Source organism: Salminus brasiliensis, chromosome 1 (genome assembly GCF_030463535.1).
Source record: "Salminus brasiliensis chromosome 1, fSalBra1.hap2, whole genome shotgun sequence".
NCBI lineage: Eukaryota > Metazoa > Chordata > Actinopteri > Characiformes > Bryconidae > Salminus > Salminus brasiliensis.
This window is the reverse complement of record NC_132878.1, coordinates 88304987-88449165: the sequence shown is the minus strand read 5'-3', so window position 1 is coordinate 88449165 and position 144179 is coordinate 88304987. Positions and strand designations below refer to the sequence as shown.

General features: G+C 39.5%; 9 protein-coding genes and 3 non-coding genes across 14 annotated transcripts in view; 3 read left to right on the top strand and 9 right to left on the bottom strand.

Annotated features, from left to right (window-relative positions):
- The window catches only part of dbf4 (DBF4-CDC7 kinase regulatory subunit), a 6797-nt gene extending 1226 nt beyond the window's left edge, over window positions 1–5571 (bottom strand). The window contains exons 1-12 of the mRNA XM_072659095.1: window positions 4983–5571; window positions 3503–3672; window positions 2811–2999; window positions 2588–2638; window positions 2375–2444; window positions 2132–2208; window positions 1981–2026; window positions 1797–1842; window positions 1521–1649; window positions 503–623; window positions 275–387; window positions 1–63 (exon numbers count right to left, since the gene is read on the bottom strand). The exon at window positions 1–63 is cut by the window's left edge and continues 1226 nt beyond it. Of these exons, the coding sequence (XP_072515196.1) occupies window positions 1–63; window positions 275–387; window positions 503–623; window positions 1521–1649; window positions 1797–1842; window positions 1981–2026; window positions 2132–2208; window positions 2375–2444; window positions 2588–2638; window positions 2811–2999; window positions 3503–3672; window positions 4983–5028 (1121 nt within the window). The 5' untranslated portion in view covers window positions 5029–5571. The remainder of the gene's footprint in view (window positions 64–274; window positions 388–502; window positions 624–1520; window positions 1650–1796; window positions 1843–1980; window positions 2027–2131; window positions 2209–2374; window positions 2445–2587; window positions 2639–2810; window positions 3000–3502; window positions 3673–4982) is intronic.
- A 424-nt stretch (window positions 5572–5995) lies between these two features.
- slc25a40 (solute carrier family 25 member 40) lies at window positions 5996–16231 on the top strand. Its single transcript, XM_072692274.1, has 11 exons — window positions 5996–6268; window positions 7708–7814; window positions 8311–8370; window positions 8841–8947; window positions 9892–9959; window positions 11012–11136; window positions 12177–12350; window positions 12923–13029; window positions 13439–13520; window positions 14865–14945; window positions 15400–16231. The coding sequence occupies exons 2-11, from the start codon at window positions 7718–7720 to the stop codon at window positions 15534–15536; spliced, it is 1038 nt and encodes a 345-aa protein (XP_072548375.1). The 5' UTR covers window positions 5996–6268; window positions 7708–7717; the 3' UTR covers window positions 15537–16231.
- Window positions 16232–16755: 524 nt separating this feature from the next.
- On the bottom strand, window positions 16756–63637 carry rundc3b (RUN domain containing 3b). Of its 2 annotated transcripts, none has more exons than XM_072692272.1 (11): window positions 63305–63637; window positions 47251–47366; window positions 44050–44183; window positions 43281–43366; window positions 40982–41071; window positions 40566–40646; window positions 38720–38891; window positions 36253–36410; window positions 28818–28967; window positions 27363–27490; window positions 16756–25819 (listed from the first exon to the last, which is right to left on the bottom strand). In XM_072692272.1, exons 1-11 carry the CDS (start codon window positions 63385–63387, stop codon window positions 25674–25676), a joined length of 1344 nt encoding a protein of 447 aa, XP_072548373.1. In that variant the 5' UTR covers window positions 63388–63637; the 3' UTR covers window positions 16756–25673. The 2 variants fall into 2 exon arrangements, with proteins under 2 accessions (XP_072548373.1, XP_072548374.1); XM_072692273.1 differs by having other exon boundaries at window positions 28818–28964.
- A 6872-nt stretch (window positions 63638–70509) lies between these two features.
- Window positions 70510–70580, bottom strand: trnag-ccc (transfer RNA glycine (anticodon CCC)). Its single transcript has one exon. It is a non-coding gene; the product is annotated as a tRNA-Gly (tRNA).
- Window positions 70581–70668: 88 nt separating this feature from the next.
- Window positions 70669–70741, bottom strand: trnar-ucg (transfer RNA arginine (anticodon UCG)). Its single transcript has one exon. It is a non-coding gene; the product is annotated as a tRNA-Arg (tRNA).
- Window positions 70742–71506: 765 nt separating this feature from the next.
- On the bottom strand, window positions 71507–71579 carry trnaq-uug (transfer RNA glutamine (anticodon UUG)). The gene has a single exon. It is a non-coding gene; the product is annotated as a tRNA-Gln (tRNA).
- A 6426-nt stretch (window positions 71580–78005) lies between these two features.
- abcb4 (ATP-binding cassette, sub-family B (MDR/TAP), member 4) lies at window positions 78006–95576 on the top strand. The gene is made up of 28 exons (XM_072692269.1): window positions 78006–78111; window positions 78662–78829; window positions 78993–79053; window positions 79977–80148; window positions 80325–80373; window positions 80997–81188; window positions 81766–81937; window positions 82054–82178; window positions 82443–82614; window positions 82948–83061; window positions 83849–83959; window positions 84058–84183; window positions 84345–84548; window positions 84729–84899; window positions 85427–85588; window positions 86119–86289; window positions 86410–86556; window positions 86641–86745; window positions 87703–87780; window positions 88628–88711; window positions 89234–89437; window positions 89577–89677; window positions 89814–89954; window positions 90828–90984; window positions 91817–92014; window positions 92891–93097; window positions 93639–93785; window positions 94613–95576. Exons 2-28 carry the CDS (start codon window positions 78768–78770, stop codon window positions 94814–94816), a joined length of 3837 nt encoding a protein of 1278 aa, XP_072548370.1. The 5' UTR covers window positions 78006–78111; window positions 78662–78767; the 3' UTR covers window positions 94817–95576.
- A 62-nt stretch (window positions 95577–95638) lies between these two features.
- Window positions 95639–107589, bottom strand: crot (carnitine O-octanoyltransferase). 2 transcript variants are annotated; one of them, XM_072692270.1, is made up of 17 exons: window positions 107376–107589; window positions 107077–107202; window positions 105250–105374; window positions 104851–105032; window positions 103953–104077; window positions 102871–102979; window positions 102224–102317; window positions 101939–102064; window positions 101755–101856; window positions 101546–101629; window positions 101282–101389; window positions 100424–100554; window positions 100165–100288; window positions 99536–99614; window positions 99316–99409; window positions 98290–98409; window positions 95639–97987 (listed from the first exon to the last, which is right to left on the bottom strand). In XM_072692270.1, the coding sequence occupies exons 2-17, from the start codon at window positions 107189–107191 to the stop codon at window positions 97867–97869; spliced, it is 1839 nt and encodes a 612-aa protein (XP_072548371.1). In that variant the 5' UTR covers window positions 107192–107202; window positions 107376–107589; the 3' UTR covers window positions 95639–97866. The 2 variants fall into 2 exon arrangements, with proteins under 2 accessions (XP_072548371.1, XP_072548372.1); XM_072692271.1 differs by having other exon boundaries at window positions 107077–107199.
- A 3477-nt stretch (window positions 107590–111066) lies between these two features.
- acbd7 (acyl-CoA binding domain containing 7) lies at window positions 111067–114776 on the bottom strand. The gene is made up of 4 exons (XM_072659084.1): window positions 114643–114776; window positions 113101–113218; window positions 112934–112996; window positions 111067–111421 (listed from the first exon to the last, which is right to left on the bottom strand). The coding sequence occupies exons 1-4, from the start codon at window positions 114652–114654 to the stop codon at window positions 111348–111350; spliced, it is 267 nt and encodes an 88-aa protein (XP_072515185.1). The 5' UTR covers window positions 114655–114776; the 3' UTR covers window positions 111067–111347.
- Window positions 114777–116673: 1897 nt separating this feature from the next.
- On the top strand, window positions 116674–119090 carry rpp38 (ribonuclease P/MRP 38 subunit). Its single transcript, XM_072692268.1, has one exon. The coding sequence runs from the start codon at window positions 116846–116848 to the stop codon at window positions 117665–117667; it is 822 nt and encodes a 273-aa protein (XP_072548369.1). The 5' UTR covers window positions 116674–116845; the 3' UTR covers window positions 117668–119090.
- nmt2 (N-myristoyltransferase 2) lies at window positions 118846–131624 on the bottom strand. The gene is made up of 12 exons (XM_072692267.1): window positions 131473–131624; window positions 128482–128599; window positions 127040–127184; window positions 125675–125793; window positions 125371–125462; window positions 124304–124420; window positions 123549–123719; window positions 123327–123435; window positions 122561–122731; window positions 122168–122335; window positions 121728–121865; window positions 118846–120958 (listed from the first exon to the last, which is right to left on the bottom strand). The coding sequence occupies exons 1-12, from the start codon at window positions 131580–131582 to the stop codon at window positions 120938–120940; spliced, it is 1479 nt and encodes a 492-aa protein (XP_072548368.1). The 5' UTR covers window positions 131583–131624; the 3' UTR covers window positions 118846–120937.
- A 6593-nt stretch (window positions 131625–138217) lies between these two features.
- Window positions 138218–140341, bottom strand: LOC140556498 (testis-specific serine/threonine-protein kinase 6-like). Its single transcript, XM_072680518.1, has 3 exons — window positions 139527–140341; window positions 138411–138592; window positions 138218–138225 (listed from the first exon to the last, which is right to left on the bottom strand). Exons 1-3 carry the CDS (start codon window positions 140339–140341, stop codon window positions 138218–138220), a joined length of 1005 nt encoding a protein of 334 aa, XP_072536619.1.
- Between the last annotated feature and the right edge of the window lie 3838 nt (window positions 140342–144179).

Genomic DNA, 144179 nt, shown 5'->3' with positions numbered 1-144179 from the left:
TCACCTTCCTTTTTCACGACTGCACCAGGGGCAAGGACAGGGGAAGACACGCTGCACTTCACCCTAAACAGAAGTCACAACAATATAATTATATCACACTGAAAGACACACATGTATCTGCCTAAATAGAATTTTAAATAATAATCCAGGCTCTAAATCTCATTAACAAATCTGACTAATGAAACCGAGAACACAGCAACATTGTTTGATGCACTGGCTCAGAGCTACACTGCCATCTACTGGACAAATGCTGATAACTTATGAATAGCATTACCTTTTAGGGGTGCTGATGTGGATGAGCTCACAGGTAAGTCCTGAGATAACTTTATCCACCACCAAGTACTCCGCACTCTTAGAGAAAGACTGATGCCGCTCGCTTTGCAGGTGCTGTAGATTAAATGTCATCAGCATCAGGAGTTTGGTCAAAGTCTGTTTACAGTTACCAATGCCATTACTAAATGTTATTATGGAGGAAAAACATGTAGGAGTTTGTGGTACTCACGGCTTTAAGGCTGTCGTATTTGACCAAGCAGCATTCACAGTAGCCTCCCTTCCTCCGAACTTTTCCCTCATGGCCTCTTCGCCTGTCTTTCCTGACCTTTGCTCCTCGATCTCCCCCAGACCTGAATAAAGAACACCCATGAGTTTGCACAAAAGGAAAAACTTAGACCCTGTTGACACCTGGTCACTTCATGCATCTTGAGTATCAGAATTACACCAAGCTACATAAAAACATAAGTGTGAATTCAACCGATACCCATTTAAACCAGATACAAATCTAATTACTCAAACCACTTCAGGAAGTGATCTGAGACGCATTTGAGCCTAATATTTTAACACATCCGCCCCTGCAACACACATTTGACAACCAATAACCCCTCCCAGTTCAACCGAAACGCCAGTAAAAAGTGAGGCAAAATAATCTAATCTGCATATTATGTCCCACACAGCAATCAGATTGCGGTCTAACTAACTGTATACTCATTTGACTAACCAGTGTAAATGCATGTGGCTAAAATGTTATCAGGATACAATCCATATACTAGTCACATGAAGTAAACCAATGTAAACAGGGTCTTTCTAATAGTCTAATTGGTGGTATACAGCACATAGTAGTTGCAAAAATTTGCAGAAGCTACACATCACATTAAGCATCAACATTAAGCATTTGTGATGGACACAGATGGAATTTGGGTTCTGCATTTATCCGTGCAGTGAACACACGCACACCTCCAACTGCTGAACCAATTTTTATTTTTATTTATTTTTTCCCCCCCTGCAAATAAATGTTTAGTTTGGGGAGAAATAACAAAAAAATGTGTTCTCTAGAATAATGGAAATCCACCAAGGTGGAGCAGACTTTACTGGATATTCACAAATTAGATTAAAGAAGAGGTTGTGTCTTTTTTTCCGTTTTTTTTTATTTTTTTATTGATCTTCCTGACAAATCAATGGTCATCTCTATTCATGATGAACTACACATAAAATGTTCACAGAATTATCATGCAAGAAAAACATACCCGTGCACATTTTGTTTTTTAGTTTTGGCATCATCATTTTCTTCCACCAAGAATGGACTGCAGGGCACAGCTGATTTGAAGTTAAACACAGGCATATTGGCCATTGGTAGATAAATGGGGCGGTAGTGCCTGGAATGAGTGAATGAATTCATGAAAAAAACAATTAGTGATCAAGTTCATGAGACATTTAACAAAGACTAGAAGATTAAATTACAATTCACATACAATGGGGAAATACAAGACATTGTTTCCATAAACAAACAAAATGTGTTGTACCTGCTGGAGTCCTCTACTTTAACAAAGGGGCGACTGATTCTTCCAGCTAAAAATAAAACAGTTGCAGTAAGTTGCAGAGAAAGATTTTTTACAGCAGGATAGTCACATAATTAGTTAAAACATGACTTGGAATGTAAAAGTTACTTTAATGCTACTTTCTTTAGAAACATCATACTGTACTCACCACTGGATTTCTGAAAGGCAGTCCTCTTTGTAGGATCTGGTTGGGCCTAAAGGCATACATAAAAATGACAGTCAATACCCAAGCATTAACTATTTTATTTAATTTTTCAGAAGCTAATCAGAAAGCAAAGGGAAAAAAAACAACAACTTACCGCTGCCTTCACTGTGTGAGCCACTGTACTGACTTTGGGGAGCTGTGTTTTTTTCTTATCAATGTATGAAATTATGTCTGTTTTCAAACAGAAGAAACACAAGTCAACCATGAAAATGATCAATACAATTTAACTTAATAATATACATGGACCACAAGATTTGGTTTAATTAATCTATTCTCTAATGTTCTGCAATTTTAAAACAATAGCAATAAAACAAAGACAAGGATAAAGCATGAATACCATCAATGTAGATGATTTTCACACCCCATTCAAGTGCATTGGCCAGGATTCTGTTCATCTGAAAACGTTCCTAAGACAAAAAAAAAAAAGAATCCATTAAATTTACTCCAGTAGCTAGTACACTAATTAACACATCCAAACAGTAAACGATAATACCAATACAGTCTCCAACACGGCAATCTGCATTAGCTACAAAAACGCAAAATCACTCACTTGTTCTTTAACGACCTTCTCCACTAATGACTTTCCTCTGCTCACAACCACCTGTGAAATACCAAACAGCAGTGGTGAAGTTAAGGCAAGTTCTTTTAAACATGAGATTAATGCAAAACTAAATTCCTTTAAAAAGTACACATGATAAAAACATGAATATTACATAGTACATATATTTTATTCTATTCAGACTTGAATTATTAAATTACAGAGGAGCTCTCACAGTGTCAGCAGGTCCTTGTGAGCTGCCTCTGTGTCCATGACTGTCCCTTCTGCTGGCCGGATGGGGGGAGCTGAGCCCAGAGTCTGGGCTGGGCACCGGGGAGTCCTGTATTAGCCGCTGCACATGGCGAGCTTCAGGCTTACTGGACACCAAATACCGGATTTCTTTACTGAAGAACTTTTCTACTGTCTAAAAAGGAACAATTGAAATACATTATAAAAAGCATGGATTAAATAAAAGAATATACATATATTCCAAGGACAAAAGAAAGCACTGCCGTTTTAAACAGACTCTATTAACCTGCAAAAATGCCTGTTGCCATTCTCAACTATCATAGAGGTTTAAAAGATCTGAATGGAGCTAAACAATGTCCTTGCACATTAAGCACTATTCAATCAGCTATACTTAGAAAGGCCAATCAGTCTCCTTTAAAATAACAGAATAGGGGCAAGTATTGATGAAATAAGGATTCCTGAATGAACAGAGTCATTTCACACATACCAATACCAGCCCTAATGCATTGTTTTAAATGTGCTGCGCTGCTTTAATATCTGGCCTGTACAGCATTTCAAAATGTACAGAGAGACAGAAGCTAACCGTTTGGGGAAAAAAGTAAACAAATTAAACAAATGTAACAAGAAAATACAAATCACACACATTGTGTGTGGATCAAACTGCAAAATGTGACTTACTCCTCCAAGGCTCTTGATATCGCTTTCCAAAGACTGGCTCCGTTTATTACACGGCAGATCCAAATAAAATATTCGCCCAGTCAAGGGCTTCCTATGAAAAGCTTCACATGATGGCGGTTGTTTACTTTTAGATGATAGTCTCTTACGCCCGTCGTTGTCCAGTTTTGGGTCTGTTAAAGGAAAAGAAAAACAAATCCCTTAGATATTTCTTAAAAAACAAAACAAAACCACTCACTTCATGCAGCATCTATCTGCTTAGGAACTTAAGCATGTCTGTATTAATCTTCACTTTTTTAATACACTAAAATAATAAACTGTACCAGGTACCACTTCACACTATCTTTAAAACACTATCTTTAGTCAACAGAATGAATTTATTCTACCCACTCAACACTGTAAAGTAATAGGGTAAATTTGCTCTAATGTGGGACACCTAAGCTTTATTTGGTGTAAGTCTTCAAATAAATGAAAGTCAATAAAACAATGGGTGAGCACAAGCTGTGATTGGAAGTGATCAAAACCACATGACTTCACAAATGTCAATCTTTGATTAGGTTGGAGCATTCTTCAAACAGGAAGAACCCCATGGAGAGTCCACCCAAAGGTCAGCAACAGTGTTTAGACAACATTACTGTTACAAGCAAACATTTCTTTTAAATAAAACAATCCTGCTAGTTATTAAATCAGGATGCGTTTACGTTTATTTGCATGTACAATTAAAGTTTTAAATCAGGGTGCAGATAAACTCTATAACTCTTTTATAAGTCTTTGATTGTTCCACTTTGCGAAATTTGTGGGACAGTTTTACAAGTCAATCAGAAATGTGTGAGAGAATATGGATTGTGCTATAACATCAATTACAGAGTTCAAGTCTCCCAGTGGATTAGCAACATGTAAATAATACAAATCAGTGCTGTCCTGCAAAAACCTAATATCTCCAAAACAGCAACTTTACAAGAGAAAAAAAAATACATTTCCAAAGACAAAACAATGTAAACTTTTGGGGCATTTCTATTAGTCCACTAATCGTGACATTTTAATACAATGTGAAGCAGAGCCAGATTTACACTACATCAAAAAGCTAAGACTAGATATTTAAGAAATAATAATAATAAAACTACTACAGTCTGTTGTAGCATCCACAAAATAACCCTAGGATTAATTTTTAAGGCAATAATGAATGAATGTAAACTAGACCTTTTAACACCTGGCCCTAAGAGGACTGACATGTCCACTGCTGTTATGAGTGATATCCATTTTCTTTACAGGCTGGATTAAGACACATCTTGATGATTTAAACTGGTACTGCCTTTGTGTAAATATAGCTATAGCTAATGTAATTGATTAACTGCACAATATTCCAGATGTAGGCAATGAAAAACATGAGGCTAATTCACAGTAGTGGCTGTTCACCACTCAAAACATCTAGAATAAAAATACAAGAGACAAACCAGCAACGTTTGAAGATAGATAGTCTTACCTTGGATTTTTGATTTGGTAGACCTTGAAAAACTCTGTTGTTTCATTACAGTTTAGTCAGCTCCTTCTTCCAGAGCCAGAGAGGAGAGGAGAGGAGAGGAGAGGAGAGGAGAGGAGAGTCCCACAACGGGAAGAGTTAAATAGCTAGCTACCATCCGCTAACGTTAGCATAGCTAGCTAACTAACTTACTGACATCGACAAACACAGCTCACTTTACTCCTGTATACTCTCCCCCTCGTACATATAAGTGTCTCGGTTACAAGGAAAGTCTTTAAAAGTGATCTTCAGGTGAGTGTTACGCTGTCAGCCGGAGAGGTTCCTCGCCAGGCCGATTTCCGCCCCGGGTTTAAAACGCACCGGACAGACGTTAGGCTGCAAATTCAAACAGGCGCAACAAAGCTAGCCGGGCTAAGCTAACAAACGACGGCTCTGTGCACATTTCTCGCGAATTTCTCAGACCTATTCCACCCTCGCCTACACGTCTACACTCTGCCCATATTTTCCAGCCGCTCCGGACAGCGGTGTGTTTATTTTCTAGCTGTTTAAAAGCGACACAAACACGCAGGTTTCTATTTTCCCGCTCGCCAGGATCACACCAGCGTGACGTCAGACGCCCCACATTCAAATGTCACCCTTCGCTTTCACGAGTCGACTTTCGACAGCACAATTCTGTTTATTAAACAATGAATTAATAAAGCGCGCACGATAATATGCATATTTGTTATATAGAGAGATAATATAGATACCCCATGGTTAAATTTTAAAGTTGATTCTAAAATATTAGATTTGTGTAAGGTGCTGTGTCCAGCACTTGTTGTTGTTGTGGTTGTCTTTTGTATTTGAAGGTTTTTAGCAGCTTAAGACAATTAACCCCCCCCGTAGATTAATGAAGTGAACAATCTATTTATCTGTCTAAAACCTCCGATATATTACGCACACATTGCGTCATTTAACTCCCCCACATCAACACATGCAACGAATCTGTTGACGGGGAAATAAGGGAATTGCGCACAAGTGTCATGTGCGGTTTATACCTCAACAACGTGAACTTGCAGGACGACAAAAATGAAGGATATTTTTTATTAGAACGACTGCAGTGGTATGACGGTCTGCTTTTCCCAGTCCAACCGAGTCTGTCTTGGTGGTGTTTTCTGCTGACATCATTTTGAAGTGGATTTAAAGCGACTCAGAGCTGCATTAGTGCTGTAAGTGTGACTGCAGCTTCGCTAATGTTACGAAATAAAGTCATTTACGCGGCTTTTACCAGAGAAATAGACTCTACCAAGGTAAGAGACTTACTGTTTATTCCAGACCCCTTTATTGTTTGTGCCAAGCAACTTTTAGAGATGACTTTTCCTAGAGCCCATGGCTTTTAATTGATTTCCATTGACTTGTCATTGACTGTACTCCTGCCCCCCCCCCCCCCCCTTTACTGTAGTGAAAGTTAGACAGAGCCCTAGTTCACTGGATCAACCTAAGCAGAAGAGAAATCTGCCTAAAACCAAAATGTGTTGGAGTGAAAAATCAGGTCAGGTTCAGGTCAACAGGATTCCTACAAGCACTTTCTAGTAAAAGCAGAATACTACAAGTAATAGATTAAAAGGTAAAAAAAAAAAAAAGGTAAAGGTGCTCGTATTTGTCACTGTACACTGTACAGCAAAATGTGTCCTCTACATTTAACCCATCTGGTAGTGAACACACACTCACACACACATGTGTTAGGGGCAGTGAGTACACACACACACCCCCAGAGCGGCGGGCAGCCAACTCCAGCGCCCGGGGAGCAGAGAGGGTAAAGGGCCTTGCTCAAGGGCCCAACAGTGGCAGTTTGCCGAGCCCGGGAATCGAACCCACAACCCTGTTATCAATATCCCGGCGCTCTAACCGCTGAGCCACCACTGCCTATTGTATAAGGCATATACATAAAAAACAAGATAAGATAAGATAAGATAAGATAAGATAAGATAAGATAAGATAAGATAAGATAAGATAGTATAGTCCTTTATTAGTCCCGCAGTGGGGAAATTCACAAAATGATTTTTTTAGACAGTAATCTGTTAATATATACATAATGGACAGTAGTGGATTTGTAAAATAAATGACACCTGCATAAATAGGATAAAATAAAAGCTGTGGATAGACCTCATCATAGAAATGCAGCAAGACAGCCCTAAGATCTCATAGAACTAGATGCAGTTTGCAAGGAGGACTGGGAAAATCCACCAAACAAGAATAGAAAGACTATTAGCTGACTTCAGAAGCTTATAAGACATGATTGGAGCACCACAGCACGAATTTCTATTCAATCCAATCCAATTAAGTTTTATTTATGTAGGCTTTTTACAACAAATGTTGACACAAAGCAGCTTTACACAGACCCGGGTCCGAGCCTCTTTTGAGCAAGCTAGTGTCAAGGAAGTAGATCACAGGATTCCAAAATAGATCTTCTGAATTTAGACATTTACTGTTATTAGTTTACTAAAGAATAATACAGTACAAGTAGTAGATATTGTACAAAGCTAACATATACATATAAATATACTGTAGTCTATGAATAGATACATAATAGACCGTAGGAAGGACTAGATAAGTGTACAGTACTTGAGTAGAAGCAAACGCATCACTATTTAATATAGCCTATGCACAAATCCATCACACATGTATACAAATAACTACCCAAAACCAAATATAAATAGCTGTTGATTTTTTTCTCTTTTTTTAAAAGGTTTGTTAAAATGACGTCTCAAAGTTCTCAGGCGGCTGCGGACAGTATAACGCCGCTTCAGCAGATGATCTCCTCTTGTTCTGGGGCTATACTTACATCATTATTTGGTAAGTATCAAAGGGTGATTTGTAATAAATCAGACAGTGAATAAATCTACACATTTCTGCTGTGTTCCAGCTCCCAGCACAGAACTCCCAGGGATTTAGTTGTTGAGTGCTTGAGTCAGGTGTACTGGGATCCGGTATAGTGGAACATTTAAACTGCTAGGGGGTTCCTGAGGATTTGACTGCAGAACAGTGATTTTTTTTTCTGTACATATGTGGTAAATGGAGTCTATAACAAGACATTGTAGGTCTTGGGAGTGGGTGTTTTTCACTGATATCCAGAGATCAAATCCATTGTCCAGTGCTCCTATAAATGTTCCCTGTTGTGTCATTACAGTCTAAAGTAAAATAAAACAGGACCATGTGACTGCATAAATCGTAGACATTGTGGAGAGAAGGCCGCTTGCCGCTGGCCACTGTTTATTCAAATTCACAATCCTTGTTTAAATGTGTACTACATGCACTGAGAGCATGATGTCTCTTTTCTCTCTCTTTACAGTAACTCCTCTAGATGTCATTAAAATCAGACTCCAGGCGCAGATAAGTCCTTTCCCTAAAGGTAAAAATATGTTTGTATTTTTAGCTTAAATGTCTTTTTTGGTCTGAAGGGTTTCATCATTTAAAGGAGAATTCATCAGAAAAGGCAACTAGTACCTAAAGAAAATGAAAACATGCTTCTCTGGCTTTATTTTGATTCAACCACTGTCAGAGGACACATGTAGGTTCACTAGTGGATTTGGGTAGTAAATTAAAAGATATCTGTGTTTGCATTGTGGACATTGTGACCCCTCGTTCCTATCACCATTACTGTGAAGAAATTAGATCTGTACATTTTTCTCCATGATAAACCATTTCACCAATCACATACACATATACATGTGTATATATACACACATGTGTATATGTATGTATATATATATATATATATATATATATAGATATATAGATAGATAGATAGATATAGATATATAGATATAGATAGATGTGTGTGTGTGTGTAATTTCCTCACGTTGTACATCTGCCACACAGGGAAATGTTTTGTGTATTGCAATGGCCTGATGGATCACATATGCGTGTGTGAAAATGGGAACAGCAAGGCATGGTACAAACCTCGGGGCCATTTCAACGGCACAATGGTGAGTGAAAAGAAGTCTTTCCTTATCATAGAGTGAACTGCTAGCAATGTGAGAATATTTTTGCAGTCACAACTAGAGATGCACCGATCCATTGGCCAGTGACCAGAATCGGCCGGTTTTCAGCACGAACGGCTATAATCGGCCAGCTGATCAGTCTCATATAACTGATTCTGTACTGATCACTTTACACTCATGTACCGCACAAGGGTGCCAGTGGCACAACACACAGCCACACACACCAAAAAACACTGGTCAGACTGTATCACGCATCTCTTTGGAAATAATGCATTTATAAAGCTGATCTATATTCTGACGGTGGAGCACATCAGTCTGATGTGCTGAAGAATCCACCTGTGACAAGTTTTGCAATGCAGAACATTTATGTTCAACATCACATCACATCTCTGCATGGACAGACAGGCCAGCACAGGGGAAAACATCAGGCAGGTTCATTTTCTCCTACACAGTTCATGTGAACGTTAGCACCACTGGCTGGTTTAGCATTTTTAATCACAAATATGAGGTCAGTCCTGTGATCGCTTCGCTCTGTTTTTATTGGTTGACTCATTAAAAATGACACATGATGGGCAGAGTTTTTCAGCTGGACATTTTTTAACTGGACGGAGTGGTTGGACATGCTTCAAATAAAATAAAAGGGATAGTCTTTTTCAAGCTTTAAGTATATGTGCTTAATGTAGAATAGCTAAATGTTCAAATGCATATATGTAGTTAAACAAAAATGTTGCTGTATGCTGTCATTTCTAATTCTTAGAACGAACAAAAATCAAAATGTGCAAAAACTGGAATCGATCAGTCAAATGTTTTTCAAAAACAAATTGAATTTTGTAATTGGTGCATCTCTAATTACAGCTGCTATAAAACTCTGATTTCATGGTCTTAATTAACAAGCTGTTGAAGTACTTTGTCTTACTTTTGTGATACAGGATGCCTTCATTAAGATTGTGCGCGTGGAAGGGATCAAGTCACTGTGGAGTGGCCTACCCCCAACACTGTTAGTCCTCTACATCCCTTACATACACAGACAGGAGAAGCATGACCAATAGTGAAGCTGGCAACGTTTAATCTGGATGATGTTGTGCTTTATAGATTCTAAGGTTCTTTCAGGTTCTTTCACCTTGCATGTCACAAACCACTATTTAATTTAGTTATTTTAATTTAAATATACTGATTTAGAAAATGTAAACAATTAGATCAGAAAAGTATGTTTGCAAAAGAAGGGCTACTTTTGGGTCAATTCAGGGTCATTTTTCCTTGTTTTCAGTCTTTCTCCAGCTCATTTTTGAACTAATGTCCACATCTCACTAGTCTGTACAACACTTCTTCTGACCTCTTATTAGCCACACATGTGGCATAACTTTATGCCAACAGAACTTAGGTTTAGGACATGGGTAAAGGAGACTTTATTGTCATTCACATCACATGTGGTACATGGGGTGGAACGAAATTGTGATCTCAAGGTCCCAGTTACACCCAAAAGACAATTACTGGATAAATAAATAATAGAATATAAAATGGGTAGACATAAATAGGAAAGTGGGGAAAAGTAGAGAAATTAAAAAAAGAAATTAAAGCTTTATCAATACTGTTAATTGCATGCTACAACACAGGTACTATCCAGTTTCATTAAATGATACCTAGCAAGCTAGCGTGCTATCTGGCACGTTCTGAGCGGCTATCTTAGGTTAGAATCAATGTCTAGTTCAAAAACCTGTTCTAACTAGAAACACAATATTTCAATATAAAGCAACACAATTAAATTGAGATTACAAGATTAAAAAGATTGTTTACATTGGTCATGAATTCTCAGTGTACTCAAGGCATGTCAGTGTTGTGTAACCAGAAGTAAGTTTGTCATTGTTGTGATGGCAAGTGAATTAGTTGTATACACAAATGTATACTATACTAAATGTGAATACTAACTATTAGTCAGTTGTAATCAATTCTAGTATTCCCCAACTCTGTGCATTTGAATGGTCCCGTCCAGACTGATGCATCACAGTGTATAAGTGCATTTGTGTCACTCTCAGTGTCTTCTCTTGGCAGAGTCATGGCAGTGCCAGCCACAGTGATGTACTTCACCTGTTATGACCAGCTTCGTGCCGCTCTCATGCTCAGGATGGGTGACCAGGCTGACAAGGCGCCTCTACTGGCTGGAGCGATCGCTAGAGGTGACCATTACTCCACCCATTTAGCCTTGGATCTGCATTTAAACAAGCTAAAGCGATACTCCTTTGTCAGTTAATGCTTTGGAGTGGGTACTCTCTCATAGAATACATATATAAAGTATTTTGCTGTTTCATGAATAAATAGTATGTGAGTGTGGTAGGGGTGAAAAATGCTGTTTTGCAAGCCTACCTATCTACCACCCTGTTATTTTGCCTTAGAATAAAACGTACGCATAGCTACTATCCACTTAATTCCACATAATTCATTGTGGTTGCTTCACTTGGCCATTCTCCACCCAGTCATTTTAGTATTAGCTTTTAGCTTTTTTGGCCTTCGTTTCTTTGCTGGGAGAATTTGACTGCATTCAGCAACAAGAGCATTAGTGAGGTCAGGATGTTGGATAATCACGATCCCATCTCATCCCCAATCTCAAAAGTATATACCAGAAAACACAGTTCCACTGCTCCACAAAATATACACACAAGCTCTTACTACTGTTGCTGAGACGGCAGCTTGTATCTTCAGTACTTCATAAATGTATTATTAGGAAAAAATACCAAATACTAACAAGACTGGGAAAGCCTACATTTGCTGAAGAATCACTGACTGCATGGCATTTGCGGCATGCCAATGTCTGTGGTACAGAAGGGGACAAATGGGCAGGCTTTTGAGTGGCTACACATGGACCCATTTGATTTTAAACTCGCTCATTGTTTCTAGATTCACTCAGGAGCGCCCTCTAGTGTCTAAAAAAAAACTGGAACACATTATCTAAGTGTACTTCTCCTCACTACAAGTTCTCTGTGTTAGAAACTGCCATCACTGCTGATGCATTTTAATTGTTTGGAAAGCAAATCAGCTCATTGGCTGTTTTGACCTTTTTTTTTCTTTTGTCAAAATTAATGAGTTACTGTGATTTTGACCCCATCAAGAAAAAATGCTACCCCTTTTTATTAAAAATCAGGCGCTCTAGTAATAGGTATGTATATATTATACTGATATTTTATAGTTGTGTTTTTCTGTATGTTTGTGTGTGTTGTAGTTGGCTCTGCTACTTTGATCAGTCCTTTAGAGCTGATTCGCACTAAGCTGCAGTCAGAACGGCAGTCTTACCAAGAGCTGAGTGCTGTAATTCGCTCAGCTGTGCAAACTGAAGGCTGGCTTGCTCTCTGGAGGGGCCTGGGGCCCACACTGCTCCGGGACGTTCCATTCTCAGGTAAAGAACACACGCTGGCTGTGTTTAACTGTGGTCTGAACTGTCACTGACAGTGTAAGAAGCATGTGGACTGAGGTGGCACAGGAATATTACCGGTTTGTACTCAAATAAGACTTAGATTTATTATGTAGAGTCACGCAGCTCTCAAATGTTATCCTACCTGCTTAACTGAACTTACATTGTGCAGTTAACAGTGTGCCGAGCTCGGATTATCAACAGCAGCAATGTTCTTCTTTCTGTTACAGTCAGTGGATCATCACAATGATTTACACACCACATATCCTGCAGTTTTCTTATATTTTTTAATTTGATGGCATTTATGTGGTTTTATGTACTAAAAACAGTCATAATTCATTTTTACAAAACACATCAACTGTACAATATTGTAAAAGCAATGGTTTTAAAGCACGCTCAGTTTCTGTATTGGACTGGTGAGTGAATGGGATGTTTAGTAAAATGAAAGCTTCAGTTTGGCACAGTATGTCAGTACCTGTGTTATATCTTGCCTTATCATTGTATTTTTGGAGCATGTTTCCTCCTCCTCATCCTGTCTAGTCTGGCTTTGTCTTCAGCACTGTACTGGTATAACTATGAGAAAGGCAAAGCCTGGCTGTGTCAGTACAAGTCCAGCGACCCGACCATCACCATCACCTTCATCGCAGGAGCAGTGTCTGGATCTGTGAGTCCGCTTTGCTTTTTCTCACATCACCACATTTTCCCAAAAAAGTTGAGAACTCTTGTCCTGGTTTTACCTTCAAGTGACTTATACTTTTCTAATATCAGTCACTGGAGGATGACTGTGTGCCATTTGTTTGGTAGATGGAAAGCTTTCATTAAATGGACCCAAAAGGCAGAATGATAAAATAGATCAATGCTAAAAAATATGTATTATTTTATTTATTATTACAATAAATGATTCCCTTAATCTGTGTAATTAGGATATGGTTGCCAAGCAACCTAAAGTTCTAAGGTTTTTCACATCACAGTGTTTAAATATCTTTGAATAACATGCACATTAACAAAGAATTAAACTGGTGTGTGTGTGTGTGTGTGTGTGTGTTACAATGTTGTGTCAATCTTCTACTCAGATTGCTTCAGTCGTCACACTGCCATTCGATGTGGTTAAGACCAGGAGACAAGTGGAACTCGGAGAACTGCAGGCTAAGAATCGTAGGTTTTAAAAAAACTCCTAAAATAAAACCCCTGCCACACGTAAAACTCATGAGATCATTGGGTTACTCTTCCCTAATATTCAGGTTTTGCATTGTTGACACATGCAGCACTTTTACTTTTACCAGAATGCACTTGTTCATACTTGCCATGAAATTCCCATTAAACAAGGCGTGACATCCTCAGCATTAATGAACAGCAGCTCTTTCATCTCATGTTCAAAATCCACTCCCACAACCTTTTGATCTAGATGTCACTGTGTTAATGTCCCTGTAATTTTCCAGTTAATCACATATAATTGCCCGGATAAGTGCGTGTGTGAAAGGACTGACTTTTCTGATAGGTTTAGGAATACATGGCAGCTACTTTTCCTAGATAAGCCTGAGCTTGAGTAGGAGTATAAAAAGGCACCAGAGCTTCTTGAAGGTGCCAGTTCAACTCAGTTCAGCACATCGTTTTGGAATGTTAGTCAGATATATAGTGGCATGCAAAATTTTGTGCACCCGGTCAAAATTAAATTAAATTAAGTGTAAATAGTTAAGTAAGTAGAAGATGATCTGAACTCCAAAAGGCATGTTCAAGTTAAAATTATTATTTTTTTATTTCTTTTTAACATTTAAGCAATATTTATTAATAGCTTATTTTGTACAACTTTGTAGTATGAAAAAGAAGAATATTTGACCATCCTAACAGATTTTATCTCTCAGATAACTTTATCTCTCAGATGATGCAAATTTTACACCCTTATAAATACTCTCTGCAGCTGCTTAAAGGATGATTGTTGGGACAGTCACTCTTAAATTAAAGTTATTGATGCTCACAAAGCATATGTAGCTATAAGCTATGAGGAGAAAGCAATGTGTTCCATGGTAATATTTCCTCAGTTTGTAATGTAATGAAGTAATGACAGTTACAGGAATGGTGGAGGTCAGGTTGAGGTCTGAAGGACTACGAAAGATTTTATGAGACATTGGAGCGACATGAATTCATCAACGTGCATCAGAAGCCTGATGTATGTTTGGAAATCACAGTCAGCAAAAACATGTTTGGAGAAAAAGGGTGTAGAAAGCCATGGAAAGAACACCTCTCCAACTGTTAAGCACAGGGGTGGATTGATCATGTTTTGGGCTTGTGTTGCAGCCAGAGGCACAGGCATGACCCTAGAATCCCCCAGAGCTAGATGATTTTTCAGTGAAGAATCCTCTGAACAAGAACTGAAAGACTCAGTTTACAAGCTTTGATTTATACTAGCAAGGGTGCTACCAAGTGCAGGGTGCCCATATTTGAGATTTCATGATGCACTAAATATGACTGCTTAGTGATTTAGCCCTTTTGTTTCTATAGTGTCACCACAAGCCTCTTCATTAACCTACGATGTGATGAAGCGAATAGTGGGAGAGAATGGCTTCAGAGGCCTCTTTGCAGGTAAATGTTTGAACACACAGCAGCAACACAAAGCCATGTCTTAAACACTGCCTCACATTGGACACACCATGCCACTGTTCAGCTAAGCCACACATGATGTGAGAAACGAGATACCCTGCGAAAATCTGAATAAAATAAATAAATAAAAATAATACGTTTAATGTTAAGATGTAGACTCCAAGTACTTTTTCCAATTGGTCCATAATTACTCATGAAATAAACAATGTGAAAGGCAATATTCAAATAATCCGTCAAATCTGTCATTTTCTGGACTGACCACAAGATGTCACTACTGCACCCAAACAGAACAGAACTACATTCAGTATAATGAGTATTATGAGACAATACAGCGCTGATGCTTTGCCATCATAAGATTAAACAACCCTATTCCAGCATGACTCATAGCCATAACCTCTACGTCATACTCATCCCTTTCTATCTCTTTCTCGTTTAGGCTTTATGCCCAGGCTTATAAAGGTGGCTCCAGCCTGTGCTATAATGATCAGCACCTACGAGTTCGGAAAGACCTTCTTCCGCAAACGCAACCAGGAGAATATGCGGGTGCTGACACTTCAAACCAGCAACACTTGATAGTCCTTTTGATCACTTTAATCACTCTCTCTCTCTCTGTCTCATTTAGAAACACACACACACCTATGTGCCCATACCACTGAGCCGGTCCTTCAGCTGGGCTCCCAGACCACCCTCCCAAATACTCAGTTTAGTTATGCTGAAAAATCATGAATGATGGATCTCTTGTATTTGCTCCTGTTTTGAACCATGGTATCTGTTTTTCTCCTGGTTTGTGTTTGTGAGTTCTCCACAGTCTGTGATGGATTAAGCTGAGTCACAGCTCTGTGGAGCCCTATTTATATCCCACAAAGCATAAAAATAATGCAGATGCACTACTGTGAAGAAAAGGCTTATTTGCAGTTTTTCATGCGCACTCTTAAAAATATATATGACAAAACCACATGAAGCACACCTCTGAGAATTACAATTACTGTGTGGTGCCAAATGCGTTTTAACTGAAAGTGTATATAAACAGAACGGAAGCAGGTGTGTAGTCATTCAGAATCTCAATCATGTAAAAGAAGACTTACAATAGTGCTATTTTTATTGTAATTATTTTATTCCTGCTTTTAAAACATTTTTTTTTATTACGTCTGTCTATGTTCACCTCAGCCCACCAAGTGAGGCAATGTTTTGTTTGAATGAGATGCAAAAGCATTTCATTTGGTCAGTCCAAGGGTTTTAAAATGCCAATAAAGACAGTTTGGCTTGCGGCTTGTGTAAATCTTGTCTTGTCCTAAAGCAAAAATATCAAATAACTTTAATTACGACACAAGCAAATACATTCAAAGCAACTCCTACCCTGTATTTCATCTGACTGGCCACTTTATTAGGAACACCTACCTTGTATTGCTTCTCAGTGGCCACTTTATTAGAAACAATTTCTATTATTATTCTATTATTGTATTTCTATGTATTGGCCACTTTAGTAGAAACACATACTTTGTCCACTTTAGAGTTCTGTGCAAGAACCATACCTTGAATTCCCTATCAGTTTTCCTCTATATGGTGTGTTGTGAGTGGGGTTGGAGCAAAAATCTGGACCACCTGGGTGTCCCTGTGCTAGACGATGAGCAGATGCTACCATTAGTAACTGTAAACTCCAGAGAGTGGGACTATAAGATAAGGTTTACAAGAAAGTGGTCAGTGAGTGTATGATGCTGGTTGAAACAGAATACGTAGCCTATCAAACATCCAGCCAATAAACAGACACCAAAAACAGACTGATGCAAAAACCTAGTTTGCAAGACAGTTCATTTATTTAAGAAATCATGGCCAATGGATGTATAGAAATAAAGTGCAAAAATACCATCTCAATGCCAGCAGCAATAACACCCTGCTGTGCTGAAAACAGATGAACAGTCCTTGCAGAATGAGTTGACTTTGACAGTGAAAACCCAGAACATTGATAAAAGCCGTTCTGCTGCAACATCTAGAGACGAGATGAATTCTAATGAGGAAACAACTTTACTCTCTCAGTCTGCTCTCTGATACATTCAGTAAGTGCCACGTTTGTGTTTGGTGGCTCTTGGAAACAAAAGTTATCTGAATCCAGCAAATCTGGAAAAAAATGATAGTGAAAAGTGAAGCTTCACATAAAAATCACATTTTCATATTTAAATAGATCAATTCATTAAATATGCCAAAAGACAGGCCTTTTAAACCACGTTATACTTTAAGTATGATATAAATAATAAGGGAGAACGGGGCATCCTGGGGTTAGTTGTAACACTGGCTAAAAAGTATTGATTCAAACACAATTCAACACAATCCTATGTCATTGAAGCCAAATGAGATTTCCAAGGTGATAACTTCAGAAACCAAACACCTGAAGTGGAGTCTGGTAGCATTGTTCCTATGAGAAAACTTGCGATTCTATCCTGAAAATGTAGGTGAACTCTGGAGCATGTTAAGACTAAAATACAGGGCACATTACTGTTGAATTACTTAGTTTAACAACTATGCAAATGCAGGTCATAAAGGTAAACAATCGATCGTTTGTGCTCTGCTGGCTCCATAATAGGCCATGGTGCTTGGACCCCAATGATTGCCATTTGCAATGTAGTTCGATGGCAGAGGCCCAGTTCTGAGAGTCCATCAGCCTTACATCCACCATTGGAAAGCTAATGAAGAAGGAACTCTGAATATGAGAAAAGAAAACTTCAACACTTTTTTGCTTTAAATGTTATCTTAATTCTGATTGGTCCTTGAAAAATACAGTAGAAGGACAATACAAGAGCATCTTATAAAGGCCCCCAACTCTGGAACAAGCTTCAAGTCTCAATTTTAAATTCTACACTGAAAACTCGTTTTAGTTTAGCTTTTTTAATGAATTGTTCCCTGCAGATCTGGGGGTTCATGGGAATATGGAATTGTGGTAAACTGAGAAGCTTTCCTGCTGTTTGCACGCAATCAATCACTCAGATTCTTGATTGGTGGAGCGGATGGATGCCAGTGTTTCAGGGTGCTCCTGTGTCTGTGTTACCTTCTGGCTCTCTCCTTTTATTTAGGCTGTGACAGTCAGATCTGCTGAAGTCGTCAGCCCCACTCTTGTAATGTTCACATTATCTATTTATCTATGACTCCATAAATCCAGTCAGAACTTAATCCATCTCTTTACACTTGTCTGAGAATATGACAACCTGACACCAGACCACAGGAGGATGGGTTTCTCCCAGGGTTCCTTCCTCCAGCTTTGAGGGAGTTTTGCCTGTCTTTTGTTTCATTACTGAATATTTTTGTAAAGCTACTTTGCAACAACAAATCTCTCTACAAATAAATTTGATTATGATTTGATATCTGTTGATTGGCCAAGACATGAACTGCTGCTGTATTTGGTGAAGAGGTGGGATTGTTCCCCAGACACCTCACCCCTCCTCTTGTTTTCACTGGAAGGCTTAGTTGAAACACTGTGTACAACTAACTCCACTGTGAGTAGGCTGTACTAGCCTGGGGTGTTCTAACATTACTATTATTATTATTCAAATGATTCAGAACTGTGCTCTATTACAGCCAACAAGTCAAAGCTTAGAAAAATTCACAACACGCAACTCAAAAGCCACTTATGATGACATTAGTTATTACAGGGGTCTCTAATTTGACCCTTTTTGAGTATATAAAGAGTACTTTTTTTAATACAACATACCCATTAACCAGGCAAAGAACAGCAAATGGATCTTTGAATTGTCATGGTCCTATACAAAAACTACAGCCTTTACTAAAGAACCCTCGAAGTTGTTTTACCCTGTGCCCCACTCTCCCCTATTTGAAATCAAGTGACCAACAGGACCGCTCGGCAAGAACGGCAATCATAATCATCAGGCATCACTTGAGTTACATTTCCTAATTCTGAATGCCTTTCTTTTAGCATATCAATGACATATGATCAAGGCAAATATGTAAAATATGAATTTTATGTGAAAGTGTCCTTTAATGCCTCTTGTGGGCAAGGCAACCAGTATACATTCAATGTAAGACAGCAAAGTACATCAAGTTCTGACCTTCCCAGCCTTTTCGTGCCTTGAAATGCAGAACTAATTCAGACAGAAGCAGCATGAGGTACACGAGAGATGACCAAACCATTTAACAACATGCTCGGCTGCGTTGCTTAATCACATTTCTGTAAGCTCGGCCTGCCACAAATTAATGACACTTTCCGTTGCTTAATAACACAAAGAGCCCCACCCTTTTTAGAGCCCTCGGCCCTGTGCTATGGTACATCAGAAGCTCAGTGTTGGCGCAGGTAGCTCAGCTGTTCCTCATCATGCTTGAGAGAAGGTCATACATAGTTCAAACACAAAGGAAGTCAGGGGCAGACAGAAACACTGAGAACACGAACGCATCAGCAGGGCGCTGGAGGCAATGCTGAGTTTGGATGAACTCGAAAAGTCATTTTAAAAAACGAGGGAGTGAACAAGACATTGTCCTGACATACAGAAACGTACAAGAAAGACAAGAAGACAATAAAAAAGACATTGGAACACATCCAACATGCTGCTATCACATGCCGTGCTTCTCATACAACATTGAGAGGAGGGTGTAAAGAGCTAGGCCAGTGTCCTGATTGTAAACAAAGTATTGGCACAGACATGGGGAAAAAAAGACATGGAGTAACACAGATTTATACTTCCCTGATTGTGGCTTTAACCTACCAGGGCTGGGTTGCCCAAAAGCAGCATAGCATGAACAAAATTCTTAAAAATGGACTGAACACTCTCTCTCTACCATTCAACATGATCTAACCACTGACATGCTTTTGGGCAGCTGGTCCTGGTATGGTAATGAAATACAGCAGGCCTATTTAGTTTGTGGTGCAAAAAAAAATACAAATATTAATTAAGAATAATTAAATAACAATTTTTAAAAAATCATTTAAATAATACAAGGCTGTTGTGGCTCTAAGCAGGAGAAGGAAGGCATCTCATACCTTTCCTGATAGTGTAGTTTAGTGTGGAAACCCGTTTCTTTGACATTTGGATCTACTTTGAAATTTGATCGAGTATCTCAAAATGATAAGTAAATTATTATGTGTGCTGTTATTTTGTGTAATTTTAGATAGCAAGTCAAATTGTGTCAAATTGAGTCATTATTTTAAGATACTAAGTCAAAGTCTAAGAAAAAAAGAAGTCCAGATTTTGATACATTATGTCAATATACATTTTTATAAATATATACAAAAACATATAACAAACAAAAGAACAAAAAACATCAGGAAAACAAGTAATTATTTTAACATATTATGTAATTATTTTGAGATATTGAGTAAGATTAGTCAACATTTAAGAGATATGTTGTATATCTTGTGTGCAAACAAAAAAAACAATAAATAAATAGAAATTCTCCTCTACCTGGTGGGAATTTGCTCTCATATTTTGGACTTTAGGCCAGTGATGTGCCACTAAGTGAAAAATCCTGCTTCCTAAAATACCTTTCAGGTTATTAATCACAAACCCAGGCAACATAAAGGGAGCTTTCTGTTAGTGGATGTTAGGGATGGATAAAGCTTCAGAGCTAATCAGAACTCATCAACCCAGCAAACACCAACAACCCCGAACACCTGCATGATGAGCCATACCTGCGTGACTGCTGAGAGACCAGGACTAGAATATTTCACCCATTCACACTGTTCTAGAAATGCTCCCCCATTTGCATTGTTCTACAATGTTCTCCCACGTACTGTTCTAGAATGCCCTTCTACTAACACTGTTCTAGAATGCTCTCACAGTAACACTGTTCTGGAATGATCTCCCACTTACACTGTTCTAGAATGATCTCCCACTTACACTGTTCTAGAATGATCTCAAAGTAACACTGTTCTAGAATGTTCTCCAACTTACACTGTTCTAGAATGCTCTCCCACTTACACTGTTCTAGAATGATCTCAAAGTAACACTGTTCTAGAATGTTCTCCAACTTACACTGTTCTAGAATGCTCTCCCAGTAACACTGTTCTAGAATGCTCTCCCAGTAACACTGGTCTAGAATGCTCTCCCAGTAACACTGTTCTAGAATGCTCTCCCAGTAACACTGGTCTAGAATGCTCTCCCAGTAACACTGGTCTAGAATGTTCTCCCAGTAACACTGTTCTAGAATGATCTCCCAGTTACACTGTTCTAGAATGCTCTCCCACTTACACTGTTCTAGAATGCTCTCCCAGTAACACTGTTCTAGAATGTTCTCCCACTTACACTGTTTTAGAAGTATCTCCCAGTAACACTGTTCTAGAATGTTCTCCCAGTAACACTGTTCTAGAATGTTCTCCCACTTACACTGTTTTAGAAGTATCTACCAGTAACACTGTTCTAGAATGATCTCCCACTTACACTGTTTTAGAAGTATCTCCCAGTAACACTGTTCTAGAAGTATCTCCCACTTACACTGTTTTAGAATGATCTCCCAGTAACACTGTTCTGGAACGCTCTCTTAGTAACACTGTTCTGGAATGATCTCCCAGTAACACTGTTCTAGAATGATCTCCCACTTACACTGTTCTAGAATGATCTCAAAGTAACACTGTTCTAGAATGATCTCCTAGTAACAATGTTCTAGAATGCTCTCCCACTTACACTGTTCTAGAATGCTCTCCCAGTAACAATGTTCTAGAATGTTCTCCAACTTACACTGTTCTAGAATGCTCTCCCAGTAACAATGTTCTAGAATGCTCTCCCACTTACACTGTTCTAGAATGCTCTCCCAGTAACAATGTTCTAGAATGTTCTCCAACTTACACTGTTCTAGAATGCTCTCCCAGTAACACTGTTCTAGAATTATCTCCCAGTAACACTGTTCTAGAATGATCTCCCAGTAACACTGTTTTAGAATGATCCAGTACCCAGTACACAGAATGTACTCACATTTCTACTGCACTAGAAAGAGCCCACTGTTGTGCAATGCTGTCTACAAACATACTGTTCTAGAAATGTTCCCCCATTTGCAATGTTCTACAATGTTCTCACATTTCTACTGTGCTAGATAGATCGAGAACTGTTGCAGGATGTTCTTATATTGCAGAATATTCTCCATATTGTAGAGTGTTCTATTAATTCCACATTGTCGTAGTATGTTCTCCCAGTAAAATGTTCTCCCAGTAGAATTTTCTCCAGTCAGTTCTAGAATGTTCCACAATTCTATTTCTAGGACGCTCTTATTGTGGAACAGTAGGATGTTGAGGTTTGCTGGGGAATACTGTGCTGTTGTGCCGTGGCCTTTAAAAAGCTAGTTTAACCAAACAGTGCGAACCATGAACACATGTTCTAAAAGATGGAACCCTTTACATGGGGAGAGTGAACCATAGTCTTTCTGATAGGCCGTTCAGACAAAGGAAGATTAATGAAGCAAAAATGGTTCCTATACAATACACAATGTGAGCCTTCTAGACTTCAAGTTTAAACAGAGTGAAGCACAAAAGCACAGACAGAAGCAACACTGCGGCCGGGCTAGCTGGACCTTCACAGTGTACACAGTCGGAGTCTCACTATGAACAGATCCATGTTTAAGCTGCTCAGGTTATGTTTTTATACCATATAACTGTTCATACTACTCCTTACATGTGCCTAGACCAGCTTATCAAAGCTTTTCTGAAGAAGCATGCTGAAGTTTTAACTACTCACTGTCTATATCTGTAAACCACTTTAGTATAATTAGCCTGGTTGAACTATACTATACCTTTAACCTAACCCACCTCTAAGCTCATCCTTGCAACTCGCAAAAAGGCTTTCCTGACAGACTCAAATGTGTTAGTGCTGTTTTTAAGGCAGTGCAGAAAACTGAAATGTCCATTTTTTCATAGTGGTGGATTTTGTATGGCTGATATGTAAATTATATGGTCAATGAATGTGATTAGAAAAGCACTTTAAATCAGAATGCCCAAGCGGTGAGTGGATTTCCACCTCACTCTAAAATATGGCTCCTCAAAATGAAAGGGAAAATTCAAGCAACTGCATGAAGTAATCCTCCTAAATGAACCCAGCATGGCTATGAATTAAAAGGCAACTGATGAGGCAGCAAACAGAGCAGAAACTGGCTCTTCTTAGTGGTATCTGTGGCTGAAATGATCCTGGTTTAAATGTCTGCAATAGTTTCTATTATAAAGACATCATAAAAAATAATAAATTACACACAAAACAAAGATGGTCAAAACAACTGAAAAGACAAATTCACAAACAGGACCTGAGCTAATCCATATGTTTACGATCGCTGCAGTTTATCCAGTTTAGTACGGACCTGAATGAAGGCTGAAGAGCGTTCAGTTTTAACATTCACATATTTCAGTTTGAAAACACACAAAAAATGACAGCAAAGGACAGATCGTAAATCAGAAATGTGATACAAAAGGTGTACACTACCTTTCAAAAGTCTGGAATCACTCATTCTAGTATTTAGCTTTGTGTTTTTGTACATATGAATAACTTCTATAGTGTAGATTTTAAAAATGATAAACAGAGAAGGTATTTTTAAGAATATTTTACTTAATATTTACAGTATGTTAGAAATAACTGGGAATTCTAAAATGATAAATGATATAAAGCTCAAAAGCAGTCTTAGGACACAATTTATGTCTTGTTTATTTATCACTTTCCAAGCTAAAATGTTTCATTGGTATGCATCATAAATGTGCTAAAAACAGGCAATAATGTACTAAAAGTACTCAATAAAAGTACTTAAACTTTAGTGGAACCTATAGGTGAGTATTTAATATCATCACTCGTTATATTTATCTTAATACAGTAGCGATGTTTGCTGTGATGCACAGAGATAAAAAAAAGTTAGGCTGAGTGTGTGAATTTATCAATCATCATCAAGATTTGCTTTTATTTATTTATTTATATATTTTTTTGCATGACTGTGTGGTCTAGCCCCAGATTTTACTTCTTCATCTTGAAAAAGGCAACATTTCCAAAAGAGAATACCTTAACCTTTAATGGAAGTCAATGCAAAAGTCATATTAGGGCATTTCTATTTTTTAAGAACAACTGCCAGATTCAAAGCATGTCAAAAAAAAGTATCTGTAGGCACACAATCTTTCAACAAGTTTCTCTAATGTAATATCTTCCAGAATGATCTCAGGTTTAAACATAATGTGAGTGTATGTATGTGACGAGGGCTTACTTAAAAGTTTATAGTTTGCTACCGTTCAGCTGGAACCAAAGTATTAACTGATGGTCAAAATGTAGTGAGAATAATGTGCTTTTGAATAAGAAAAAGCATTTCCAGAATACATTCAAAAGATAAATAACTGTAAAGCAAAGTAATGATGACTACCATGTCCTAAGACTACTATTGAGCACCACGTGATGCACTTATCATATTAGAATTACTATATGTCAAGTTATCTGCCTCCAAATGCAATCATCACTTTGAAGCAAACAGACATTGTTTTAGATGTTCTACAGATTTCATAGTGAATTTAGAATCATCTACAGTCTCTCATTATTATGGATGCATTTTGTTTATTGATTCATTTTTTAACATTGTAATTTGCTTTAAATCTGTGGAACTGCACAGAAAGAGCATATTACAGCTTATTTTATAGGTTTACCTGCAACCAAATGTTTTTTTTATTGAAAACGTTGATTACAATCATTTGAACAGTGATTCCAAGCTTTTGAATGGTACTATAGGAAGAGGCATCTTATGCAGAAAAAAGTCTTATTACGAGCTATGAGGTTAACACTGTAAAGTTTTAGGTAGTTTTCTTTGATCTGAGCACAGTGCAGTCATACTTTAGATCTATTTCGGTCTGATTTCAGGATGGAGGTTCAAAAAAAGGTTAAAAGAAAAATTCCAGCATTTTTCAACCTAATGTCTATATGCCACATTTGGCATATCAAAGCTGTTTACACAGTGATTTTACACATTTTCTCTGTAAGGAACTAAACACTGGTGACTCTAAATACACACTGGAGGCTCATGGGAATTTGCTGAAATGTAAATATTCATGTATTGTTAGAATGTAACAGGTATAGTATTTTAATATGAGTTACACACCAATCAGCCATAACCTAATATTGAGTAGGCCCCCCTCGTGCCACCAAAACAACTCTGACACATTGTGGCATGGACTCCACAATACTCCTGAAGGTGTCCTTGTGGTATCTGCCACCAAGACGTTAGCAGCAGCAGATCCTTTAAGTCCTGTAAGTTGTGAGGTGGGCATCTAGGTGCCCATGACCCTGTGGCCAGTTCAGTAGTATTCCCTCCCTGGACCACCTTTGGTAGGTATTGACACTGCTGCCTGCCTGATGTTTTGGAGATGTTCTGACCTCATCTAGTTTGGCTCTTGTCAAAGTGTCTCTGATTCTTATTGTTAAGCTTGCCCATTTTTCTGCTTCCACCACATCACCTTCAAGAATCCTGACAGGTGCCACTGTAACCAGATAATCAAATGTTGTTTGCATCATCTGTCAGTGGTTTTAATGTAACGGCTGATTGGTGCATTATAATGTTACTACTAGAGGATTTTCTGTTCTTTTCCAAGTACAGGAGAAAGGGTTGAAATGCTTGTCCATGGTAATCAACCACATGATCCAGGCTGAGAAACACTGGAGTATTCCTTTCAATACCATGTTTTTGGTGTAAATAACCACAATAACTGCATGTGTGGACGTATACACTGTACAATAAAGCGTATGAGTACATGTGTGTATGTGAGTCTGCTTAAGACGGAGTAAGCCCCGGGCTGGTCATATCTGTGGTCGGACTTGCCAGATACTCGCTGGACTTCAAGCTGGCCAGAGACTTGTAGCTAGCCACTGACGTTAGAGACCCACACAATCCTCTGAGAGACGGCGTGTCCTCTTTGCCTGTAAATGCAAGAACACACACACACAAACACGTTCACTACATCATCTCTTAAGAGAGTGCACAGAGATAGACATCACACCTCTCTGAAATGGAATTAATTTGGTTACCCCGACCTTATTTCAGAGTTTTAATGGGATAATAAGTCACAGACAGCTGGCAGTGCAGCAGTGAACGCTTCTGATAAGGTGTGTAATAAAGAGTCTAATATTGACAGAGGATGAAGTCTAGACACTGATGTTCTTTCTGTGCCTCAAAAAGCATTCAAACTTCTATCAGATTCATTGGGATTACTTACCGTGACAAATAAACATATTACACCCCCGCAGTGTCCCTAAAAGGAGATTTTACAAGACTTTTGGGTCAAAGGATGGTAGTAAATTAATCATTTTTAATAAACTGTTACGATGTTGAGGTGAGAGATAATTTCTTGGAATGACAGATAAGTGCCCAATGAAAAAATACAGGGCCTATAAAAGTATTCACCCCCTTAGATGTTTTCCCCTTTCAGCTTTCATAAAAAACAATTACATCAATTAAATCACATTTAATGTAAAAGAAGTGATCTATATAAAATATTAAATATAAATATTGATCCTCTTAAAGTAACTGACCAAGCAGAGTGCTGTGAACATGTCTCAGGTGATAAAGTTCAGTCTAGTACAAAGACACCTGTCTGGAAGGTCCAGTCACTGGTTAATCAGTATTTCTGGCTACAAATACTCCAGACAAAAGAACACTTTACACAATACAGAGAACAATGCTATTGATGAGCACAAGTCAGGGGATGGAGACGCTGAACATCCACTGCAGGTCAGTTAAATCCATCATTAAGAAATAGAAGGAATATGGCACATGTGTAAATCTGCTTAGAGCAGGACATGTTCACAAACTGGGACAGTGACAGTGCAAACATGAGACCAGTGAGGAAGGCCACAAAGACGCCTAGGACTACTCTGAAGGAGTTAAATTGATGCTGCCACCACCATGCTTCACATTTGTGGTCATGTGCAATGTTTTGTGTCCACTAAACATAGCATCTAGTCTGATGGTCAAAAGGCAGAATTTTCCAGTCTTCTTCCAGTAGACTTTGGAGTCCTTGAAGAACCTGGGTAACCGCTGCCGTATCCAGAGTCTTCCCAATATCAGCCGCTGAAGCTTTTAACTCCACATACAGTACGAATCTGTTTTTACATTGAGTTTAATAAGTTTTGTTCTCATGAATTCTTAAAAGCCAAATTATATTGAGCATGATTCCATTTATCAGCAAGAAAAGGGAAAAACAAAAAAAAGCCAACCTGTCTCATCCTGATCAATTCTAAACACCATCTCACGTCATTACCTCAGCCATGTGTTTATATATAGCAGTGCCATTTATGCAGCTGGCTGCCAACCCACTCAGGGAATTATGATCAGCTCCTCTTAATCTCATCATCCTCTGTAACGGATACTGCAGTTCCTTTGTGGAGAATGATGCCCCTCTGTCTTGTCAGATGAATGCACTAACACACACACACACACACACTCACACACACACAACCGTACCTTCCCTGTGCCAGTGTGTGAGCCCTGCTTTGCTATCCAGACTACGTGTTTGTGTGTGTCCTGGGTCCAGAGATAACTGAGAGAGGCTCATGTCAGTGGAAAGCTGGTCCAGACTCGGAAAGCTTTTCCTGTGAAGGCATACAAACGCACACAGAAATTATGCCGCAGTTCCTTTTCCGAGAATAGTGAGACACACAGACAAAAACAACTGCATACACCATAACATCCTTACCCAGAGAAATGGCTTGGTTATGAAGCTCAGGAGAAATGGATGTGTTGGGTTGGCTAACTTCTTACTTGACAGCCTCACAAGCACCCAACATGTCCACTTGACAAAAAAATGAATTCATAACTGAGTCTTTTCTCTGGGTAAAGATGGTCTGGTGTTGGTTTCTGTTTAATTTACCCCTCCTGATCTAAAACATACAAGTGTAACTATCAAGCATGGTGGAAGCAGTGTCATGGGCTTGCATGGCTGTTTCTGTAATTGGGCTAATAATTGTTGGTCATTAATTTAGTCATTTCCCATTCTCACCCACTAGTTAGATTGTGTAACTCATGGTAGCGAATAATTAGTTCAGAAGTCTACAGAATTTTTTCTGTCAATTTATAGACAAACTTCCAAAACTCAGGGCAAACTTCATTGTGCAGCGAGTCAATAACCCAAAAACACACTGCCAACACAACAAAGGACTATATCCAGGGAAGAAATGGAAGGTTTTAGATGAAGAACAAGCCAAATCACCAGACCTTAACTCAACTGAGCAGGCATTTTACCTCCTGGGGAGGAAATTGAAGGGAGAAACCCTCCAAATGAAACAACAATGGAAGGAAGCAGTGAAAAACCCGGGAAGCCGGGAAAAACATCAAAACAGAAGAATAGCTTAGTGATGTTAGTGGGCTGCCAGCTTGATGCTATTATTGCAAGATAGGAATATAGAACCAAATATTAAGTGTCATTTTTATAGCAGAGCCTCTCTATAAGAACTGGTGTTCTACTTTGAGGTAGCTTTTATTTCTTTTGCTGTTCATAGATTTATCCAGAGGTCTTCAGCATGCACGGCAGGATTCACAACAAGGCCAATGCTGCAATAATAATTAACCAGTGGTAAACCGTGCAGCCCTCACACATGCAAACACACTTGTCATTACTATTCCCATCCATTTCCCTCCTCAACCCAAATTCATTTTAGTGAGACACTTCAGCCTGTGCAGAATTCCAGCACTGGATTATTACAGTGAACTCGACAGCTGCACATCACCACCCCCAATCAATTTCTGATTCAAGGAATGCCTCAGACTGTAGAAACTTAACTGGGGCAATGTCTGTTTCAGCCATAATAACTGCAAAAATCTCTCTCCTCTTCAGATGACAGAGCAGAGGCATTTTAAATACAACACACAAAAAACACATTAAAACACAGAAGGGGAACAGAAAATTAAATAGATCCATACTCTTCCCATGGCCCAGTGCGCTTCTGGTAGAGGAGTGTGTCCAAGGCAACAGCGTTGGTGTCCAAGGTGCCAGGAGAGGGCCACTGATTGGTCAGGTGAGATGTGAGCTCCTGTCTGGAGCGTAGGTCGTGGTTCTTTAGTACAGTTCTGCTGACATTCAGAAAACACAAACACACACACACACAAACAAAAAAGAAGCGCTCTCAGTCATGATTATGTGTCTTTTTCTTGACCTAAAAGATATAAAAAGCAAAAACAAGCATCAGTATTCCTCCAGATTCCTCCAGAACAGTCCAGATTTTGCTTTCTTAGTTTTAAACTGGACCAAAAACTAAAAAGGGGGGAGGGAGACCAAGACAAGGGTGAGTCTAATTGGGCCAAGTCCAGGTAAAGACTTTTAAAGAGCGTTAAGACAGAGTCATGGATTAGTCTAAAGCAGGCCTAGACCAAGTCAAGGCTGAGTCTAAAGGGGATGGAGACCAAGTCAAGACACAGTCCAACAGGGGCTGGGACCAAGTAAAGCCACAGTCTAAAGGGAACGAAGACCAAGACAAGGCTGAGTCTAAAGGGGCCAACACCAGGTCAAGGTGGAGTCTAAAGAGGATGAAGACTAAGTCAAGACACATTCGAACAGGTGCCAAGATCAAGTCAAGGCTGAGTTTAAAGGGGGCCAAGACCCCTGGCTGAGACTCCACAGGACAGGACTTTAATGTCCTGACTGCTCAAATTATAATTTGCATGATGCTAATTGACCATGTATAGGCTTAGGAACGAAATGAGCCTTATAGCTCTAGTGCCAAACTATAGGACGGTACAGTAAATTAAATTTTCCACTAAACTATTGATTTAAAATGATAAAGTGACAGTAATACAAGGCGTTTCAGACATGTATATGTTTCAGAAATGTAACTACAGAGTACGGCGTAACCCGCCCACCATCCTTTCATAAAGCACTTATCACCCAGCAGAAAGCTGGTCTGGAGTGCACTTATGCAAGTAGTGCTGAACACTTCAAGGACAGTAAATAGCGCCGAATAAGCGTGATGTTTACGGGATTGCAATCAGCAGGCTGAGAAAAGCACTTAGTGGTCTTGTTTTAGAGGACCATCTTTGACCTCAGTCTTTTTAAAGAGGTGGTGGCGTCTTGCAGTGAAGAAGTGAAGAAGATTTAGTTTCTTAGAGGAAAATACTGGAGGAATGCAAAGCTGCAAGCAAAGAGACCTCCAAAAGCACAAAACCATGAATCAGCAGTGAAATGCTGGCCTGTCTGCGCAAGACAAACTGCAGGCTGCCCAGGCTTCATTAATAATACAGGCCACCACTGGAGCTGTGAAGTGCCTGCTTTCCTCTGTGCTAGCACATTTGGACATGCACACTGGGAACTGAAGCACATTAACATTATAATCTCTAACCATTATGACTCTTCTGTTTAGCCCTATGGGCTGCTTACAAATAGGGCAGACAAGTGCTTTGCTGTCACCTGATTACAAATGAATATGACCCCAGAACGGTGTGTTGTGTAATCTGCTGGGGACTGCTTGTGCAAATAAAGTAACTTTGAGAGTTATGCAATGCGCAGACTATGTATCAGCAGTATTCGGCAAGTCAGAGACCACTGTTCATTTCATTTCCACTCAGAACAGCCATTAAGTACAAGTTATTCATTTTCCAGCATCAAAGTAGAAAATATACAGTACTGTAGAGAGGGTTTAGGCACCAAAGCACATTATTTAAAAGCATTTCTCTCAGTAATTAGAGAGTTTCTGCTAGTAAAAACACCAGATCCCGTTGGAAAAGATGGAAATAAACAGACACAGTAAAAAGAAACAAGAATTTCTCATTTTGAAGAAAGTAGGTGAGCTCTTGTGAGCTAGTCTGAAGCTTGCTGCCAGATTTCTCCTGAATGTCCCCGGCCAGCGCCACATGAATGTGTTCAATTCAATCACCAGCTCACCTAATTGTTGGATGATAACTCGAAATACTACTAAATACAGTAAGTAAAACTACTGTAAAACTTTAATATAATAAAATATAATAATAAAATAAGTACTAAATAAATAAACTCTTACTGCCCAGATTTAGATGCACGTAGGTGCACCTTTGCACAGCAAATTTACAGTGTGTATGTATGTTTTCACTGCACGGATGGGTTAAAAGCAGTGGCCAAAATCATTACAATGCCAGGCATGAGCTAGAGGGGTAAAACGCTTTCCAGCATTGAGCTGTGGAGCAGTGGAACTGTGTTCTCTGGAATGATGGTGCTCCATCAAATACTTTTAGGATGAGTTGGGGATGAGTTGGGTTTGTGATCATCCAACATCCTGACCTCACTTACAGTCTGTTTGTAAATCCTCACAGCAATTTTCCAAAATCTTGAAGATAGCATTTTCTAGACAGTAGAGACAGTTCTGCCAATTGGTTTCCCAATATTTTTGTCCATATAGTGTATACAAATATAACGTAAGAGTTACTTAAAACTGGTACCGATTACTGATTACAGTAAGAACTGTAATCTAGAACATAATCCAAAGGATTGCTATAGTTGTCAGTGAGGAAGCAAATCCTTTTGACACTTCTTTAATTGCTGGAACCCAATTATCCAGTTAGCTTGGTTGCTGCAATGCCAACCATAGAAACCACAAACAGAGGAAAATACATTTTGCCTTTTTTCCATCCCATAAATGTCTTTTTGTGTGCAGGTAAGGCTTGAATGTAATCCTGCTAGTGATCACCTTATTTTTCTAATGTATTTTTAATCAAATGAATAACCAAATAAACTGAATACAGTTCCCTATTTGTATCCTGATTACATACTTGCTATATGTATTTTGTAACTACCTAGCCCTGCTTATAATCAATCATAATAATGGGACTAATAAAGGATTATCTTATCTTATCTTATTCAATGAAACAGGATATCATTTCCGGACCAGAATAAAAGCTACTCTGAGCTTTTTCAAATCTTTAAAAAGTCTGTTTTGAATGCCTATATTACACCACTATGCAAACCGTTCCTCAGGTTGTTTTTTTGTGTATTCAATGTATTTTTTAATCATTAACAAGAGTACTTAATTATTTTACCTCCTACCATCTGGGAGAGAGAACAAGAACATTCATGCCAGAACCGGTAGGCTCAGGGCCAGCTTCTTCCCGGCAACCATCAATTTGCTGAACTCCACATTACGACGTTAGGGCACTCTACTCTTTATTCTCTGTTATATCCCTCCCTAATGGAGCGAATACTCTACTTAATACTCATCAATATACATATATGAGTATATCATACATACATACATACATACATACATACATATACACACACACACACACACACACACACATTCTTTTTATCTTGTAACAAATTGACAGAAATCAACCATTCTTTATGGGTCATTGTCTTGTTGCATCACCCAACATCTCTTAAGCTTGAGGACAGACTGCTGTATTTACATTCCCTTATAAAATATACTGAAACACTTCTGAATTCATTGTTCCCTCACTGCGTCCAGACTCTGAGGCAGCAAAGCAGCGCTTCATAGCAGGGGTGAGGTTTTGAACCCCGTTGTTGTTCAGCGTTATTTAATAGTGGACACATGAACAAAAAATGTTGGCAAATTGTTGAATCTTCTGTGGGTCTGTTGCTGTAAGTCTATGGTTCCCTTTACCCTTATTAGGCACTGATTCACCAAACCAGTTGTTGGATGATAATTCAAAATACTACTAGACACAGTGAAGTAAAACTACTGTAAAACATTAATATTAAAATACTAAGTAAATAAACTCTTACTGCCCAGATAGAACAGTAAAGACAGATTTAATTTTCATAGATGCCTAAAACCTTTGGCACAGCAATTTTACAGTGTGCATGTAGGTTTTCACTGCACGGATGGGTTAAAAGCTGTGGCCAAATTTACCTTAATGCCAGGCATGAGCTAGAGGGGTAAAAAGCCCTCCAGCATTGAGCTGTGGAGCAGTAGAACCGTGTTCTCTGGAGTGCTCCATCCAGTACTTTTAGAAAGGGTTGGGGATGAGTTGGGTTTGTGATCATCCAGCAATGCCCCAAAACCTTGTAGAAATTCAGAAATTTAGAAAATCTGACCTTTAAACCATTATTGCATTCCTCTAACTGCAATAAAGTAGGTTTCTGACTGATCAATTAGCAGACCAAAATAATTCTACGTTTAAATAATAAAACAGATTAATGTATTCATCAAATTATCCATCCATAAAAATCCATCACTCTAGCCCTTCTCTCTTCCTTTACTCTTTCTCTCCTTTGCGTCTCCTCAACCCTGCTGTTACCTCCCGCAATACTCTCCCTACGTCAACACGTTGATGAATTTGTGTTGCCATAGCAGCTTTATCTTAAGGCGAGATAAGAGCGTCTCTGTGGTCAGGACGCGTTTCCGCTGCAGGATTGAACAGCGTGCATTAACATTCTCAAAGGAGTAAACATGCTAAAACAAGGAGCTCTTATAGTCATTTTCTGCCTTATTCACCAACACCACACAAACAGCAGCCCCCTTTACACAGGCAGATTTTTCCCATCAAAGCCTAAAAGTCATCTTCTTATAAATTGGAAGGCTAAAGGAATGTTTCTGGTAGCCGTGGAAGTCACCATTCTTACACTACACTTCTTAAATGGCTCTTTGAGCAATGCCATAGAAGAACAACATTTTTGGGTTCATAAAGAACCATGTTCGTGATAGAGGGGTGTGTGTGTGTGTGTGAAGAACCTTTGCTTGATGTAAAGGTTCTTTACCAATTTAAAGATTCTGCACATCTCGATTACAAACAAGGTTCTTTGTTGAACCAATAGGGGTTTTTCCATGGCACTGCTCAAAGAACCATTTGAAGCAGCTGTATTTTTTTGTGTGTATCCCAATTTGATAAAAAACAGAGGGCAAAATGATTACAAAGAAATGGGAAGCTGCTCTCTAGAAAGCTGCTGTGCAGTTTATACTTATTATAGTAGATACTATATTGTAGGACTTTACCCATCACTGTATAAAAACAGCCTGTTTGCTTGAGATCTTATGTACAGATGCTCATTAAAGTTTCATCAGAAAGACACAGTGGTCCATGTGATATTTTTACGATGGGCATAACCTCACCCTTATTGCCTGGTGGGCAAGGGGTTTTTAATGATTAACCAATAGCGTGTTTAATAGCCTATTATTTATTATGTGAGTAGTGGTCACAGCCAAGCATTTTTAGACACATTTTAGACACTCATTAAACAAAGCACTTTTTACAGACACTTTAACTTCCACCCATTCAAAGCATGGATTTACGAAACCACCACCCAACACTCTATACACTTTCATGTACAGTTCATGGCATAACATTAACAACAGCTGCCCAATATTAAGCAGGTCCTCCATGTGCCACCAAAACAGATCATCCGAGGCATGGAGTCCCCAAAATCTTTGAAGGCGTCCTGTGGAATCTGGCACCAAGACATAGCAGCAGATCCTTTAAGTCCTGTACATTGGGAGGAGGGGCCACCATGGATCATATTAATGAGCCTTAGGTGCCCATGAACCTGTCCCTGGTTCACTGGTTGTCCTTTCCCACTAAACACAATCTGCCTGATGATTCTGAACCAGAACATCACAGATTTTTATACTTTTTTTCCCACATTTAACACACTGACTTCAAGAACTGAGTGCTCACTTGCTGCCTAATTTATCCATCCTTTGACAGATTTCACTGCAGATGAAGATAATCAATGTTCTTTACTTCAGCGGTCTTAATGTTATGGTCGATCAGTCATTACTTCCAAGTCATTAACACAAAGTTTCACTTACTTTTTCTAGCCTGCACTGTGGATGTTTACTCAATGTGTTCAATAAAGAAACGTGACTGTTGAGTGCTATTGCTTTAGTGTACTTTTAGTGACTGTGTTTGCCTATATTTGTGACTTAATGATAAGGATCAGACCACTTTAAATAGTAATTACTGCAGAAATCAAGCAGTGTTTTCATAAATTTGATTTTAAAAAATCAGAACATATTCCCTTGCTTACATTATCTCAATAGATCCCAATGTATCGCACCTGTAAAACCCATACTTCAGCCATTACCTTACTTTCACTTACTTTTCTAGCCTGCACCATGGATGTTAACTCAATGTGCTCAATAAAACACATGATACAAGCAACCGTTTAAGTGTTATTGCACATTTAATTATTAATTAATGCAGAAATCATGTGTTTTCTTAAATGTGATTTTAAAAAATCTGAACGTACCCCCTTGCTTACAGTTTTGCAATGTATTGTAATATATAGAATCTTGACCCCTGTATTATGATACTTATTGTATCAGAAGGTTATTGCCAATACACAGCCCTACTGAATAACATTTTCATTCCAAACACAACAGAAACCTAAAATTAGCTTCCTTTAACCTGACATTTCAGCAGGCCAATGGAAGCAGGATGCAGTCAAATTCAAGACAAGACAACCATATTTACCATTTTTGTTGGACACAGGTGGAATTTGGCCTTCGCTATTAAAGGATAAAAAGGATAAAGGATAAAGGTGCACGTATTCGTCACTGTACAGTGTGGACTGTACAGCGAAATGTGTCCTCCGCATTTAACCCATCTGGTAGTGAACACACTCACACACACACACGTGTTAGGGGCAGTGAGTACACACACACACCCAGAGCGGTGGACAGCCAACTCCAGCGCCCGGGGAGCAGAGAGGGTAAAGGGCCTTGCTCAAGGGCCCAACAGTGGCAGCTTGCCGAGCCCGGGAATCGAACCCACAACCCTGTTATCGATATCCCGGCGCTCTAACCGCTGAGCCACCACTGCCCCCCATCCATGCAGTGAACACACACATACACACTAGTGACAAAACACAGACACTGTGACAGTGAGCACACATGCCCGGAGCGGTGGACAGCAACCATTGCAGAGAGAGTGAAGGGCCTTGCTCATGGGTCCAACAGTGGCAGCTTGTCAAGCTTGGGTATCGAACCCTCAACCCTGTCCTCAATAGCCCTGTGCTCTAACCACTGAGCCACCACTGGTTTTTAACTGCTGCAGACTACAACTTGAGCAATTACCCTCTGTCTCTGCAAGCGTGTCCCTATGATCGTGTCCCCTTTGTTTTTCTTGGGTGTTTGAATGGGACTGCGTGCATGTAGCTGTGCTCTGTTATCTCATTTGAAATGTCACACTGTCTTCATCAAATGTGGCCAGGACAGGCAATACACCAAAAGACGCACTTACTGTGTCTGAATCATCACAGTCTGTTGCATCAGACTAAACAAACCATCACACTCTGACCACAAAGCCACGTGCTGAAGCCACGTGCTGAAGCCACGTGCTGAAGTCATGTGTACTGTTAGACAATCAGCATTATTAAACTCAGGAGACTGAATCTACGGCACTGGATACAGGCAACAGAAGTGTATGCACTCACAGTTGGTCTTGTAGCTCCAGTATGATGTACTCCAGCTGTTCCTTCTCCAGTTTGTGGCTGATGTCGGCCTCTGTGAAGCGCTGCAGTAGTGCTTTATTCTGGGAGACGGACTCAGAGAGCTGAGTTTCTCTCAAACGCACCAGCTCCTCCAGATAACCCTGTGAACACACACAAAACCACAGGGTTGTTTTATACAACAACAGAATGTGGGATTATACAGGTATTTATATGCAGGTTAGGAGAATGCAGCTAGAAGAACACGGTTCAGTTGCTGACTTTGTTCTGAACTCTGAACACTGTATGGATTTGTTCAGTTCATCCAGCTGCTCACCTGATTTACTTCCATTAGAGACCGATTAGATTAACCAAGTTTTGGGTGAAAACCGGAAATACTGGGCTTCCACAAGGAGAGCCTCATGGGAGATGTGATGTGGTGCTCATGATACACTATATGTCCAAAAGTTTGTGGACACCCCTTTTTTATGAATGCATTCAGCTACTATAAGTTGCTGGTCTACACAGCATCTGCACAACTTGTCTAGTCCCTGTACAGAAGTATTGCCAATAGAACAGTACTTGCAGTGGAATTGTGTTCCAAGACTTTTGGGATGAGTTGGGGAGTTGGGGATGAGGTGGGGTGGTGATCATACCTCCTTGACACCATAACACCCTGACCTCACTAATGCTCTTGTTGCTAAGTGCAATTAAATCATCACAGCAATGTTCCAAAATCTAGTAGAGAGCCTTCCCTGGACAGTAGAGAGGGTTACTCCAACAAAATAATGAAAAACTTTTTAAAACGTTTTAATAGCCTTGATTTTAAAAGAAACAATGAATAAGCAGGTGTCCCAATCCTTTGTCCAGACAGTAAATCAATGGGTAACTTGATGTCTCCTGAAAACGTACTATTCATGGTTCATTTAGAGCTTCTATAGTATACTCAATTCACAACACTGACATAACTGTGCCATAAACATGACATGAAATATGACAGATAGTGTTCAGTGATATAACAGTGTTGTGTTTCCCTTTCTGGTCATTGCTGTAACTGATACTATAATGTTTGGTGCCATGACTTTAAATTAGCATGTCACATAAACTACAAGAACAAGAATAAACTACAAGAAAGTAACAATGGCATGACACTGTCACATTACCAGACATATTCAGTCATAACAACTAATGGCCACTATATGACACTCCTAATGTCACAGTTGTAAAGTCATGTACAACAGTACAGTGAGAATACTACAGAATGGCCGCAGTTTAGCATACTTTATTTACTCTTTTTCTGTGATAACTGTCAATTACTATTCTTGGGCTCTGAGTGACCCAGTAGTCTTGAGTTCAAATCCCAATGCACAGCTTTGCCATCAAGTTGGTGTCTGAGCGCACAATTGGCCATGCACTATCCGTGTGGGTAGATGGCGGTCTCTCCCCTAATCACTCTCAAAGCAATGTTTTCTGGCACATGCATCTGTTAGCTGGGGACCCAGCGATTAGTTTGGAGCGTGTTGGCTGCCTGGCAATGCTGCATCGGCGGTAGTTGGAAAAGAGGTGATGGCTGGTATTGCATGGGTCAGGGGAGACATGTGCCAAGTCCCTACCCTCCAAGTGTTGGAAGCATTGCTAGTGCCTAGTGCCATATTTATATAATTATAAATTATATATACACACACACACACACACACATACATACATATATATATATATATATATATATATATATATATATATATATATATATATATATACATAAATTAAAAGTTATCTATAATATTATAAATAACAAATGTTCTTTTCCTGAGATAACGAATTCATTTTCTAAAAATCTAATAAATTATTACTTTAATAAAACAAAGTTTTGAGTTTTGAGTTTGGAGCTCTTAAGCTAGTCACACATGCTGATACTCTACACTTTGCACACTGTCCTCACAGTTTTGGTTCAATAAAACAACAAGCGCCACATTTGGGGAAAACTTGTGTCTCCTTGGGCTTCTTAGCTGCTCAGGGAGCTCCTGAATCTATAGCTCATTTATATTGTATGTCTGAGGGGCTGTGTTTGTCAGTTGTGCTGGCAGCACACTAATCAGAGTCCCGTGTTTACTATGAAGACATACCACAGAGTGCAGCTCTCGCAACAAACTCTGAGTGTGTATGTTTTGAAGGTGAAAGGGTATAAGGGTCTTATGCAGGTAAACGGCCTAAGTACCCAAATGTTAGTGTGATGGCCTCACGTCTCAGAAAAACACACATATTTCTCATATTAATTCTGTTCTTATCATAAAAGAACAATGTTTTATTCACATTTTAAGAAAATTTGATTCATTATTTTAGGAAAATATTTAGTGCTAAAAAAACAAACCTGAAAAAGGCTTCTTTAGTACACAAGGTCAAGAGAACATGAAATAAGACTGTATATATACTGAACAAGAAAAAAGAGTGTATTAGAATGTTCCACATTTACCTTCTGTTCCAGCACCACCCTGTATTTCTGCTCTACTCTCTTGCACTTGCTGTACCAGCTGCTCAGATCAGCGCGAAGGCTGGCAGCCATGTTGGACTCAGGTGTGCTGGCCTCACTGCCACTGCTGCCCAGAGTCCGCATCTCCTCCTCATCACTGCTGATGCTGTCTGAGCTGAGACAGAGGAAAAACAACATCAACAATGGCAGCTACTACTCATTATTGATTATCCAACATACACTATATGTTCAAATGGGGGACAACCCCCATGTCAATAGAATAGGACTGTCTGGTGCAGATTAATCTATTGGCACCTACTGGTGCCTGTTCATTCTGCTTTTACCAACTTAATAAATAAAGGCTGTCATCACCAACACACTGCCTGGCCAATAAAACCTGATAAAAAAGTTAGACAATGTTTTTATCATAAATACCATAACTAATGTTTACGACTGTTTTTCACTCCATTCTTTTGGCAGCCGTTCTGAACATTGTGTCAAAATGTCATGATTAATGGACCAATAGAAATTACATGGGTTTTCACCCATCCAATCATACAGTAAATGATAACCTTGGAAGCTGGGCAGTTTATCGTCCAATCTCAGCAACGCTGAAACAATGTTTCACTTGTTTGCTTAATTTTGTACTCTATTGTCCAAATATCTGGGCATACTTCACCATTTTGTGTCCGTTGCAATTTGGAGAAGCTAGGCTGAGTTTCAATGTTTCCCCTCTGAAGAAATATAAATTGCAGACACTTCCCTTTGGATTAAAAGTAAAAGTATCTAAATCCTTTGTTTAAACTGATTTTTTTTATTTTAAAAGTAAATTTTGGTCATATAAAGCTGTATCAGCCAACTTTAATATTACTAGTTTTTCAGCTTCTTAATTTCAATACTGATGACAAAGTTTCATACTGGTCAGACATAGGGCTGGGTGGTATGACTAAAACTGCGCATCACTTTGGTTTTTAGATTCTGATGTTTCATATAATAAAAAACTAATATAAAACAAAATACTGGGTGTCACTACAATATTCACGTCCCCTACCCGATTTATGCAGAGCAAACTGATCCACGCATCAGGTGGGGTCATTACAAGACTGCGCTCCTGGTGTTGCTGCCTTTGGCTGCTAACTCAACCTCCCGATCGTTGGGTTAGCATGTTCAGACAGCACATATTCAACAGCAGGGGCGTGGCTTTGGGTGGCCAGACATGACTTTTATCTGCCTCAAATCAGGAGACAGCGTCACCAACCAGTCTTAAGACATACTGAGCTCCTCGGGCTAACTTATAACATTTATTAATTATATACTGTATATAATTATATACAGGAACAGTTAGTGGAGCAGGTGTCTGGCTGGCTAGCTCATGTAAGCTAATCTTCACTGAACCACCCTCCTAACAGGACACTATCCTGTTAGGATCTTGTTACTATCACAAAAGTTAGCACTATCATTTTGTGATCATCTGTGGACAGCACAGATTCCTACTGAATACCCTGTGCCCTCTCCCCACTCTGTATGCACTGTGCATGTGTGTGCATGCTCGGCACAAATCAGAAAGGAGACGCAAATCGGGTAGTGACAGTGTGTTAGCCTACTGTCGCTAGCCACACATTAGTGTTGAGCATTTGTGCTTAATTATACAGTGTTACATTTTATTCTGCACATTTTCTTTGCATAACAGTATTATGGTATGTAAGTAACGCAGATAGTAGGATGAATTTTAACCGATATACTGAATGAACAGTTACACTGCCCAGCACTAGTCAGACCCCAGAGAGTGTGTGTTTAGAGGGTTGAGAGGGGGGGATGAATATATAGATTAGTTATTTAACCATCTTACCTTTGTGTGAACTTGAGGTAAGGTGTGTAGTCGATGACAGCAGGATAGCTTCCATCCAGACCCTCGCCTTTCAGACAGAAACTGGAAAATATAGAGCAGCATAATTCATGTTTATTTACATTTCGTTTGATTATTTTAACACTGTCACTTAATATTCACAGATTCAATTTGTACAGCTTGCATCAATATACACAGCAATTTCCACTGGGTGGACATGATCTGTGTCTGTGTGTGTGTGTGTGAGAGAGAGAGAGAGAGAAAGACTGTACAGTAAGGGACTTAAATCAGCAGGCGCATATGGAACAGCAGCTGTTTAATGAATCATTAACATTTTATCAGACTGATACATGGCTGAATGTCAATACCACCCCACAGAGCGAGAGCGAGAGGGAGAGAGAGAGATGCCAGACATGTACCTGAAATCAATAGCATTTAGACCAATCAGAGTATCCGCCAGCAGCCCAGCCTCCTCGCCCAGCATTATGGCCCCATCCTCATAAAACCTCCTGGTAAACACCAACACGTACACAAATCAACAAAAACACACAAACAAACAAATCAATGCCATTACACAGTTCTTCCTCTTTTCGATTCTAAAGTAAATTGGAATTGATATTTTAGAGAAGGGATAGATTTCCCTCATAGTCCGCTTGATTATTAAATTTTCCATGCAATACAATAAGTGTTAAAAAGAGTTTATTTCCTCCAGTCTGTTGAATGTACTGTTTGACACGCATGCACACTGAACAAGAGCCTCATATTAAAAAAGTAACAATACGAGTGAACAGTGTTTTCAAATATTTCCGGCCCTGGAGAGCACTTTCATAAAGATTTTTGGTCACATTATTAATTTTTTTTTTATTTTTTATAAATAATCTTTCATTTGAACTCATTTTCTACTCACCCCCCCCCTCCCCCATCACTGAACTCCACCATCACTAGCAATGCCCCCAAGACTAGGAGAGTGAACACTATCATAAGTCTCCTCTGACACTTGAAGCTAGTCAGCGCAATTTCTCAAACATCTCTTGGTAGCCATCATGCTCTGAGCAAAGCACGGCTCTCCAGTTCCGATTCAACAGCTAATATACGCCTGTGCTGACCCCACATCACAGTAGGAGTGATGTGGGGAGGAACTGCCATCAAACAACCCCTTAGAGAGGAAGGCCAATCGTGCTCTCTCTGACTCTGGCTGCTGATGGCAATCAGCATGACCTGAGATTCATACCAGCGATCCTCAGATCACAGTGATTCTAAAAAAAGAGGGTGTTTACTAAGTAGCACTAGATACACAAATTAATTCAGGCACTTCCTCATCATTAACATGAGTCGCATACACACTCTATACACACACTACTTGAATTCTAAATTAAAAAGTTACTAAAGCATTGTACACTATATGTCCAAATGTTTGAGGACATTCCGTTGCACCAATTGCTGACACAGATGTGCAAATGCACAAAGACAGCTAGAACAATCTAGTCCATGTAGTATTGCCAATTTCCAGTATTGCTAGAGGGGTACAAAGCCTGTTAGCCTTGAGCTGTGGAGCAGTGAAACTGTGCTCTCTGGAATTATGGTGCTCCATCCAATTCTTTTGAGATGTAGTGAAATGGTGATCATCCAACATCCTGATCTCACTAATGTTCTTGTTGCTGAATTCAATTAAATCCTCAGAGCAAAGAAAGATACTGTCAGTTCCCTCCCCAGACATGACACACTGGTGGAGAATGCGGGCGCAGCAACTCGACCTATCTGTCTGGTAGCTGAATGGAACTTTTGGGGCACAAGTCACACAAGTTTGATTTCTTTTTTTCTGCTAAACAGACAATTGGTCAGTAACATGTGATCTCATTGACCTTCGGTCAGAAGGGAGGATCTTGGCTAGAGAGCCAGAGACCGTTAATGGTTTCAAGTATGCATTAGCCAAAGTGAGCTTTAGTTCAATTGTTTTCAATTGTTTTCCTTATGTCTGGGTGATTTTGGTAAACATTTGAGCAGTATGTTTGAGCAGAGACATGTACACTATATGGACAAAAGTATCAGGACACCTGCTCATTAATTGTTTCTTCTGAAACCAAGTACTTACATCAATCAAATACTTTTGTTGAAGTAACTGTCTGTACTGTTCAGGGAAGGCTTTCTAGTAGATTTTGGAGCACTGCTGTGAAGATTTGATTACAATGACAAGAGTATTAGTGAGGCCAGGATGTTGGATGATCACCACCCTACCTCATCCCCAACTCCTTAACCGATTTCAAAAGGTCTGAATGGAGCACCATCATTCCAGAGAGCACAGTTCCAGTTCTGCGCCGATCAATTCTGGGGGGCATTATACATCTCTAAACCATGCCTGACATTAGGCATGGTGCCAACAGGTTTATGTTTATCTGCTCCAGAGAGTCCTATTCTATCGGCAGTACTTCTCTAAAGGCACTGGAAAGCTGTGCTTGTGCACATCTGTGTCAGCAATGGGTACAACTTAAGTAGCTGAAAGGGTGTCCACACAACATTTGGGCAAGTGTATATGTGTCTCTTGATGCATAATTGAGCGTCTCCAGGCATGACTGTTGCTGTTTCACCCTGAGAAGCAGCATCTTCAACTTGAGGATTCTTCTTACGAGCCGCAGAAGCTTACGTTGCTATCAGTCACAGCAGTTTCCGTGATGTCTGTATACTTTTGTGTATGTGTTTGTGTTGTAAGGAGAGAAAGACCTTGTGGTTTTAAAGTCTCTCAATGCAGCAGAGATATATTCAGACAGACGCTTCTCCATCAAAGCAACTCTGATCCACGCACGACCCTGAAAGAGAGAGAGAAAGAGTGAGAGAAAGAATGGACAGAAATAGAGAGAGAAAAATTACTTGTGAAGTTGTTCTAAATTTTCATGCCTTCAATTTGCTATTTTTACTCACTGAATCGTTGACCGTTTCAAAGTAACTCTCAGACGTGAGACTCTAAATGTTAGTGGTTGTTATTTCAGTCATGCTTTGGAAATACTAAATATAGGCATGCCAGTAAAGCCTATTGAATAGAGCTGAATGAAACAGAGAAGGAGAGAAAGACAGAAAGAGAAAGAGAGAGAGAGAGAGAGAGAGAGAGAGAAAGAGAGAGAGAGAGAGAGAGAGAGAGAGAGACAGAGAGAGAGAGAGAAAGAGAGAGAGAGAGAGAGAAAGAGAGAGAGAGAGAGAGAGAGAGAGAGAGAGAGAGAGAGAGAGAGAGAGAGAGAGAGGTATTTAAGAAGTTGTGCTGAAAGCAAAAACTATTGATTCTGCTGGGAGAGAACGCCTAAAATTTCAATTTCAATTCTGAGCCCTAAACAGGATAAAACCAATAAACAAGGTCATTTTGTGAGAAGAAATATTCATAATTATTAATATTCATATTGTCTCCGGCCTGGTTGGGCATCGCCATGTCTGCATCGTCTGGTTTCGGTCTCTTCATGTGCATTGCATGATTTTATATGAGGATGATTATAATGGTTACCTTAGCTCTGGAGCTGCGAACGTTCTCCATGCTCTCAATGCTATGGATGCAGCTGTGAGAAACTTTGCTACAGGCCACTCGCACATAATCCCAAAAGCTACGTGGACTCTCATAGCCAAACCAACTGACCTGACCTGCATGGGAGTCAAAAACACAAAGTCCATGACCAACAGTGAAAATAGTTATTTTAATTCAACAGCTTTAAACTGTATGAGGAGAGGGAGCTCTGTAAAGAGGGAAGGAGATGGTACATTGTCCCCTTCTCTTAGACCAAGCATGTCTCAGACCGACTTCACTGAGCTTACAGCGCAGAAGAAACCTAGACCTGAGGTTACTTCACTTTGGAGAGATGCTACACTGTCTATGTTCCCTACAGTCATTGATTTGACCTGTGAGATTTGATGTGATCTGTTGATACAGCCTATTTATTATTATATCTTCAAAAAAGAATAGAAGTACCGTAATAATACTGTTTTATAGATGTTTATCCATTTATATTGCATTTGTTACCCTGTAAATGTTAGTTTTCTATCATTTGGTTTAAATCTTTACTTTTCTTATAAACGTGAACAATGCATTCGCATTCTGACTAAGTTTGATATTTCATATACCAATAACTACAGACAAGGACGCAAATACGTATATATGAATAAATTTATGTAGGCAGCTAGACCGGTGTTAGGAGGCAAAATAAACCCAAACCAAACCCGTGTAGAAATGATTGTTATAGCTGTTTAGTTAACAAAACAGCAACTCCAGAGCCAGCCATGCTACTTCTGCCTTCTTAGTCATGTCAGCAAAGTGTCCTTGGTAAGACACTTATGTTCTTTACATACTTCTAGACAAACACAACCAAACCTGGAACATTTTAAAGTCCCGTTAAACACATAAACTCAGTGTTTCACTGAATTGTTAGCCTGTTTGGGGCTTATGGGGTTGAGTGGGGTTGGGTGGGGCTTATGGGGTTGGGTGGGGTAGGGTGGGGCTTATGTGGTTGGGTGGGGCTTATGTGGTTGGGTGGGGTAGGGTGGGGCTTATGGGGTTGGGTGGGGCTTATGGGGTTGGGTGGGGTAGGGTGGGGCTTATGGGGTTGGGTGGGGTGGAGCATGCGCCCATAGATCAATGAATTACTGTGGTCATTCCGTATTCAGCATCATATTAAAAAATATAATAATAATAAAAATATATATATCAAACCCTTCAAACCCAAAGTTGTAAACAAGTCAAAATTCCAATAAGACTGGCAACCTCACCAAAATACCAAAAACAAACCAGAAAGCTTAATTAAATGAGCTTAGCTGCTGGTGTAGCTGGTGTTGGTAGCTATATCATAGCATTTAGGTTTAGCAGTTGACCTTCATTAGTCTAAGCATTAGTCTAATTGTAGTATGGACGTAGCATTATTCACATTTTGACCCGTTAGCAACCTCGTAATTCAGAGGATTCAGTGACAAAAAATGCACTCAGAAGAAAAGTCCGGTTTGGAACATGCTGATAACAGGGGTAACATACAGCATTGGTATCAGCAACACAGTACTCTCTACCTGCAGATCATTTAGGGTCAGGAATCATTAACACGAGAAGAGACAGTGGTATTGGGGTATCTCTAGGCGTGATTGCAACAATCTTTCAAAATCTTGGAGTCACCGGAGCCATACACATAGTGTGCATAAGTCGAGACTGCATTTCTGCATTTCTGCAAGTCATTCACTCTACAGTGTGTGCTACCTGCGACTGGGGGGAGATAAATGAATGTGAGAATGAGCAAAGAGGGGAAAAGGAATTGAGACGGAGGAAAAGTGAGACTGTGCGTCTGGCTTTGCATGCATAATATCCTCACCATGCTAATGGCTTCTGCTCACACAGACCCTCAGGTGGCTAATGACTTCTAATGGAAACTTCCATTTGTTTACACTTTACAGGGGGAAATGTTTTCCGATGTGAAAGTGGTGTTCTGCTAACGTTCTGCAAACAACACTAAGGTGATGACAAATAACTTGCTCTTAGTAAGTGTGGGCACCAGAAGAAACGTCAGGATTACTCTGAAATGGATTTGACGACGCATAATTACATAGCTGCACAACACTCAGCTTCCACTTCATTAGAAACATCCACCACGCACTTCCAATCACTGGTCACTTTTTCTGCCTAGTCCACTATAGGAGTACAGTCACAGACTGCAGCCTACCATTAACTGCACAGCCCACCTGTACACCACTCATTATTAGTCTGTTTCTGACACAGGTTCACTGATCGATTATTGCCAGCACAGCAGTGACACAGACATGGTAATGCTTAAGGTAGTCTGTATGGTACTGGTACTACAGTATCAGGAACAGTGGCATTGATAGGGCTTTAACACATCACTGACGTCAGTGTCTCTGCTAGGTTGGTCCACCGTCCAAAAATAACCAGCCAAGAACAGATCTGTGGTCAGACACTGGCCACTGATAGAAATCTAGGGGATGACTAATACAAAGTCTGCATCAGCAGGACGGAAATATGTGGCTAGAGTGTCTAACTGCCCACAAGGGATGTTTCACATAAAGTGAATGTACAGGCTAGAGACTGTGAACATGGGTGTCAGCAGAAGAACACAAAAACAGACTATACTTTACAACCAACAAAGGTCTATGGATCAGTAGCTCAGAATAGATACACTATATGTCTAAATGGAGGTGGACACCCATTCCAATTAATGCATTCGGGTACTTTAAGTTGCACCCATTGCTGAAACAGATGTGCAAATGGGCTAGAGGGATACACCCCCCCCCCTGCATTGAGTGTATATTCTAGTGGTGGGTGTAGCGATTTAAATATGTATTGAAAAGCGAATGTAAAACTGTGTCTGTTGTGAGGCTCTCTCGTGTACCATCTTTTATGGACACCACTGTCAGGGTCATCTGTATGTACAAACTAGCTGGGGCTATTCTTTGCTAATCGACGTTTGTAAAAACACTTCTGGCCTGCCATATGCTTTTTAAGAAATGGTTACTTAAATATTACAAAGCGGTGTGAGGCAGTTATCAAAAAGAGGCAGTGTTTTTTGTATTTTACTTCAGTTCATGTTTTGATTACAATAATATAAAGTTGAAAGGCAAAAAAAAAAATTGTAATACAGTAGGGTCCACCAAAGTGAATTGATGGTCCCCATTAGTTGCTAAGTTTGCTTTGTAAAACACAACCATATAACAGTCCTACCTTTTAGCCGATGGCTGAGTATCTGCTCCAGAATTGAGACAAAATTGATGAACTCCGGAGACGTGTCGTCTATAGTCTCAAAACAGGAGCGATCGATCAGCGTTTTCACCGAGAACCTGTAGAGACATGCCGGTCACGTAAAAAATTTGCTTCACATATTAAGAAGGCTAAACACAGGGTGCTATAGCTACATTCGGTCTAACTGATATAAAAAGCTTGTGAATGTCAGATGTGTTATAAAGCTGTCATGATATAAATTTGGAAGTTTACAATCACTTTTAAATGTTAATAATGAACATTTATAGGGATTTATAGGATTTTTGGCTAATGCCAAAATCTGATATTTGTATATACATACTTTACTGTGTAAAAGTGCAGAAACCACCCTTTGTTCAATTCATTTCCAGTCAAAACAGCCATTAAAGCATCATTATGCGAGAATTGGTATTTCTTGCTCCTGGGTTCCCCCTACTGTCAGGAAGTGGAATTTGCAGCATGCCGAGCCCAGTGGAGCAACGACAGCAAAGCAATTCTCCTTATTACAGGTCAGTGGAACACCAATGTGATATTGAAGATGGTTTTTTATTCATGTTTAAAATGCTTCACAGTGTTGCTTCAAGTTTTTCCTTTTTTTTTTTTTGACGGGTACATTTATCAGAAGATAACATTTCAAGAACCAATTCAATCCCATTCAATGATGTTGAGGCCTGGACTGGTCGGCCCATTATTCTATAGATTAATTTGATAAAATGTACTTTTTTGTTGGTTATTTATTGCTTATTACAGCTCCATATCCTTGTAGACTCACAGTAAATTTCTGTTTTGAATATTTATTCCTTAGTTTCGTTTGAATGACATTCTTACTTTGCAGTTCCTCCATTTACCATAATAATTCTTAAATAAATATCAATATATAAAGAGAGAAACAGAATAAGTATAATATATACTTTCAGAAATATTATACTTAATACTTAATGCCTGTTTCAATACATTAAGGGTGGGCTTTTGCACAGTACTGTATGTGTCAGTTCTGAGACATTAACATTTAGAAATACCAAAGAAATTAGGACCATTAGCTTTAGATGTTTGATTCAATATGTCATGTTTCTTTGAGAACAAGATAAATGACAAAAAAAATACACCATAATTTTCTTTTTAGACTACTTTCTTGTCAATTTAGATACATGTTTTATTAACATAAGTTCATTATTGAGGTTATGCAGCTTTCTCTGTCATTTTACCATCATCTACAGCTCACCATCCAGGACTTATCTATCATTTTGTGCAAGTATCTCCAGTCAATGTCTTTTAAATGACTAAAACACTGAGTCCAAACATTTAAACTGTAGATTTAAATGTGTGTATGGTGTAAACAATACTGTGATTAATAGCATTACACAATATCAGCTGCTTCACACAATATGAAGGTACACAGAGAGCTATAGACACTGTGCCTGACTGAACTCCAGTTGCAGTTTAAACTTGCGGGAGGTAAACAACACCTTGGACCAGACACTCTTTAAAAATAGATAAGGAAAAACAGTGGTCTCGTCACACTCCCATTCTAGTGACCATACACACACACACACACACGCAACAGGGAGCAGCCGGAGGTCATGGATCAGCTTCAAAAACAGCTCGGCCAAGCCTTGTACCTTTCACAGCTTTAGCCTGGCAACAGATCACTCACTAAAAGCCACTGAAGCTCCGTTCAGACAGGCACATCCAATTCTTCACCACATTCTCAGCTTTGTTAGACCACATTTTTACATGTCAAATACACTGACAAAGGCACTGAGAGACAACGGTATTAAAGCCAAAGAGCAGATTAAACAGTACAGTCAGACCAGCAAAATGGGGTTTACATAACATCTTACGCAAGGGCTACACAAGGGGCGACATATGGTAGCCTGTGCCCTGTCAATTTAAAATACAGCAAACTAAAATGTTACACCTGCTTTTCCTACTCTGGAACAGCACAGCAGAGTTAAAATCAGCCCATGCTGCTGAACATGTTAAAGACTCTGGAGAAACAAGCTCTGGAGAAAGAGAAAGTGCAGCTGCTAACAGGATAGCCTGGAACAGAATGCTAAATAACGCATATTCCAGTCATTTTATGAACTTTTCCAGAACCTACAATAAAACCATCAAGATCTGTCAGTCATTTATTTCATTTCACAGTAGTGTTTTTAATGCGTTTTAAGTAGCGATCATTGACCAATTCACTGCTAGCGTAATACTAACATCCTTTTTTGCGCCCCTCAGAAAAATGGCAGTGTTAGTGCTAAGCCAGAGGTTTCTGCATATCATGCATTGCTTAAACACAGAATTCTGAAATTCTATGAGGCATCCAGTAACATTTTCTTTATTCTTCATGCAGTTTTACTGTCTTTCTGTAAGGATGTCTGTTTTGGAATATCACCTAAGCAGCCTTTCAGCTTGTTACCCATGTGCTCTTATCACCCTTCTCTTAAAGGAAATAGTAGTTCATGTAAAGTGTAACCTGGTTAAACAGAGCCTGCCAACAGCAGCAGTAATGCTTAACTGGCTATTCTTCATCTGTTTGGCCCTTATAAACATTGAAAGCAGTGAAACGGGTGATACTGTTTCACCAGGCTGCCCCACCACCAGTGTCAGACTAGCTGCACACCCTCCTGCCACCACTATCTGTCTATTGACCATGTTAAAATCTACATGGGCTCTTAACTATCCGCCATTACTCTTATTACTCTTACCATCACTACTGGGATTATATTAAGTTATACTACACCATGATTATTGTGATTAGCATTTTATGATATTATGAATATGTGGCACACCTGAGCAGTAGAACAATCTTGGTGGCTTTTATCAATAATGTATACATAGTTCTGACCAGAGGAGGATGGGTCTCCCTTGTGAGTCTTGGTTGCTTCCAAGGTTTCTTCCTCCAGCTCTGAGGGAGTTTTTCCTTTGCCTCTGTAGCCTTTGCCTCTGCTCACTGGGGGTCTTAGGCTTTCTTGTCTTCTTATGTTTCTTGTATTTTTACTGATTCCTGTAACGCTACTTTTTGACAACAGCTATATATACATGATATATACCATATAATGATATATACCATATCTAACTCACTCATATATTTACAGAATGTGTACAACTAAAATGTGTCTTGTAGGGGAAAGTAGAGTGAAGACTTTTAACACCATTAACTGGTTACACACCGAGAGTACATCACTCAGCCCAGTACAGTGAGTATCAGAACACAGCAGAACTAGCAAACACCACTAACACCACTTTGAGCTCCACAGTGCAGTTCTGCATGACAATTCACAGACTCTTGCAGGTGGTGCTCGGAGTGGTTGATTCCAAAAAGTAAAGTGCATTTATATCTTAAGAGACGATGCACACAACATTACAGAAGCCCTGCATGATGATGCATTACCAAGTTAGCCTGGAAAGGTTAATATTGCATCCAGCCCAGTATCCTCAATTGACCATTCGAGCTGGAATACAAACTGCAATGAGTATCAGTAACTGGTCTATCTCTACACTAAACCCTACACAGAATAAAAGGGATCATCATGCAGCGTGACATGGGCTTGTAGGAAAATGTTTTACTGTAGAAACTTATTGTGGATTTAACAATAACAGCAAGCATTTTAGTATTTGGACTTTTTTTAATCAGTGCTTCAACTAACAGAGTTTATTAGATGAAAATTCATACCGGAGTTCATCCTTATCGATTATTCAAATGAACAGACAAACCGACCATCTAGCAAGAATAGTGTTTTATTCCATTCTGGTTTCTCTCTCTCTCTCTCTCTCTCTCTCTCTCTCTCTCTCTCTCTCTCTCACACAGAAACAAACACACACACACACACACACACACCTCCATTTGGACAGAGAATGATCAAAACGCTGCAGGTTGCCAGGCATCACATACCCTATGTTGCCAAGGTAGACTGAGGGGCAACAACCAAATGGATTAAACGTTGATGTGAGAAAAACAGAATTTTTCCATGATAACATGATAGAACGGAATAACTGACGTCAGATTAATGCGACAGCTTCCAGGCAGCCATGCAGAGACATCGCCAATACAGAAAACGTCCGAGCTGTGATGAAGAGAAATCACTAGTGCTGGAAACTACAGCCATGCTATAGACTATACACTGTCCTGGGAAAACATCTAGGCCAAAATGTGTGGTCACTCCGATAGACGGCAGTTGAAACATCCAAGCCATGATGTTGAAAACACCAGCAGCAGACTTTGGAAAACATCCAAGCTGTGTTGTAATGTTACTTGTGAGCTGCTGGCCCTGGAAGCCTCAAAGCTGCAATGTAGAAACACAGCCAATGTAAAGTGGCCTGCACTAGCATTCTTATACCAGAAACACACACCATTAAAAAACACTAGGATTTAGTCCCAGTTTTCTGTAGAAACATTTATGTAACTGCATCGGTAGATACGTAGATGACAATTTGGTCATGTGTCTCAGGTAATCTGATCACAAATGATTGCAAAAACGCATAGGCGTTCACACCTAGTATTTCAAATGCATCTCCTGTGACTGCTCCCTGTGATAAGATTTCTTACATCATTTCCGCTGGAGGAGGTATGAGACTCATTCATGCCGTCATTCCTCTGCTGCTTTTGTTTTGACAACAAAATGTCTAGCGATTGTTAGTTTGTTACTGAAGCCTGCCTGGACAGTGGATGGCGTGGTCTCGCGAATACTACATATTTTCTGGCTGGGGCAGTGATGCGGATGAGGGCGGTGCTTTGTTTTCGGGGATGCTATGAGACGCTTTGAGACACTACAAGAATAATGTGGTCAATGGCCCCGTTCACACTTGGCATTAACATGTGGCTCAGGTGATACAATACTTATGCTAGCCATCTTAAGGCCTTAGTTCTTTGGATACTTTTGTCCTATTAAAATACTATGTCATACAACGCAAGAAGGAGGACAAACAAGTCTAATATAGGTTCCTTAACAACCTGACACATTTTGAGGCAAGTGTGTGATGATTTAGGCTTGCAGTTTGCTCAATGCTAATCAATGACACCTATGCTTTCATTACTTGTTAGCTACATTAGCCTTGTAGCCTTAGTGCAAAACTAATGGTGCAAATTTCAGACAGCAAACATGACTTGACTGATTGACTTGGGGTGAGGGGGAGATGTATGTATGTAATTGAGATTTTTAGACAGAATTACCACTTAACTCACCTAGTAAAACACAGGGCTGGATGAAGCAGCATCTCGTGCCATTAAGACAAACTGTATGTGCACCTTTATAGAGAGATGCATTTAAAACACTAAAAGCAGCAAGTGGGTTTGAAGAGGAGATCAATGCTCCAGCATCCATAAACAGCATTATCTCTTATAGCCACACACACTCTGGCATTTACTGACTAACTGATTCACTACCAGCAATGTAAACACACACAAAACGCACATATCAGAAGGACATACTCGTAGGTGTACTCATTTTTTTGTCCCCCTTGAGGGGAAATTAATGCACTATTCAGGCCCTTTGTACCGCCGGTCTCCATCACATGTGATTACAGTGTGAAAGGAGCGTCCTTTTTACCCAAATAATCGTCTCTCTATGCTTTTTAGAGGACTGCAGCGCACATCAGCATTCAGGAGCCAGGATACAGAGTGACATTTCACAGCTAATTTCCCTTCTGACATTTTCCTTTTTTCCAATCAACAAATATAAAAAAAATGAAAAAAACGGCCTCTCTCTTCCAGCCTGCAAAGCTGCAAAAATACACATCTATGCATATACTGTAGATTCACTGCAAAAATGAATGAAGTGAATGAGTCCATATATTTATGTCTTATTTATGTTACATTTAACTAAACACCATGGGGCAGACTCAATATGGCCTGCATTTTTGCTACTAAGATAAACTACATGGACAAAAGTATTGGATCACCTGCTCATTCATTGCTTCATTTGAATTAAACACTGTTTACCCTGCTTTTGTTAGAGTCTCTGCTGTCCAGGGAAGTATTTCTTCTAGATTTCTTCTAGGAGCATTGCTGTGAAGATTTGACTGCATTCAGTGACAACAGCGTTAGCAAGGCCAGGAAGATGTTGGATGATAACCACCCCACAACGTTGGTTTTCGAGTGTAAAGCAATGTAAAAGGAAAGCAAAAAAAAAATCTATCATATGCAGTAGTCCTTGTATCCAAACAGTCAGTCAGGCATGATTCATTTTAAAAGCTTGCATATTTAGATTCAGTCATGTAGCTAACAAGCAGTGGAAGCTTATTCCACAGAAGTAAGCAGCATGTCGAAATCATCACATGCTGAGATGTTTATTAATCTCAAACATACTTGCTGATGTGGTTTCTGACACTGTGATCTACAAAACATGGATAGAAGTAACTCATAGCTAGAAACAGTAGTAGAAACCACTTTGAAGCCCACTTTTGTCCCGTTATAGATGACAGCATACCACACAATCTCAGAAACCACAGAAGCCTACACAAGTTCTATTTATTAGGAGTAAGCTTCATTTGAGAACCGAGGCATCCAGATTGCATCAATTATAATGTGATCATGAGCATTCATTACTTGGTAGTGGCATTATTCTTGTAGCTCCAGTGTGAAATTAAACGCGCATTAGATATCAAAAATGTCTTTGCTGATTTGACTACATTTGGATAAGGGTAAAATCTGATTTGTGCCACCTGCCCAGGCCCCAACTGCCGAGCAACGGCAAGAAGCCAACAACATCCCTCTATGTGGCAGGCAGGTCAGAGGAGCTGGCGTCACACCCCTGATGGCTAGCATGACTGAGAAGCTGCTACTGTGATCCCAAGTTGCGAACACAGCCGAGAAGCCTTCCTCCCTTCATCCCACCCCTGAGCACTGAGCGGGGACAAGAAGCCGGTGCAATGCTCCCAAGTGCTGAAGTGGGCCAATAAGCCGCTGTCACGCCCCTGAGAGCTCTTAAGTGTAGAGCAGGCCCAAGAAGTCAGGAGTAGCCCCCACAAAGTGCTCAGCAGGGTGGAGAAGCCAGCACCACACCCCTGTGAGCCAAAACCCCCCCCAAAGTCGGCACCACACCCCTAAGTGTGAAGCAGTAGGCCTCTGAATACTGAGTAAGGCGGAGAAACTAGCATACAAGAGCAGTACCTCCTGAGCTTTTGCCCCTCCACAGCGGAGATGCAGCATCATGCCTGACATTTGATACTGGTAGCCACACAGCGGAACAGGTTAGGCAATCAAGAGGCGAAGCTATCCATCTCACTCTCTCCCCCTCGCTCTCTCCTCAGGGCTACTTTTAATGTGGCAGGAGAGAAAGGAGAGAAGAGGTGGCAGACAGCAGAGCAAAAGAGAACTGAAAAGTCTGTGATGAAAGAAACTAGAATCTAGAAAGTAGCTCGCTGACTTATCTGTAAGTATCTGTAAGTATCTTCCCAGGGTGGCTTAGCGCTTTTAGGGTTGCTTAATCAAGGTTGCTTTTCATGCTGTAGATGTAGCACAACAGCCCTACCTACAGTAATTCAGACATCAATGCAAATACCCTACAAAGACAGACTGTGTGAGTGTGTGTGTGAGCGAACAAGAGAGATTGACAGCAAAAGTAACAGGCTCTGAGCCGCGTCACTGAGGGGCCGTATCTCTGCCACAGAGGGATGGCGGAGAGATGGATGCTGTGTCTCTGTGGAGACTGCACTTTTCCCCCTGTGGCCGCCTGATACATCACTTTCTGACAACAACAGTAAAGAGCGCCGATGATGAGGCTGAAGGGGACATCACAGAAGCAAACACACACAAACACAACCCTGCTGACACACACGCACACTAGTTTTTCATGACTCTTGCGTTCAGCTGGTTCCCTGGCTGAACACCAGAGTGAGACAGCTTATCAGCCAGGTACACATAAGCCCCAAATTTAAAGTGACAGTTTGGCCAAAAGTCTCATTTACGCCACCCCCCACCCCATCCACATGTAGTTCTTGGCTTCACTGTATTTCTAACAGTGATTTTCCATTGAAAGGAAAATATTTTTTTAAAATGGTTTCATATAGAACTGGAAAAGGAAAATCCTTTGACCCGGATCTTGTGGCACCAAGGTGACGCAAATGTAAAGCTAATCAGCAGATCATACCCTACATCATTAAGCCTTCCCACCAAACGGTTGAGTACCCCCAAGTATGGTAAGCTAACTATGCTGAAGAACAGGGCACAGCCCAGTTTGTAAGTGTTCCATGCTGTACCACGTCCATGTGGAAAAGCAACTGGAAGGGTTCCCCTCAGTGCCTCAGTGCCTCTTTTCCACTGCCCAGCATTTCCACTGCCCAAGGCTTCCACATATGACTCTCCCAATAGAACCAATTACAAGAGGTATTTGAGTAATAGTTTGACCAGGTAGAGAGCCATTAAGGCATTCAACCTCCGTTTTTGAGGGGATAGTCAAAAATCAGTGCCTGTTAGCTGATGTAACAGGATCAGAACTTAGTGCTCTCCTCCAAGCACTAGGCTTAATCTACGGCTGGGAAACCGACCCTAAACTAGACCCAAATTCCCAAAGGGTTCCCAAAGGGATCTTAGTTAAAAGGTGATTCCTCATGCAAAGGTAACGCTAAACACTCACACTAAACATTCTTGCTAGCTGTTAAAGCAGCATTATGCGAGAACTGATTTTTTTTTGCTCCTGGGCTCCCCCTACAGTGGGGGAGTGTCATTTATTTTTACACTACTCTGGTACATACAAATCACACTTTGAGTTTCCCCTCATGGACAGCTGTACACTGTAACGACTGGAAGTATGGTGTTAGGTGGGCGCACTCGTGGAGAGGGGAATACTTAGCTCCATTAAGAGACACGCAGGGAGCACGTCGTGCAGGGGTTTCAGAGACGGTTTAATGAGCAATGAGAGCACCTCGACTTCGCTCGTCACAACTTCCCAGACAACACCAGCTGGAGAACCCAGGCTACAACCCAGCACAGTTCACCATACGCACTCACTCTCCCACACTTTCCTCCAAACTCTCCATGCACATGTGCACTGTACCCCACCTTAAAGTGACCGTTACAACACGTGGACATGTTGACAAGCTGAGAGACACAGAACCATCACTAAACAAGAATGAAGCATGAGGACTAAGGCAGTAGAGTAATATTACTGAATTTTACACAATTATAAAAAATGTATCAATTAAATATTTGTTATTTGTAGCAGCATGTACAAAAAACGTGACCTCTTTAATTCCAATTTGGACCATATTCTTTTTTGGTATTTTAATCATATGTATCAGTTATACGGTAGTGCAGCATCACTCTTAACAGCCCGATCGGAATTCATGCAACGTTTAGGGGGATCTGAGTGGTCTATTCACTGTACCATCAGGACATTGCTGGTTCCATCCCCAATGGGACCACAGTCATCCATGGCCGGAAGTCTCAGAGAGCACAACTGCATTTGCTCTCTCTGAGTTGGTAGCATTACCAGAAGTATGGTGCTAGTCTCTTAGTGTCTGTTAGCTGATCTAACAGGATCGGCAGTTAGTGGGTAGGATGAGGGCTTTAGAAACAGTGAATGCAAATTTGAAATGACTCATTTGTTAAGAAAATTGGGAAGAATCCTCCAGAAAAATAAAAGGGGGGGGGGGGGTTCAAGAGTTTAAGAGAGTGCGGGCAGCATAAACCAATAGTTCCTAAAGCTGTCTTTTGGAATGTCTTTTCGACTGTTGTTGGAATGTTTGCTTGAAAAAAGGGATAAAACTGTGGACCATATGGCGATCCATGTGGCATGAGGTTGGAAAATAAAACACTGGCATGTAAAATGTGAATTTTCTAGTCAAGATAAACATATAATGTGGGTTTTTAAAAGTCTTATAAAGACAGGTATTTTCAATTGGAAAGTGCAGAGGTGTATCCCTTCCTAAAAGACTAAATGTCCTCAAACTGCTTTAGAAAGTGTGTGTTGCTCACGGACTGAAACACGGCAGAAGGCAATCTACTGAAAGAATGGAAAACAGTTCTTTTCATTACTGGATGACAGCATATTGGAAAAACACAGCAACAGCAACAACGAAAAAACATGTAACTCATTTCTGTTTACCTGGAACTCCTATTGCTCTCGCTCACCTTCAGACACACACATCTTTGCTCGGCCTCTGTGCTCAATCCTATTGAGGAAAGCTGCCTGTGAATAGTCTTTGTAGCATCGTGTTGACTAGTGGTCTATACAACGAGAGGCTCCTGCTGGGTCCCCCATGGGTGTCTGACATTAGCGGGCATTTAGGCTGGCACCATGCCACGATGGCTTTTCCTACTTCAAAGATACTCAACGTGGCACCGCCTGGCATGGTTGGACCATTAAATATAATCGACCAGTCTAAGTCATGCAGTTTATGCTAATTCTATAAGCAATTTGTTAGTTTTGTAGCTATTTTCTTAAAGATGCGACTAAAAAAAGTCCACCTAGTCCACCTAGACTAGCAATACTGAGAGATCTAACATCTGTCTGCAAAGGGTTACAAATGCGTAACTATTTCATTAGTGAATGAAATACAGCTATTTTAGCACAGTAACCAATCACCACCCAAATATTCCGCTCTTTCCCAGTACAATAAATACTATTAAATATCCATTTGAAAATAAACATCTGTCCAATGCCAATGACAATAATCTCAAGCAATTCCGGTCTTGCAGCCAAAACCTTTACAATTCTGCCTTTACCCCAAACAAAGGCGATGCTTAAAGACATATTCGGTGTCCATGGGTTACGTCTTTATTTTTGCGCTGTAGCAACATGGCTAATGTAGCTAATACATACCTATTGGCTGTGTCTGAAACCTAATAAATGCTGCCTTCTCAGGCAGTCTTTAAAGGCAGAAAGGTACTGAGTCATATCCAAATTGAATGTTTGCATAAAATGATTATATATTTTTATAAAAGATTTGTGAAGGGGGTGTAGATGTATCATTTGCTGCCTTATGTATCTCATGATCCTCTGGGCTAGTGTCAGCTCGCATCAAGAGAAAAATCAACACGGTGGAGGCAAGCAGCAATCTGAACAAATTTATGGTATTTTTGATAAATGATCAGTGTATCAGTGTAATAGTGTAGCGATTTTTTTTATGACCAACATGTAATCAGTTAACAACCGCAATAAAAGCAGTAGTAGTATATAGTTCATTAGCATTTTTATCTGTTTGTGTTTCAGTAAATCATAAACACAGTACTGTCCAACTTTCATCTGAGTCTCTATGGTGTTTAAATGTGCAAACTATTGCATTATTATAATGCAATTATTATAATAAACTGATCTTGCTAACAGTGCTAACCTGAGACAATGCTAACGATGATAACCTGAAACATAAAATGTGAGACCCAATTTGGTTAGATCTGAGATGTTTGAATATGTGTTCAGTTATTGGATGTTTAACTTAAACGCACTCAACTTGGGTGTGCTGTCATTCCCAGCGCCGGCATCCAACTTTACGTTTGGAGATAACCTTCCAAACATAACTGTTAGCTACATTAGCCTGTTTGCACATTAGTGCAAAACTGAAGAAGCAAACAAACCTTCCGACGTAACTACACTCAAAGTAAAGGCGGTGTGGTGACGACGGTGGACCCCCTGATCCCATTATGAATTGCATTACTACATTATTTCCTTTAATCTTTTTAAATACCCTTTAAAATATCACACATCCCTGTTATTGTTTTATTTGCCTTGATTAGGTACATGTATTCACAGAGACAGGTCAGGCTTATATGCGACCTTTCATAGCAAATGTATTGTCCAGTCATGAACCACACATGCAGTTTTTGCTCCAGCACCCAAAATAAACCAGCCTCAGATGAAGGACAAGAGCAAAGGTCTTCAGATTACAAAATCCTGGACTAAAAATTCAATTCCAGATCCGCACTGTGCTCTGAGCTACAGGAGGGCTAATACTTATTGTGTCTCTATCTGTACACCAGCACCAAGTTCCTAATAAAGTGGCCAACATATGCATTGGTTCGACAGTTGTTGATAAGCCTTATATAAAGTCTTTTTTACCCCAATATGCTAACAGAACATAGGCATACAGAACTTGATGGATGGTGGATGAATATCAGCAACTCCAACCACAAACCTGGCTTTGCAGACACATTACAATAACCCATGAAGGAAAACAGGCTGTTCAGTGAAACGTCTTGGATGCCTGATCAGCTGTCTACAAGTGCAGACCCAAAGCACTGACAGAAGATAGCTGTGTGATCTCTCAGCGAACAGGATCTGAAGCACATGTTTAAAATGCAGGGCTGTTCTGACAGACCTACAGACCTGCTTAACCAGAGTGGATGAGTCAAACCAAGGCACTTCAACAAAGCACAATTACCACTTAATGAAATGTGCAGCATACAAAAGCGGCCAACACATTGCCACACACACACACACACACCTACACACCAATAGATCTAGTCATGGTCACATTATCTTTCACACATATGACAATCACGATCCTTGGAATTTCTCCTGTCCTCCTCTACTCATTAATCCAGGGGTGGAGAACTCAGGGCCAAAGTCTAGAATTGTTAAACTCCCTGCTCTAAAACATCCACTAAATTTGGCTGTCTAATTTAATGTGTACAACTATGTGTTAACCGATGTGCCAAGACATGTTTGGTGTCCAATGTTTTAGGTTCAAACTGCAGCAATAAGTAATATTAGCTACACTATATGTCCATAGGGTGTTTGTGGACACCCTTTCTAATAAATGTATTTAGCTACTTTAAGCTGCACCCATTGCTGACACAGATGTGCAAATGCACTGCTTCTCTAGTCCCTGCAAAGAATGACTGCAAATAAAACAGGATAAGGTCGAACCTGCAGGCACAAAGCCTAATGCCAGGTGTGGGCTAGAGGGGTATAAAGCCCACCCCCTCATCACTGAGCTGGGGAGCAGTGGTGCAGTGTCCTCTGTAATGATGGTGCTCCATCCAATACATATAAACACACACACACACACACACACACACACACACACACACACACACACACACACAAACTGTTTTCATCTGGCACTACATGACACTTAGCTATAAAACAAGTACAAAAGTATGCCCTATATTGTTTTGACCATGGTCACACCCCTGCCAAGCTCATTTCCCTGATGCCATTTGTTACTGTATAACAACATATAACAACAACAAGGTTAGCTAGCCAGCTAACTACTGCTATCTGTACTCTGCCAGCCCAAATGCTCTGTTAGTAGCTAATGTTTTTAATAGCTGCTAACACAAGCCACCCAGCATTTTATAAGTGGCGAAAACACTTCTTAAATAATAACCAATCATTTCATATTATTTGTACCACTCATGTAAACCATGTGAGTAATCGTGGGTGCTGTTAGGCAACAGAAGCATGTCTATGATGCCAGGTGGCTAGCTTGGTAGGGGGGCACTGGCATGGTCATCACCCCACCAGTTCATAAATTTGGTTTGGACATTAAAACAATTAAACAGGATTTTAAAAGGGGGAATTTAAAATGCACATTTATTTATATCAATTTATATAAATATAAATGTATTCATATTATTTACAATATTTATGTAGGAACAGGTTAAACTATGTGCACAAAAGTACTGGGACACCTGTTCATTCATTGTTGCTTCTAAAATCAAGGTTTATCCAGCTATTGTTGGAGTAACGGTCTCTGCTGTCCTGGCAAGGATTTCTACAAGATTTTGGAGCATAGCGGTGAGGATTTGATTGCAGTCAGCAGCAAGGGCATTAGTGAGGTCAGAACTTTGCTTGATCCACTTCCAGAGGTTTTGGATGGAGCACCATCCTTCCAGAGAACACCATTCCACCATTGCTCTACAGCTCAACCCCTGTGCAACTTAAAGAAGCTGAATACATTCATTAGACGGGATGTCCACAAACATTTGGACATATGGTGTATGATTGATTTTTTTATTTAATTTAATATCTTTTTTGGCTCAAACATGTCTTTTAAATGTTGCTTTGATACAGTGAATAACTGTGACTCAGGATTGAGTCCCAGCTACACTGTGTGCCACCTGGGCTGAAGAGAAATGTGAAAGGATACGTAAGAAAGGCAGGTCTGCAGGTCTGCAGGACTGTAATTGGGAAACATTGGTTTATAGATTATCCAGTGAGTTATCTGTAGTTTAGCTGTAGATATAGCAGTTGAGCTGGCAACACAGCAGTGGTGCTTAAACTGCTATATCTACACAGCTCCTCACACTGTACACCATGGCCTTTCAGCAGGGCATGTGAGATTAATTGAAATCCTCATTAAGCGGCCCCCCATATACGGGGCTGTTACAATGATTGAATCAGCCTTTGTGAGTCATCATTGATTACAGTCCGCATTCAGGGTTTGATTAGTGCACTGTAAATAGAGTTGTCCTACTGAGCTCCTGGAGATATAGCCTTTCGCTCACAGTGTGCGCCAATCCTTTTCCTTCAAGCCTCCACACTCTCCTATGCTTGCCCAACCATGGTCCAGCACCATGACCACACACCTTACTAACCTAACACACCCCCAGATTCACTTCATTCCCAACACTAACCCAACACACCCCCAGATTCACTTCATTCCCAGCACTAACCCAACACACCCCCAGATTTACTTCATTCCCAACACTAACCTAACACACCCCCAGGTTCACTTCGTTCCCAACACTAACCCAACACACCCCCAGATTCACTTCATTCCCAGCACTAACCTAACACACCCCAGATTTACTTCATTCCCAACACTAACCTAACACACCCCAGATTTACTTCATTCCCAACACTAACCCAACACACCCCCAGATTCACTTCATTCCCAACACTAACCTAACACACCCCCAGATTCACTTTATTCCCAGCACTAACCCAACACACCCCCAGATTCACTTCATTCCCAGCACTAACCTAACATACCCTTAGATTCACTTCATTCCCAACACTAACCCAACACACCCCCAGATTCACTTCGTTCCCAACACTAACCCAACACACCTATATGGGCTCTTCATTCCCAACACTAACCTAACACACCCCCAGATTCACTTCATTCCCAACACTAACCCAACACACCCCCAGATTCACTTCATTTCCAACACTAACCCAACACACCCCCAGATTCACTTCATTCCCAACACTAACCTAACACACCCACCGATTCACTTCATTCCCAGCACTAACCCAACACACCCCCAGATTCACTTCATTCCCAACACTAACCTAACACACCCCCAGATTCACTTCATTCCCAACACTAACCTAACACACCCCCAGATTCACTTCATTCCCAACACTAACCTAACACACCCCAGATTCACTTCATTCCCAACACTAACCTAACACACCCCCAGATTCACTTCATTCCCAACACTAACCTAACACACCCCCAGATTCACTTCATTCCCAACACTAACCTAACACACCTATATGGGCTCTTTATTCCCAACACTTACTCAACACAGCTCCAGTGCCCTTTTTATCTTCAGCACTAACACACATCGAGAGCTATTTTATTCCCAACACAAACCTAACACACAGACACAAGCTCTTTAATCCCAAGATTGTATTTTGGTCTACTGAATCAACCAGCTTGCTCTTACAACTGCCCTGCCACTCGTTTCCTAGATCAGCACTCCCACTACTCCTCCATGGTGTATTAGATTAGGGGTGGACTAAAACTTCTGCAAGGTGTCTACATCTCCAGCATCCTGGACAGAACCCCATCTCTGCTTTCCTGAGTCAGCCAGGCAGCATCAACATCATTATCAGCAGCAGCAGCATCAGCAGCATCAGCATCATTATCAGCAGCATCAGCAGCAGAAGCTTCACCTGTCCAATTTGCATGAAGCACGAATGACGTCATGCTCTTACAACAGCTCTGCCACTCGTTTTCAGCCCTCAGCCCGTTTAGCAGACTGTCGCGCAAAAGAGACACCGGAGCCAGAAACGAGGGAATAAACTAACGACCATATCCAACACAACCAAACGAGCTGCAGTGATACAGCCCAGACCCGATTCATCGAACCCGGAGCGTCGAGACCGAGCCGCTCTCCGGATCTTTGACTCACCTGCAAACGGTGATTAAATTCCGCCTCTCCACCGCTCGGTTCCTCGCTGCGGCTTTCTTACGGGCTCCGTTGATGGATGCCATGCCTCAGCTCCTCTCTAGCCCTTCGCAGCCTTTGTCCGACTCCTTCCTTCCCTGTTTTGTTGTTCCTCCAGCGACCGCAGGTTAGCTCATCGTCGCTCGTCTCCAGTGAGTGACTGATAGATCAGCAGAGCTGAGGCAGGCGGTCACAAGACCACACAACAGAGGAGGGGGGGTTAACGTAGCTTCAGAAATCACATGCCGAGACTGGTACTACTACAACACACACACACACACACACACACACACACACACACACTCACTCACTCACTCACTCACACGGGCTAAGGGAGTTTCCCCATTGAGTGAATCTCTGGCTGCGTCTCAATCGGCTCCGTGCTCCCTACATAGTGTGCTACATAGGTCATGTCAGGACGCCGCGAGATCCTAAATAGTGCTCTAAATAGACTATATAAGTCATTATTTTTAATCATTTTTATGCTTTTTTGGCCATAATAGATTACTATAAACAAAATATAGCACCTCTTTAACATTTTATTTATTTTTGTGCAAAATAATACTGATCAGTTAGCTCCTTCCCTTAATTTATGACAGAAAGCTTTAGCCTTAATTATTAATTATGTAATTAATGCTAAAGCTTTAATGGTGTCACGTGAAATCTTTGCCAAATGGCTGTGGTATACCATGTGGTTGCTATGAGCATGCTAGGTGGTTGCTAGATTGGTGGTATGTCTTGCTAAATGCTTGCTATAGGGTTGCTTAGAGGTTGTTTAACTGTTTTGCTAGGTGGTTGCTAGACAGCTGCTATAATGCCACCTGTAATACCACCTGATAGCTATAGTGTTTCCAGTGGTTGCTGTGGTACCTCATGTGGTTACCAGTGTGTTTGTTCCATCAGCACGTAAAAAGGTGCACAAACGTGCGTCTGTATACAAAAAGCTGCACACCAGCCTGAATCGCGCAGTCAGACAGATCACCCAAAGCTGAAACTGTGTCAATATATAAAAACACTGAAATGTTGAAAACTGTGGCATGAGTTAGCTGGTAAATATCCAGCAGAATAAAAAATAGAAAAAAAATAAGAAAATGGAAGAAATAATCTAAAGTACAATAATATAGTAATACAACAATACACCGTAATTATAAGAATGAAGCTTTATCTAAATTTCTCAACAGTATTTCTTGCTCCTCGGCTCCCCCTACAGAATTTACACATGCATTTCTGGACAAGCTGAGAGATACAGAACCAGTATCTGAAGTGAAAGATACGGGGTAAAGTAATATTACATACAAATATGACTCTCGAGAACGATGTCCTGCGCGTTCCACCAAAATTATCGAGAGCAGTAACTGACGTGCTGAGCCCAGAGTAGCAACGATAGACATGCTGTTCTCTCTGTTTCAGTCAGTGGAGAATCACAGTGGTTTCCAAACAGTTATTTTAAGATAAAATGCAACATAATGTTGCTTCAATTAAGGATTTTTACAGGTTAAAACGACTTTTAAATTGGTGTTATATGCAGTGGATAAAGCTCTGGGTTATTAATCTGGGTTCAACCTCTGCCTCTGCTTGAGCAAAGTTCTTAACCTTCTCTGCTCTTCTCTGTGGCATTTCTGACCCTAGGCTCTGCCCCTGGGTTTTTCAAAGCTGGGATATTTGATGAAAAAAATTCTGTTCACATGATGCTACCAGTGTAGGGAGGAAACACCCAACCACTGCTGCTAAAAATGATGATCGGAACCTAAATTTGTGGGGTGTTTTATTCATTCTGCTTTCTGGGCTGCACTTCCGTGGTGTGTCTGGAGTGTGGTTTAGTGTGCTCTGGTGCTCACTTGCTGTTGAAGGGTTTTACAGCCCCCCACGTTCACACTAATTACTTGGGTACAACATTTAGTGTGGCTAGCCCTCCACATGAATGCACAAATGGAAGCAGAGTGGATAGGCAGAGTGAGTGGAAAGCAGGCCGAGATTGAACATGCCCTCTCCCAATGATAAGGCCAACACTCAGACGGCTTCACAGTTAGCTTCTGAACTTCATTCCTCTGAATGCTTATCAATGGGCTGACCAGTAAGTGACCCATGAGGATGTTACCCTCATTTAATATTTAGCCAGCCTCTCTCTCTCCATTACATTTTTTTATTTTCTCCCCTGGAAAGTTCAACCATACACTACTTTCATTGTGTACTCTCTGTCCGAGCAGATCCAGACGCCCTTTCTAATCAGTGAACTCAGCGACTTGAAGATGCACCCATTGCTGGCATAGCACTGCACATACACACACAGCTTGTACACTCCCCATAGAAAAGCATTGCCAATAGGATGGGATGCTCTGGAGGTCATCATGTCCAATGCCAAGCATTTGGAGTGTGGTGCTATGCCACTGCGTTCTCTGGAGTGATGCATCCAGTATGTTTGGGACGAGTTGGGTTGGTGTTAACCCAGAACTAATCATTCCCAACACTCACTAATGCTCCTGTGGACGACTGCAATCGACTTCTCACAGCAGTGTTCCAAAATATAGTGCAAGGACTTGCAGAATGCAGAAACCATTACTTCAGCAAATGAGGGGCAAAATTCCTACCAATACCCTTGATTTCAGAAGAAACACTGAAATATACAGTGCCTACGAACAATTTTGACATCCAGTGTATTTTATGTCTAATAAGTCAGATGCTACAGCAGAACATGGTCAGCACTGGCTGGGCTGGAGCCATTTGGCCCACACATTGAGGCCTGAAATTGTGTGTGCTTAGGCTCATGTTCATATTGACCAGTCTACTCAGCCAGACAAGCAACATTTTCAATCACCTTGGATTTGTGCTTTAGGCATTATTTGGAAAAAGCCCAGAGTGATTCAACCACACAAACAGTCTCTAAGCCTAAATAGGTTTTCACCCCTAGGAAACCTAACCAACACAATACCAGATTCAATAGCAGATCTTCAATTAATGGACAGAAGACAAAAGAAGGGCTAAAATGTTTAACCCAGGAGAGTCCAGTCTATCTGCACAGGGCCAGTGTGCCCACTAGTCTTCATTCCAAACCAGCTGGAGTATGTTTGTAGACTTATTTGATACCAGTCTTTAAACAATGGATTGGGCGTGGTCCTGCTTTAAGGCCAACTCATGACATTATGAGTTTTCCATGCCACAATTAGTCATAATTCATTTTACATGATTTGTGTAATTCATCCTTAAAATACACCAAGCTGATTCTGTCACTGTGTATTTTATGCCGATACATGTAAATTAGCTCTGTTCTCATTGGCTGCCTTGTATCCTGCCAGAAAAGCTGGAAAGCTGGAACAGAAAGCTGGAACACTCTCTATGCCTTCAGTGGGAATGGGTGTGGCTAAAATGCTGTAGACAAAATAAGCTTAGTTGATTCAGAAATTGTGGGCGTGGGGTTGTAGGACCATAGTGATGTGTATGTGTGTAAAATACTTTTCATAACACATGCAACTACACAAGTACAGGAACCTATTCTTATTTACCAAGATCAATAAATAGCCTTAATTAGTCCATATCGCCAAATGATAAAATTTTTTATTAATACAAAATACACAAATAAAATAAAGTCAGCTGTGTATGACACTGATTTGATTATTGATTTGGACATTTCAGAATATTAATTCCATGTATGACTGATTTGTGTATTTCATCTGACCTACTTCTGTCTGTACTTCTTCTGTTTTTTATTTATTAACATGTTAACATCATTTAAATCTGTCAATTCTTTGTACTGTGGTAGACGTTTATGATGAATGGACCGATAGAAATGCTCTGCTCCACTAATCTTCTTTCAGCAACTTCCACTGATAGGTTTTTCCTTCTCCTTGGATGATTTACACTGGTGTTTAGGCATATTTAAATGGCAGTCAATCATATTCTTCCTGTACATGCCTGTACATATAGAGCAGTTATTGTGGAGAGAAGGTGTAATTTAAAGAAAAGTTACAGTATTTAATGCTGTAAAAATCTGCACACCAAATATGGAGTATATGTAAGGCAAGGGTCGCAGCAAACACATTTTCCGGACTTTGGAATTCCCAGCCAGATCCTTTTTTTAGATTTCAAAAAGAGAACATGTCTGGGAAAAGAGGACATCTGGTCATCCTACAATAAATGGTTATATGTAATTGTGTGTTTGTGACACCACAGAAACAGTAAATTCAAATCAGATTGTTTTACAGTTTAATTTACACTTATTAACATATAGACTGTATGCTCTGGAGAGGGAATCGTGCATATTGAAGTGTTAACATTGCTTGCTTACTACGTTCAGCAAGCATAAACCATACAGTGGCCTAAAGGAGGCTTGGAACTGAATGATCACTGGGTCAATCCTCTTGCCTTGGCAGAAACTTGGAGATAATGAAGGAACAGCATTTTCTTCTTATCAGTCTTCATTGACAAAGTGCAGTTGAGCAACCCAAAGCTAAAGAAGTACGCTATGGTCACCAAACACGTCTTAGCTGATCAACAGTGTTTGGAGTAATCCTGAATTTCCAGGAGACAATCCCTTTAAGTGTAATCCGTCCTACTCAAGCCTAAATTGCAATTTCTTTTGAAATGCCCAACAGAGTCTGGGAAACCAGCCCAAAACACACACAGGGAAAGCAGGAAGGCCCAGCCTAATGAAACCTCATTATAGCAAAGTTTTTCCGCAGCTGTTTTGGCTGTTCTCCCATTTGAAGGACACTTTCTTGGCTTTCTGTCCAGCCTTTTTTTTTTTTAGCTTTTTCTTCTCTTGGGGTCACCTGGTGGACACTGCACAATTCATAAGAGAGACTGAGAGTGTTTTAAGCTTGAGCAGCTAAAAAAAAAAAAAACAGTTGCCAGTATGTTTGCAAATATTTAATGTAGGGTCTATGCAATAAACATAGGCCTACATATAAGGAGGAGCAGATAGATGAGGAGTTTTAACCATGGAAGATGCTCTAGCTAAAAAATGACATACTTGGATGGCTTTCTAAGGGCCTCTACTACAATAATCAGAACAAGAGGCATTCTTAAATTATCTTTACAACAGTGACCCCTGGTGGCTAATAAAGCAAGTTGCAGAGGCAGTACAAGTCTACCACCCAGCCAACATGCTCATGAGAGGCTCTCGTGGGTGGAATATAGGCTAGGTGGGTTGTAGGTGGGCTCTGAGTGGGTTTCTACATGTGCTTGTCCCAGTTGGGCTTGTCAAATGGGCCACATCGGTACAGCCCACCTCAATCTCACATGGGCCCTTTATGCAGTGTACAACCCAGATGGGGCCCTTGTTTAAAACCTCCTGGTCCTATCACCAACATGGGGCCAACACGGAATCCGAGAAAATGTTGGGTTTCCAGTTGGGCTACTCATACAGGCCCTACATAAATATGTTACATGTTGGTAGTGTCATGGAGGGAGAAAATGCTAAAGAAGCTCTAATAGTCAACTAATAGAAAACACCTTAGTATACCAGGACAGTATGTACAGTGGGGAAAAAAAGTATTTAGTCAGTCACCAATTGTGCAAGTTCTCCCACTTAAAAAGATGAGAGAGGCCTGTAATTGACATCATAGGTAGACCTCAACTATGAGAAAATTCTGAAAATCACATTGTCTGATTTTTAAAGAATTTATTTGCAAATAATGGTGGAAAGTAAGTATTTGGTCAATAACAAAAGTTCATCTCAATACTTTGTTATATATCCTTTGTTGGCAATGACAGAGGTCAAACGTTTTCAGTCTTCACAAGGTTGGCACATACCGTTGCTGGTATGTTGGCCCATTCCTCCATGCAGATCTCCTCTAGAGCAGTGATGTTTTGGGGCTGTCGGCGAGCAACACAGACTTTTAACTCCCTTCAAAGGTTTTCTATGGGGTTGAGATCTGGAGACTCCAGGACCTTGAAATGCTTCTTACGAAGCCACTCCTTTGTTGCCCTGGCAGTGTGCTTGGGATCATTGTCATGCTGAAAGACCCAGCCACGTTTCATCTTCAATGCCCTTGCTGATGGAAGGAGGTTTGCACTCAAAATCTCACAATACATGACCCCATTCATTCTTTCATGTACACAGACCAGTCGTCCTAGTCCCTTTGCAGAGAAACAGCCCCAAAGCATGATGTTGCCACCCCCATGCTTCACAGTTGGTATGGTGTTCTTTGGGTGCAACTCAGCACTCACTCTCCTCTAAACACAACGAGTTGTGTTTGTACCAAACAGTTCTACTTTGGTTTCATCTGACCATAAGACATTCTCCCAGTACTCTTCCGGAACATCCAAATGCTCTCTAGCAAACTTCAGACGCACCCGGATATGTACTGGCTTAAGCAGGGGAACACGTCTGGCACCCCTGGCAGCGTAGTGTGTTACTGATGGTAGCCTTTGTAACGTTGGTCTCAGCTTTCTGCAGGTCATTCACTAGGTTCCCCCGTGTGGTTTTGGGATTTTTTGCTCACCGTTCTTATGATCATTTTGACCCCACGGGCTGAGATCTTGGGTGGAGCCCCTGATCGAGGGAGATTAGCAGTGGTCTTGTAGGTCTTTCATTTTCTGATTATTGCTCCCACAGTAGATTTCTTCACACCAAGCTGCTTGCATATTGCAGATTCAGTCTTCTCAACTTGGTGCAGGTCTACAATTTTGTTTCTGGTGTTCTTCGACAGCTCTTTGGTCTTCACCATAGTGGAGTTTGGAGTGTTACTGTTTGAGGTTGTGGGCAAGTGTCTTTTATACTGTTAACGAGTTCAAACAGGTGCCATTAATACAGGTAATGAGTGGAGGACAGAGAAGCCTCTTAAAGAAGAAGTTACAGGTCTGTGACAGCCAGAAATCTTGCTTGTTTGTAGGTGACCAAATACTTATTTTCCACCATTATTTGTAAATAAATTCTTTAAAAACCAGACAATGTGATTTTTTTTCTCATTTTGTCTCTCATAGTTGAGGTCTACCTATGATGTCAATTACAGGCCTCAAACCCACAATCCTCAGCTCTGAAGGCTGATGTCTTATCCATTAGGCCACTGGGCCAAACTCAAGCGGAGCTTTTTAAAAATATAAAAGGAAAAATTAACAAACTTGCGCAGAAGTGTTGCTGGCTATGTACATTTCAATTCACAAGCAAAGCAGTATTTAAAATCATTTGATCTGGTACACGATGCCCACAAATTGCAAATTAGTAAGAAAATTGCGCCAACCGGGAATCGAACCCGGGTCACAAGAATGGGAATCTTGCATGATACCACTACACCATTAGCGCAACTGCTAGCAGGTCAGGATTTCTTGGTAAGTCAAAAGTATTCGTTATATATAAGCAAAAAAGAGCTCTTGTACCTCCCACCATGATTTGACCCAGATGGGACTCGAACCCACAATCCTCAGCTCCGAAGGCTGATGCCTTATCCATTAGGCCACTGGGCCCACAGCAAGACTTCATTTTTTTAAAAATAAAAGGAAATCATTTTTTAAAATTGCAAAGTCCATTTCAATTCACAAGCAAAGCAATATTTGAAATCATTTGAAACTGTACCAAACCGGACTGAACAGCTATTTTGCACTCTGCCTATTTGCACTATAACTATTTGCACACCTGTACAGATGTTCTCTTCTGTAAATATCAGCTCTTTACTTTCTGTAAATATCAGCTCTTTATTACCTTTTTACTTTTTTTAATTTATCCCCTACCCTATTTATTGTTTAGTGTCATTTTCCTTTAGTTTAAGACTGTGTTCTGTGTTTTTTGTTACTTGTCATACGTGTTGCTCTCACCAAGACAAATTCCTTGTATGTGTAACATACTTGGTGAAATAAAGAGATTCTGATTCTGATTCTGAAATCATTTGATACAGTACACCATGCCCACAATACGCAAATGAGTAAGATATGTGCGCCAACCGGGAATCAACCCTGAATCAAACTTGCGCAGAAGTGTTGCTGGCTATGTACATTTCAATTCACAAGCAAAGCAGTATTTGAAATCATTTGATCTGGTACACGATGCCCACAAATTGCAAATTAGTAAGAAAATTGCGCCAACCAGGAATTGAACCTAGGTCGCAAGAAGGGGAACCTTGCATGATACCACTACACCATTAGCACAGTCACCAGCAAATCAGGATTTCTTGGTAAGTCAAAAGTATTCGTAAAATAAGCAAAAAACAAGCTCCTGTACCTGACAGCATGATTTGACCCAGATGGGACTCAAACCCACAATCTTCAGCTCCAAAGGCTGATGCCTTAACCATTAGGCAACTAAGCCTAAAGCAAGATTTCATTTTTTTTTTAAATAAAAGAAGTTTTAATTGGGAGAACTTGCACAATTGGCGACTGACTAAATACTTTTTTCCCCACTGTATGAGAACATGGTGGGTAAGATATTCAAGATATGCTAAGTTAAGAGTTATTACAGGGAACTCTTATATGCTATACCAGAAGCTCAAGAGGAATGTGATTCACTGTTAGACCTTTAACCATTGACTTTCATACTGTATTCATCATTCTGTGGTTGACGTTGTGTCCTTATTAAGAAATACAGGAGTTTTCTCTATGAGAAAAAAATCCTTGCAATCGTGCCCTATGGTAAACAAATACATAAATTTGTACTTTTCTCCTCAAATGTCACTGAAACTTCTTAGGTATAAAGATTAATGTAGAGAGACTATTATTATCCAACAGCAGCTACTCCAACTGTACTCTGTTACTGCCTTAGAAACTTAACTAACCTCATTAGACAGAGCTTCTGGTTTGTTTGGGGGTATTTTGGTACGGTTGCCAGTTTTATGATGTCAGTTCAATGTGCAACTATAAACTTACATGCAGCAACCTGGGGTTTGGATTTTTTTTTTACCACACACTCTTAAAAATACAGGTGTTACAAAGGGTTAGTTGAGTGATGTCATAGAAGAACCATCTTCAGTTAAGATAAGAGCCAATTTTGTAGAAGAATGTATGTATGAACAACCAATTAAAGGTTTAATGAAGTCAATGTATTGTTATCAATGTAGGTTATATGCTAATACACTCAAAGTTCCTTTACATGAATTCTATGGCAATGCTAAAAAACCCATTGTTTTTAATATTATTTTAAGTGCAGCAGACAATTGCAGCCATTTTCATTTTCTGATCTCTGGGCCTTTTTTGTGGATATTGTAATGAACACCTCATTTCATAGGCATAGTGTGGCCTCCAGTGTTTAGAAAAGGCTTTATTGTTCTTCTTAAATATGAATTTTGGTGATAATTTTAAACTCAAGGACATAATTTGTTAAACAACTGTAAATTTTCTATCTTCATTTATAGTAGCTTATGTAAACTAAAAACAGTGTGCCTATTTATTTCTCTCAATTCTTTTTAAATTATATTTCATTGCTTTTGGTTTTTTATATTTATTGCACTTTATGTATGATTTGTAATGTTACCTATAATATCTCTGCTGAAAAATCCAGCTCAGGACCAGCTTTTGCCGATATCTGGACTAAACTGGTCCACGAAGGCCAAGGTGGTTGAGGAGCTGGCCCTCCAGGAAATACCTCCCCTGAGCTGGTGAGCCAACTGGTTAAGCTGGTTGACAAGCTCTTGACTAGCTTGGTCAGGTTGTCCATGCTGGTAGACTAATCTAAACCAAAACGATAACACACCCTGTGCTGGTAAAGAGCTAAGCTGGTCAACTAGCTTAACCAGCTTGACCAGCTTAGCTCTTGACCAGGATACCATATGGTTTCATTTGAGTTTGATGGACTATTGATCAGCTTGATCATGCTGGTCAGACAGGTCAACCTTTTTTATGCTGGTCAACCTGCTTGGTCATACTGGTCATGCTGATCAAATAACTTGGTGATGCTGTTTGACTATCCTGGTCAGGCTGTTCATGCTGGTAGACCAGCTAAACCAAATCACACCCTATGCTGGTCAGAAGCTACGCTGGTCAACCAGCTTAACCAGTTTGACCAGCTTGAATTGACCAGGCTGTTTTTATTCAGCAGGGATGTGGTGCTGTTTAGTAATATGCTGTACTACTGAAATGATTTCATTTAAAAACTCTGGATTAAGTGGAATGTGTGAATGCCACAGTTAGTACTTTTGTTCCTGTGGTAAGTAAAGTATTTAACTGTGTGGTTTGGGATGCACCAGTGTGACTCTCCAGTAAGTATGACTTTGCTTTGAAGAATGAAGAATGAGCTTAATCTCATTTAACTCAAATCATTTGACAAAATCTCAAGTCAGACTTTTGCAAAAATAAGTTACAGTAGATAAATGCTCACATTTGTGCTGCTCTGCTGGTAGAAAATCTGTTGAGAGAAAGTGATGAAATTACATGAAAAACAAAATTTGGTTTAACCTGTGTACACACCAAGTCATTTACACTGTGTCAATTTGACTGGGGCATTAAGGGGTCCTGATGTTGCTTCTGACTATGTATCTTACACACGATTACATCAGTATAAGTGTAGCGTGAGATGAGTGAGAATGAAGAAGACGTCACGCCTTTCAGAGTGTGTGAGCAGCACAAAGAAGTTAATGATTACATTTAACAGCCTGATAACAACACAGTGTTACTCAGTGTTCATAATGTCATTGAATTCAGAGCGAATGTTGTAAATTCTTTGTTTTTGGTCCACTACTCAGCATACCCTGTGATTCATCAGCATTTTTGTATTTTCTTTTATATTACAGCATTCCTTTTATATAAATGTTGATGTTGAATGTTTTGCTATCTCAAGAAATCATAATAAAAAGTATTGGTATTTTATTTGTTTATAAATTACCTTTAAAAAGGGCTCTTTAGTAAAAATATTTAGTTCACTAACTGGTTAAATGGTTCTTCATACACAACAAAAACCTCTTGTAAAAGATTTGTAAAGGAACCTATTTACCATTGAATTACCATGTTCAGTACTATATAGAACCCCTTTTGATTATCCTGTACAGTGTGTGGAAGTTGTTTAAACTTTAAAATAGTTCACCCTCTCATATCTTTTACAAAACAGGGTTCTTTTAAGAGCTATTCCTTAAAAGGCTTTTAAAGAACCTAAACTGACCCTACAAGAAACCCACTTCAGCACATTGATTTAAGATTTACTGTTTAGACACCTAGGCCTCAATATGGTGTGCATGTTTAATACGTTTAAACTATGTATATTGTGTAAAGCATCTCTCTACTACGATCTTAAAAAGGTTCCTAAAGGTTCCTTTAGTAATATACTAAAGGCAATGGTTCTATACAGTATACAACCTTAACAATGTAGCTTACATGGTTCTTCTATATGGAACCATGACAACTCAAAGAACCTTCTGCATGCTTAACGGATCCTGAAAAGTCCTGTTCAGAACTATTGCTGGGTTATAAGGCAGCCCGATAAAACTGGATATTGGCTGTGTGCGGTCCGTTCCGGATTGTCTAGACAGAGAGCCGTCGGCCAGATCATCCTGCAAACCTTGCTTGCAATCTGCAGAAGACCGTCTACGGTACTGCGCTGACAGGGTGAGGAAACAATCTTCTTGGGGTGTTGTCTTCTTGGGACACCCACTTCGCAGCCTGTCCCAAGTATATACAGTATGTAATATAATTTAAAATTCTATACAATCTTATAAAATATTATACAATTATAGAAATCCTTATTTAACAGATTACATTTATGTAATATGTTTACAGAAAAAAAAATTATGCCATATTTTTCTGCTTTCTTAAATTGCTATCAAATGTATGTAAACAATGCCAAACCATAAATGGAAAAATAAAGTCAATCACTCTTGTTGAAATTGAATTTACAAAAATTCATAAATGTTTTTGCAGAGAAACTCACTCACAGCCAATGTGATGTAATTTACCAAGGGCTTCCTTCTCTTAGGTGTCCTTGCTTGCTTTAGGTAATGGTTAGCTGCCCGGCCTGTGTTGCTGAATGGCACACAGTCAGCACAGTGTTCACGCTCATGATACAGCAGAACTATTCTGTCAGTGTTTGACAGACAGGAAAATTTGCTGCAGAACTTTTAACACTTCTGTCATGGCGAGCTAGGCCTAATGACTTGATAGGCAGAGTGACCTGCTCCTGAACGTGAACTCTGAGTAGAAGCTGGCCTCAACACACTTCTACAGTACGGGGAACCTCTCTTGAAACCTCGAGGTCCCAAAGGATACAATTCTCGGCATTGAATGGCGGTATTGAGGCTTCTTAAATAACCCCAGTCTTAGGTGAAACACATGAACCCAATCAACATGAATCATGAACGGATATCCATGAAAATAACCAAACACATGAACTAAACGAGGCGGAAGTCCTTATTTGGGCCTGTGGGCGGCGGCTCTGAGGATCTGGGCGGATACTGAGGGGCTGACAACTGCTCCTTTATAGAGGGTGATCAGTTGTGATAATCCAATATGGGCTTTTTACACTTAGACACATTTTAAAAATTCATATTTTAAACTTTTTATTATCAATGTTAATTCAGAAAATATTTAATTATATGCTTTAGTTCTTAAGTACTGCATTTTTTGTACTGCGTTTTATTCATTTGATTACTTCAGATGTTTTCATAATGTTCGTTTTAGCCATTCATTATATTAATGTTTTCAGAACGTTATTGGGACATTATTTCTGTAACGTTACAGGCTAACCTGGACATTTTAAAAATGGCGCTGAACACATTGTTCTCAATAAGGCAAATGTTCTTATTTTTTAGTTACACAAATAGGCCTTAAGAATAATTCTGTACTTTTAAGGAAGAAAATAAAACTGTTCATCCCTCAGTGAATAAAAATCTACCTGTAATTTTGTTTTCTAAAACTATAGAAAAGATAAAGAAGATGGCACATACTGATAAAGAAGATGGCACATATCCCTGAGCAAATGAGCAGCAACGCCCAGTTAATGATTACACACCATAGTATGATAAGAAAATCATGTTGATCAGAATGCCCCTGATTCATCAGCGTTGAGGTAAAGATCAGAGACAACAAAGAATGAAGATCACATGGAAAGTGGTGGTCAGAGAGTACATCATTTTCATTTTTGGGAAAAAATCAGTCTTTGATCACCTAAAATATTTCTCGACAGTCATACATCACACACATTTTTGTCTCCAAACTATACAGTACATTAGGTATACCATCACACCACACTGCTTCAGACAGCACCAAAAGGGATTATATAAATGTATCTTAGCTGACCAATCATGGCCTAAGGCTAAGCAATGTTTAACAGAATGCTAGTCCTCACCTTAGCTTCACATGCAGTTCCAGGGAGTTATTGCATTTTATATAACCTGAGTAATAAGATGAACTTTGTGCAACATGCTTTCCTTGGCTCGACTAGACTAGTGCAGGTCTTACCATGTATGTTCAAGGCTGACTGACTGACACATTAACACTGTGTGAGGCTCAACACAAACATGAAGATACACCATGTACCAAATACCAAGGTTTACCAAACATTTAGTATGAGGTGGTAAATGTATTTTAACAGAGTATTTATGTAAGGGGTGGTTCAGTGGTTAGAGTGCTGGGTTACTGATCACAGGGTCAGGGTTTGAAACCTGGGTCTATGAAGTAAGGCCCTAAACCCTCTCTGCTTAGGGATGCTGTACCATCGCTGACCCAGCGCTCGTACCCTGGGTTGTACATACTTTCTGAGTAACAGCAACTAGGTATGTTCTGTGGATCAACAGGTTAGGTTGGGTACATATTCATACTGAGGTGCTGGTCACATTATTATAAACAGGGAGATCTATTATTATTATTATTATTATTATTATTAATAATAATAATAATAATAATAATAATAATAACTTTCCCAATAGATTATGCAATAGATTTTATATTTGCCTTATCATTCAAAGGTATCTCAATAATAAAAAAAAGAAATAAGGTTTAATAATAACCAAAAGAAAGGTCATCGAGTTTGAGTTGTTTGGCATCCGTCCCAAAAACAAGCACACTAAAAAATAAATAAATACGCTTTAAATAATACTGTAAAATACAGCACGAATTATTACTAACTCCAAATTCTCTCTTAAATTAAAAAAATAAATAAATAAATAAATACGCTTTAAATAATACTGTAAAATACAGCACGAATTATTACTAACTCCAAATTCTCTCTTAAATTAAAAAAATAAATAAATAAATAAATACGCTTTAAATAATACTGTAAAATACAGCACGAATTATTACTAACTCCAAATTCTCTCTTAAATTAAAAAAATAAAAAATAAATAAATACGCTTTAAATAATACTGTAAAATACAGCACGAAATATTACTAACTCCAAATTCTCTCTTAAATTAAAAAAATAAATAAATAAATAAATACGCTTTAAATAATACTGTAAAATACAGCACGAATTATTACTAACTCCAAATTCTCTCTTAAATTAAAAAAATAAAAAATAAATAAATACGCTTTAAATAATACTGTAAAATACAGCACGAAATATTACTAACTCCAAATTCTCTCTTAAATTAAAAAAATAAAAAATAAATAAATACGCTTTAAATAATACTGTAAAATACAGCACGAAATATTACTAACTCCAAATTCTCTCTTAAGTTAAAAAAAAAAATTAAATAAAAAAAGGGGAGGGTGGTTTGAGTCTCAGGTCTTTGAGTGCGGACAGAGGAGGCTGTAAATGATGTAACCGCGGTAATAATAAACCCTCCTGTTATAAACAGCGCTGCTAACGGCTGGCAGTCACAGTCCACTGCACGCGCCGCGCAGAGCAGAGCAGAGCAGCGCAGAGCAGCGCGCGCCGGACAACCGGCGCCAAGGGACGAACAGGGGCGCGAGCTCCCTTCAAGGTAACGGTCATCGCCCTCGGCTGAAGCGAGCAGAAACGGAATTAGCATATCTAGATAGCTAAATATATTAATTTCGGTCGGTTACTAAATAAAACATGGACCGGTAGCTAACTATTTATTGGGTGAACTAACAAAATATACGTGTTTTAACTGAATTAAGTAGCTAAATAAAATGATATCCGACACTTAGACGTTGGCAGTTCGCCTCGTGACTGAATGAAACCGTTAAAACGACAGATTATACGTTTGTTTGTGACCTAAAATAAATACAAAAAATAATAGCATAATTGTTGTAAACTTGGCGCCTTGCTGTAGCTAGCTAGAGTTAACTAATTCCCCAGTCCACCTTAAATGGTGCATCAGGTAGCCTGATGTGCCAGAACGCAACTGCTGCACTGTTTAAGGTGGACTGGGGAATTACAGCAAATTCAGCTGTGTGAGAGCATGCTCACTTTCATTGTAGCTTACAAGTTATGAAATTACTTGTATGAATGAAATGAATTACCAGCTGTTTTATAACCGTTTAAAGTTGTCTCTCATATCCCTCCAGCTGCAGGTCCAGCAGGGGAACCTCCACAGCTGCTCTGAAAGCAGAAATCAAGCCAAAAAAGAGCCTGACAACAGCAACACTCCAGAAACTCAGCAAGGAAGTAAACATGGGTAGGAAATACGACTTTCCCGTGGAGAACCCCAAAAAGGATCAGAATGGAGATGTTAGGTAGGTGAAGCCTTTTGACTAACGTTAAAGCTGAGACCCATGCTACCCATGTTTTTGCCTGTAAACCTAAAAATCGCTTTAGCACAGTTGTTAAATGAGATATATGCTAGTGCTAGTATTGGATGGGTCCACAGCAGTGTTTAACTCTGAGATTGTCTTCCAGTAATAAGAAAACTGATAAAAAAGAAGAGGAAAAAATTCCAGTGGTGGGACCATTAGAAATAGTAAGTGGAAGCAGTTTTTATTATATCATTTATATGTATATGGTTATCTGTATGATATGAGTATTATTTGATGTATTAAATGGCAAGATCATGCTCAGCTTCATTTGCTAGTACTGTCTGTTCCAGCTAAAAACCCAATAACATCTAACCCAGTCAGCCATCGTCCAGATGTCCATGACATGAATACTGTTTGAATTATTAAAGAACAAAATCATGCTTAGTATGTCTTGTTTTTTGAAGCCTGGAGCAGCATTTGTTAACATTGGCTAAATACTAACTAATATCTAACCCAGTCAGCTGTAACATTCACACCACTGACATGTAAAGTGAAAAGCATATAGTGGCATTTGGATTTGATGTGTTAAAATCAGTACAAATGGTCAAGTGTAAGGATGTGAGGGACTTTAACAAGTCAGATTATGATGACAAGAAACTGGTTCAGAGCATCTCCAAAACGGCAAGTCTTGTGGGCTGGTCCCGGGATGCAGTGGATAGTATTCGCCAAAAGTGGTTGAAAAAAGGAGCCACCTGTAAAACGACAATGGGATCATGGGCAACTAAAGATCAGTGGTGCGATCCATGGAGGCCCAGTCTCACAATTTACATGAATTAAAGGGTCTGCTGTTAATGTCTTGGTGCCAGATACCACAGGACGCTTTCTCGTGGAGTCAGATCTGTTGTGATCTACTCAGTATTAGGCAGGTGTTATGGATGAGGGGTGTACAGGCTAAAATCAGGCTTGAGTTACTTCAATTTAATTCTATTTGAATGAAGTACACCATTTGTGTGTTGTTTTGCTCATTGTCAATCCAGTTCTTTTAGGATTTGAGCGAAACTGATACTTCAAGGAGCCATTTCAAACTTGTCTAGGATAGTAAAAATATGTTTAGACTTTGTTTATATTTACATTTTCTCTCTATTAGTTCCGTTATGCAGACAGTGTGGACATTCTCCTTATGTTGGTTGGGACAATCATGTCTATGGCCAATGGGGCAGTGCTTCCTGCCATGGTGATTGTATTTGGAGAAATGACCGACAGCTTTATGGATAATGCAATAGCAGAAAACGTGATGGGAAACATCACTTTTCCCCAGAGTGAGTAAAATTAAATGTCTGTTTTACATTAAGCATTTAATGTTCGATTGCTTTGCCTTGTCTGTTGATTTCTTGTGAGGATGCATTCAGATAAGTGAGACTATAATGTAGAAAGTTAGAAACTGAACACGTTTTTTTACAACAATCCACAAATATTACTGCTTTCTGTTTATTAGATGTCACATGGGTATTTTCCAATGAAACGCTTGGAGAACAAATGACCAGGTAAAAGGTTTTTGTTTGTTTATTTTTAATTGTCTTTTTATAGTGACATTGTTCTCTCCTACATACATTATATGGACAAAAGTATTGGGACACCTGCTCATTCATTGTTTCTTTTAAAATCAAGAGTATTAAAAAAGAGGTGCTTTTGTTGGAGCAACTATCTCTACTGTCTAGGGAAGGTTTTCTATTAGATTGTAGAGCACTGCAGTGAAGATTTGATTTGAATTCAGTTGCAAGGTGTATAAGTAAGGTCACAATGTTGGATAATAACCAACCCACCTGATCCCCAACTCCTCAACTTATCCCAAAAGTATTGGATGGTGCACCATTCATCATTCCAAATAAAAAATTGCTTTAGGTATGGTGCCAATAGGTTCATGTTTATATGCTCCAGGGAGTCCTATTCTATTGGCAATACCTAATAGGGACTAGACAAGCTATGTATGTGCATTTGCACATCTGTGTCAGCAATGGGTTGCATTCATTAGAAGATGTGTCCACAAACGTTTTTTTTGAGATGCAAATAAATTAACTACTGAGTTATTTTTTTCATAACTCACAACAATGTGGATTTGCTGTGTTCTGATAAAGCTTACTCACCAGCCATCTTTTTTGTCATTCAGATATGCTTTTTACTACAGCGCCATGGGAGGCATAGTGCTTTTTGCAGCTTACATGCAAGTAGCCTTCTGGACCTTGGCTGCAGGACGTCAGGTAAAGAGGCTCAGAAAGCTGTTCTTCCATTCCATCATCAAGCAGGACATTGGCTGGTTTGATGTGAACGAGACAGGACAGCTAAACACACGTCTCACAGAGTAAGAAGCCTTTTGGTAGTGTAAAAATTGTGGAATGTTCAAAATAAACCAAGTGTCTAATGTTCAAGCATTTCTTTAATTAAAAAAAAATAATCTGTTAATATGTACCATCAGCTAGAAATAATTTGCATTATGACAATGCATGTGTACATTTTTTTCTCTTACGAATGAAACAAAGCTTAATGGACACCCATTTATATACCAGTTTTCTGGATGGGGATTAAATCTAGTGCTGGACCATACTTTCCTTTCAATGAAAAATTTGCATTTAAAGTGCTGTGTGGTCCAGGGCAATGCCTAAACTATCTCTGGTAAACAGGCCCATAGTGATTCAGTTTTTAAATCAGGTTATTTTAAATACATCCTATTTCATCTTTTTCCAGTTCATTATTTTACATTTGTTATTTAATTGTTTAATTGTTTAGCCTTAAAAATATATATTTCCTGTCACAATAATTCTTAAATTTCTGATGTGACAACTGTTCTTTGCATATGCTAAGTACATAAATTTGCATATGCTAAGTACATGAATTGCTCAGGCTGACCCCACCTGTTTTGCACCGTGTTCTGTCTTCAGTGACATCTATAAGATCAACGAAGGCATCGGAGACAAGATGGGCATGTGCATTCAGTCTATTACCACCTTCTTCACTGGCTTCATCATAGGCTTCATTAAAGGCTGGAAACTCACTCTTGTCATTCTGTCCATAAGCCCCCTGCTAGGCATTTCAGCAGCAATCATTGCCAAGGTGAGAAATCTGTGAAAAAAAGAATAAAGAAAGACAGTCAGCATATCTCTTATAGTTGTCCCACCACCACTACATTCCCAATAATGTTTGTACGTAAACACTTGCTTCATTTTTAGGTCATGACATCGTTCACCTCCAAAGAGCAGACTGCATATGCAAAGGCTGGAGCTGTGGCTGAAGAGGTGCTGTCTGCCATTAGGACTGTCTTTGCCTTTGGAGGACAGAAAAAGGAGATAAAGAGGTGTGTGCACATATGTTAAGAAGACTGTTGATAACTGTGTGTCTTGAATGAATATATTAACTATAAATTACTTAAGTGCAAATTAAGTGAAAATTATACTATTAACCCATTTCTTTCCCTCTCATAAAACATGTACACAGTTCAAAATGGATGTTTCTTAGGGAGACACTACAACAGCAAGAAGGAGTGTTGTACACCTACATCCTATTTCTGCATAAGGATTCATAGTAATTTAGCTTATGCAGCTCATGTTCTTCCTGACAGGTATGAAAAAAACCTTGAGGATGCTAAGAATGTTGGTATAAGGAAAGCTGTCACGGTGAACATTGCTGTGGGTTTCACATACTTCATGATCTACATATCCTATGCTTTGGCCTTCTGGTATGGCAGCACACTGATTCTGGAGGGAGAGTACAAAGTTGGGAATCTACTAACAGTAAGTACATTAGGTTACAATTGTAACCTAATGATAGTCACACATTAGTGTTGAGTTACACTGATGCTACATCCTGAGTGTCAAATGGTATATAACATACTAAAGATACTTGCTTAGTGCTCATTATTTTAGATAGATTAGCTAACTGAAAGTATCTTCTGTAAAAGATTGCAAAGCATGGATATGATACAGAAGCACAGATAAATCTGAATTCGCTAAACCAGTGGTATCAGAAATGTACTAAAATTTAGACAGTATTAAATTTCTCAGAGTCCGTGCATGATTACATATTGCTGCACAGGTCACATCAGTTTCTTTTCCTTTTTCTTCAAGGTTTTCTTCGCTGTCATAATCGGAGCATTCGGCATTGGCCAGACCTCTCCAAATATCCAAGCGTTCTCTAGTGCACGAGGAGCAGCTCACAAGGTTTTTAGCATCATCGATCATGTGAGTGACCCTACTTCTGCTTTCTAAAGGTAAACTGTAAGCCAGTGCACTGTTCCTCATACAGACGAGATGACCTAAGTGAAAGTCAGACTTCAATATGTGACCCACAAAAAAACATGAATGACACATTCAGTTTTCAGAAGATACTACTATTAGCTGTGTATCAGACATTGAAATCAGTTTGTTCGACTTATTATTTTAACTAGTAACTTTTCCGTTACTCCGTAACTATTCCTACACGTGTCACTAGTGTGTTTGACAAATTCTTGCACCAGAACATTGTAGCACTAAGATTTCCTCCCTGTAACTTCCTCCCAGTCTTCTGCTTCTTCCCAAGGGATGAAGCTTAAAAGAAGAGGTTAGGGTGTGGAGTTAGTGTGCACACAAACACTGACACACACACAGGTTCACAAACCTGCCTTTTTTAGGCCCCTGTTTCCCATTTATAACAAACATTCTCAACACAGGGAGTGGACAGAGACAGAGAGGGAGTGGACAGAGCACAAATAAAAGGGCAGAAACACATCCAGTCCAATCAAAATAAATCAAAGTATGGCTACAGAGCTTCCTGACATTGTTTTAGCCGCACCATGAACGTAGCCAGAACTTTAGATCACAACCGCTCTCCCACTGAGATTTGAACAACCATCGGTCCAAACAGGCTTCGACAAAATGTGTTTTTATACGCAAACCTTGAACCTTTAAACGAATTAAATATTTGTTGTGGAGAAAAATGACAGGTGTTTTTGTTTTCTGAATACCAAACACTTTTGTATTTTGTCCACAGCAACCAAGCATCGACAGTTTCTCAGATAAGGGCTATAAACCTGACATGGTTAAAGGAAACATTGAATTCAAAAACATTCACTTCAACTATCCCTCACGTATGGATGTGAAGGTATGTTTGCAACATGCCAACAATAAATTGAACTAATGTAACATTGAAAGGAAAAATAAGAAATAATCTAAAGACCTTAGTCTTTTTTTTGTGTGTAGGTCCTTAATAGTATGAATCTTAAGGTCAGCAGTGGACAGACCATTGCCCTTGTAGGAAGCAGTGGGTGTGGCAAAAGTACAACAGTTCAGCTACTCCAGCGCTTCTATGACCCCCAAGAAGGAACAGTAAGTGGTGGGGGAAAAGTGAGGAGAGAGAAAGTGGAGAAAGTGTGGCAGAAAACAGCACACAAATACAAAGACAGACTTTTAGCGTTGTTTTTTCTGTACTAATCTTCTTGTCAACTCAAGATGACTCAACTCAGCTTTTTGTCTCTTTCTTGCCGTAGGTGACCATAGATGGTCATGACATTCGCACTATGAACATACGCTGTCTGAGGGAACTGATCGGTGTGGTGAGTCAGGAGCCAGTTCTTTTCGCTACCACCATCTCTGAGAACATCCGCTACGGCCGTGAGGATGTCACACAGGAGGAGATTGAGCAGGCCACACGTGAGGCCAACGCCTATGATTTCATCATGAAACTCCCTGATGTAAGACATTCTCATGATACTTTGGCAACATTAGCAGCTTTTTGGGAAAACAATTGTGTCACATTCCAGATTACACCCCAAAAGGTAGTTGCTGTAGAGCTTAATTGTGTTGTGCAGGATTCTCCTGGCATTAGCATCCTTTGTGTACCCAGTTGAGCAATAATCAATAATCATTTTCAGAAATTTGAGACCCTTGTGGGAGACCGGGGCACTCAGATGAGTGGTGGGCAGAAACAGCGAATTGCCATTGCGCGAGCACTTGTACGCAATCCCAAGATCCTCCTGTTGGATGAGGCTACGTCTGCTTTGGATACAGAGAGTGAGGCAATAGTACAAGCAGCCCTTGATAAGGTAGTATGATTGAGATTACTACAGTTCTGGAAGTGTGGAAAGCTCCCAGAGTCTTTTTATAATATTTATTTAGTTATGCACTAGATACCATTGTAATTATTTTGTTTGTATTATACAAAATTAATCAGCCTGTTTTGTTACCATGCTTTTAAGAGGCAGTCCATGCTGAAACCCTCCTTAGAACTTTAAAGCAACCTGGTGGACTAGCCTGTTGTAGGCTAACAGGGCAGATATATTGATATTGATGTTTGTGACTTCAGAACAGACTGATTTTGCAGCTTAATTTCCATTTATAGACCAAATGTGAGAGTGAACGGTACATTTTGAAAGTTGTTTGACAATGTTTACATGCCTCACCAAATTTTAAATAAGAGGATCATTTTGTTTCCTTTTAACCACTGCATTGAAGTTTTGTTGAATTTATGATACCAATTACAATTACCATTACTGCTTCATAAAACTATATCCAAAGTTTAGAAATTACTACAACAGTGGCAGGATAGATTTTCTGTGCTGTTTTGGTGTAGGTGAGACTTGGAAGGACGACCATTATAGTGGCCCACCGTTTGTCCACTATTCGCAATGCTGATGTTATTGCTGGATTCCAGAATGGCAAAATTGTAGAGCTGGGAACACATGATGATCTAATGGGGATGAAAGGAGTTTATCATTCTCTTGTTACTATGCAGGTGAGCAAACCCTTACACAGCCGAGAGAATTGAAGGAAGCAGTGTGTGGGTGTGTTGGAAGAAAAAGAAAGAATGCATGTGCCCAAACGTACTGTCCCAAAAGGTCACAGGGTTTACCACTTATCTTACTAACAGTGATTTAGTTCACATGAATTTATATGTGCAGTAGCTACAGACTTTAAGGAGTGGGGGAGAGTTGGGAACAATGTAACCACCTTTTGTTTTCTGCTAAATCATTTTAAAATATTATTTATTATTTCTTTCAGCAACACATCTCTGCTACTAAGAAAAATGTAAACTTCATTTCCAGCAAGTAAAATGTGTGAACCTGTGATTTAAGAGTAAATCTTGACAAATATCTGTTTGAAGTCCGGCAAACAACTAGGAGAATACAAAACGATGACCAAAACCATGTTTATTTTGACCCTGTTTATCTGCATAAACAGTCTGTAGCCTTTTACCAAGCATTAATTTTTGCCCTGCTCTCTCCCAAATATACATAATTGACGAGTGCCATTTTAACCCCTCAGACATTTAATAGCATTGAGGCCACAGATGACCGTGCAGAAGAGCCAGGTCTGTATGAGAAGAGCCCTTCTGTCAGCTCCATGACAGAGCAAACTCTCTTTAGACAGAAATCCCTGAGCTTTACTGACTCTGAGAAAAAGCAGAAAGATGATGAAAAAAAAGAATCAGTGCAGGTAAAACGCACTACACTGATGGATACCCACATTTTGGAATATCATTTTATTGTCTGTCTTGTTTTGAAGTTCAGCATCATTAGCACAAAAAGATCTTGCTGTTTTTGTTCTTCTGTGTAGGAGGAAAAACTTCCAGATGTATCTTTCCTCAAAGTTCTCAGTCTGAATAAGACTGAATGGCCCTACATGGTACTGGGTGTCTTCTGTGCCATCATCAATGGTGGCATACAACCTGCCTTTGCTGTCATCTTCTCCAAAATCATTGCTGTAGGTCACATGCCGAGGCAAATAATAAGATGACGCATAATTCTGATAAACTAAAATTCTAAAATGTTACTTCTTTCCTTTCAGGTGTTTGCTGAATTAGATCAGAATGTTGTGAGAGAGAAGACAAATCTTTTCTCATTGATGTTCGCTGTGATTGGGGCTGTTTCCTTTGTTGCACTTTTCTTACAGGTATGGTAGCGTGGCCATCCCCATATCACTTTGTAGGCAGCAAGTGAACAGTAAATTCTTGAAATTGATGTAAAAGCAGTAAAAATGGTCATGGATATAAATGTGAGTGACTTTGCCCAGTGTCAGATGGTGATTACTAGACAACTGGGTCAGAGCATCTCCAGCAGGTCTCGTGGAGTGTTTGCAGTATGCAGTGGTCAGTACCTACCAAAAGTGGTTCAAGAAACAAACCACCTGTGAACTGGCGAGAGGGTCATGAGCGCCTATATTTGGTTTACTGTTTATTGTAGCAGTGCCATGGGCAACAAAACTGCTGCTCCAATCACCATGGTTAACTGCTGGTACAGTGTCTTTGGTCTATGACTTTAAAGTTACTTGACTGTCGACAGTAACACTGGTGTACCAGCAGCTTCCAGTTCATGGCAGGCCTGTGCCGTTGTTGTTCTTGGTTTGTTTCTGACCATCCAAACCAATTTTCTTCTCATTTGAGGGTGACAGTTTGGATCTTCTTCCAGACCATGGCAAAGTGGCTACATCTCTTATTTAAATCTTGTGTATTTTTTTTATATGAAAAATATAAAGAAGAATTTTATATGAATGATTGAAAGAAGCATGATGTACAATAATTCCCCTCAAATCTAAAAAGAACAGTTCAAACAGTTTATGTCCATGATAAATGCATGTAAATGTCTAACCACAATTGTAGTAGTTTTTATTTGGGGGAAAAAAACAAATTAAATCTTAAGATAAGAATAAATTTTTTTTTACTGCAATTTCATATAGCATTGGACAGGACTAGACAGTCAGCAGTAAGGCAGGTGTGCCCTCCTACATAGATAATGCTTATCGGTTTTTTTACAGTCTTGTCATAATCATTTTATCAGTATCTGCTAACTGATTTGTTACTGTGGATATGTATGAAAGAGTCTTCAGTCTCGTTCTCTGTCTCTTTCCCAGGGTTACTGTTTTGGTAAAGCTGGTGAGATTCTGACCATGAGGCTGAGGTACAGAGCCTTTAAAGCCATGATGAGACAGGTGAGAATTACTACAGCATGTCAGCTGTTTCTGGTCATATGCAAAGGTTTGTTTAATGGCCAAATATTGAGTATTGGGGTTGATGTGGCATAAATGAACAGGAACACAATTCTTACACAAAACATTTACATACATGTATGATTACAAGTGAGCATAAAGTTTAATAAAATTGTTAATGCATTTACAGGGTTCATAGAGGAAAACCTGGAAAGTCATAAAAAATAAACATGCTAAAATTCAGTACTGAATAGTTGAAAAATAACAATTTTAATTTTGGTATCATGAACGTGCATTATGTTGTTAACTAGCTAGCCTGGACAGTCCAAACCAAACATTCCTGTAAACAAATCATGGGGAAATTTTTGGTCCTAGAATTTCTTGTTTTTTGGTACTTGAAAAGTCCTTGAATTTGAAATTGGTTAAAGCGTATGAACCCTGATTTATAACATTTGTATGCATGTCTAAAAGTGATATGTGCAAAGACGTTTAAAGTTTTTTATTAATTTAATTTGGAAGTAAATATCTTTTGAAATAACAAAAAAGTATTTAGTGTCTTTCTGACACATACATAAAGAAAATGTGATCATTATATAGTGCATGAAGCACCCAGACAGCCTAAACATTGGGAAGGCAACAATTTACCTCTTTTTAAAATCCATTATTAATAGCTTAATAAACCCTTCTGCCTTCCAGGTGTTGCTGTGTTATGCATCACATAACACTTTTTTTTATCAGCAAGAGAACAGGTTGCATGCAGATTAGAAAAATGTATATTGGATCGACTCCTAATCAAAAGTACAGTTTTAAGGGGTGAATTACTATATGACTCTGTGTGTGTTTGTTTTAGGACCTTGGCTGGTATGATGACCATAAGAATAGCGTAGGTGCTCTGACCACCAGGCTGGCTACAGACACTGCTCAAGTGCAGGGCGTGAGTCTTTTCTGTCTTCATTTTAAACTAGCAGCTAACATTTACAATACAATAAATTACAGTAAATAATAACTTTAGTGTTTTATGGCTAAATAGAAAGCAATATTGTGTTTTTCAGACATAGCTGTGTTAATGATTTAAATTAGTTTATTTGTAATGATGGATTAAAGTCAGTATGGTAAAATTTAATCTCTGTTTATTCTCTGATAAGACATGATCTTCAATGTTATGTTAAACATAACTTAATGATAAGTGATATTCAGAAGCTTGCTTCAGAGAGGCAGGAAATAAGAGAAATGGTTATACAGTACAGGAATAATCAAAGTACTAGAGTTTACTTATTGTCTTCTGTATTCTAAGACGTTTTAAACCCATTTTACTAACCAGATAAAAAAAAGGTCCTTTTAGCGTTTAAATAAATACATTAATACATTTTAACCCTTTGGAGCACAATTGCTGTCTTACATTGGCCCGTGCGGGGAAAAACATTGCATTAACATACTGTGAATGCTCTGTGGATAGGCAACAGGGTTGAGAATGGCTACCTTGGCTCAGAATGTGGCCAATCTGGGCACTTCCATCATCATCTCATTTGTATATGGCTGGCAGCTCACCCTTCTTATACTTTCCATCGTGCCAATCATGGCTGTTGCCGGGGCAATCCAGATGAAGATGTTAGCAGGCCATGCCCTAAAGGACAAGAAGGAGTTAGAACTTGCTGGAAAGGTAGTGTGTTTACATATTTTGATACTTTACGGTTCTGACAACTGTGTGGTTCTTGTTTCCTGACAAAAACTGTTTTGGTAATAGCTTCCTTTTACCAGAATAGCAAGGATGTAGCATCATTCTTCCCTCATATCCTCAGGTTGCTACAGAAGCCATAGAAAATATACGCACGGTTGTGTCACTGACCAGAGAAAGCAAGTTTGAGAGTCTGTACCATCAGAACCTGATTGTGCCTTACCAGTATGTTATCTTATTATTTACCTCATCAACACATTTAGAATTGAACAAGATGTAAAAAAAAAGAGTAAAGTAAAACTTTAAAATAAAAAATAGTAACAATTTCTAAGAAGTTTTTGTTGTATGTGCGTCTTCCCAGGAATGCTAAGAAGAAGGCTCATATTTTTGGCTTGACGTTCTCTTTCTCCCAAGCGATGATCTATTTTGCCTATGCTGGTTGCTTCAGATTTGGTGCTTGGCTTATCGAGCAGAAGATGATGGATTTCGAGGGTGTTTACCTGTAAGTTCATAATAGTGGAAACCTGCTGGGTTTGGCAGTTAATATGACCATGATGTTTCATTAACTGAATCTCCTACTACTTGAAAGAGCAGTTATTTACTGAATATTCTGTATTTTATTTAATTTAATTGTCTAATACAGCAAGAATAAGAATCTTAGAAAGTGCCTTATATTAATATTTGAAAGTGCCTTTTTCATGGGCAATTTTGAATGCTTTCTGATACATTGTTTTACTCAAATCCCTCACCTCCACTTTATTCACCCTCAACACTAACTAAACTAACCTTTGCTTTAGAGCAATAAATCATTAAAACAAGTTAAACATAACCAACAGAAGTGTGTGCAAAAATTACAATCAGTACAATTTTATATAATAAGATACAATTTTGACATTCTAGTCAAGTGTGAGGAATGCCCAATTCAAAAAGTACCCCCCCCCCAACCACCCAACACACACACACACACACACACACACACACATATGCAGTGTAAACACAGGTGCAGGCATGGAGTGTGTAAGACAGTAGTAGGATGTGGGGCCAAAGGCTGCAGGTTCCCATGGTGTCAAGGTAATGATTAGGAAAAGAGAAAAGCATGCCACAGGTTAAACCATCTAAGGAAAACTACAGTACATGGTGTTAAAGCAGAAAAAGGTTTTCCTGTAAATGCCAGATCGCTGGTTTGAGTATAAAGCATGTGAATAAAGCAAATGTATTAGAATACTTTCTCTGCAGGGAGCTCTTCATCTTTAAGTAACACTGGTAGGAATTAATGACATGTCTGTTAAAAATGTATTAAACAAAATGTTTCCATTTTTCTATTACAAATACTCCCATGGTATTCCTAATAGAATCTTTTTTTTCTTGTCTCAAGTGTAATTTCAGCAGTGATGTATGGAGCCATGGCGGTGGGAGAAGCCAACTCGTTTACTCCGAACTACGCCAAGGCCAAGATATCTGCTTCTCACGTCTTAATGCTCATCAATCGAGTTCCAGATATCGATAATGACTCCGAGGAGGGAGATCAGCCGGTACAGAGCTTTCTGTTTTTGCTTCTTTCTCTCTCACACAAACATCATTTGAAATATGAAACAGTTCAGTTGTCAAGCACTGATGTTTTTTTAACTGCACTCAAGGCTCAGCTGTCTTTAGAAAAATCAATATTTGCCTGAGGCCTCTCTGCATTATGTCACTATATCTAATCTGTTGTCTCTGAGACATGATCTCTGTCCACACGGCACCATGCTCTGGCTGTTTCAGATCCAATTTTTCTGCAAATATTTTCCAGTCATTATGACTGTATGATTCAGTTTTCTTAGGCAGTGATCTCCAGTGCGTTAGACATTTGAAAAATAAATACATTCGGAAATAAGTTTATTCCCATGTCTAAGCATAAACATAAACATAAACTACATGCATGCAGTCTTATGCAATAGTTTGGCTTGCTATCTCTGTTTGTCTCCATATCTCAACTCTATGGCTTTTAAATAAGCAACATTTGTTAATCAACAATTAAAACTACACAAATAAATTTGGCCACTTACATTTTTTTAAAATATTACATGAGTGGCGTGATTGTATAGCCTCTTATCATGTCTATTGTTATGTAAAGATATTGAGTATTGTTATTGTAGTCGGTTCATCCCAGGTCTCTCTTCACCACTAGGAACTGCTGATATGTGATATGTTTATTGTATCATCATTACAGTTGCTTTACCCATAGTGGTTGGATACATTTTCCTACACTTGGGCTTTCAAATTATGTACTTCAGCCTAATAATAAAATGTATTTAAATCTGTAATTATGAAGTATATGTAAAAACATGTGTTGTAATATTGTTGTAATGTGTGCTTTGTGTGTAGGATCACTTTGAGGGTAACGTGCGCTTCCAGGATGTGCACTTTAAATATCCCTCACGGCCGGATGTGCCCGTGCTGCAGGGCCTCCGGCTCAGGGTCAAGAAGGGCCAGACTCTTGCTCTAGTGGGCAGCAGTGGCTGTGGCAAGAGTACCACTATCCAGCTGCTGGAGAGATTCTATGACCCAGTGCGGGGCACAGTGGTAAGTTGAATGATTATTCTGGAGAGGGGTGTGTAAATGCGTCCTCTTGTATATTGACACTGACAGTCTCTTTCACAGAAGTTAATGAATAAGCTTTAGATTGGAAAGAACGAGAGGTGACAAGATGGGATCTTAGTACCATTTTCAAGGTTGCTGATAAGATATATCACCCTGCCTTAATGGTATTTGATGTCTTTAATGTTTTTCATATATGAAGTGTTTTTTCTTGGAACTATGAAACTAGAGGAAAATAAATGGACCCAATAAAATACTGTTCTCTGTATCATTTACATTTACATTTACATTTATGGCATTTAGCTGACGCTCTTATCCAGAGCGACTTACAAGGTTACTCGTATATTACAGAGGTGGGCCAATGTAGTGTTAGGAGTCTTGCCCAAGGACTCTTATTGGTGTAGTGCAGCATAGTCACCCAGACCGGGAATCGAACCCCAGTCTCCCACATGGTGTGGTAGCTCAGTGGCAGGTAGTGGTGTTATCTGTTGCGCCACACCAACCTAGCTTTCTGCTGATTCAGCAATTAACGTACAAAAATGAGCCATAAACCCAGAGGTTATACCCAGGACATGATAGCGTAGTAATTTGGCCTTGTTGAAGATCTGAATAAGTATATATAATGCCTAGTAGTGGTCAACAAGTGTATTGCAGTGTAGTGTCATTCCTTATGTAATTGTAAGTAATTAAATTTTAATACTGTAGTGCTGCATTTGGTGCCTTCAGCTAATCTTTAGGCAAATATCAGGCATACATAGCATTTCAGTTTTCAGACACATTTAATGTTTGCAGATTAGATTAGATAATTGTAGATGTAAACATTAAGCCAGGCTGATTAAAGGATTGCATTTTGATTGGCAGATGCTGGATGATAACGATTCCAAGCAACTGAACATACACTGGCTGCGCTCCCAGATTGGCATCGTATCCCAAGAGCCTGTGCTGTTTGACTGCAGCCTGGCTGAGAACATTGCATATGGAGACAACAGCAGACAGGTCACACAAGACGAGATTGAACAGGCTGCTAAGGCTGCTAACATACATACCTTCATTGAGGGGCTGCCTCAGGTATACCTTCAACATCTACTTAGTTCCTTCAATGCTCAAATTCAGTTTATCTCTGAATTCTTCATAGAGGGGCATTACTGTTAATTTATAGAATTAACCTTTAATGATGTACTGAAATCTGTTACACTCAGTACAAGGATTATAGTTCAACATTTCACATTAAAATGTTTAATAAATGTTAGTAATGGCATGAATCTGGTACTCAGTGTTGGAATTGGGGCGAATACAGAAAATACCTTCTTTGATATCGGAGAAGAATTAATACAATCCAATTCTGTACAATTGATTGATTTTGAAATATATAAGAATTAATCTAGTACTACAATCTCTTTATTTTAAATATACCATTTACATTTTTCACTGCAAATAATCGTTCTACTTTTGTGAGTTTAACAGAATAAAAAGCTGTGGTTGTGTGTCATATTGGCTATATAGATAGATAATGCTTACTGTTCTTACATTTTAAGCATAGTAGTTTTTCTACATTTCCCTTGCAAATGATCCTCTTACTGAGTCAGTTTGTGTATATGCTGGTTTGCAGAAATACCTGACTCAGGCAGGTGACAAAGGCACTCAGCTGTCAGGTGGACAAAAGCAGCGTATCGCCATAGCAAGGGCAATCCTTCGCAACCCCAAACTACTCCTGTTGGATGAAGCCACATCAGCCCTGGACACAGAGAGTGAAAAGGTATGGAACAGAGAAAACTGCAGCACATGCTCTCTTTACTTTTTTTTAAATGCCTATCCAAAGCTCAAGGTCCCTTTACACGTACACAAATGTACATACACTGAAGACCAAAGGTATGTAAGCAAGCAGTGATCTTTTTTTATTATTATATTTTTATTACATTTAAGTACATTTGCCAACAACAAACAGAACACGTAACGTATTCTGTGTATTTGCTTAATTTAACCTTTTAAATATATAGCAAGAAGATGTGAATGTGGCATGTGCAACAACACTTTATTTTTAGTAGAGGATTAGTTCACTTACTTTCACTTTCATTTTACCAGCAGTGGCCAAACTCTTTTATAAATATACATATGGTTTGAGCAGGGCTTTATTTATTTTATTTGTATTTTTTCCCCCAATCTGACATAAATCACAACATTTATGGCAAATCTTAATACACAGTCGTCTTTCATAACAGCAAAAATAATAAACTTTAACTTGTCAGTGTGGCTGGTGCAAAAGTTTATATATTTACACAAGCAAATATACAAAGTCTCCTCTATATTAGCAACTCCATAGTTGCACAAACAATTTCCTAAAAAGGAAAACTTTACTGTAACCTCATTGAAGTTTGCTACAGGAGTTTTGCGTTTAAAAAGTGGACTGATGAGTGTTGACTGTCCTTTTTTGTTATGAAAGACTGTACATTAGAATTTGCTGAAAAGGTTCTGATTTATGTTTGATTGGCTACTTAATTGAAAAGATCCTACATTTGTTGCTTTGACATAAATGAGTGTCATGAATGATCTCTCTATCATCCTCTTTTCTTTCTGTCTGAGTAGATAGTGCAGGAGGCGCTGGATAAGGCTCGCGAGGGCCGTACCTGTATCATTGTGGCTCACCGATTGTCCACCATCCAGAATGCGGACACCATTGCAGTGTTTCAGAATGGTGTCGTAGTGGAGCAGGGCACGCACCATCAGCTCCTCAACCAGCAGGGGGCATACTACACCCTTGTGAATTCACAGATGGGTGCTGGGAAATAGGACCACCTGGGGCTGTGCTGGAACTCAACCCCCACCACATGCACACACATATACACACTCAGAGGATCAGGGAGAGGTGAGGGTCATTTATGGAGGAAACAGATTTGAAAAACTGTACAGAAAGAGAGTGTAGACAATTCCATTTACATCTGTTATATAAGACAGGCAGGGTCTGAGGTCTTAGGTGAGGATGCTGATATCAATAGGCTTGGCTAGATAAGGGTCAGAGACACATATTTGTGTTTGTATAAACACTGGATAAAACTAGTTCTGACGCTCAGCAAAAGCAAGGAGGCATTACTTTTAAAACTACTGTCATGCTGTCTTAGAAATGTCTCTGGGTCAGTGCAAGTAGCATGTTTAGCCAGTTCAGTCAGTCACACGTCACGCAACAGCACTTCTTACAATAACACAGTGGCAGGTATGGAGTCATATATACATCTAAAAAGCTGATAGAGATAAATGAGAAATATGTAAATCACTTGTCTCCTCCCTTTCACAGTAAGGAGGCCTTGTTCAGAGCACTTCTATTGCACTAAAGAAACAAGTGAAAAAAGAGAACCAAAGCTATAATTATGATGCTTTTCTTCCTTGTAAATCTTTCTTCCTCGGAAATACCATGTAACAGGTAATGCCTTGGCACTTATTTATAAAACTAACATGGAACATTGCTTTACCTTCTGTTACAACACTTTGTGTTGTGGACCACATATTTTTATACTGGCTTTATTTTTTTGGAATAAATCTCCTTTTATTTGCATTATTTGCCAATGTGTTTTGTTGAATGCAGATGGTAATACTCAGTAATTCACAATACAAATATTTCAAATCATTATTTTTGTTTTATTGTAAAAGCTATTAAAGTTAACTCAATATCAACAACGATTACATGCACACCTGCAGGGTATTTTGCAATCATACATTCATACTGGAGGTGTAAATGTGCAACTAATCTTATTTGTTTCAGTAGAATTCTGTATTTCATAATACAATAACCTTGATCTCTGCTAACCAGACAAAATCTTACATAAGTGCTTCCTACCACCAGTGTGTCCTTTCTTTAGACATTGGCTTATCAAATGAAATAGTAGCATCATCTTAAAATAAAATTGTGCAAATAGTCTGCTAGCATGTTAATGACTGAGGGAATGTAATAGCAATTCGCTGCATTTGGAATTACTCAATTCATATACAAACCAATTTACACAATTCACAGTTGAAGTGCATGTGTCTTATTTTTAAATTAAATTCAGTCACTGCTGACGCAGAGGTACACATTTCTTACTAATTTAGAAATTATCCCAGCTGGCTTAGACATCTCATACTCTCCAACTGAGGATACCATTTTGAATGGTACCAAAACTTGATTTCTTATTGAATAAAATTTGAAAAGTGGATTGCTTTAAATTCTTTGAATAGCTGTTGGTGACAAAACTAGAGTTTTATACTCAAGAATCTGAAAGAATAGAGAATCGTTTAACTAAAATATTCAATAACATTACAGTGCAACATCTGATGGGTTATATCTTGAAAAACAAGTCATTAGCACAGACATTAATGGTGAATTAAGTGGTAATTTGCTAAAAAAAAATAAAATAAATAAAAGCTGAAATGTTAAGGCTGCATTATTACAGTTGATTTGCATTGACTTGTGCACAAATAAGAGTTCTTTGTGTTTCCTATCAGTATACTCAAGGTATAGTGTCTTCAGATGCATTTGCTGTGCATTTGGTTTAACAGCCGACTAGCAACTCTAAACCAGCACCTATAGGATCATGAGAGCTTCCTTGGGACAATTCAGACTCTGTACTCCACAGGCACTGTGTGTGGCTTAACGGTCTGTTAATAAGGCAGAATGGTCCTGATGTTCACTAAAAGAAACAGACTAGCGTATTGGAGACTCGTCACGCTTACTGGCTGCTGTGCCTGGATGTCACGGCTAGCTTAAGTAAAACTAAAATTACAATCAGTAGAAAGGAAAACACTTCTTTAAATTCAATCATCATTATACATACTAATTTTAACTGCTGCATTGCCAGGGCAAATTACAAAGTACTTGGTACCTCAGAGTTTCAGTATGTTTATGAAACTCAAAATTCAATTCATTAAGATCATTTCTTAAACAAAGAACCAATCAATGTTCCTTCTGTCTGATGATTTGCCTATACTGTACAAAAGATACACCAATCTGCCATATCACTAAAAGCACCTGCCTAATATTGTGTAGACCCCCTTTTGCCAACAAAACAGCACTGATTTCTCTGACTTCTGGCTTTTCCCTCTCTTGAGCTTTTATAATCCTTGGGCACCCATGACCCTGTTGCCAGTTCATGGTTGTCTTTCCTTGGATCACTTCTGGAAGGTACGGACTACTGCATACCAGACAAACCCTCCGAAGACCTGCCTGATGATTTGGAGATGTTGTGACCCAGTTGTGACCATTGTCAAAGGGGATCAGATTCTTATACTTGTACATTTCCTGCCCTTAACACCTCACCTTCAAGAACTGACTGTTCATTTGCTGCCTGATATGTAGCTCCCACTTTTTGACAGGTGCTCCTGTAACCAGATAATCAATGTAATTAATTTCACTTCAGGTCAGTGGTTTCAATGTTAGGGCTGACTGATGTATACTGAGACATTATTTAAGGCTGCTTTGAGGCTTAATGTGAGAACACAGCAGCCTTTTTTTTTTTTATCAAAATCAAAATGAAAATGATCTTTTTCAGTCTAAGACAAATTAATCAGTGCCCAGTACTACCTGCTAGCCTTAGTTCAGTTCATTGCAAAGATCTCTTTCAGGAGAGCGACAATGTTCTCGGAACAGAGGAGTCTAGAATAATTAAAAGCTGCAAAAGGAAACAATGTGCCTGCTGACACTCAAAAGTCTCTAATCAGGACACCACCTGACAAAGTATTAATACAACTAAAAGTGAAGGCACTTTAACCAGTGCTAGCTTATCTAAATTCACTTGAGTGATTGGTGATGAAAACTAAGGTGAAAACCCTGGGGCTGCCCAAAAAGGAATACATTCCCAGGAAGCTTTTCTCTACAGCTGGGACATTGTGGTGACCTGCATCATGTCATGGAAGGAAGTACACAGGGTGTGGAAGAATGCCTCAGCGTTTGTCTCTGGACAGGACTTCCAGGCCGTACAAGAAGCAACAATCCTACAATTGAGAGCAAAGCACATTATTAGCCCCTAGTAACATCGGTTATGGATAAAATAATCAACAGTTTCAGGCTCTGGAACATTTAAACTACTGTGACACGATGTCCCAGCCACACCTAAAGACCCTGGAACACAATAATTACACAAAATGTGACATTCACATGTCAAAACGGGGAGAACTTTTAAACTTATTAAACTTACTTAAGTACTGACTGAAAAAAATCATGTTAAACTGTGCTCGGAGTCTAAAGACTGTACTAATCTACATACGGTAATGCACAAATACGATAAACAGCCCACCTATCATCACGGATGCGGTAGAAGAAGCCATAACCGTGGTGCACCATAGGAGCGACGGCACCCAGAACAGTTGTGTAGCCAACTAGGCTGGAAGAAAGGACAAAGTTCCCTCCTCCTCCACTGCTCAGGTGGGGGAAAAAGAAAGAGAACACTGATTAACTAGGACTTCATGATTTGGACAAAACACTATTATTGCAATTATATTGCTACATATTTCAATACACTGCTATATTAATTAAATTACTTGAAAATGATGATCTGCATATTGCAGAATCAGGATCACAAAAGATCAATATCTGGATAAAAATTAACAAATGATATGTTGTGCAGCCCTAATACCAAGTCAGGGTATTAGAAGAACTTTACACTATATACAATTTTAGGCTACACTTTATTTTGCAGCGTCCTAATTTCAGCAGAATGAACAGTAAAATGCTAACTAGCACGTCCTTGAATTTATAAACAGAAGAAAATATAAATGTCCAAAAAACTGACTCGAGATATTTTCTTATAATATCGTTTTGAGAACTTTAGCCTCGAACACAACTAAGCTCAGACACAGAGGCATTAATAGGGGAAAATGTGTGTGAGTGAGAGCAAGAGAAATGAGGGAGGTGTAAGAGAATGAGAGTTGGTTATGAAATGTAATCCATATTTCAGCAGAAATAAAAAGTAATCTACCCTATGGAAGTGACCTATGGGAGGAAGTTGGGGCCGAACGATGATTATTTTGCGTTAAATTAAGTTAAGACATAAGGTTAGCAGATTAATCATCTGCATTAATGTTGACAGCACTAGTAATTACATATCTAAAACTTGGATCTTTACTAAATACTGGCAATGTGTAATAAATGTTGTAGAGAGTTATAAAATACAAAGGTGTCATTTACTCATTTAAAGTGGCATTTGCTGGAAAATTGGGTCCTAACCATAAACAGGATTTTTTCCTACCAAATATTCAAAATAGGCAATAAAGCCCAGAGTGCAATACTAACAACAGATACTGCATTAAAGAATGAGACACACCTTTTAGCGTAGAGAGGGTCAGAGTAAAGCTCAGGCACAGGAAGCCCCTCTTCCTTAGCGATCAGGTACAGACCCAAGAGGTGTCTATCAAAGCCTAAGTGCATAAATGTTGAATCAGCATAAAACACATACATGCATAAACTAGGCTGAAAAGCATCCTACTGTTAGCGCTACAGAACATTACAAACTAGCACAAAACTTCACCAGAAACATCGCAAACCTTTTCCTTTCTGAGCCTCGTCCATCAGTTTGTTATGTTTGTTGAAGGCAGTATGAAGGGCTTGTCTCTTCCCTTCAGCCTGTGGATTAAAGCCAGTGTTAAAATCACTTGACGGAAGAAAGTGAAAGCTAAATTAGTTGGTAACTCACCAAATACAAATTTTCCACAAACCCCCAAATGCAGTTTGATTTACTCAGTTTAGATATACAGGGACGATGCACAGTAATTAGCCATTTAGCTCATTTTCAACTGCGGCCCCCTAGATGACCAACCAATACCTGCCTGATGTCTCATATTTGCCATTTAGGTTTTGCATTGGAGCAAAAGTTCCTTTATAATATTTATAGAGCCGTTTCCTATATAGATTATGCCTAGTCCAGGACAACACAGGGATAGGGACTAAGCCTTGTCCTGGCCAACACAGGGAGGCGGACTAAGGATCTGAAGCATACCCTTTTGTTTGTATACAATGCATCAAAATTAATAAAGTCTGTAATTTTGCACACTTTTGTAGATACTGGCATGCCATACAGCATCTGAAACCACATAAGCTCCAACTAAACCTAAATAGGCAAATATCAATATATATATGCCTGTTGTAGATGTGGTGTTTGGTACTGGTTACTTACACTTGCCCTTGGGTTAAGCATGATCTTGCACCACTGCTGGGCTTCCACTGTGCATGGCCTCATGGTCTCTGTGCGTCCATGATAGAAACGGCGTGTGGTAGCGGTTTCATAGCAGCTACCAGGCCTGAAAAGGAAAGAGAAAAAAAATAAGTTAACTGATGTACTGTTGTTAAAACATTTGTCTAAAACCTCCAGTAAGTATAAAAATCTTCATTTTAAACTGTATGGCAAGCTAGCAGAAGACTGTTAAGGCTCTCACTTTCCATGAAGCCTGTAGTACGCCAACTGCATGCCCAGCTGCACAAATGTGTCTGGGTGAAGTTTCCTCTTCTTGATAGCGGTTTTCCCAAAGGAGGTGAAGGCATAGCACACAACCTGCAGGTCCTGAGTCTGGAAAGGAAAACCTTTATACAAATTTCAATTCCAAAACTACATTTACTAGAAGCTGCTTGATCTGTGGAAATGACTGACATCCGCTAATGCAAACAGCTCTGTATTGCAGCTATAGTTCAAGGAAATTATGCTATAGTTAAAAAAAAAAAAAAAAAAAAAAAAAATTATATATATATATTATATATACATATATATATTAAATATATATAAATATAAATATAAATATATATATATATATATATATATATATATATATATATATATATATATATATATATATATATATATACACACATTAAATTAAAACATTCTTCCAGCCAATGCTGTCAAACAACCTAGAAACCACGTAAGATGCGCAACCATACTGCGTTTCCTTCAGGAAATGTAATTTTTACTATAATAACGTAATACTGTCAAACAGTATTCACAATAACATTGTATCATATTTGTGTCGGCAGGTAATTACTTCAAACAATAACTGGAATCAGACAGTGTTTAAATCTGACAGTTTAAAAACAGTAAACTGATATTGTAAAACATTAGAGCAATATCATTAAAACAAGCATCTCTCTCTAGGTGGGTAAAATGACGTTCATCATCCAGGTAGATTTAGATTTCAGATTTGATAAATTGGCATCAGCAAACTTAACAATGTGTTTTAGTGTGTGTGTGTGAGAGAGAGTGTGTGTACATGTGTACGTGTATATATGAGAGAATGGCTTACAGTTTTTCTATACTGCTCTTTAGCAAGTGTGATGTCTCTCCGGACTCTGTCATCCATAGTGAACACCAGCTCCTCTGGTGCAGGCAAGTCACGTACCACCTCTGAACCCTACAGGAAAAATACAATGTTAAAACCCACACCCCGTCACACACCCCCTCTCACACACCCTCACACACACACACCCTCACACACACACACCCTCACACACACACACCCTCACACACACACACCCTCACACACACACACCCTCACACACATTCTTACCTTCCATTTTCCATTGCAAGCCTTCAGCTTTTGGTCTATATAGTAACAGAGAGACACCAAGACCATGGCATCATAGGGTGCATGCTGTAAAACACACAGACACACATATACATACACTTATTTATTTACTTATTTATTTATTTATTTATTAGAAATATTTAACAACTCCACATGACTATTACTAATGAGGACAGTGGTGGTCAGTTTACATCACAGTTTGAAACAAAGGTTCCGTCAGCAAAGCTGATCTTGTTGTAGGATTTATCTCCCCAGCGGAGAGTAGGGTCACCGGTGAGAGACAGGAGGGTCATCTAGAACAGAGCAAACATCCATTACAGTCAAAGTATAAACATCCAAATACTACAGCACTATTAAAGAAGAGCGGTGTGTTACCAATGTGTAGTCTTCCGGGGTGGAATATGGTTTGGCATCATCCAGTGCAATTACAAACAGTGAGCTCTGAATGGTCTCCAGTATGGTCTTATTGGCAGGATCAATAGAGATCAGATGCTGCCGGGTCTACAATATCATATAAAGAGGAAGACACAGGAACCGAGATCAGTGGATATGATGAGAGAAAATAACCTGTTGTCCAACTCAAGCTTGATAATGATTGGAGCTTTCTGCTGTGTTGTGACTGGCTGAGCAACAGAGCTTCAGGGCTGTCCTGATTCTGACCTTAGCCCATCGGGTCCTCTCCTCACTGGTCAGGGCAGACACTCCGTCCCCCTCTGGCTCTCCATCACAGATCTTCTTAATGTAGGTTAGCTGTCTAAAAGATCACACCAGAGGAGTAATTACACACACAGTAACACAATCACAGCTGTATTTATCTCAGTAATTTTACAGAACAGAAAAACATTTAACAAATCAATTATTTAATTATTTAATAAAATAGATTATTTAATTAATAAAAAAAAAAAAAAAAAAATCACACATTTCAGTCTAATCAGATTGAGCTGTAATACTATTTGGACAAAAGTATTGGGACACTTGCTCAATTATTGTTTCTTACGAAATCAATTTTATTATCAATTTATCCTGCTTTTGTTGGGTAACTGCACTGCTGTGAGGATTTGATTGTATACAGCAGCAAGGTCACTAATGAGGTCAGATTGTCCATGCCAAAAGTATTGGATGTAGCACCATCATTTCAAAGAACACAGTTCCACTGCTCCACAGATCAATACTGGGGGCTCACACCTGGCATTAGGCATGGTGCAATAATATTCCTAGATTTTTTTAATTATTATTTTATCCACAAAAAAATGAAGAACAGATATTGTGAAAGAGATGCTGTACTGAGGACAGAGGTGATGCCATACTTGAGTAATTCAGGAGTCGTCATGATGTGTCCATCACAGAGAACATCAAAAGTGAAGATTCTCCCACGACACATCACCACAACGTGAGAAGGACAAGGACCCTCACTCTCTACAACACAGAGGACACGCATTAGAACACTTCACTCTCTGCAATACATCCCTTGCTTAATGCTTAAACTATTACATATCTGTAATATCACAACGATTTTGATACCCCCCTCCCAAAAAAACTCTATGCTCTTCATAGGATTACAATGATTTATTAGCTGAAGATTACAAATATGCTAAAACAAATAAAATGCAGATTTCTTTTCAGTTAAATGTCTGTGCCATGCTTGCAACATGCTTGTAAGGTGGGAGGTTCTCCACTAGGGGGTGCTATTAGTACTCAATAATTAGCCTTCAGAGCGTGTGCTTGTTTTTTGTCAGTGACTGGCTCTATTCCTCTTACCAACAGAAGCCTTAACTCCAAAAACTAGTCAACTTACACTCACCAAGCACTTCATTATGGACTGTATACTAATACTGGGTTGGGCCTCCTTTCACTCTCAAAACAGCCTCAAGTCTTCATGGATTTCACAGGATGTTGGAAACACTCCGTTGAGATTCTGGTCGGCATCAGTAATACTCCAAACCTCCCATTTTCCCACATTCCAAAGTGTTGGGGGTTCAGATCCAATGACTGGGAAGGCCCATCTCATTGTCAAGGTCATGAAACCAGTTTAAGACAGCTTTTGCTTTGTGACATGGTGCTTCATCATGCCAGAAGCACCCATTAGAAGACCCATTATACCACCTCCATCTGCCTGGACTGTTGACGCAAGGCAGGTTGGGGTGTGGATTCATGCTGTTGGCTCCAAATTCTGACCGACGTGTCTGTGTGTTCAGATATGAAGATTCATCCGACCAGGCTACATTTTTTTCCCAGCATTTCAATGCCACACTCAAAATTTCTAAATCACAGCTGAAGCTGCTAGCCTCTCTTCCTTCCTAATAAAGTGCTAGGTGAGGGTGTTTGGCCTTTAGATCCAAACCTTTGACCAATATCAATTAACCTTTCTGACACACACAGAGACTCCTACCTGTCTTGAAGTAGTTAAGAATGGTATCCTTGGTAATTCCAGGCACTTTACAGGTACAGAAGAGCATGCGGAACTGGTCCATGTCAAAGGGCACGTTTCCTGATTTATGGACGGCCAGTTTCTCCCTAAACACCAAAAAACAAACAAAAACAGTCCAACCTGGAATTCAGAACAAGCACAAGAACAAAATGACAGTTGTTTTAAACTGTCATTTGATTTATTTTTAATTTTTTTATATTTATTTATTTTTAATATTTAAACAATATAAAAATAATAATATTTATTTATAAACTGTCATTTGATTTGAAACAAATCAAAGCTACACACTGCTGTCTAAATTCTGAAACCTCTAATATAATCTTATATCAATAATATTACACTGGGATCTGTTTTTTTAATGACAAATAAAATGTGAAAACAGCAGACCTCCTTGTAACTTCACCTTCACCCAGTTATCTATGCTATCCCAAAAATTCCTTTACATATAAACACTGGGGTCTGTTTCCTTTGGTCTTTGCTTGTACTCTGTGGGAAAGAGCAGCTTCATGTTTGAATAACTCCTCAGTGTATTAACGCTGAGCAGTGCGGACGGTCCAGCGCTACAGCACTAGGTATGAATCTTCCTTAGCCTTAAACATGAACAGTCAACGGTTATGGTGGTCTCCAACAGCGCCTGTGTGTCTTCTCTTCAGGCGCTTGTGCATCGTGCGAAAGCTGCTGTGGTATGCCTTCAAAACTCTGCAAAACCACCTTTTTGTTTCTTGCTAATATCATACTTTCGATGCCTTGGGTCTTGGAAACTTTTACAAAACCTATATTTCGCAGTCGAACTGGACTCTGGACTTTTTTTTTGTTTTTTTAATGAACTAATTCAGATTATATAGCAGGTAATGCTTACGTGCGGATCAGCTCCCAGTACTGCAGAGTTTGCCACACAATCATGCTGGTTCTCTCTAGCTGGGTGCCATCACATGGGGGCCAGCAGTGCTCCAAGTAAGGCCCCGGACCTCCGAAATTCACATTGAGCTGTGACGGCATGCGACTCTCCAGATACGCAGAGTCTAGCCACCAGTCCTCCAGCTGGGCAAACCAACAAAAGAGTCGTCAGTCCATCAAGTTGATCAGTCAAGTAAAAATTCTAAGTCACTAGAAAGCATGTATTCTCTCCAGCACGGACACTGGAGAGAATGGCTGTACTATTTCAACAGATCTGTGTTCAGAGGATAGAGTAAGGTGGCGGCTGTATGCCTGTATGCCCTCATCATGACAGTAATAGGTTGGATGTGTTAAGTGTTACCCAGTTACGCCTGTTGCTGGCTCGCTGCAGAAGTTTCTGGTGAAGATGTCGTCCAATGCCTTCCCCGAAATCCTTTACAATGGCTGCCGTGTTGCGAAACTCAGCGTCCGAAGCAAAAGGCTTCACTGGAAGAATGAAAAACAAGGATACGAGTCACTGGGGAACCCAAGGTCCAGCTCAATTCTTTCATTTTATGACAGCAATTCAGACTGAACTGATATTTTAGTTTTTTCCTGAAATCAAAGTTATACACACAGCATGGCTCATCAATCTTCTCTCTGAATTCGGGTTGGATATTTGACTGTTCTTCCTGGCAGAACTGGAGGAGGAGTTCAATTACATTTGACAACGTTTTCTGGACGACTTTTAAGCACCTTAAGGTCCACCTATTTTCAATAAGGTTGCAAAAGGCCTTCATTTTAGCCTGCATTATTCATTCCACAATGACCTTTGACGTGTGTTTGGGGTCACTGTACTGTTGAAACACCCAATTGTGTCCGAGGTTCACCTGTCTAGCTGATAGTTTGAGGTTAAGCTGAAGAATTCTGAGGTAGTCCTCCTCCTCCTCCTCCTCCTCCTCCTCCTCCTCCTTTATTATTCCATCAACTTTGTGCAGTGTTGCAAAAGTCAGCCCCAGAGCATGAAGCTACCATCACAACTTGCTGGTGTTGCTGTCTACAGTCACAAGCAACCTCCAGTTTATGGTAGGCCAGTGTCTGGATGGTTCTTTGGTTGCTCCTGACCATTAACGCCACTTTCCTCTCAGCCGAGAGAGACATGGCCAGTTTAAAGACATTTTGGAACTTGCAGCACCACGAATGAATAGTCCAAAGAGGGTGTGTGTATATTTTTAACCATGCAAGTATAATTCTGTCCCTGTAAAACACAAATCCCATCCTAATTGTCCTTTATTAAAGATCTTCCTTGTAAAAAGAACAGTTCAAAGAAATCACTGGAAGTCCAATATGACCTTCATGTCTATGGTGAGTGCATATAAATTGTAGATTGATAGATAATGGATGGACGAATGGATGGATGGCCTGCTGATGCTGCTATATAAACTTTAATGCACTGCAGAATAAGCTTATATGTCATAGTACGGTACATATCTCTGCACCTCACCACACATATTCATTACTAAGTGGGGTGGGGGGAGTGTCAGCTCAGCAGTTACAGCACTGCTTCGAAAGGGTTGCGGGTTTGATATCCGGACTCGGCAAGCTGCCTGAGCAAGGCCCGTAACCCTCTCTGCTCCTAGGCACCGCAGGCACCGATGGCTGCACACCGTTCCTGGCACGTGCGCTCACTAGTGTTTATATATGCACGGATGTTTAATTCCAACCAGGTCCAGCAGAAATGGTGCATGTGCTTGTCCTGAGTGCTGTGTCGGCACTAGTCTCTCGGCCCGGTCTGTCTGTTGTACTTGTACTGTTTATTGTATATCTTGTGTAGTCTTGTGTTGCTCCATGTGGCACCACACTCGTGGAGGTCCAACACAGACAGAACAACAATAAAGACTGAAGGTCTTTAACGTGTCTGAATCAGCAGTAAGGATCATTTTATTTGCTGACACTGTGTAAAGCAGTTATCTGCACATACCGATATGATGCTGATATCATTGCACACCCCTAATAGATGGAGTTGAAGTTCCTTGTTTGTGCATTCAACTTCTGCCTACTTACCACTCACACACACACACTCACACACACACACACACACACACACACAGTCTTACATAAGGGTTCTCCATGCAGCTTGAACTTTTACCCAGATTGAAGGAGGCATGTCGCAGCAGACCTCATTTCTCTAAATCTAAACTTTTCCTACCTGCGTCCAGGTATTTGCTGAGGGTTCCCTCCAGCGAAGGCACAGGCAGGGGAGGCAGGCCCTGCTGGTACTGAAAGGTGCGCTCGACAGTGGACTCGAACATTTGGTTATCCATGACTCTACCTACTGAACACACACAGACACACTTCAGTCTTCACAGAAGCCCCCCAAACCAGCCAGGACATTAAGGAACAGCTCGTGTCTCGAACAGCTACGTGATCGCTGCAGCGTCTCCACCCCCCTCTCCCCTCTCCCCTCTTCACCTGCCCCTCCGATCACTGAGCAGCAGCCTGACTTACCTCTGAGGAACCTCTGAGCCAACCATGTGTCCCCAGCCTAGGAGAAACAGTGCCGGGCTGAGCTGCACAGACCGACTAACAGCTGCTGTTGTTGTTGAGATCCCGGTTGTGGAGTGAGCTCCGCCCCGGGCTCGGTTCCAGTCCCCTTTGCCCCAGTGGCCCACAGAGCCCACAGGGCAAGAGAGTGAAGGTACACACTGCAGCAGGACAGCTACAGAAACATGGCCGCTTACATCAACGTTTTTCAAAATATAGGTACCAGAGCTCCGATACCGGCTCAATGCCCCCCTGATCCCTGTTGGATAAAGGGAGGGACTTCAGTACTGACCCACCAAAAAACACTGAGGGATTTGTAGAGAGCCCCACCAACAGGGCACTAAAAAAGAAGGGGTTTTCTATAATTAAAGATATATGTGTGTGTGTGTGTGTGTGTTTGTGTGTGTGTGTGTGTGTGTGTGTGTGTGTGTGTAAAAAAAAAATTATATATAATAATAATATATATATATTATATATATATAATTTTTTTATAGAAATACAAATTATAAAAATATTATATATATTTTTAAATTGATTAAAATGTAATTGTAATAGATTTTAGAATTAAATCCGTCAGGTATATTTCAGTGTTATCTCGTGATTTTTTTTCCATTGTGATTTTAAGCTAACAAGTTAATTCGTTGAAATAACAACACATTTTTCCTCAAGATAACAAACTTTTTTTTTGAGATCACAGCTTGTTTTTCTTGTGATCTTGAAATTATACATTGATTTGTTGGGATACCAAATGTTTTTTGTTTGTTTGTTTGTTTTTTAAGATGAATCTAGCAGCCTAGTAGTAATATCAGTATTTTATGTAGTCAACAACTGAATTACAAATCAAATTACAAGTTCAATTACAGTTTATTGGAGGTTCTCACACTGAACTGGACAAATTATAAATAACAAATGCACTTAAGAAATGCTCTTTTCTCATTTTGACTGATAATATGATTGGCTGAGAAGCATCATGTGTGATATTTACAATGCATGCAATTGGTCTGTGAGATTCCTGGGCTGCTAAACCTGTACCATAAAGGCTAGAAAAATAATGCCTGTTAAAATAAACACTTTGTAAAAATTAAATAGTTTAATAGTTCAATAGCTGGCTGTAATGGTTAAAGGTATGTAATGTATACCTTATTGTGTTAGTGCGTAGTATACAACTGGGACATCCCCTGAGATTTTCTCTATGGAAGGCCAGAAATGCTGTGAGCTTTAAGTTATTATATAGTTCAGTTATATAGTTCTACAACAAGTTAATCTGACGAGATAAATGATAAATGCTGTTGTCTTAACAACAGTGTTTTCTCATGATAACACATTCTTTGTGATCTTAAGATATCCAGCTTGTTGAGATGACTTTTTAATTGTTTTTTATATTTGTTTTTTTTTATTTGTTTTTTTTTGTCAAAAAAACATTTTGATCTCAACAAAACTACTTCAGTTCTCTCAAGATCATGAGGAAACAGCTTTTGTTATGTTACTAGCTGTAGTCAAATAATGTCATCTATGGCGTGTAAATCTACAAATCAAGTGTGATTCCACAAACATGGTTAGGGGGCACCGTAACAATATTTGGAAATAGCGCTGGGCGATATGCCCTCAAATAAGTATCACCAATTATTCACTATTTTACCTCGATTACGATTAATGATTCATTATAGAAGCTGCTCGAGTTGCTCAGTTGGCTCAGTGTTTGAATTCTCCTCCATGACTACACTTGTGGTAGTATGTTTTTGAAGGGGACAGGACATAAACACACACAGTGTGGGAAATATTGGCAGAATTTAGAAATAAATAACTAGCATGGGCAAGATTATATTGATTAGAGGTTCTGAATGTCTGAATATTCAAGTAATTTAATGCACTTCTCAGTGAATAACATAACTCATGCTAAATCAAAGGTATGCTGATAATCACAGACATAAAGAAGTTAAGATGTTCAATGAATTTTCACAAACATATATTTCACTTTTTGGTTTACACCAACTAGACGAACACAAACTAATTTCTGGTTGGTGGGTCATTACAGAATTTCATTGTCAGGAAAGTCTAGTATGTTCCCTTCCCATTCATTATAAGGACCACCACACACAGTATACTATAGCATACTCAAACTCGCTCATATTTATCAAGTTGTTGTACTTTGGCCTTTATAGGTGTAGTTGCAGTGTGGGTGTCTCTTTAAAGGTCACAGCACTCTGACCCTGAACGCTATTGGAGAACACTAACTGTTAACTGCCAGTTCTGTTACATCAGCTAACAGATGTTTATGTTGGCTAGCACTGCACTGAGCTTTCCACCTAAATATAGCGAGGCCTGTTATTGCCCTAGAAGCAAACAGTCCAGTCCAGCAGTGTAGTCAGATTATACAGTGCAAACGCAAAGAATGTAAAGCAAATTTAATGCCGTGTAATTAAACCACATTATTTCTGCTTCGCTCGTGTTCATAAACACCTGCAAATGCCAGCTATAAATATGAGCTGACTAATAAACTACATGATTATTATAATGTTGGTAACTGGCTATGCTCTCTTGGACTCCCATCCATGGAGGGCTGTGGCATCACCGGGGATTGAATATTAAAGATAATTATGTCCACAAATGACAGTGAGGGCAGTTGTAGTAGACCATGGCAAGCTTGGTTCTCTGTCTGTAGACTCAAATGAACACATTGATGGTGATCGCACAGCCCAGTACTGAAGGGTATTGTAACCTACAGCTAGATGACATCACACTGCTGAACCTATTAATGTGCTAATATTCAACTAATTTGGTTTTAAAATGACCATGGGAACTGTGGCAGAGTGATTCATCCATCAGTGACGTAGTCCATTTAAGCTTGTGTGTGAGGGGGGTGAGGGGCCTCCTCATTACTGTTGTAAACTATTAACAAACCACATTGTTGTGAATCATGTAAATCTGATTTCTCTATTTTTGCCGGTTTTCACTTTTTGCCATAATGTGAATCTGGCTGTTCTTTATTTGAATAACAATTTAATGATGAATGGACCAATAGAAATGCTCCAAAATAACTTTTTACATTCACTTCCAATGAAAGTTAAGAAGGTTTAATGAGCGACGATATACTAATTATAAACTGCTGGACATTCCACATGCAGTGTTGTGATAGAGCCAAAAAAGGTGGTACGTTTTTTTTTGGTGTGTGATTTTTTACAGCAAAAAAAGTCAAATACTGAAATCTGACCTGATGTGTGGAACTCCCTAGCTGCACAGTGGGATATACTGTACAAACATCTAATGCCACAATGCCTGCATGCAGTTATAATGGACGATTGGTGTGATGGATGTAAGTTCAGTCCAGTCCAGCTAGGCCATGATTGGATGGGGATGAACTCGTTAAACTTGTAAAAGGTGGCACCCTCACAAAGCCAGGCTAGATCTAGCATTCTGCATGCGTCCACTGTTGAGGACTTGGCTGTGGTTCATTTGCTGAAAGGGACAAAGAGGTCCTTGTTTAGTGTTTTTTTGTGAGTGTGTGGGCATGTTGGACCTGGATGCTGCGTTTTCAGACCTAAGAGAAGAGATGAATATTGATTAAGTGCTCTCAATGGCACAGCCTGACATTAGTGTAAGTGAAGTTTCGACTTCCTGTAATCCACTTAATGGAAAAATGGAAAACACGCCAGAGTTTTTTTATGTAGTCATTAGTACATTTTATTTTATTAGCTGTGAAAAACAAAAGCATCTGCTATTGTTATATTAGGTACTAAATTATTATGCCTTAGAAACCCAATTGTTAAAATATCAGAACAGTAGCAAAAATAAAAGTAAATAAGTCTCTTTATCTATATTAGAGAAATAATGACAAGTATCAAGTCCACTGTCTTGTGGGTAAAGGTGCAAATCTGTGATTATTTAATTTCTAAACAAACAGGATAATTGTTTAACATATTGAAGCTGCCCCAATGGTCACTTTCCATATTTATTGATGTTTTCCTTGGCCAAAGCAATGTAGGCAGTCATGGCATCATCCTTGGACATGCCTGTTGAAGAAAAGAAGGAAGATTTGAACACACTGTAGAGAATACTGTAACCTAAACAATCACTTCGTACTGTATTATATTCTCCAACTCATCACTGGACACTCGCTTGACCACAGAGATGCTAAAAACAGATAAGGACTAAGGACAGAGTTCTTGCGATGGTAGTTGTTGTGAACAAGCTCAGGTGGAGATGTGTGCCACAGATTGGGGCTGGGCAATATTGATCGAATTGAATGTCATTTTATTTTTCACATGTATCACAGTAAACAATGCTATTAGAGTTAATAGATTGTTAATAAAATGATTTATAAAGTTATTATGAGACCATTCATTCTCAGTACTGGCACTATATACATAAAGAATAGCTTTCAAACCTGACACACCTGCCAATATAAAAACATTACATTTTATTTCAATATTTTATTAATTATGAAGCTTTTTATTGGTCCATTCATCATGACATTTTAACACAATATAATAAATAAACAGATTAAAATTATGTCATAAAGTGAAAATGGATTGGATAAAAAAAATGAATCCAATCCAGAGTGTTTGAGTTGTTTGCGTGTAATAGCCATCAAGATGCTTTAAGATCTTTAAGAATAAAGTCTTTTAATTAACCCTTTAAAGCAAAGTGTGTAATATTTGATACATATCTGAGTTTATGAGACCTCTTAGGGTGATAATTACATAATTATTACATAATGCAGAAATAATAACAATATCAGATCATTAATAACCGAATGATTAACAGATATAATTATATATAGATATAATATTTTTTAAATAATTTATCCCTCCTCATCTCTCACTTCTGCAGGCACACACACTGATAGGTTGCATCTCAAAACATGCCTTTCCCATATATAAGGTAGTAATAATAAATGCAAAAGATGGACAAATTCATGACTACATTCAAATTTATGACTACATCAATGACTACATTCATTAACATATAGATTTACTTTTGGAGATAATTGGGAATTAAAGTGCCTTTATACTTTCTGTTATTTATTATTTATTCTCAGATGGGCTATTGAAGGGGGTACAGCCCTTTTCCCTTTCTTATAAAAAAAAAACTAAGGACAAATAGGCTAATCTATGGTTCTGAAGTTGTATTTCATAGTTTTTTCATATACATCATAAAAGTTTCACATAAAGGTTGATTAAAGGGGCTTAGTTCTGGAGCCAATAATCCAAAGGTTTTAAGCTTTGATCTAGTAAAAGTGTTGAGTTTGAATAAAAACCTTTTGTGAGAAATAACAGCCAGTTGCTTGTTCATTTTAAGAGACCTTTCATGTTGCATAACACACTATTGATATAGCTGTTTAAAAACACAAAAGTATGATTTATTCGATTAATCATTTTTAAAAAATCGATAGTTGCAGCCCTAAAGACGACTCATCTTAAAGTGCAGAGAAACTAGTGGTACCGTTCCACATCAGACACTCATTATCTATCAGATATATAAAAATACTGGTCAACTACAATATTCAGGGCAGTGTTTATTACCTTTCCTGGAATTCCATGCTTCCCATTTGGCTTTTCCTTTTAAATCCGTCATTCCAGGCTTATCTGCATGAAACAGAACAGACACCTTCACTCACTGACACACAGTTTTACACCAGCATGAAAACACAGGCTTAAGAACTCAGCATTTAATGCATATCCTGCTTTACCGATGTTAATGTCCCCAACAATAGCCTGCTTATAGAGGCCGTACATGTCCAGCAGCTCCTGGTCAGTTGGCCTGGTCTTCACTTTCTTCACATCGTCCGCATATTGCTCAAATTCCTTCTGCAATAAGATAAGATGGGTCACATGTTAACAATTAGGCTACCTTTGTTGCTGGAGATCAAGATCTAATGGAGCAGCTTAATGCTGCTTTGCTTAACTCACATTTTCTGCGAGTCATTCAGAGTGGCTTGATGGGAAATGTGCCAAAAATGTTTACACCCAAAGCATGTAATGTCTTTAAAAACTGAGGAATGCAACGTTTTTAAATAAAATTGTTATGAATACAATAAACTGTTGACATATGTAGTGTTAGGAGCCTACGTACCCTACTCTAGCACAGGGAACGAGGTGTTACACCCTACGCTACACCAACCACCACATACTGTTTGCAGATTTATCGCTATGAGAAATCAATGTTACATAGAAAACCAACTTTTTTGGGTAAGTATATAAAATCCAATATTGTAATAAGGTATTACCACATTAGTACAAATAATATAAAAGACCCTGTATTTTACTATTAGGCACATTATTACATTATTCAGTTACAATTCTGACCAAGTTATGGGCACAATTTTAACCCTTTAAAACCCAAACAATCTAATAACTCAAATATTTCATTAAAACTGTAGTGTGTTTGGTTGACCCACTCACCAATTATATTTTAAAAAGGCATTAAACAACACTTTGCATATATAACTTTTATTTTGTATCATATTTGATACAAGATGAATTAAACAAACTAAAACACAGAACACAAAATAGGTAAACCTCTTATACTTTTAATTTATTGTATTTATTGTTTAATGTATGTAATTAATCATTGTGTATTTAATGTTTATTTAATGTTTCTATATTCAGACATTATTTTAATATTTTTAAGGCTTAGTTCATAATTGAATTATCACACTGAGTATGTAGAGGTCTTGAATGTGCCTCAAATATGACATACTTGGCTTTAAAGGGTTAAGAAGTACAATCCCTCGGTCTTGTGAAAAGCAGCTGGTGGCTATCTGACCCATTTTCTGCATGCATTTGGTCACACTAAACCCTCTCCTAATCAGTGCACCATGGTCATTATCCCCCCAACTGTACATGGCCCATTGTTCTGCTAAACAACCAACAAACAGGCGTGCATGCCAGTCTGAACGCCCATTGTGTGTGTGCACATTACCAGGCCATGGAGCTCACCCTACTACTGGGCTCAAACGGAGTGAGACTGCACTCCGGTGGGGTGATAATGACGTAAGAAAGCAGCGGTGCCCTACATGCTGTTGGAGATGGGGGTAAATATCATGCATCATAACGAGCATAAAGGCAACGCTGCAGACAGTGAACGGGCCTCAGACACACATCCAGCTGCTAACCGCACAGGTACAGGTGGGTCTGCACACCTACGACACAGAACGACACACACACACACACACACACACACACACACAGACCGCAGTCGGATAAAAAACACCAGAAAACAAACCACCAACCTGCAGAGTCATCTTCCCAGGCGGGCGAGTGTGTGTGTGTGTGTGTTTCTGAGAGTGTGTGTGTGTGTGTGTGTGTGTTCTTGCTGCGTCCTCTCCACTCAGCGTAGATCTGCTGATGAATTAGAGCTTACGGTAACATCGGGCAGAGCTGCAGTGTGACAGAGAGGACGCTGATTGGCTGAGGAGAGAACCAATCAGCACAGACCAGTATTGATGGCTGAGGAGTGCATTCATACACAGATCAGCCATAACATTAAAACCACTGACCTTTTTTTTTTTTATTAATATGATGACATGAGATCATCTCAGAGTTTTTATGCAGTTATTTGAAAAATGTCTTCATGTTTGTTGTTCAGGGAAGTTTGTGAAGGAAACTGGCCTCCGCTTTTATCCCATCTATAGCAGAGAACAAACATACAAACCAGTCAAAACACACACAGTGCCACACATGCATATGTGCCCAGCCATTGCTGCCCGGTAAGCAGAGAGGCTGAAGGGCCTTGCTCAAGGGCCCAACAGTGGCAGCTTGCTGAGCCCGGGTACCGAACCCACAGCCCTGTCATCAAAAGCCCGGAGCTCTAACCACTGAGCCACCACTGCCCCCTGTAACTGTAACAGTTCAGATGTGAGCATTAAATAATCCGTAAATGAATCAGCTGTATTGTCAGTTTCTTAAAATACGTCGTTTTCTAGAATTAGGAGACATGGTGTTAAAGTGCGCACTGCAATCCAGGGCCCAGTTTCCCAAAAGCTTTGCGGTATTAGGATTGACTTAGATGGCAGAGAGAAAGTGTTCGGTGTGATTCCTGCTGCACCGCTCAACAATCATCTTTGTGTTAAGAGGCTTTGTGGTTGTTTTGGTTGTCTGGCCTCTTTTAAGAGAAGTTCCACCAGAGTTTTATGTGTTTTATGGTGACAAAACCAAGCTGTAGATTTCTAAGAGATGAAGAGAGGTTGGAAAAAATGGTTGTGTAGAAAGGATTGAACAAGAAAAGTGTAGGATTTGCAATTTGCTATTGCAAAAACATTTTATAGAGGGAAAATGTTGTAAAAAGAAATCCTCTAAATTACACCAGTCCTTTTTATGTAAATGACCTCTGTTCTGATTGGCTGCCCTGTATTGTGCCCTGTAAAAGCAGTCCAGGCTCAAACAAACATTTATAATTTATAAACATGATAATCATGAACCTATTGGCACCATGCTGCCTAATGCCAGATGCCAGGTGTGTGCTAGAGGGCTATGAAGCCCCCCAGCATTGAGCTGTGGAGCAGTGGAACTGTGTTCTCTGGAATGATGGTTGGTGCTCCATCCAGTATTTTTGGGATGAACTGGAGAGTTGAGGGTGAGGTGGGGTGAGGTGGGGTGGTGTTCACCCAACATCTTGACCTCACTAATGCTCTCATTGCTTCATTTTTTAATAAAATCCTTACAGCTATGCTCCAAAATCTAGTAGAAAGCCTTCTTCCCTGGACAGTAGAGACAGTTACTCCACCAAAAGCAGGATAGACTCTTTTTAAACAACTTTATTGTATAAGAAACAATGAATGAGCTGGTGTCCCAATACTTATGTCCATATAGTGTATATATGTGAAATATTAGAGTAACCTTTATTTATTTATTTATTTATTTATTACTGTATCCATCAGTTAAGTATATTTTCATGTTTTGTGACCTGGTGTTGACCAGAGGAGGATGGCTTCCCCTGAGGTTTCTTCTTACCACTCTGAGGGAGTTCTCCTTGCCATTGTTGCCATTGGTTTTCTCACTTGGGGCTCAGACAGGGATCTCTGTAAAGCAGCTTTGTGACAATGTCTGCTGTTAAAAGTGCTATATAAATAAACCTGAACCTGGTAAATAGGACTGTAAAACATCCCAACCAAATTCACACACTTAAATACACTGAAGAACAGCTGAAACACTGAATGCATGAATTCTGGGTCACCTTTATTGTAGGATCTTGACGTCACTATTGTGTTGTGTAGAGCCTGACCACTAGGTGGCGGTGTGCATTTTAACAGGGGGTCTCAAAGCTCCAAAACAACATGGCAGCGCACAGGAACAGCACCCATGCTGTAGCTTATGTAGAGTCCAGTGCAGAAGGCTGTCAGATCTGAGGTGGGACAGCGCTGAAGACCACTCTCCACTGAGAGGGTGTTCCGTTCAGGGCGCAGCAGCTGGACTTGCTGGAGATATGAGAGCAGGATGACCACTCCAGGGAAAGCAGCCAAGAAGGAGAAAAAGAAGCCCATCCCGGTGAAAACCTCTCTCAACAACCCTTACGACCTCAGATGGGCCCCGTTAGAGAAGGGCCTGAAGGCGTTTATAATGAACTCCCTGAAGGAGAAGATAGACGCCCTTGGGCTTAAGAAGACCCAGGTTAGGGTGAAGGGTTTCCGCAGCAGAAGGAGAGCTAAGAAGCGAGACCCGGAGCCCGTCGAAGTCGAAGAACCAGCTCGGCAGCCGGGCTGGAGCGACGAGGAGGCCCGGAGGCAGCTGGCCATCGGCATCAACGAGGTGACCAAAGGCCTGGAGAAGGACGAGCTCAGCCTGGTGCTGGTGTGCAGCTCCGTAAGGCCGGCGCACATGATCAGCCACCTCATTCCTCTCAGCAGGACCAGGGCGGTGCCGGCCTGCCAGGTGCCAGACCTCAGCGATGGTCTGTCTGGGCTTCTGGGCCTGAGCAGCGTGCTGGCCCTGGGCTTTAAACGAGGAGGAACCGCCTTCGCCAACACGGTGGGGGAGATCGCTGCTAAGGTGCCGCCCCTCGGTGTGGCCTGGGTGCCAACGAGGCTCATGGAGGACCAGAGCCAGGGTGGAGATGACCTGCATTCAGATCAAGCCAAAACTGAAAAGCAAACTGGAGAGCCTCCCTCAAATCCACTAAAGGGTCAAAAGAGAAAACTTGACCTTTCACTGGAGCCACAAGACCCGAGCCCGTTGCTCCAGCCTCTTAAAGTTAAGAAAACCATCCCAAACCCCTCAAAGATACGAAAACCCAAGAAGAAGAAGGCAACTCAGAAGTGACACGATTTGAGGAGGGGAATTCTGCATAATCCAATTACTGCAAAGTCACTCAGGGAGGAGTAGTGTGAGATGGTGCATTTGTACACTCAGCAAAAACAGGTTCTATGTAGTACCATACAAAGCAGTCCTGGAACCCTTTCTGGTGTTATATATTGAAGGTACTTTAGGACTGTGTTTTTCAACCCTGGTCCTCAAGGCCTGCAGCCCTGCACATTAAGACTTTTCCTGCTTTAACACACCCACTCAATAATGGGCCGTTAATTGTCTGGTTGGTTGTATTAGATGTTTAGTGAGCAGAGAAAACACTAAAAAGTGCAGGGCAGTGGGCCCCCAGGACCAGGGTAGAGAAATACTGCTTTAGCGCAGGGGTTCTCAAATGTTTGCAGGCAGATGCCCCTTCTTGTGTGAATAAGTTCCTATAGACCTCCCCCAAGTGTCCATCAAATGCCCATCTGTTCTCACTGTTCAGCCAAACTTGGTGTAGTTCAGTGATCCTCAACCCTGCCCTGCACAGAGAACTATAGCTGTAATGAACCATCAACAATAAAGGCAGTGAACCATTTAAGAAGCTAGTAATTCTTTTGGGTAGCCATGGACCTAAATATATAACTCTACCTTTACCAAAGAACATTTGAAGAACCTATTTTCCAAAGGTGATTTCTTTACATGGGTGGAGATAGGAACTAGGTCACCACATCTGCTATAAATTAACCATTATATATGCGATCCAACTTATGTACATTTGTAAGTTTCACATGCAATGTTGAGGGTAAAATTGTGTGAAATCTGTTTTATTTAGATATTATTTATGCATCATTTCATGTACAAGGTGAGGTGGTGTTTTGTTTAGTTTAAATATGTATTAATCATTCCTATCACCACCACCGTGAACAATTCTGGATGAGTAGGTTTGTTCCAAATAGAGAATTTCATGCCATATCTGCTCTAAATGGCTCTTCATATATATATTTTTTTATATTTGGGGGCAAAAAAAGTAAAACAAAAAGGCTATAAACCTGTGCACAAACTAAACAACTGATAAAATGTTTGTACTATATTTGCGCATGTTAAAGTTGGAGATTTGTCTTTATTTTCTTATTGACGATGCTGAGGATGAAATGAGCATTTGCTTACACTTGTTTCTTGCCAAGAATCACAACCGAATTGGTCACAGTCAATTCAGATTCAGATGATTTTTATTCAATCAAATAATCCATGCTGGTATACCTTGATGTAGAGTTTAACAATTAGATATTTGGGTGGCCACCGTGTTTGACATGGTGCTGGTTACAATTTCCTTTAAGGTCATTAAACAACCTGCAATGGAGTTCAATAAAAATATTGTTTTCAGAAAGAGAAAGCTGAGCGTCATTTCAAAACTACATCTGATATTATTTAAAAAAATGACCTCTCAAATAAGGCAAGTACTTTGGGTGTTCTCACCATTGAGACTTGGACCAACACAACAGGGGGGGAGGAAGAAAGGGGGAAAAAAAAAGAATAACAAAAATCATGCTCAGTTCATACAGCAAGCTTCAGGACAGCATACACAAATTTGACATTCGCAAAGTGTCCTGGAATCAGGGAGAAAAAACACCAGCTGAAAGAAAGCCAATTACTTAAAGGAATACCCCCCAGTGTTTTCAGTGCAATCTAATCTCTATCTGCTTCAGGAATAGAATATTACAGGAGCCGTAAAGGATCTGCTGCTGTTGTCTTGGTGTCAGATACCACGGGACACCTTCATAAGTCTTGTGAAGTTCATGCCTCGGGCACAAGGGGGACCTACTCAATATTAGGCAACTAATGTTATGGCTGACTGGTGTTGCAAATTAGTTTTTTTTATAAAACTCCAAACTGGCAGCTTCATTTTGTACTTTAAAAATTCTCACCGTGCTTACAGACTAGGCCAGATTTATATTTTCAAAAAAGGGAGAAAGTCTGGACATATGACAGATCTAGCAGATAGAGATTTGATTTAAAACCACGAAGTTTTTGTTTAAGTTCTTGGTTCTCAGTACCTGGGTGTTCGCTTGTTTTAACGTCCTATTGTTGGACACTCCTGATATACTGATGCCTACTACAACGAGAAAAGCTGGAACACAAAAAGACGATTTTTAATCATATAAATAATCAGTATTTCGGAAATTTAATCAGTTGTTTGATCAAGTAACAAGCAGATTTTCTTAGCTGCACGCAACCAAAAGCACTGGGAAAGCTGGAGCTGTAAAGAGCGTTGTCAGAAGCAACGATGCGTCTGTGATTGTTCGACTTGTCATTTCCTTGTGCTTATATATGAAAATTCCCAGGACGTACTTGTAAATTGTGTATGTTTTTTACACCACTGTCTGATAGATGAATGGATTCACTGAAAAGAATACTGACAAAATAAAAAAGGAAAAGCAACAAATTGAACTTAAATACAATTCTAAATATCAGAATTGTTTGAAACAAAGATCTAAGCAGTGAGGAGTGAAAGGAACAAAAGCTACGTCTGGCATCACAAACACTAAAATGCCATTATGGAAACAAAAAATTAAAACAATTCACATTCGTTTTCTTTCTAGCTGCTCTCAGACACTCAAGACCTAAACGTATAATAAAACAAAACAAAAACAGAAAGATCGTAAAATGCACACAGGAGCGTTCTGCTGCTTTAAGAACATAAGAACATGTTGTGCTTCATAAATGCGATACATTCTTTCTCACGTACCCAAACAAACACCCCTTGAACCTATTGACTAACTGCTGGAACTCCTGTAGTGTATGACTTCCAAGGCAGCTCCACAGTAAAAGCCTTTGGATTGGACCCTCCCCCTTGTTTCTTAGCCCCTTGTAAACCACACGACACATAATAAATATCTGGCATTACTATACAGGATGCTAGTTCTTTCACACATACACATCAATGCACCTTCAGAGAACAAAATAAAAGGAAAAAAATGAACTGATCGTCCGAGAGGCGTGCGTTTTGAGTGTGCAGTTTATAAAATGACAATAATAGTTTATGCATGTTTTAAGAAATGAACTCTAAACTCGCATGTGTGTTTTCTGATACAGTATGAAGAAGTCTGTAGTCTGAAGCTGATGATTTTCACATTCAGGATATATAGAAAGAAAAACTGAGAGAAAACTCTCTCGTAACCAAAACGAGACCTAGAGAGCTGCACGATGGATCATTCACTTTGAATGGATTGTTTTCTTCTGTTTTTATTTAAGCCGACTACCTCCTCCTGTGTCCTTTAAGCGTGTCAGCCACCCAGCAGCCAGTTATTGTAGCACAAGACCAACCTGGGGGAAGTAGGAGAATAAGAAATGAGTAAATGAGTTTTAATAAGTACTAAACAGACTTGGGTTTTCTGAAAGCAGAACAGAGATGATTCTTTAATGTTAGAGCGAGCATCATACCGAACACTAAGGGTGTCACAAAATATTGATACACTTGAGTATCATGACATTATGCTTTGCAATTCTGTATTGATTCCCTAGAAAAAACACAGTATTGATTTTTAATGACATGATAATGAAATGTCAGACAGTGGTTCATTTAGTGTAGAGTTTTAAACCCCACCGCTGGAAATCAGTGTTGCATTCTGTTGTACAGTGCTCTGATAGGATAAAAATAAACTTTTATTTCACTCAGATTTAGAATTGTGCATAGGATGGTGTTTTTTTTAATACCATGACAGGTTTCCTTACAGTATCTCAATATATTGCAATATATAAAAATTTAACCTCTGTATTATGATTCGTATCGCCAGGTTCTTGCCAATGCACAGCCCTACTGAGCACTTTCTATACCAGCTAAGATTATCCTAACATTAAAATTATTTATGTACCCTAGGGACACACTCTCCAACAACTCAATACCTCAATACTTAATTTTAAGAGGTATTTTAGAGTTCATTTAGTGTAGAGTTTGCCGATTCATTCTCCAGATCATTCATGTACACAAACAAACACATCAAATGATAGGGGTCTCTAGGTTGTTTCAATTCAGTTTGCTACCAATAGTCAATAATTAACAGAAGAGCGAAATGGGTCCACTCGGCTTTCTTACTTTCTCTGGGTCCATAGGTGGGCATTTCCAGTTGTAAAGGTAATACTGAAGGTTGCCATCTCCGATTCCAAACTTGAGCTTTTCCAAAAAAGTCTTATTCTCCATTAAATCCAGAGCATTAAAAACATCAAAGCCTTTCTGTAATACAGACAAAGACATAGAAAACACTGTTAAACTGATAGAAAAAGAAATAAGCACTCATTTTAGAAGAAAGAATCTTAAAAACAAAGAGATACACTGTCTTTACTTCATGTGTTGTGCGCTATAGGCCAGATTCACAAAGTGACCCACCAGAAACACACACACACACACACACACACACACACACACACACACACACACACACACACACACACACACAGGAGAGATTTGGCTGCTCTGATAAACTTATCTACATGCTTGTTAATGTCAGTGTTTGTACTGTTGCTGTGATATAGTACCAGTTTTGCAAGTATGAGTGCATCATTCATCAGGTCCAACAGCGGAGTCTCTGTGTGCACATTATAAAAGGAGTATGCTGCCTTCAGACTTTTGTGCAGCGGGTGATGCATAACTGTGGACGGCAGAGTGTAGAAACTGGCAAAGTCAGTCAACACGCCACCAGGACCCTGAGGAAAAACAGGAGACAGGGAGATGTAACCAGATGTAACCAGTCACTGAAGCTGAAGCACTGTGTTACTAGCATGCCAAAGTGTGGGGTAGAACACCATCATTACTGTGCTTTGTTTATGTTGCTGGAAACAGAGTTTAAGTCTCACATTGGTATTGATGTTGAAAATTTAACACCACAACTGCCCTATTTGTGCACAAAGCCAAAGAAGGATGAAGTGTACCTCCACTACGTATGTGTCTATTATATTCTCCTGTGGTAGGAACCAGTGCTGGACCTCCTCTTCTCCCATGACGGGTCGCAGGTAAAACTGGCTGAGGTACTTCTGCAGCAGTGCCGTCACCTGTTTCACATCGCCAGCCACCATTGGCCTCAACCCAGGGGTACGCGTGCTCTACAAAGAGACACATGGAGAGCAGAAGAGACATACGGGGGTAAATTCATTTTAACAACATGAAGACGAGTCTGGATTATATTATATTACAATATTATTATAGAGCAGCAAAGTGAATCTATGACCTTCTTCCTTATGAATATGCATGTCAGGCCTCTAAATTAGAAACCTCTACCCTGAAGATCCCCTTTACTAATGTACAGGTGGTAAACTAGAATATCATCTGCTGATATGCTGGTTGTAATAGACGTATTGTACACAGTGGAGCTCCATCCAATGATGCTGGGATGAACTGAAGAACTGTGAATAAGGTGGGTGGCTATCATCCATCACCCTAACCTCACTAATGCCCTGGTCACCGCTTGCAATCAAATCTATTAGAAAGCCTTCCCTGGAGAGTAGACACAGTTACTCCAACAAAAGCAGAACTTTTTCTAATACCCTTGATGTCAGAAAAAAACAATGAATGAGCAGGTGTCCCAAAACTTTTGTTTAAATAGTGTATAATAAAGTGGATGTTATGTGCATGCTCTAAATCTTTTCAGTTTAACACATCTTAGATCTACTTCGAAAAGATGAGGAAGCCCATACTCACATCAGGTAACCTGTAGAGTTTCATGGTCCTTTGTAGTGTCATGTTTCTGCTAAGATGGGAAAATTTCACCTCAACAAGCTTCCTGGGATTTAGAGAGCGATGCCAGTACCTACAAAAACATACCAGTGCAAATAAAACATTTAAAATAGCCAATTCTAATGGTTCCCTAGCATGTGTTCATAAAGTTAGTATTTTATAGGTGACGTCTTTGTATCTTGCTACCTGCATGTAGAGACAGGTTTGGGCAGCACCACTCCGGCTGTATACACGGCCTGGAATATGCCCTCAAGGTTGACCCGCCGCGTGATCTCTCTGATCAGAACTGGAGCTACACGTTTGGAGCGCAGCTTTTTATGCACGCACAGGAAATTAATTTCCACCATCTTCTTTAATCTGAAAGTGTGTCACAGTGATGGACAACACAAGATGAAATAAAATAAACAGAACTTAGATTGTACATCAAAGCACCATTCAAAACTGTTTTAGCTCAGTAATAGCAGATGTTTAGCTTGTGAAAACTCCAGACCACACTAGAACAGATGCCAGTAAACATAAATCAGTAAAAAGGATCAAGAATTCTCACATCATATCATTTTAAAGAAAGTAGTTGAGATCTTGTGAGCTAGTTTAATGACCAGAGCTTAGTTCTAGATTTCTTCTGGATGACCCCAGGCAGCACATGGGTGTGTTCAAGTTCATCAAAATCACCTTTTTAACATCATTAAGCACTGATTTTGTTGGATGATAACTATAAAAAAAAATAAAAGACTTCATGAGGTGAGCTCTGGAGATGTTTTAACGAGCAAAGAAATCACCACTTTCTGTATGAATGGTTTTAGTATTTAATCTAATAGTAGTGTTTTAATAAGTAGAACACTAAGAAGTAAAACACGTACTGTCCAGATGAGGAGTTTTAAACCTTGCCTTGCACTTTGCACAATACTGTACTTCAGAACCAGCATAGCACTGGAACTCACGTGTCATAAATGTGGATGTCTGCAGGAATGGCACTGATGAAGCCCACCAGTTTTTTGTTGGAGGAGACCCTCACACCACAGTGCCACTGGGGCAGCCAGCCAGGGGGACGAAGTGCCCTTATAGAGACAGCAGAAGAGAGAAGAATAAACAAAGGGGCAATTGATATTTCAAACCTTTTTCTCATTTATTACAAGATTTTGACACGCAGACAAAATTCACCAGTGGTGGCAGAATTTAAAAGCTGCTATTCAAATTCTTTGAATACAAACTCTTTTTTTCATTCAAAATCTTCTGCACTTCCAGTTAACTGCCATTGGAAATTGCAAACAGAGCTGCGGCACCTGAATCTGAAAGATCCACATACAGGACATCTTTTTTCTGTCTAACTAAAGAGCTCCACTTCCAGCTTGCAGAGGGCAAAAAAGCGTGCTATAGCGAGAAGCCTGGCATGCACAAAAACGAAAGATCATATTGCAGCAGTTATTTCCAACTGATTTTAAGATTCTTTCGCTAATTTTAAATGCTTTCATGGTCATGCTCCTGTTCCTCAGTAATTTCCAAATTATGGAAGCTTCTCTCTCCTATTACAGCATTAGGCTCTAGATCTCTCTTCCTGGTGAGCTGAGGGCTCTTAACAATCTTTGCACATTTAGGATGAGGGTTAAAACTAGGGCCACACGATATTGGAAGAAACCGTATACCATACTGTGATGTTAATAATATATGAAGCTTTTCCTTTGGATCTGATAGCAAAAAAGCTAGCTGGACGTGTTTGATATTTTTATATTGCATCTGGCATTGCACGTCCTGCAATGTAACTATGTAACTTATTACTACTAGTTTTCTAAACAGGAATTGCAAATATAAAAAAAGATGAATGCTTATTTGCTTAACCTAACCGCCAGCCCACTGTAAGGGGCCTTTATCGTCATTTTACATGATCTTTTGCATATTTTACTGTAAAGTACTTTCATTTTCATCTACTGCTTCTCACATTCCGAACAAAAGTAAAGATAAAGCAAGAAAGGGACCTAGATGTGTCAATCCCACGCCCCTTTTATCTTACCATTTGAGAAAGTCAGGAGAATAGTCGAATCTGAACATGTTGTCATCATCCTCAACATAATTCTCATTCAGCAATGTGTACAGCTCCTTCAGCTGGAAGATGGATAGCAAAAGAATTAATGAGAACACAAAGGAACGGATACCTGTATATGGAAACACAGCGTATCACAGTAGCGTATCACAAGTGCTTCACAAAGACGTGCTGAATATCCACTTCATGAAATCATGGTCTGTCAAGACATGACCATAGACTAACAAAGAAGATAAATACTTGACATATGAGCTGCTCTTATTCACGCATGTACCACTTCAGCGTTGCTGAGATCCAGTGTGTCCCACATGAAACCCTGTGGGAGGGAATATGGCTCCTGTCTGACGTTCTCCTTGTCCGGTTCAATTGGCCCATGAGTAGTCACCACCTCGTCTGTGACAAAACAACAGAGTTGGTTACTGTACTGACACATTTGACTTAAAGAGGCATTATGTGAGAACTGGTATTTCTTGCTCCTGGGTAATTTGCATTTTGGGATCCCTCTAAAAGGCATACTTTACACATGCATTTTTAGACAAGCTGGCATACAGAATCGTCACTGAAAGTGAAAGAAGCACTTGAACTGAAGCAGTAGAGTAATATTACTGGATTTTTCACAAATATGAGCATTACCCTGCCACTTCACGAATGTGCAATTAGCAGTGTGTTGAGTCCAAAGTAACAGCGATAGAGATGCTATGCCTATTACAGGTCTGGGTGGCACCTCAATGATTTTGAAGCTGTTATTTTAAGGTAAAAATGATACAGTGCTGTTTTAAATTAAAAACTTGGGAGTTGAAAAGAATTTGGTGAGAAATAATAACATTAAGATTCAATAACTTTCCATGTTCAAAAAACACATTTAAAAACATTAGCAAAGCAATTCAGCAATATAACTGTGCCAACACAGTGTGCCAATACATTTCTAAAAATTAATAAATAATAATGTTCATTACAGCAAAAGTGTACTCAAGTTAGTGCTTTTATCCAGTTAATGACTGTAGAGTGTATTGCTCTTTTGTTGTAGTGGCAAATGGAAACAGTTTTTTTTTCTTTTATAGCTAAGAAGCATCTACTTAATATAAGAGATGTTGCAATTACTTGGTCACATAGTCCTGAAATGTGCCTACATCATTTTAAACTGTAGGTTTCAGCAATTGTAAAGAAGCAATTGAAAGAATCAGATTTTAACAAAAAAGACCCACAATACTCTGTTGCTGTAAATGGCATTTCTGACCAGAGTTCAGTGAACATTGGTGCACTGTAATATTGGAGGTTATTCTGCCCATACACTAGAAGAAGCTAACATCTGAGACACTATGATTTTGCAAAGACTGAGACATCTATTGTTTATTCACAATGTCCACTTCACATTGCATGAGCCAAGACTAAAACCTTGCGATAATATTAAACACAATTAATTTTATCGGAACATCAAGATGAGAAAAAGACCACTGTTCTGAGTTAAGACATCCTGACCACCTTACACCAAAGCATCAAGATGGCAGGAGCATTATACTCTTAACAAGACTTACGTGATTCTTTTCAGACATTGGAAATTTGTCTGCAACAGAGAAATCCTTTGAAAAGTTGTTTGGTGCAAGACCGGCATTAAACCTGGTGATAAAGTGCAACTCACTGAGTTTAGGAACGGGTTGGGTGTCCCAGAACTGGTACTTGTGCTTAGTGGCCTCATCTATGCTCTTCGCAGGTCCTTGACAGGTGGACAGCAGCTCCATTGCTCTCTGAATGTCCTGCAGCTTCTGCATGGGAATGGCTGGATTCTGATAGGAAGAGAAAGCAGTCAGAGGGTTTGCATACAGGTTGATGAATAAACAGTGTGACATGAACAAGAAAGGCAGTTTGAAACAGTTGTTAATAATGACGCTAATCTGAGGACACTTGAGTGATGAAGTGGACTACAGATGGACTGATCACAGTTTTGGGGTGATGCTGATTGCTGGTCGTCTTTATGTACGATCTGTCAATTTCTGATATCCATCAAGGGTGGGGTTAAATGCCATAATAACATTTAAAGGCAAACTTGGTAATGCATTATTGTGCAGGGCTTCTTAATGTTGTGTGCATGAAATGTACTTTGCTTTCTGGAATCAATCACATTTAAACCTCTGTTGAGCTCAGAGCACCAGCTGCGAGAGCTTGTGAAATCCCATTGAACTGCACTGTGGAGCTCAGAGTATCGTTAGCTAGCTCTGCTGATGCTCACTGTACTTTAGCTGGACTGAATATTGTGCTCTCAAACAGACTGTCCGCGGTTAGTGGTGTTAAACGTCTTTACCCAGCTTGCCCATGAGGCACGTTTCTTTTACACATTCTACAAATAGGAGTGTTTGAGTCAGATATGGTAAAAAATAAACAGCAGCAACGACATTATCAGCAGGGATTTCTGCACTGGCTTTAATGGGTAGCTGCAGTCTTAAGTGAGGTTCGCATCTTGCAAAACATGGATCACACAGAATGATCTGACCAGCTCTAAGGATCAGTTAAAAGTATGATATGATCGCAGATTGAACATTTGGGCTACAAATCAGCCAATACCAATACACAGCCGATCAGTCTTTCCACCTTTAGATAGGATGTATTGATTTTTCTAAGGTATAGTTCATTTCAAGTTTAAATTCAAAGCTCAAGCAGACATGAAAGACTGTGATTCCCTTTGTTTGTCATTGGTAATACAATCGGAACACATGGACTACACTTTTCGATTTTAGGTTGCAGTTCTTATTTGGATTCTGCTATTTCTAGAGCAGTTGGTGTAGTGTAGTGGGTAAAACACAGCCTAATCTCCCCATAGCAGACTAGGTTTTGCTTCTTTGACTGGGCCAATACGCCACACTACACCAATTACAGTCCTTGTGTCAGACGCCTAACACTCCATTCACCTGCCTGTGTAACACAATTCCAACGCAAGTTGCTCTAGAAGAAAATGTATCATAGTCCTGGATTCATTAACTGAGCTGAGCTGAGCTGGGTTGTGTTAAGACTGCTTCAAAACGTACATATATGTGTTTTTGGGGGTGTTTTGAGTCAGATATGTGATGAACTGTATGTGATAGAAACCTTTATCTCCTGAGAATCAGAGGCAGAATCGGACTTGGTTCCTCCTGAGCTGGGTTTTTCTTTCTTTCGCTTCTGTTTTTTCTTTTTCTTCTTCGCACCAAGGTCTCCACCAGGACTCCTTTACGAAAGACAATACCAAGACATCTTTAGATCAAGTATGTGGACAGAAGTATCGCCTACTTTACATGTGAAACTGTATGGTATTCAGCCCTGTTTAGGGAGTCAGCTATTACCCCAGCCTAGCCTGAAATGACTGACAGCAGTAAGGTAGACAGTAAGTAAATCAAGGTGGTTAAACACAGTTACTAGGGACACTTAGTAACAAAGTTAAGCTGCATAAGAGACTGAAAAGCATGTTTAACTAAACAGCGGATTCAGCAAAAATGCAACATTGTCAAAAAAAACAAAACCAAAACAAACAAACAAAACACACTGACCACAACTTAACATTGTATATCGTAATATGACTATTGGCAATTTAGCAACATTACACGTAATTCCATGAATTATACAATCCCTATTTGGTTGTCTAAATTTACAATGGATCCTGAGGTAAGTCTCTCTTTCACAGGAGCTTCTTCATTTTTTCACATTGCCCATTGCCACAACCTCCTGACATTTTGTCAGATAACACCGTCACAACTTTCTGAGCAACATACAGAGCACCAAGCAGACAACTTTGCAGCCACCAACTCCTATTACTGCCTGGCTTATTGCTGTCACAATGTTGTCTCAACCTCCTAGAATGCTAAAAAACAACAGGCTGTCACAACGTTGCTACAATACTGCCAAAGGCTGGTACTGGTTACGATGTTTCAAAAACATAGTCACAACATTACTACAATGCTGTGGAAGATTTGATTTTTCACAGTGTTGCTAGTAATTGCCCAGCAAGTCTACTTTCTTACAATATTAGTACTATTTATGTTGTCTCAAAAAGGTTGTGACAATGTGTCCACTTCTATGCAATGTTGCTATGTTTTTAAAAGGTGGTCCTGTACACGGTCTCAAAAACATTGGCATAATGTTATCTACTTATTTACAATGTTGTCAAAAAGTACTGTTTATATTGTCTTACACACATTGTGACAATGTGTCTACTTGTAAACTGTGCGTTTACAACATTGCTAAAACGTCTTTAAAATGTGGTGGTACTGTTTACGTTGTCTTAAAAGGGTAATCACAAAGTTGTCTACTTTCTTAAATTGCTTTAATGTTGTTTAATGTCTTACAACATTGCTGAAAGTGGTACTGTTTAGATTGTCTCAAAAAGGTTGGAAAGACGATGTCTACTTTCGTACAACATTTCTAAAATGTCTTTAAAAAGGTAGTACTGTTCATATTGTCTTAGAAACATTCTGACAATGTGTCTGCTTTCTTACAACACTGCTATAAGTGGTACAGTTTAGATTGTTTTAAAAATAGTCACAACGTGGTCTACTTTTTTCTTACAACATCGCTAAAACGTCTTTAAAAGGTGGTACTGTTTACAGTGTCTCAAAAAGGTCATCACAATGTTGTCTACTGTCTTACATTGCTTCAGTGTTATCTGATTTCTTACACTTTTGCAAATAGTGGTACTGTTTACATTGTCGCCAAAAAAAGGTAGACAAGACGTTGCCTACTTTCTAACAACGTTGCTAGTAACTACCCAGCAAGCCCTGAACATTGTCACAACAATGCCACAATGGTGTGAAAAGGCGGTACTGTTAACATTATTAAAAAGTAAAACTGTACATTGTCTCAAAAGGATTCTTACAATGCTGGCTACTTTCTTTAAACATAGCTAGTACCCGCCGAGCAAGAATACAACATTGTCACAACGTTGTCTACTTTCTCACAACATTGCCACGGCAGTGTGAAAAGGTGGTACTGTTTACATTGTTGCAAAAAGACTTTCTTACAATGTTGCCATTGTCATAACATTGTCTATACTTTCTTAAAACATTAGTTGAACGTTGTCAACTGTACTATTGTACATTATGTTAAAAACATTGTCACAATGTTGCATACTTTCTTACAACATGGCTAATACCCGTTGAGCACGAATACAACATTGTCATAACGTTGTCCACTTTCTCAAACGTCGCCACGACGGTGTGCGAAGGTGGTACTGCTAACGTTGTCTCAAAAAGGTGGTGCTGTTTACGTGGTCACATAACGCTGCTAGCCACAACTTTGAGAAATCACAGTCCAAACGTCGTGACAACGTTGTGGGCACCAAAAACAATAGGTTGTCACGACGTTACCGTTTTCGCTGGGGACCTGCATTTCAGCCACCGGCCTGTCATCAGCTTCCTAAGTTTGGCACTGGGTCGCTTGATTGTTGTAGCCAGCTAGCTGACTGGCTAGCTAGCTAGCTAGATAACTAGCTAACTTCACTGGCTACACACAAACGTTTGCTGTGCGCGTTTGATAACCGACCTGCTGATATGCGTGCAGTTAAGCTACATCTGAAAATGCCTGTGAACATCGGCTAGACGTTGCCTTTTCCACAGGTATCCAGCTAGCCTGTAAACAGAGCCCAGCCTTTCATTCAAACGTGTCGCTCCGCTCTCAGTGAGCTTAGCCAGCGACAATGGTGGCAAATCCAGGTCCGGACAGTAGAGATCCACCCCAGAGCTTTGCTCCGACTGCCCGGCCAGCTCTGCTGCAGCTGCGCGGTCCAGGCAGTTGGAGCCAAACTCTGGAGTGGATTTTCACTTTCTGGACCTGGATTTGACACCGCTGGCCAGCGACAAGCACAAACAGCCACATTACTGAATGACTTCTGCAACCTATAGATGCTCAGCTGTACATCTGAGCCCTGTCAGAACCGAGCCTTCTCACAGGTACCAGAGGACAATCCGTGAACATCCACGAATTAGTATTGTTGACAGCTAGCTAACCCGGCTAACCCAGCTATAGCCTCGGCGCTAAGCCAGCGCTGTAAGACACCGCCGATCAGAAGTCAGGTTTAGGAGTTTTGTACGAATTTCAGACCAAGCCCACCCCTGCATGTGCTCATTTTCCTCCTCGTTGTCTCCGTCGATGCCGCAGGTGTCCTGGTCGTCCAGCTCCAGGCTCTGCTGGCTGGCTGCAGACTCGCTGTCTTCCGCCATCACGGAGGGAGAGAGGGGCTCTGGCCACAGTAGCTAGCTTAGCCTGGGAGCTAACCAGAAACATCGGCGAGAGACGAGGGGAAACAGCGCCATCTGCCGGCTGTATTTAACCACGTCGTTCTCATCAGGAGAACTTCTGCACAGTGTGTCCAAATGTTTGTGGACACCCCTGCTAATGAATGCATCGAGCTCATTTTATTTTGCACGCATTGTTGACACAGATGTGCAAATGCACACGCACACAGTCCCAGTACGTCTCTCTCTAGTCCCTGCAGAGAAGTATTGCCAATGGAATAGGACTCTCTCCTCTGGTGCAGATAGGTAAACATGAACATGTTGGGACCATGCCCAATTCCAGAGGTCGCAGCTAGTGTGGAAGTATGAGCACTTCTATACTGTACTCAGCTGAGTACTCAACTATCTGTACTCATCAAAAGTATTTGCCATTTAATACTTTTAATCTCTACAGCCTACATTTCACAAAGCTGCACGTTTTAACGCCACATTTTAAAAACAGGCTCATTACTTTTTACTTGTTAGTGAATCTGAATCTGTTAAAGATTCGGTTCGTGTGAGAAACAAGCGGAGCTGAGCTTCGGTTCTGTATAGTGATTTGAGTCAGGTGGTTGAGGTTGCTGGAGTTTTCAGTGGTTGAAGAAATTGTGTTAGTAGACATTAATAGAGGTGAGATTTTCACCAGTTGTCTTGATAAACTGTATCCTTACCACCTATTTCTTAAAATCAGTAAATAACTGGAAACCAACACAGTTAAACTGGAGTGGAGGGGTTGTTGATTTCCGATGGGTGGTGTCAGTTTTTATTCTGTTAGTTTAAATGACTTTGATTTGATATAATTACGATGCTAAAATACTGAAAGGCCATATCAGTAAATGTGTGTTGAATTAAGGTCTTAATGAAAAGAATCAAGCTATTAAGGGTTAATCACATGTTTAGGGTATAAGAGCTGAGAACCATATTTGACCACAGTGATCATCTGTGAACTGTGAATATGAAACTGGTAAATTCTCTATTTTAATTACATCAATTTTATGTTTATTTTTTTCTGGACAAAAATTTAAATGTCATTTGTATGATTTTGCATAAACCAATATTTGCACTCAGTGTCATGGTTTTGTTAATCTGTAATTCAAGAAATGTTTAACATTAAGAAATTGTCCCCTTTTAAACTTTAGGTACATTTGTGTGCATGTTTGACTGTACTTTTACTTGAGTAAAAATGCTTGAGTAGCCTTCCCTGTAGATATTAGCTAAGAGCCAATATAGTATATGCAGACAATCTGTTTAGGTCATTTATAATTATATTCTTACTTTAATTAAGTCTACAGGGTGGGTGGTCTCATTATGAAGAATATGAATTGAGAAGCACAGCTAACTAGCTAGTTTAAATAACATCAGCTATGCTAATGTAAGAATAACACCTCTCAGCTTTTTAATCACCATGGGCATTAGAAATGTCACAGCTGTAAACAGAGCAGGGAGCAACACTTATCTCACTGGACCTGAAAGCCAACAACGAGGAAATGACTTCAGCACAGAAACATTATACTCTGCTCATTAGGCAACACTATTTCATAATAATATTACAGTGTAATGAACAGTGTAACTACTAACTTCATGATTAAAAAAATAGAAATAATTTCATAAACATTAACACTATTACATGTATTATACATTATATATTATATGGTTGTCGCTATTTGGGTCGCTCTTCAGGTATTTGATGCTTTGCAAATATACAAAGCAACAATTCTGTCAAACACCACAATCTTTAGAAGGGACTTACAAGGTTTGCCCATAGTTGTGTTTTGCTACATTACACTGTAGCTAAATTACTGCATTTACAGAATGGTTGTGCATAATGCACAGTGGTTGCACAGACAGTTGCTAGCTTGTTTCTATGTGGTTTTACAAAGTGAAACGTTCTAGTCTTTTTGCTAGGTACCTGCAATGGAGTTGCTAGATGGTTGCTATGGTATTGCTAAGTGGTTGATATGATTTCCCAAGTGGTTGCTAGATGGTTGCTATAGTGTCCAAGATGGTTGCTATGCAGAAAAACACATCCAATCAAAATCTGTATACAAGCCTGAATCGCAAAATCAGACAATCAGAACAATGTGTATTTTAAAAAGTGGAAAACAGAGGAAAGGTACTTGGGACAAGTTACATGACAAAAACTCTGTCAGAAGATGATGATGAAGAAGAAAATAAATGGCAATATACTTTACAATGGGCCACCATACTTACATGTGATTTACTGAATGTAGAAATCACTGTAAATTCATGTTTAATGGGTTATTTAAACACAATAGTGAATGATCAGTATTGGAACATACAGTAAGTGTTAACCTGAGTGCCAAAACTGTGTTGTTTTTTTGTTTGACATTACATATGTAAATGTTTGTGGACACCCCTTCTAATAAATGTAATCAGCTACTGTAGAGTCCCTGCAGAGAAGTCTAGTCAATACAGAAGGACTCTGGAGCAGAAAAACATGAACCTGTTGAGCTGTGGAGCAGTGGAACTGTGTTCGCTGGGAATGATGGTGCTTCATGTCATACTTTTGGGATGAGTTGGAGAGTTGGGGGTATGAGGTGGGGTGGTAAGCATCCAACATCACTAACTATCACTATCCTGACCTCACTAACTCTCTTGTTGCCATATTCTAGTAGAAAGCCTTCCCTGGACAGTGGCAACAAAAGTAAGAGACCACATAGTTCTGGATATAAGAATACATAACACTTCTATCAATCTAAGACGTTTTGAATGGACAATTTAATTTCTGAGGGACCTCTGTAGGCACCTGTTTTTCAGAGAAGCAAAAGCTATTTTGATAGGAATTTTCTCACATAACACATCGCTGGCTGAGATAGGAGCCTGGGAAGGTTTGTAGGCATATGTGATTTTTTATTCTCAAGGAAACATTCACAGACAGGGTTCAGATATTTATTAACTTCCAAAATTCTGATTTTTCAATGTATCTTAGACTTCTGGAATATATGAAGTAAATTCATTAAATCTCCAGGTACCCCAGGTCACTAATCAAACCAGAACAGTACCAAAACACCTCACCAAAAAATAAAATGGACATACTGTCATTATTTAATGCAGGTCGTCTCAGCCAATCTGCACGAGAGTTATGTTTAATAGCATTTCTGTGAGCTTGTATTCTAATTAAGACCTAATTATCAATTTACACATATATCAGGAATCGGTAGTAGTGTTTTAATTAAACTACTTTCTTGTGCATACAGAACCCTTAGGGCCTCCTAGGCCGTCAGAGAATGTTTAATGATTTATGTGCACTTTTAGTTCATTTCTATTTAATAGAATTTGATTGTAGTATAGAATTGGTTCAACTCTGCAAGTACTTGTCTTATTTTGATCTTATCTTAGTTTTAGTTTTCATATAAAATTTTATTAAGCCAGCATTGCCAGTCCAGAGGATGTTTAATCAGTTAAATCTGGAGTAACACCTGTTGAAGGATACTGATAAAGTTGTCAAATTAATCCAGAGATTCTTTAGGAGAGGAACAAGGAGTAAATTAAAAATGTGAGAGAAATGGCAAGTTTGACAGTGTGAGATTAGAGCTAATTGGAGTCTCACAGCCTATCTGTGACATTTGGCAGCCCTGACATCAAACCACACTCTGTGGTAAACATTTTCATGGACAAAGTAATTTTACTTTGTTATCATTTAAATATTTAATGAAATCTAACCTCACACAACTGTATTACCTGAATTAAACTTTGAGTAGAAGATGATAATGTTTCTGACTCAAATACACACTACATCTTGTTATTCAGTATTTTATTACTTTAACACAGGCTGTTTCATACAGGCTCATTCTTCCAGACTCGCTCCTCTAGTCCCTCCAAGCTCACTCCTCCAGGCTCGTTCCTCCAGGCTCACTCCTCCAGGTTCACTCCTCCAGGTTCGTTTCTCCAGGATCACTCCTACAGGATCACTCCTCCAGGCTCACTCCTACAGACTCACTCCTCCAGACTCACTCCTCCAGACTCACTCCTCCAGACTCACTCCTCCATGATCATTCTTTCTTGCTCCCTCCTCCAGGCTAGTTTCTCCAGGCTCAAATCCTCCAGGCTCAAATCCTCCATATTTAGTCCTGATCTGCTTCTGAACTACAAGATACTAACAACATATACTTAAATATATACTTACATATAATTACCTCCAGACTCTTCTCCAGGCTAATTCTTTCACTCTTCTAGAATCACGTCCAGACTCGTTTTTTTCTGGGCTCACATCCCCAGGGTTGTTCTTCAAGGCTCGTTCCTCCAGGCTTATTCTTTCAGGCTCATTCTTTTAGGCTTATTCTTTCAGGAGCATTCTTTCAGGAGCATTCTTTCAGGATCATTCTTTCATGTTTCCTCCTCCAGGCTTGTTTCTCCAGGCTCAAATCCTCCAGGCTCAATCCTCCATATTTAGTCCTGATCGGTTTCTAAACTACAATATACTAACAGCATATACTTTACAGTTACCTCCAGGCTCAAGACTCATTCCTCCAGGCTTGTTTCTCAAGGCTCCTCCCTCCAGGCTCAATTTTCCAGACTCAACCCTCCACCAGACTCATTCTTTCAGACTCATTCTTTCAGACTCATTCTTTCAGACTCATTCTTTCAGACTCATTCCTCCATGATCATTCTTTCATGCTTCCTCCTCCAGGTTTGTTTCTCCAGGCTTAAATCATTCAGGCTCATTCCTTCATATTTAGTCCTGATCTGTTTCTGAACGACAATATGCTAAAAACATATACTTTACAGTTACCTCCAGGCTCACTACTCCAGGCTGACTCCTCCAGACTCATTCATTGAGACTCATTCTTTCAGACTTTTTCCTCCAGGCTTGTTTTTATTGGCTCCGTTATCCAGGCTCAATCCTCTAGGCTCAATTTTCCAGACTCAGTCCTCTACCAGACCTATTCTTTCAGACTCATTCTTTCATGCTCCCTCCTCCAGGCTTGTTTCTGCAGGCTCAAATCATTCTGGCCCAGTCCTCCATATTTAGTCCTGATTTGTTTCTGAACTACAATATAGTAACAACATATACTTTACAGTTACCTCCAGACTCTCCTCCATGATCATTATTTCATGCTACCTTCTCCAGGCTTGTTTCTCCAGGCTCAAATCATCCAGGCTCAATCCTCCATATTTAGTCCTGATCTGTTTCTGAACGACAATATACTAACAACATATACTTTACAGTTACCGCCAGGCTCACTCCTCCAGACTCAATTTTCCGGACTAATTTTTCCAGACTCAACGCTCCTCCCGACTCATTCTTTGAGACTCATTCTTTCAGACTCATTCCTCCAGGCTTGTTTCTCTAGGCTCAATCTTCCATGCTCAATCCTCCAGGCTTGTTTCTCCAGGCTCAAATCATCCAGGCTCAATCCTCCATATTTAGTCCTGATCTGTTCCTGAACTACAATATACTAACAACATGTACTTTGCAGTTACCTGCAGGCTCACTCCTCCAGACTCATTCTCTCCGACTTATTCTTTCAGACTCATTCCTCCAGACATGTTTCTCTATGCTCTGTTCTCCAGGCTCAATTCTCCACGCTCAATTTTCCAGACTAATTTTTTTAGACTAACTTTTCCATACTCAATCCTACAGAAGGGATCCTACTATTCTTTCAGACTCATTCTTTCAGACTCATTCCTCCAGGCTTGTTTCTCTAGGCTCAATCTTCCATGCTCAATCCTCCAGGCTCAATTTCCTTGTTCCTCCAGGCTCAATCCTCCATATTTAGTCCTGATCTGTTCCTGAACTTCAATATACTAACAACATATACTTTACAGTTACCTCCAGACTCTCCTCCAGCCTAATTCTTTCGCTCCTTTAGTATCACCCCCAGACTCCTTCGGGGCTCACATCTCCAGGGTTGTTTTTTAAGGCTTTTTTCTCCAGAATCATTCCTGATCGGTTCCTGAACAACATGATACTAACAACATATACTTTACAGTAACCCCCAGAGTCAATTCTCCAAGCTCAGACTCCTGTCTCAGATCTCCAGAATTACTCCTACAGCTCTTTTCTCCGGTCTCGTTCTTCTGGGCTCACTCCTGAGTGTGTGTCCTAAAGCTCACATCGACAATCAAGAAGATAAAACATTCCTCATACCTTAAAGTTGAACCTTCGTTTGGATCGTCTGAAAGGGGAGCAGAAGCCTCAGTCTCCAGGGTTCCTGCATCACTTTGGGCTGTGGGAGCAAAATTTCTGCTTCCACCACCAGCCCATGGAGCGGGACGTTCCCTTCAAACTTAAACCCAGCCCATACGTCATCATTCCTGGGAGCCATGGTAGACATCTACAAGGGGTGAACCCTGTTCGTCTTCTTCAGGATCTGTTGGAGAAACAAATTGATAATGATGGACCAACTGAGACATTTATGATAAATATTAATATAAGTGATTACATAAGTGATTTTAAGGTTTAAAATCTGGAGCTCTTACAATCACTCAGTACTGACTCACACACCTTAAACATGGAGAATCTCAGCCTCCTGGATCTCTGCCGCACTGTGGGCTGTGCCTCCACAGCTTCTGCTTCCACCACTGGCTCACAAACCAGGACATCTGGAGCCCCATCTTCATGCCTCTGCTCAGTGGAACAAGCAGGAGCTTCTGTACAGGCAGCAGAATGACTAGCAAGCTGCTGAGCAGAAGAGGAGTCGTGCACCATAGAGTTCCTCCTAAAAAACTTCTTCATCCTCTCTAGAAGTGACTGGGAGGATCTGAGAATTGGTGCTAGGACATGAGTATTATCTGCTCTTTTAACTGCACCACCACGTGGATAACAGCTGAAGCAGCCATACTCCTCCTCCTCCTCCGTAACCTCTTTGCTTTGGCAAGTTAAACTTGCATCAGCTCTACTGCTGCCGTCTTCCTGAAGCGGGTTGACGTCTCTGTTAAAACTGCCTTCTCCATCCTCTTCAACGACGGTCACAACAAATCTGCCAACAACTCTGGAGGGGGTACAGAAGCATTGTGGAAAATAAGTCTTCTTTGATTATTAACTTATTGGTAATACACTAATACTGTACATTCCCTATTTACTTATTACTTATTACAAAAAGCTCTTCATTCTGAGTGACTTTAATCAGTCTATAATACAAACTCCTGACATGTTAATGGAGACAGCAGAGATACAACACACGTGATAAATAAATCACTTAAAATAAATAGTAATAAATAAATAAATCACAGGATTTTGATCATTTCTGTATTGGTACCTTTTTCCTTATGGGCAATCTTTTCATATACTATGTATTAGACTGAAAATGACTACAGAAGTTGTGAATTATAGTCCTAAAACCTACCGTGCTGCAGGGGGATGAGGTGTAGGGATTTCTCCACTGCGAGGGGAATATGTCACTCTAGTTAGACTGCTCTCTTCCTGACCCTAATGTGTAGAGGAGAGAGTCATTACAAAATATCAATACAAAGATCAAATTTACTGGTTAAACATTAACAGTTTTACTTCAACTCATTCTGGTGAAAATATCTGCACATGCTTTAAAAGAAAGTGTTTTTATTAAGCAACAGTTTGTCTAAAAATCAAATTTCAGCCGAGACACGTTTGGTGTCTGAAATGAGATTTTTTAGTTTTAGGTCTGAAGATATAAGGCTAATATTGCCTTAATATTGTAATATTACCATTTAGCCAACCTATTAGCATGGTGCTAAATCTTCAGAAATCTAAAGTAGATTATAGAAATGGGTGTGTTGTGAGGTGAAGACTTACATTCTTCCTCTTCCTTATTTGTAGTGACTGACGAAAGCTTTTCCACAACCTAAAAAAAAGAAATGTATTTAAATGTAATTAAATTAAAATTACAATTAAAATGTTATTATATGTTTAAACATGATACTCAAGTTCCAGCACAATGGTTTACTTACCTTTCTCGCCTCGACTGCAGCCAAGGGTGCTGTGCCACTTCGGTCATTGAAGGCCGAGTGTGAGGATTGTACTGCAGCATGTATGAGATGAAGGCTTGACACGGCCCCTCCACTCTGACCCCCTCTGGATACTTTAAGGGTTCTTGCTGAGCACGTTGGAGACCATCCCAACTGTAAACTTCGAAGGGCAAGTGCCCGGTGACCATAACGTAAAGAACGACGCCAAGGCTCCACACATCACTCTTTTTGGGATCATGGAGCTTACCCTTAAGAACCTCAGGTGCAGCGTAGAAAGGAGTGCCACAGCCCGTGTGCGTTAGGTCAGGGGAGCCTCTTGAAAAGCACCCAAGACCAAAGTCGGTTAGTTTGACTTGATTGTCAGCTGTCAGCAGAACATTTGCACACTTAAGGTCACAATGGGCAATGTCCTGCTGGTGCAGATAAACCATTGCACTAAGGAGTTGAGAGAACCATGTTTTGGCCTGGTTGATGGGTATGAAGGTCAGCTCTTGAATCTTTTGATCGAGATCCATCACGGCAGGCTCCATCACAATAAACACCTCTCTGCTAGGCATCTCGTAAATTTCATACACCTGAACAATATGTGGGTGCCTTACTTTTTTCAATATGGCGAGTTCCCGGGGCAGATATTTAGAAAAAAAATCAGGTGCCTTCATTATAGGGTCCATTATTTTTATGGCCACCTCTTTGCAGTGCCTTTCAGATGTGGCAAGCTTGACCTTTCCATAACTCCCTTCACCGATGGTGCACAATACTTGGAATCCAAAACTTCTCAGGACTCTGCTGGTTTCCATTTTTACCCTGTAGATGAAAAGTGGAGATGAAGATTAGAAGGAAGTTGTGAGATAGTGAAAGTGAATGCCTCGTGCTTTAACCCAGTCTGTGATTGAATCCCTTCTCTCTCTCATTAGCATATGTGACGCTAGGTTGTGCATTTCACTTTTTTTTTGCCTTAAGCGGTTCAATGATGTGATCGGTAATCAGTAAATGGTGCTTACCTTGTCCTATGTAAGAAGCTAAACAAGAACCTGTGTAACTGGTTCTAATAAAAGCAAATATATAACCCTTGTAACTGGTTCTAATAAAAGCGGCTCTAGATAAGGAATCAAATCTGCTTCAATGCCAATGCAGAAATCAACTGTCTCTCGAGCTGCTGAATCCTGACTGAGCCAGTGAGGGAGAACCCCGCCTTTTATAGGAGCCACTGTGACATCATCAGTGTGATGTCACAATGGAGAGGTTGCCTCAGGTCACTGAGGTCAGTTTTATCTCCCACTCTAAAGTATTATGAGGAGCAGATCTGTGCTTCCCTTTGACTTCACTGACTGTATATGACTGTACGTATGTACACATTGTGCTGTGAAAAAGTATTTGCCCCCTCTGAATGTTCTCTCTTATCACGTATTTGTCAGTGCATTCTTTTAGACCTTCCATTAAAATGATCTATTGGATGATGTGAACCTCATCAGAAACAAGTGACACTTATTATGACATTTATTTAAAGAGGAAAGTCATGCTGATTATAATGTGAAACATTTACCTTAATAAATAACAGCTTCAAAATCACTGTGATGCTCCACTGACGTGTAATAAGGACAATAGTGTCTTTATCATTGTTACTCTACGTTTCTCTGTGTAACTTTGAAGAGGTGTGAAGGAAAAACACTCATAAGAACTGCATTATGCAGTTCAACCCTAGTCATATTAGTATTAAGTCTTGTAATATTACTCTACCATGCCCACCCACATGCTTTTTCATGTTGATTATAATGTGATCCGTTGTAAGGACCCATTTCCTCTGATCTTAATCCTAGCCACATTTCTAATTTGAGGTTCTTGCTCTTCCTTAAACAGATAAAACCATGCTAAAACAACTTAACTTATTCTGTCTAAGTCAGCCTGTGACATCTCATAGAGCATTAGAGACGGCCAATCCGCAGGGTCAGTTAGTAAGAGCGCTGGAGAGAAGGGGGAAAATACACCTGCAAGCGGTGATTATTGGGATCCAGCACAAGCAACTCTGTAAAGTTTTAAAAGACGATGGGTAAGTGCTGGAGATTCAGAGGTTTTCAGAAGGTCTCAACAGGTTCTCATTTTTGATCAAGTGGTCAAAGATGACCTTGGAATAATGAGCTATACATACTTAAACACTGTGAGTAAAACATGTGGACTGGTAGTACAATTTCTGACATAACTTGTAATTGCAAATTGCATGTTCAGCTCAGAAAACCGAATCACAATGCATTCTTTCTTTTTCTGTAGACATTAGAAGATCGTTATAGAATTTTTAAGGAAATTTAGCACTGAATTGCCCCCTAAAGAACCGATTCACACAAACATTAGTGCGTTTTGAACTTTTGTTGGATTGAGCGGTTTGATGTTGTTCTGATTAGTAATCAATAAATGTTGCTTACCTTTAGACATAGAATCTGTGTAACTGGTTCTAATAAAAATCAGACATAGAACCTGTGTAACTAGTTCTAATAAAAAGCAGATGTAGAACCTGTGTAACTGGTTCTAATAAAAAGCAGACATAGAACCTGTGTAACTAGTTCTAATAAAAAGCAGATGTAGAACCTGTGTAACTGGTTCTAATAAAAAGCAGACATAGAACCTGTGTAACTAGTTCTAATAAAAAGCAGATGTAGAACCTGTGTAACTGGTTATAATAAAATGCAGATGTAGAACCCGTGTAACTGGTTCTAATAAAAAGCAGATGTAGAACCTGTGTAACTGGTTCTAATGAAAAGCAGATGTAGAACCCGTGCAACTAGTTCTAATGAAAAGCAGATGTAGAACCTGTGTAACTGGTTCTAATAAAAAGCAGATGATGATGATGAAGAAGAAAATAAATGGCAATATACTTTACAATGAGCCACCATACTTACATGTGATTTACTGAATGTAGAAATCACTGTAAATTCATGTTTAATGGGTTATTTAAACACAATAGTGAATGATCAGTAATGGAACATACAGTAAGTGTTAACCTGAGTGCCAAAACTGTGTTGTTGTTTTTTTGTTTGACATTACATATCTAAATGTTTGTGGACACCCCTTCTAATAAATGTAATCAGCTACTGTAGAGTCCCTGTAGAGAAGTGTAGTCAAGACAGAAGGACTCTGGAGCAGAGGGTTAATCACATGTTTAGGGTATAAGAGCTGAGAACCATATTTGACCACAGTGACCAGCTGCCACCTACCGGTCCATCCAGCAGGCCCCCCACCCACCACCACCCATGGCAGACCAGCGGCTCACCCGCCTACCACTGCTACCTGTTTAGTGACCATGTTAAAACCATTTTTAGCTATCTGTTATACCTGGTTTAGTAATTTTTATCATTAATTTTAAATAGTTCTTACCAGAGGAGGATGGGTCCCCCTTGTGAGTCTTGGTTCCTCCCATGGTTTCTTCCTTCAGCTCTGTGGGAGTTTTTTCTTGCCACTGTCGCCGTTGGCTTGCTCATTGGGGGTCTGTGATCCATCATGTCTTACGTTATTTTCTTCTTTCTTCTTTGTCTCTATCTTTTATTTATCACTAATTATGTAAAGCTGCATTGTGACGACATCAGTTGTAAAAAGCGCTATACAAATAAATCTGACTTGACTTGATCATCTGTGAACTGTGAATATGAAACTGGTAAATTCTCTATTTTAATTACATCAATTTTATGTTTATTTTTTTCTGGACAAAAATTTAAATGTCATTTGTATGATTTTGCATAAACCAATATTTGCACTCAGTGTCATGGTTTTGTTAATCTGTAATTCAAGAAATGTTTAACATTAAAAAATTGTCCACTTTTAAACTTTAGGTACATTTGTGTGCATGTTTGACTGTACTTTTACTTGAGTAAAAAATGCTTGAGTAGCCTTCCCTGTAGATATTAGCTAAGATCCAATATAGTATATGCAGACAATCTGTTTAGGTCATTTATAATTATATTCTTACTTTAATTAAGTCTACAGGGTGGGTGGTCTCATTATGAAGAATATGAATTGAGAAGCACAGCTAACTAGCTAGTTTAAATAACATCAGCTATGCTAATGTAAGAATAACACCTCTCAGCTTTTTAATCACCATGGGCATTCGAAATGTCACAGCTGTAAACAGAGCAGTGAGCAACACTTATCTCACTGGACCTGAAAGCCAACAACGAGGAAATGACTTCAGCACAGAAACATTATACTCTGCTCATTAGGCAACACTATTTCACAGTAATATTACAGTGTAATGAACAGTGTAACTACTAACTTCATGATTAAAAAAATAGAAATAATTTCATAAACATTAACACTATTACATGTATTATACATTATATATTATATGGTTGTCGCTATTTGGGTCGCTCTTCAGGTATTTGATGCTTTGCAAATATACAAAGCAACAATTCTGTCAAACACCACAATCTTTAGAAGGGATTTACAAGGTTTCCCCATAGTTGTGTTTTGCTACATTACACTGTAGCTAAATTACTGCATTTACAGAATGGTTGTGCATAATGCACAGTGGTTGCACAGACAGTTGCTAGCTTGTTTCTATGTGGTTCACAAAGTAAAACGTTCTATTCTTTTGGCTAGGTACCTGCAGTGGAGCTGCTAGATGGTTGCTATGATATTGCTAAGTGGTTG

Excerpts from the sequence above, each read along its gene's own strand:
- crot (XM_072692270.1), bottom strand. The coding sequence starts at position 107,191 with ATGGATAACCAAATGTTCGAGTCCACTGTCGAGCGCACCTTTCAGTAC. Across the intron at positions 105,033-105,249 it reads CCAGCAACAGGCGTAACTGG|CTGGAGGACTGGTGGCTAGA; the intron begins GTAACACTTAAC and ends TGGTTTGCCCAG. Across the intron at positions 98,410-99,315 it reads GACCCTCTCTACGCTAAAAG|TGGAGGAGGAGGGAACTTTG; the intron begins GTGTGTCTCATT and ends CCACCTGAGCAG.
- rpp38 (XM_072692268.1), top strand. The coding sequence starts at position 116,846 with ATGACCACTCCAGGGAAAGCAGCCAAGAAGGAGAAAAAGAAGCCCATC.
- rundc3b (XM_072692272.1), bottom strand. The coding sequence starts at position 63,387 with ATGGCATCCATCAACGGAGCCCGTAAGAAAGCCGCAGCGAGGAACCGA. Across the intron at positions 40,647-40,981 it reads CTAAATGCTATTGATTTCAG|TTTCTGTCTGAAAGGCGAGG; the intron begins GTACATGTCTGG and ends TATATTTTCCAG. Across the intron at positions 27,491-28,817 it reads CGCACTGGGCCATGGGAAGA|GAAAAGCTTTCCGAGTCTGG; the intron begins GTATGGATCTAT and ends ATGCCTTCACAG.
- abcb4 (XM_072692269.1), top strand. The coding sequence starts at position 78,768 with ATGGGTAGGAAATACGACTTTCCCGTGGAGAACCCCAAAAAGGATCAG. Across the intron at positions 84,549-84,728 it reads TCATCATGAAACTCCCTGAT|AAATTTGAGACCCTTGTGGG; the intron begins GTAAGACATTCT and ends AATCATTTTCAG. Across the intron at positions 84,900-85,426 it reads TACAAGCAGCCCTTGATAAG|GTGAGACTTGGAAGGACGAC; the intron begins GTAGTATGATTG and ends GTTTTGGTGTAG.
- LOC140556498 (XM_072680518.1), bottom strand. The coding sequence starts at position 140,341 with ATGGAAACCAGCAGAGTCCTGAGAAGTTTTGGATTCCAAGTATTGTGC. Across the intron at positions 138,593-139,526 it reads CTGCAGTCGAGGCGAGAAAG|AGTTGTTGGCAGATTTGTTG; the intron begins GTAAGTAAACCA and ends TACCCCCTCCAG.
- slc25a40 (XM_072692274.1), top strand. The coding sequence starts at position 7,718 with ATGACGTCTCAAAGTTCTCAGGCGGCTGCGGACAGTATAACGCCGCTT. Across the intron at positions 9,960-11,011 it reads AGTGGCCTACCCCCAACACT|AGTCATGGCAGTGCCAGCCA; the intron begins GTTAGTCCTCTA and ends TTCTCTTGGCAG. Across the intron at positions 13,030-13,438 it reads CAGGAGCAGTGTCTGGATCT|ATTGCTTCAGTCGTCACACT; the intron begins GTGAGTCCGCTT and ends TCTTCTACTCAG.
- acbd7 (XM_072659084.1), bottom strand. Across the intron at positions 112,997-113,100 it reads TGTTGGGGACATTAACATCG|ATAAGCCTGGAATGACGGAT; the intron begins GTAAAGCAGGAT and ends TGTTTCATGCAG. Across the intron at positions 111,422-112,933 it reads AGCATGGAATTCCAGGAAAG|GCATGTCCAAGGATGATGCC; the intron begins GTAATAAACACT and ends TTTCTTCAACAG.
- nmt2 (XM_072692267.1), bottom strand. The coding sequence starts at position 131,582 with ATGGCGGAAGACAGCGAGTCTGCAGCCAGCCAGCAGAGCCTGGAGCTG. Across the intron at positions 123,436-123,548 it reads AAACCTGTCTCTACATGCAG|GTACTGGCATCGCTCTCTAA; the intron begins GTAGCAAGATAC and ends ATGTTTTTGTAG. Across the intron at positions 120,959-121,727 it reads CACCTATGGACCCAGAGAAA|GTTGGTCTTGTGCTACAATA; the intron begins GTAAGAAAGCCG and ends TACTTCCCCCAG.